The sequence below is a fragment of the Cheilinus undulatus genome, linkage group 5, assembly GCF_018320785.1.
Source record: "Cheilinus undulatus linkage group 5, ASM1832078v1, whole genome shotgun sequence".
NCBI lineage: Eukaryota > Metazoa > Chordata > Actinopteri > Labriformes > Labridae > Cheilinus > Cheilinus undulatus.
This window is the reverse complement of record NC_054869.1, coordinates 38,814,887-38,929,695: the sequence shown is the minus strand read 5'-3', so window position 1 is coordinate 38,929,695 and position 114,809 is coordinate 38,814,887. Positions and strand designations below refer to the sequence as shown.

At 38.7% G+C, this 114,809-nt stretch overlaps 6 protein-coding genes across 8 annotated transcripts; 2 read left to right on the top strand and 4 right to left on the bottom strand.

The window, feature by feature from the left end:
* Positions 1-26,321: 26,321 nt before the first annotated feature.
* ptger4a (prostaglandin E receptor 4 (subtype EP4) a) lies at positions 26,322-29,949 on the bottom strand. Its single transcript, XM_041786602.1, has 2 exons — positions 28,910-29,949; positions 26,322-28,423 (listed from the first exon to the last, which is right to left on the bottom strand). The coding sequence occupies exons 1-2, from the start codon at positions 29,690-29,692 to the stop codon at positions 27,854-27,856; spliced, it is 1,353 nt and encodes a 450-aa protein (XP_041642536.1). The 5' UTR covers positions 29,693-29,949; the 3' UTR covers positions 26,322-27,853.
* Positions 29,950-47,676: 17,727 nt separating this feature from the next.
* Positions 47,677-63,185, bottom strand: mrps27 (mitochondrial ribosomal protein S27). Its single transcript, XM_041787935.1, has 11 exons — positions 63,098-63,185; positions 62,724-62,801; positions 60,923-60,993; positions 60,741-60,799; positions 59,378-59,492; positions 58,455-58,533; positions 55,722-55,837; positions 55,371-55,473; positions 55,117-55,262; positions 50,842-51,003; positions 47,677-48,191 (listed from the first exon to the last, which is right to left on the bottom strand). The coding sequence occupies exons 1-11, from the start codon at positions 63,168-63,170 to the stop codon at positions 47,931-47,933; spliced, it is 1,263 nt and encodes a 420-aa protein (XP_041643869.1). The 5' UTR covers positions 63,171-63,185; the 3' UTR covers positions 47,677-47,930.
* A 6,993-nt stretch (positions 63,186-70,178) lies between these two features.
* On the bottom strand, positions 70,179-85,608 carry znf366 (zinc finger protein 366). Its single transcript, XM_041786455.1, has 7 exons — positions 85,438-85,608; positions 78,780-79,815; positions 78,536-78,703; positions 76,788-76,938; positions 76,228-76,419; positions 71,949-72,123; positions 70,179-71,860 (listed from the first exon to the last, which is right to left on the bottom strand). Exons 2-7 carry the CDS (start codon positions 79,808-79,810, stop codon positions 71,202-71,204), a joined length of 2,376 nt encoding a protein of 791 aa, XP_041642389.1. The 5' UTR covers positions 79,811-79,815; positions 85,438-85,608; the 3' UTR covers positions 70,179-71,201.
* Positions 85,609-91,317: 5,709 nt separating this feature from the next.
* On the top strand, positions 91,318-95,401 carry LOC121509989 (isotocin-neurophysin IT 1-like). The gene is made up of 4 exons (XM_041787836.1): positions 91,318-91,383; positions 91,492-91,613; positions 92,121-92,325; positions 95,063-95,401. Exons 2-4 carry the CDS (start codon positions 91,494-91,496, stop codon positions 95,203-95,205), a joined length of 468 nt encoding a protein of 155 aa, XP_041643770.1. The 5' UTR covers positions 91,318-91,383; positions 91,492-91,493; the 3' UTR covers positions 95,206-95,401.
* A 2,533-nt stretch (positions 95,402-97,934) lies between these two features.
* LOC121509967 (fatty acid-binding protein, liver-type-like) lies at positions 97,935-98,971 on the top strand. The gene is made up of 4 exons (XM_041787789.1): positions 97,935-98,095; positions 98,325-98,497; positions 98,702-98,794; positions 98,883-98,971. The coding sequence occupies exons 1-4, from the start codon at positions 98,029-98,031 to the stop codon at positions 98,931-98,933; spliced, it is 384 nt and encodes a 127-aa protein (XP_041643723.1). The 5' UTR covers positions 97,935-98,028; the 3' UTR covers positions 98,934-98,971.
* Positions 98,972-100,630: 1,659 nt separating this feature from the next.
* Positions 100,631-114,366, bottom strand: smyd1b (SET and MYND domain containing 1b). Of its 3 annotated transcripts, XM_041788044.1 has the most exons (10): positions 114,117-114,366; positions 111,815-111,991; positions 111,322-111,535; positions 109,210-109,340; positions 108,970-109,008; positions 107,403-107,598; positions 104,944-105,036; positions 104,532-104,695; positions 104,269-104,437; positions 100,631-100,950 (listed from the first exon to the last, which is right to left on the bottom strand). In XM_041788044.1, the coding sequence occupies exons 1-10, from the start codon at positions 114,236-114,238 to the stop codon at positions 100,786-100,788; spliced, it is 1,470 nt and encodes a 489-aa protein (XP_041643978.1). In that variant the 5' UTR covers positions 114,239-114,366; the 3' UTR covers positions 100,631-100,785. The 3 variants fall into 3 exon arrangements, with proteins under 3 accessions (XP_041643978.1, XP_041643976.1, XP_041643977.1); XM_041788042.1 differs by lacking the exon at positions 108,970-109,008; XM_041788043.1 differs by lacking the exons at positions 100,631-100,950; positions 108,970-109,008 and adding an exon at positions 101,622-101,749.
* Between the last annotated feature and the right edge of the window lie 443 nt (positions 114,367-114,809).

The following is a 114,809-nucleotide window of genomic DNA, read 5'->3' as shown; positions in this document are numbered from 1 at the left end:
AGGGAGACACCTTCATGCACATTCGGATTCAAAGTGCATTGGCATTTGCAGCGTTGCATTACTTTAACAGACAGTGCATGCAGTTGCATCTTTAACCAGATTTCTTCTTGGGTTTTGCATATTTAATGGAAACCCCTGTATACCAATACTCTCGAACAGCTGAAACACAGTACCTGACATGGAGAGAGCACAGTGCATCATACTGATCTTTTGACATACAAGCTGAATATAAATTTCTCTAAAAAGTTGTAATTTTTATGAGCATGTGATACCTGTATTTTTGCATGCACAGTGAATAAAAGCCACAAAAAGTGATGAGTCACTGAATATTCCATTTTACATGCATAAAAGATCTGTGAAAATATGGAAATAATGGGAACTTTCTAGTACAAAATAAGACTCCATCCTATGTACATTTCTGTTGAAGCAAGTGTTAATGTCCTCACTTTAGACTATTAATGTTTCCCTTGACTGTACAGTGGACATTTAGCCTGGCATGATGCTTTTGGCCACAATGAATTCCTATGAGCTTTTTCTTGCTTGTCCTCATTTTCCTCATTCTGCCTTTCCCTCCTCCCTCTCAGTCTGCCTCCCTCTGCAGGGCTACAGTACCAACGATTCATCCAAAAAGCAAAGCTTAATTCTCAGAGAACTACTCTGATTTAACTGCCAATGTTTGCACCTGCAAATAGTTATGTTGTAACTTAAAACCACAGTCTGATTTAAAAGCCAAACAATATGATGTGTGTAAGAGTCTTTCAGTTTAAGGTGATTGCATGTGTCAAATTCTGTTTTTCACATAAAGCCTTGTTCATTCCTACTGCTCGGGGATGCAGTTGTAATTTACCAGAGAACATGATCCTTTTCCACTGTTTTTGCAGACAGAATGATATCCATGGTGTTGATGAAAATGGATCACCGTGTCATTTTGGGAAACAGCTGTTATATAATATGACAGGAACTGTAAAAGTAAGTAGAAAAATAAGCTCCAGATAATATTTTTTTGGGCTGAAAAGATGTGCACTGCCTTCTCCACAAGCTTTTTTGTGGGCTGCGCTAGAGATCAGGTAAAGGATAAGATACATATCAGTGACGTGTGCAGGAAAAGGAGCTCTACAAGTTCTGTCGAGTCTTTCAAGATGTTTATCCAAAAACCAGCAGATTTTAAACTTTTTTTTTTAGATTCATAGCAAAGGAAGCCTTTTAGACTACAGAGGAGGAGATAGGATGTCAGGGGAGTGCACGTCCATAGGGGCTTCAGATAGAGGACTTCAGACGCAGCATTTATCTGTATTGTCTTTGAAACAGATTGAGAAGGTTTTAATCCCAAAGCTCATGTCAGCTTTGAGCTGGTTATCAGTGTAGACTGATATCACTTGAACTTTATTTGTCCTTTCCTCTGTAGTTCACTAGAATTGACTTCAACACCCCTGCACTCCTGGAAATTTAAAAAAATTTCAGGACAGCCTGCCACCGAAATGTTCTCGAGTTGCTCCTTCACACATGCTCCTCAAGGTGGGAAATTGTTCATGTTGAACAGGATTCCCCTTGGATGTTTTGCCCTTGTATTCCTTTTCTAAATCAATCGTGGACAATATAATTAGGTTTTTTTGACAAGAAAAAAACAAAAAGCCCTCTGAGTCTCAAAGTGAAACCCATTTTCCACAAAGTAATGCCAATTAAACTAAAATATGCAAGTTAAAATATGTGCCTGCATAAATGTTCAGCCCCTTTAAAGTATCTGACTTAATTCAAAAGGTGTCCAGTTAATTGCTGCTAGTAGTCTCACCATTAGTGAAATGGGGATCACCTGAGTGCAGTGAATGTGTCTCAAGTGACTGTAGTAAAAAGACACCTGTGTCTGTACGGTCCAAATCGAATCTAATTTATTTATATAGCACATTTAAAAACAGCAGCAGCTGACCAAAGAGGAGATTAAAGAAAAAATACAGAAAAATATGGACAATCACAGAAGAGAGAAAAAGTACATCCACAAACATACATAGGAAGAAAAACAAATACAGATATGTATATAAACATGCACAACATCCACATAGGCATATTAACCAGTCACTGGTTATCAGTATTTCTGGCTACCATTACACCATGAACAGAAAAGAACACAGTGCAAACAACACAGAGAAACAGTTATTGAAAAGTATAAGTCAGGGGATGATACACAAACAAATTCCAAGGCACATCCCCTGGAGTTCAGTTAAATCTGTCATCAAAAACTGGAAGGAATATGGCACATGTGTGAATCTGCCTAGATCAGGCCATCCTCCCAAACTGAGAGAGCGTGCAAGAAGGAGACTCGTGCAGCCTGACAGAGGATGGTTTTGCAAAGAATGGAGTAAATTGCAGTGTCCAGATGTGTAAGCTTGATTGAGACCTATCCACACAGACTCTTTGCTGTGATTGCAGCCTAAACTGTATCTACCTAATACTGATATGAAGGAGGAGAATATTTATGCAGGCACGTATTTACATAACATTTTTTTATTTAATTTAAAATATTTTTCAGAATCTGTTAAAGGGTAAAATCTCAACAAAGGGGATTAAAACTTCTTAAAAGCATTGTATATGATAGTGTTGTACTTAAGACCACACTATCTGAGACCATGACAAGACCAAGACTCAGGGTGAATCCCATTTCTACTCTTTAGCCCTTATCTTAGCCCCACCCCTTGGTTTTGCGCGTTCACGTCAGGTGAGGTGTCTCAATTCTCTTTTGAATCGAGGGCTAGGGCTAAGGGCCAAGGGCTACATAGCCCTTGAAACGAAGATTTTTCAGGACAACACTTGAAACCAAGGGGCATGATGAACTTAGCCTCCATGCACTGTTATCAATTGCGAAACAGCACAACATATTACGAAGGAGACGCATAAATGTAAAAATATTTTTGGCGAAATGATTACAGAAAAGACAACAATTTTATTTTCTTATATTCAATCTTTAGCCACTGAGGATTGAAGTTTATTGTATTTTTGGTGTCCACACATGTAAACAAGGGTTGTTAATTGCATAAATAAGTAGAGAAGATCAACGCAGTATGAACGAGATGGTCGAAGCTTTATAGTCACTTCCGTTGACGCAGCTGTTTATCGGCAATGCGTGATGATGAACTGCATGTTATGTTTTTCTTTAAAACATGAAAGACACGTGGGTCTGTTGAACTTCACTTTTTAATGTCTCCGCACACACACACACAGTAAGTGTTGTCTTTTTCTACTACTTGCTTGCATTATCTAGTTTTGACAATAGCTCACAGGTCTAAACATCACCTTGGCGCCGCCTAGCGGCTACACTGCAATCAAGTGGCGTCTCGTTTCTTAGGGGAATGTTTTCACCCTTAGCCCTTACCACTCTGTTTCAAGGGGCAAGGGGAAGGGGTAGACGAAGGGGTAGGGCTAAGGGGAAGGGTTAAGGGGTAGTAGTGGGATTGGCCCTCACTCTAGACCGAGTCAAGACCGAGACTGAGACAAGCTGAGACGGAGACAAGAACAAGGCCAAAAACATCTGTTTTTTTAAAAACCATGACAAGGTTGCACAGTCAAAGAGCATTCTCTCTTTCATTTTAGTTTATTTTTAATTAATCTGACAGATATAAACAAGGTGTTTGCAACCCTTTCATGCAAAAATCTTAAATCTTAACAAATTTGTTCAACTAACTTCTTGTAAAAACAATAAATCCATGTATGCATTTAAAAGCATCTGACAGGTCAGGAATTATTTTAAATATCTGAAAATGAAATGTTTGTCTACATTTGTCAGGTGAATGAGGCCTGAAGCAAGTAAACATGGACTGATGTCCAAGTTTTTACAGGTGTAGCTATATGATGTTTTAGCAAGTGCTTCTTATTATCACTATAAGATCAAGACATTCAAAAGACTGTTCTTGAGTACTACAATGCTAGAATAAGGTACATATGGGGCAGATGTGTGGAAGATTGCTGGAATCAGGCAGCAGAAGCAGTGTATCGACATCATTACCCTACCTGCCAGGGTAAGTAGATTTCTAAGAATATATTCACCACATTCACACATCAGCTCACCACTAAATTTTACCAGGGTAATGGTTGTGAGAAGTTTGGACAAAACCAGGGTTCAACATTTAGCGGTTTAAGTTCATATGTTTAGCTTATCCCAACACTTTTCAGGATTTTTCAGGAATGTGTGAAGAGGCTGTAGCTCATACCATGGAGAACTGCAGACGCATGGTCTGAGTCTGGCCCGTTCTGTGTAAAAACTGTTTCAAACATCCATCCACCCATTAGCTATCCCTTCACGTGGCCGTGAGCTGGAGCCAACCCCAGATGTTAATGGGCAGGAGGTAGCTTACACCTAGGACTGGTCACCAGTCAATCACAGGGCTAAATCACAGGGACAACCAAACAGTCACACTCGGGTCATTTAGAGTCACCGTTGAACCTAACAAGCATGATTTCTTCTTTAGACTGTGGGAGGAAGCCAGAGCACCCGAGAGAATTCACGCCATGCACAGGGACAGCATGCAAACTCCATACAGAAAGACCTTGTCCAGCAAAGATCTGGACCAGGAACCTTCTTGCAGAGAGGTAACTGTCTTAACCACTAAAGAAAGAAGCAACAGAAACACATAATTCTTGGTAAGTAATGGTTAAGCTTAAATGAAAATCTATGAAAAAAATTTACACTAAAAAATCATTAGACTCCCTGACTCTGGCTTATATTTAAAGAACATCAAGTAGCAATGTGAACCCAAACAGGACTCTGAACTTCAGATCCTTTCATGGACTTTATATTGAAAGCTTAATTAGTTTTCCGAAGCTACAGTTGTTTATTTTTTAATCCAGTTCAGAAGGAACTACGTGATAACAAAGCTGAAGCTCTGTGATACTGATGACACTAAAAACAAACACGGTGGAGGGTCCAGCAGTTCACAACGGATGCACAGAAGGAAATGAAGAGGAAATAGATTGTCACAGCAGGATATGTGAACAACACAGCCACTGTCATGTAGCTAGGCAAGAGTCTTCAGAGTCCATGACTGTGGTCAAGTTTTGTTTTGACAAGATCCTGTTGAAACCTAAACATGGATTTCTTTGACGAGGTGGTTTGTCGTTTCTCACAGTAAGCTGCGTGTGGTAGTTAGAACAAAGGGAGGCCAGGGTGAAAGACGAGGGTCTAGTTCCAGTGGTCAGCAGGTGACTTGAGGAATTAGAATCAGGGCAAGAGACAGAATATGATATTTTTTAACTACTGTAGTTCACCTCCTGGACTTTCCTTTGAGTTGTGGAAACTCAGCCAAGCAGGTCACCAGTGTAATCATGTCTCTTTATTCCTTCATATGAAAATAAAGTCTTTCATCTAGTTACAGCTTCAAATAATTGTAATCAAACCCAAAGTGTACTATATCCTGCAACATGGAAGCCATTCACAACACCACTGTTAAATGATAGTTTTAAACCTTGCATACAGAGAAATGTTGGGGTAGTTTGCTCACTAACTCATCCAAATGCAATATACTAATGAGTGGTTAAAGTCAGCTAATTTAGATGGACTTTGGAGTGCTTATCTTGCTGGTAAATTGCTATCACATTATCAAATAACATCGCAATTGCTTACACCAGATCCTTGTAGTGTATTAATGACAATTGGGACTATTTTGGGCCCAATTAACCCTGATGGCAAAATTCTGCAAAGGCCCTATTAACCAAATTTTTCTAAAGATTATATAATCAGATTTTTCTGTGTGTGTTAAGAGTGATTTTACCCTCTTCAATCTGCCTGAAAGAAATCAGGGCTGCCCTAATTTGAAATTGTACAGGAGTCATGCACAACACAACTGTTGAGCCCGAGTTAGCTGTAGAGCTAGTTTACATCCGTGGCACCTGGGCAGGAAGATGTAAAAACATATGATACGAATGATTAAAAGCAAACACTTAAAAAAGAACCTAACAACATTACTAAAGCAACATATTTTAAATTACATTTCATTCTGATCAAGTGGTCTGATCAAGGCCTGGTCTCCCTAAGATTGTTTCTGCAAAGTGTTTAAGTGGTGACAGGGCCTGATCAAGAATTATCTTACATCAGACACATACATATCTGTGTAACAAAGAAAACTATTAAAGGTCATCAAGTTATGCTTCTTAAAGATGCTACAGTAATGGCAGTTCCTTGGCTTTTTATCAAGAGTTTTCAGTGGTTACTTGTAGAGGGTGTGTAATGGCCCAGCCTGGGACTAACAGTCGTTGCCAAAGGTTATTGATGCCCATTTGTTTTTATATGTTTCTTAAAATTTAGATTAGAGATGTCAGTTATGCCCAGAAATTTAACATATTTGCATTTCCTCTCCTTTTACAGTCATATCAGGTTGAGGTGTATTGTTTCTCTTGATATAAAAGTACATTCCAACAGTTTTGGTCACATTTAGACTTAGACAGCTGTCAGTAATCCAGTCAGATACTTTGTTTAATACTGCGAGGGGTTGGACCCTTGTTCTCTTGTTTTAGCATGGGTGTAAATAACCGTGTCATCCGCATAGATCTGAATCTGCACCTTTTGGCAAATCAGGGGCATATCATGAATGTTTAAACTGTTGTGTGAGCAGAACAATGAGGATAATTGAGCACACTCTCTGTGGATTGTCACGATGAAGCACAACCAACACAGCCATGGCAGTGGTATTAAAGTGTAAGTAAACAACAAAGCTCAGAGCTAACTGTGCCCACTTAGCTGCTAGCCACAAATAGTAAGCTAGCTTGTTTACTTTTAAATCACATTTGACTGCGCAAGAATTTGGTGTTTGAGAATCGAGGCTCTGGTCGTTGGTAAATTAAACAGTACGTGTGTTTTGTGCTGTGTTGGTCATCATGTTGCACATCACACACTCTAAGAACAAAACAATTAACTCTGTCACTGTTTGATATCTTATGTGGTCTCTACAGTCCTGTCACTTGAAAATGTTACTTTCAGTTCACATAATGTCCATATCTCTTCCATTTTTGGTTCCTTCAACTGACTCTTAAGTAGCAACTTTCCATGGAAAACAGTAGCGCAAGATGTTGCTAAAACAGTCCTGAATCCAAAATATGAAAATAACCCATTGCTATTTGCTTCTCCCGGCCTGAGAATAGTTTGGGTTGTGATGCAAAGTTCATGATGTGACAAGCCAAAAGAAAAAAAAGAAACACAAACTTGTCAGCGTCTATCGTCAACCAAGGTTCTGACCATATCATGGCCTTTGAAGCTAATGGGCAGAGTTACAAAAACTTTGGTGTCTATTTCAGACAGCTCTTTCATCCCCAGACTCAAAAATTTAAAGTGGACTTCCCTGATTTTTAAAGAGAGTTGTTTATTTAAATGATAAAAGATATGGGCACTTCAAGAGTTAGTCTTTCTCAAAGTGTAATTGAAAAAGGGTCAGAACACATTGGAGCTGTAACCCCTGGTTTTTCTTTGTCTTGTGATTCTTTTCATCTCTAAAGCCTTTTCAAGTTTCTGAACCAGATGAAATATTTGGCCTTTGACATCAGCTCTTGGTCACTTCATGTGGAGTCTTTTACTCAATATGTGGCAACATGGACACTAGTGTCATGTAAAAAAAGACTCATGAACAAGATCTGAGATTTTTAATGGGGGATTTAATCAACACAAAAGAAAATACTTTGTCTACTATCAACTGCTAAGACAGAATTTTGTATTTAAATTTTATGTGCATATATGCCATTTCAAACAAGAAGTAACACATAAATCATTTACCACACTGAAAACACAACAAAGACGCATTGAAAACAGAATTACAAACACAATAGAGCTTCTTTAAATCAGTGTTCTAGTTTGTAAATAACTTTGGAGAATACCTTTATAAGACTGGAAAACAACATATTTAATGATTCTATAAAAACAGGTCCCCTGAAAAACAGTGAATTTGCCTTCCCCAGCTGTGTTCATTGATGATATCAGTGCACGTGTTGGATTGGTCACATTGGGGTACTGAAAAGTGTGTGAAAATGTAACTTGTTGCTGATGTTCAAATTGCTTATTTGTGGCACTTTTAATCATTTTCATCCCTTTTTCGTCCAACTTTTGCAATGTTTTTCCACTTTTAACCCTTAATGACCTGCAATAGAACAAATCTACTAGAGCATATCTTTACATTTTTACATGTTGTAGTGGCATTTTTTGGAGTATTTGAATTGGCTATACATCAATAAAACCATTAGAACCCAAATTTTAATGATATTTATGAAGTAAGTCCATAGGAACAAATTAAATTGCTCAAAAGTGCAAAAAAGAAAAAACACAAGAAAAATGAAAAGCGTTTGTTTTTTTACACATTTTCCTAAATACAGAGATGTCATAGTTTTATCCCTCAAAATTGTGATTGTAAAAAATAGTTGCACAAGATCATTTCAAACCACAAAAAAGTATGGTAATAACCTCATTTTTGAAATACACTCGTCTTTATAAACTATGGCAAAACAAAAATAAAATGAAATTGTGCTCAATTTGCAAAAAAGACAGCATCTTTATAAAAAAATTAACGTGTGCGCTTTGTACTACATTTACGTAAAAGAAGGAAGGATATTTCTAGAAGGAAACAGTGCTCTGGAACACACTGAATGTGTGATATGTTAGTGTTACTCCTTCAGTTTTGTATGCAAAAATAATTAATGCTCAATCTCATTTGGTTACAATCCTACCCATGGTTGAAAATAGATATGCAAATAGGAGCGCCAACGGTCCCATAGGTTTTAAAGGGTTAACTCATTTTTGCCACTTTTTAACTGCTTTTCATCATTTTTTCCCTTTTTGTAGTTCTTAATCAATCTCTGCAGCTATTATCAAATTTTTGGCTCTTTCAATCCATGTATGCCACTTTTAAACAATTTTTGACCATTTTTAACCACTTTTCACCATTTAACTGCCCATTTTTACCTTTCTTAACCAGTTTCTGCAGATATGATCCTGTTTATAAACCATTCTTGTCACTTTTTAACCATTTTTGTCACTCTTAAACCACTTTATACCATTTTTCTTTCAGACTATCTGTGTCCCTTTTTTCTTTTTGCAATTATTTCATTATTTTCCCCTTAAAGTTATTTTACTTCATTCTCTGGCATTTATCATCCACCCTTCATTGTGCCCATCCACATTGGTAATATTAGTAAAATAAAAATATTCTGCTTTAAGAAAAGGGGTTTACATTTTGAAAAAGGCTAAATAGTGCTTTAGCATAAATAAATAATATTAATTTTTGTTTCTTTGATAAGAGTGGTTATTATTCAAGTCATGATATAACATATGGTTCTAATGGACAGAGGTTTTCCTGACCTCCATGGGTCCCCCATTTGACTGGGCCCCAGAAAACTCTCCCCTTTATCCCCCCCTTGTGGGCGGCCGTGCCCGTTTTATAGATTTGGCCACTGGAAAATAAATGCAGCGTTGGTGGGAGCAAAAAACACACTGTCCAACAGAGTTAATTTTGTTTCTGCACACCTCAAATTGTGACGCCGTTGCTTCTTTTTTCTCGCTGAAAACTGCACTCAAAGCGACATCTGATATAGCCTGTGCAAGTAAACACATTCCCAGTAAAGCACTGCTAAAGTACTTACATCTAAGTTGATCTATGCCACTGGCAATTAGTGTTGGTCTGAACAGTGGAAATAAATGAGGACGCCTGTAGTGAGAAATCAACTCCAGAGGCACTATAGTGGGAGAAATGTGAGCTTTACATACAATTCTTTTTCAGTCTTATACTAAAATGTTTTAAATACACGTACACATGCATCTATCATGATGAATGACATTCATAATATAATGTATTTGCTTAATAGATTCCTAGAAATACTCAGTTCCGAAACATGCTCTGCCTTTTCAAAGTCTCTGACTTCATAAAACATTTCAGGTGGACAAACAGTTGCTGATTTATGGCTTATTTCTGGTGTTATCTCGACCTCATTAATGACCCTTAAGCTGAATAATATTTCTCTGATACACTACCTCCTTCATGAGAAGTTCCCATGCATGTTATCCACTCAGAGGCACAACTGACAAGACACAGGCTGTTTTTAAATAGATAACATGAAGTCACGATCTTTGTAGCAGCCGTAAAAGAGTGTGATTGCCAAGAGTCAGGGCTAAAGCTGTGGAAAATGTGTATCCCCTGGTTATTTTAAGCCCACACATGTTTAAACCACAGGCCTGAATAAAGAAACAATTTAAACTTAAACTAGTCAGCTTCAAGTCATCCACTGAGTTGCAAGCAGTTTTGCCTTTAAGTTACGCCTTGAAGTTTGCTGAATGCATTGCACTGAACAGGGGCAGCAGGTGCTCAGTCTTTGAGGACTTAGCTTGTGACTCAGAAGGTTGCTGGTTGGACAGCATCTTGTCTTGTAGCTGGAGAGGTGCCAGATTACTTCTGGGGAACTGTGGAGGTGCTCTAGAGCTGGACAACAACCCCCAAACTAGACTCAGATGGTCCTTTATGTGCAGCAGCCCCTAACTCTGATATCTCTACATAGGTGTGTTTCCATAGGATAGTGTTTGCACATGTGCATGTATCTCAGCTAATGAGAATGTTGCATGTTCAATGACAACATAAGAAGTAAGTTTCCTCTTAAGGGATTAACCCTTTAAAACCTACTGGGATGCCAACACCTCCATTTGCATATCTATTTTTAACTGCGGGTAGATTTGTAACCAAAAAAGACAGAGCAATAATTCCTTTTGCCTATAAAACTGGAGGAGTAACGCTGCAGGAGTACACACACTTTAATAAGAACTTCTGAACCAGTTAACTCTATCTAGCGTCAGTGAGTTTTTTGACAAAGTGCAGAAACTGTATTTTTGTTTTATTTGGAACATTGTTGGATTGTATGCCAGAACTTAAGTTTCATAAAGGTGCATTTTCATCCAAACAAAAAAATCACTGCCATTGGGCCAAAAACCTTGTATCTCCATTTTCCATGTATTTAATTTCTTTTCTTAAATCATTGTTATTGGACACCCTTTACACCTCCCAGTGGGTTCTGACCAATTTTAAAACAATAACAAGTGTCAAAAAGAGGCTGACTCTCACCATTCAGTTTAAGATTAACTGACTAATACAGTATTTTTTTAATTCCCTGAAAAGTGGTGATTTTTGAGATGCAAGGTTTTGGCCTAACGGCAGCGAGATGCAAGTTAAACCTCTACTTTGCAAAGGGGATACCATACATCAACAACATCTAGAAGCTCTGCTGACTTCTCTGGGTTCAAGCCCATCTAAGATAGACTGACCTAAAGGTTTCAAATTGTTTTCTGAAATAATGGCCATCAAGTCCTTCGGGATAAAGAGGAGAAGGACCATACAGAATATTATTAACTCAAAGTTCAAAAGCCAGCATCTGTGATGGTTTGGGGGTATATTAGAGCCCAAGGCATGGGTAACTTGCACATCTGTGGAGACTGTTGCTGAGTACTGGGAGGTACATTCAGGTTTTGGAGCAAGATATGCTTCCATGCAAACATCTTTTTCAGGGACACCCCTGATTATTTCACATTTATGTCACAGTCTGTACCAGATACAACAGCATGGCTTTGCAGTACAAGGGTGCAGGTATTAGTGTTGTAGTACTCGAGAACGGTCTTGGTCTCGAGCCCGGTCTCAAGACCACATTTTAAATGTCTCAGTCTTGTCTTGGACTCAAGAGCATTTTTACTCAGTCTTGTCTTGGTCTCAGAGCCGGACTCGGGATTTTCCATCATCAGACCAGCACTGATCTGCTATTCTTTGACTTCATTAATGTGATAATAAGGAGAAGCACTTGCTAAAACAACAAAAAGCCTTGCCTGTAAAAACTCGGGCATGAGTCCATCCTATTTCTAGTCAGAAATACCTCTGAACACTAACTTTAGGCCTCATTCACCTGACACATCTAGATAAACATCTCATTTTTAGATATTTAAGATAATTCTGTACTTGGTAGTTGCTTTTAAATACATACAAGAATTTATTTTTTACAAGAGGGTTAGTTGAAAAAAATTGTTAAGATATGAGATTTTTGCATGCTCTGAAAGAGTTGCAGACACCTTGTTTTTATCTGTCAAATTTATTAAAAAGAAAACTAAAATTAAAGGGAGAATGCTCTTTAACTGTTTAACCTTGTCATGTTTTTTTTTTTTTTTTTATGATTTTTATTGTCTTGGTCTCGTCTCGGTCTAAACTTGTCTCAGTCTCGGTCTTGACTCAGGTCTCAAGCCCCAGAAGTCTTGGTCTTGTCTTCGTCTCAGTGCACTCTGGTCTTGGGCAAGTCTTGGTCTCGGATAGTGTGGTCTTGAGTCCAACACTAGCAGGTAGTAGACTGGCCTGATAGCAGTCCTGATCTGTCTCTCACAGAAAGTGTGTGGTGCATTATGAAGCACTAAATATGACAACAGAAAGCTTGCACTACTGAGCAACGTCAGATGTGCATTAAGAAAGAATAGAAAAGATATACACTTTCTATGTCTTTAGTCCCAAGACACTTATGGTGCTGTTAGAAAAAAGGTGATGTAACACATTGGTAAATGTGCCGTTATCCCAACTTTTTTGGGACATGGTGCAGGCATGAAATTCAGAATGTACGTATATTTAAAGAAAACAAGTTTAACATTGAATATCTTGCATTTGTGCTGAATTCAGTTGATTATAGGTCAAAAAGCATTTGCAGATCATTGTATTCTGTTTTTTATTACATTTGAATGGTGTCCCAACTTTTTGGGAAACAGTGTTTGTATTTTAAACTTGTAACTGTTGGTTATTTAAAGCAAGTGATAATGTCTTAATTCTTTGGATTTTGATTTATTGTCAAGTCAAGTCAAAATTTATTTATATAGCACATTAATGAAACAATCTTAGTGGACCAAAGTGCTTTACAGGCTTTGACAAAACAGTAAAAGCACAATAAATGACTCATAACACATTGTATGAACAACATTTGTACAAACTGAATAATTTCTCACTTTTCAGGTCAAACTTCTGCATGTTATGTCACGTCAGGTCAAAGCCATATTTTAAATCTAATAACCCTACAGTCAGTTGAAATCACACAACACTAAACACATACATAACCTTTTAAAGACCCTATGATTAATATCCCTATATGCCTGCGTGTGCACACAGCATGTGATTAATGACCTGATTTCATATGTTAGTCACTGCTTACACTGGCACACAGAGAAACTAAGTTTGAGTAATGAGGTGCTGAAATCTTGAAACAACTCAGGATATGAGCTGCATTAAAGCCATCAACATAGTTTGAGAGCAGCATTTGTTGGGAAACCTCAGAGCGAGGGGCTGTAATCTAATCCACAGGCAGAGCAGCAGCTAAAAAACAGGATCTGCTAGAGCTGTGCAGCCAAATAAATTTGTTTTTAAGAGAGTTATAAATGGTTTGGAGAGATGAGGAGGAAAATAGTACTCAGCCATTAATAGGTGATAGCATGAGGAATGATTATTTGAAGAATAAAGAAGAAAAAAATAAACTAAGTGATTTTAATAAATAGATAAATAAAAAATCTTAACTGTTCCAAGAATCCCTGCTGAGGAGCTGAGTTGGCAGAGAGGACAGAGCAGGCTGGGAAAATGCTGATGGTTTCCAGTATGAGCATGTGACTTACTGTAGGAGCACTTTTCTGCAGACCTGAGACTTTGTGGTTAATCTATTTACCATAATACTTTGGACTCAGATCTGACACAAGCAACTTTAAAACGGTGTTATTCAGATGTGCAGACCATTAAGAATTCATTAACCAAGTAATGAAGTGGCTCTACATAGGATCCAAAATGAACTTTATGACTCATTGGCTAAAGTAGATGAAAAATCCACCAGTCAAGCACATTTTTAACAGCCAAATTCTCTAAACAAATTATTTGGAAGAGTAGCTAACTCATAATGCTGCATGTTGGCTGTTTAGTGAGCATAATGCTAGCAGACCAGTTGTAGTAGGTCTGCTAATGACTTGTTGGGTGTGGTGGCTGGTGAAGTTAGAGATATTTATATCATGGAGAAAATAACTTTTAAACTAAGACTGCAAAATACACAATTCCTAGACAGATAGTTACCTTGGCTACACGTTATGGAAGAGGCACAGACTTGGCCAGGGAGGAGAAACTGTACGGCTTCACTTATTTATTTATCTTTTCATTTTATTGTGTTTTAAAGTGGGGATGGATCAAACAAGTTGCAGAAACTGAGGATGTACTGTGATGAATTATTTGTTTTATCGTGAGGGATGTGTGACATGTGGATGTCTGTCTGTTTATTGTTTCACTTATGTGTCTGTTTGCTGTTAAGTGTTTGAATTGTTTGCCATCTCATTAATTATTTTATTTGTTGAGTCATTGGGCAAACAATGGAATTAAGTTACTACTTTTTTTTTTCCTAAGCCTTTCAGGTTGGAGGTATGATTGTGTCTAATAGATTTTGTGATAACTGGAAAACATTTGTAATTCCATACCTTGTCCATCCCCATTCAGGCTCTTTCTAGGAAAAATTGCATGATAAATTACAACAAAGGTGCCAAATCAAGAAATGTAATGGTGGCCTTTTTTTTAAATCACACTACCAGAGTCCACCTTTCCTCTTGACCTCTGTGCTTTCACTGTCATCCTTTCCTGTTCAGAGGAAACAAAACCATCTTCCAAGGAGCTCTAACGCTGCATGCAAACTGACTGGCAAGAAACATGAACTCATTCATTATCTACTGCAGCTGGCTGGTTTGCAACACAATGCATGCTGGGAACAGGATACTAAAACTGTTGGTACACCTATTAGATGGAGAAAGGGACAGTGTGATCAAACTTTAACACAGAGAGCTTTGTAAAGTTGTGTTGTGTGCAGCCTGGAAACATTCAAGTGAGACTTATACATTTTCTACGGGAGCAATTTTCAAGCCATTAAAAAGTACTTTCGAAGCAAATGTCTTAGTAATAATAATATTTTCATGTTTAATTAAAATTTCTGTAATTTATGAAGTGCCTAGTCTTCCAGCAGTCATTAGAAGCCTAGCTCAGTAACCACTTTTCATCCAGGAACCAAATCCTGAACAGCATTTACTGTTTTAACAGCTTTACTCCTCATTAATCATCCATCTTATAGTACACAGCTTTTTTTTTGTAACTAACACTGTTTTAGGGAGCTAATTTTGGTTGAAGAGACCTCTATTTACCCCTGAAGTTATTACAAGGTAAGAACTAAAGTTCAAACCAGCTGGTTGCATGCAGTAAAGCTTGATTTCAAACTGTCTGGTTTTAATGGTCAGTGTTTTGTCAAGTCCACCAGATCAAAACTGATGTGGAATGCAAAGATTGCAGTCAGTAATGTCAGAGAGCTAATAATTGAGTCTTATGACATTTTTAGTCTTTTAAAAGATGCCAAAATTGTCAAGATCCTTTCTATGACTCCTGGAATGGCATTCCTGATCTCAGATAAAAATTAGGGAAAAGAGCACACAGCCTTTGTTTTGGGTCATAAAAAGTTAAATGTTTCTTTATCTGATAGCAGAGCCTGTTTATGTGAGATAACAAATTAAACCGGTAATATACTTGATATAAAAGCATAAAAAAGGAATAATTTTCAACAGAGGCTTTCTGCTTACACAGTCGTGTATAATTAATTTTTAAGAGGATGACTTTCAGCTGAGATCATTTGTTGAAGTTGTGAGAGGTGTGATTGAATGCCAGATTACTCACTGCTTTCAGTTGTTAACATTTTACTTTGGACCATTTGCAGCCATGTTTTCAGCTGTATCTTGTTTGCCCTCATTTTAATAAAAGGGTTCTAGATGTCTGTTACTGATATGAATTGAAAACACCCTGAAATGATCTGACCCAGTGTGGGTTAAGAAACAGATGATTGTCAGGGCCTTTGAATGAGTCAGTTCAAGGAGAGACATTTTTAAAGTAAAGGTGACAAAAATATGACTTGTTGTTTGTTTAGATAGCAGTGTATGAACAGTATTCATTTCCCTTTGATCATTACTGCTAACATTCACGTATCAGAGTAATGTGGTATTGCTCTATAAACCTTTTTACTTTGAGAAGCAACAAAATAGCAGTATTTATTTATATTTTAGTGGGACAGTACATATTAATCAACATTTCTGTAAACATACCAGAGTTGAATGCCAGCTTAAATCTTTTAAGATATCATATGCAGTATTTAACAATAATATAGCAGATATCAGATATATCCAAATGAATATTTTGTTAAGTGATGACTTTCTACAGAAGAATGGAGCCACACTCCCTCTTAGTTTGTTGTTCTCAGCTCTGTGTTAACACTGATGTGTCAGACCTTCTTTCAGTTTCTTTATGCTTCCCTCTGAGACTCAAACATGTTTCATGTGTTTGATTTTTCCCCCTCCCTCTGCAACCATTAATTGAGCCACAACATGGTGGACGAGAGACAGCCCCAGAAACTGAGGGACACTTTATATGGAGACACAATGGCAGAGTTTCTTCACAAGCATAGAGCTGGGGGAGAATTAAAAAAACTTTCCAACCCAGGAATAGACTTTGTTTGGCCTAAAATACTTCAACAAAATAAAACCAAATCATGTTTGGGCTGAATGTCTGAATGAGCTTAAGTTTTACAAATAGCTGCACCCAGTCAGAGTACTTAGGGTGGAGTGGTGTGGTCTGAGAAACTGGCAATAAAGTGCTACATCTACTGGACATCTACCCCAAAAGTTGCATGATATACCTTTACTGACTCAACTAAAGCCTCTTTAACATGTAAGGAAAGCTACTAGCAGCCTGTTGTAACAACCTAAATTGATGACATTTACATGAGCCAATCACCGCTGAGTATTTTAGGGGTGGCACATTGGGTAGCCAATCATACTTCAAGGGTGGGTCCACACTACCTCACTCATGCTGCAATATCTAAGCTGCTCTAGCCTGACTACACTTTGCTGCTCCTTCTGCAAGCTGTTATTTGCAACCCTCCTCCACCCCAGCTCCTCCTTTATTCTGCTTTGACAGTGTCACAGTGTTAACACTGATGCCTGCATGTGTTGTCCCTGCTTGATGCTTTTTCACATAGACTCATGGAAGGGCAAGACCGCCTAACAACTACTAATAAAGAAAAATATTTATAACAGCAAATCATGTGTTTCTTGACAAAGTGGTCCTGAATAAAATAAAGAAAGATGAGCCTTAAAATGGAACAAAGCAAAAGAGTTGGTTCTCTTAAAAGAAATGTCATTATCATTGGTTGTAGAAAGCATAAAGGTAGTCATATGATTAGATATCTTAATTATTGCACTCAGACTGTAGAGCACAAATATTTAAGAAAACTGTCTGCTGTTAAACTTTCTATTTGAAAGCACAAAAACGAAAGAAAATGACCACGAATCTGTCCTCATTTGGCTTGTTGTGTGACGGGTCATCCTGTATGGTGAAGTTTTTCCTAGTTGCACGGGGATTATATAACAGCCGAGATCAAAGTTGGAAATTAGCAGCTGATTTCATGGGAACTCTCTGGTGTACATATTTCTGCTTCTGAATCTTTGAAATAAAGGACTCTACATTCTGTATATTTGTGAAGGATTTGTTAGAGTCAGGAGGTGGGCTGCTTCCTCAGCCTGTTCAAAATGGCGCACACCGGATAAAGGAAAAATTCACACAAATATCTGAATATTGCAATATCAACGGATGTATTTTATTGTTACAATTCTCTTGTTTCTCCTACGGTTTCTTACAGGTGGCCTTTTCAAACTAACCGGACACACCAGGTAGACTGTTTCATACATCCATGGCATGGAATATTTTTCACATCCATCTGGAAACCACCCACAGTCCGTGTTTGGGAAGGTCAGAACCTTTGAAAAAAAATCTCAGAGGGTGATTGGACCAAAGTCTGTCACATTCATTGGTGCATTAAACTGAAGTTGGTCAGGAGGAGAGTAGAAACATGTTTTACAGCAGGACAAGCTTTAAGTGAACTTCTCTGCTCTTCTTCTTTTGAAGAAATATTTTCCAGTTGTGATGAAACAGCTGCTATAGCTTTATCCACACTAATCTTCTCACTGGTCGCCATTGTTCACAGCAGCTTTTTCCAAACTTCAGTGTGTTGAAATCTGGAAATCTTTTTGGGCCCATCAAAAACCCTCATACAACCATAATATAAGATTAAGCATTTTTTCCTTTAGAGTTTTATTTCATAAACAGACAATTTTAATGCCAGAGATGTTAACATCACTCAGATAGGGTTTGTAGGTTCACAAAGTATGCAATTAATGAACCACTGCCATTTGTTTATGTTTTGATCAGGCACTTGCAAAGTCACTTTTATATTCTTTATTAATATTCATCTCAAACTTTCTTTGAGGCCCAGCAATGATTTTTCCAGCAGCATTATTGTCTCAACAGTCACTGATTAATTCTTAAAATCAGGAGGCAAACAGCTTAGTACAATGTTTAACGAAGTGTCACCAGTTAATCCAGCACCAGTTTCACACATCAGAAAAAAAAAATAACAAAAAGGTGACATGAGTTAAAACTTCGGGCTGTTTTTTGTTACTTCCGAGACTTAAAAGATATCATTTTATCATTATATTATTTAATTCAGATATTTAAAAAAATAATAATTTCTCTTTTTTTTTTTTTTTTTTTTTTTTTTTTAGTAATTGTAAATGACCATAGCCCACCTGCAGTACCTCTGGGGCCCACTGCCCTCACTTTGGGAAGCACTGGTTTACAGTTCAACTAAACCACACTCCTAGCTCGACGGAAGCTGCTGCGGATTGGCTTCAAGAGCTGTTTGAGTCCGCCTATTGTAAGCAGACAGCTGACGTCACACAGGGTTTGTCCGGTTCTTTCTACAGTCTATGGACGGATCTGCCTGGTGACGGACATGAAATCTGGCCATTCTGCTTTGCAGGTTATTTTTAAACATGCACAAAACTTTTGAAAATTCTCTGAAATATCTGCATATGTGAAGTCAGAAGAAGTCTGGGTGAGCTGATGTGTGAATGCAGGATTTATCCAGGAAAATCCTCCACCTGATGATGGTAAATCCACAGTGACAGCTGCCATTATGAAGCTACTTCATCCTCAGCATGTCCTTTCCACTCATTTGACAACATGCTCTGAGTAGGTCTAAAAACACCTCTTATTAGTGACCACTGGTAAGCCCTAGCAGTATTACGAAGGCAAAAATCTCATCATGGCATTGTACTGCACTGCTGAGTCTGCCATCTTGGATACGGAGTAATGCTTGTTAGTTCAGGCGGGCAATTAGAGTTGCACAAATTCATTCCACCATCCCTGGATGAACACACTGAAATGAGCAGTTTATAAACTGCAAGTTTTCCAGTCTTTCCCTCTGTTCTCTCATTGCCAGCCTGCCCTGCACTTGTGTTGTTCCTTTGTGCTCCAGCAATCTGGTTTTGCCATTAACATTGCAGACCATTATCCATGTGAGTTGTGTGCCTGAAATGTTCTTAACATTAACACAGCACTATAGATCCAATCATGTTTTATTAAACTTTCTAATGCCTAATTCCTCCGCCACTGTTTAAATAAAGCTTTCTGAATTTCTGGCAACACATGACATCATTTTCAGATCTTCACTGATTTTTGAAAACGTGAGAAACCACAGACGTAAGGGCAGTTTCAGATGACTCTACCAGCCTCAGTATGCACACATTAGACACCGCCAGACCACAGACCTGCTGTTTGAAGTATAAATTAACAGTGGAGATTCCACAGACACAAAAACTAGAATACGCCTTCAGAAGAAAAACAAATACATCCTCAGCTGGCTGCTCTGACGTGTGTCCTGTTCTGCAGAGAAAAATCAAAAAATAAGAAAAGGAGTATGGCTAGAATCCTGGCTGAGAAGACAGAATAGTTAAGTTTTTGAGCTGTAAGGTTTGGTGATGCTACCCAGTCAGCTCGCTCCTGCTAGTTATTGTGGGTATTCCATCCAAGGCACCTCGATCTGAAATTGTGTTTGAATTATGTTTGGGTTTGATGGTAGCTCTTTCATGCGTCTATGAATGTACTTACAATGCAATGTAATGCATCTTAATATCTTTTTTTTTCTTTTATTTGTTGCTGATCTTAGAAGTACATTATAATCTGCCTCAACCAAGGTGTTTCATTACTAGAGGGGCCACATGGGCGCTCAACATGTCAATGAGCATCTCATCTCATCTACAACTTCTGCTCTGTTCTACCAGACAGAGGATGGAAAAATCTTAGTGTGTTAAATTGATGGATGGTATTTTTCATGCATTGTTCAGAAAAGGAGTATTTGGTCTCTGGGGTTTAAAATTCACATATAGTCCCATGAAAAAGTATTTGCCCCCTTTCTGATTCCTGATTTTTTTATTTATTTATTTATTTATTTTCATGTTTTGGATCATCAATCCAACTTTATAACCCACAAAGACAACCCAATTAAATTTAAAATGCAGTTTTTAAACTAATATTTTATTTATTAAGGGAAAAAAACTCCAAACCTTTCTGGCCCTATGCAAGAAAAAAAAAAAATGAGTTAACTGTGATTAACCACAGTTCTTGGGAAGCTGAGTTCAGTTTCACTGGTCACACCCAGGCCTGATTACCACCAGATTTGCTGAATCAAGAAATCACTTAAATAGAAGCAGTCAGACGAAGTGAAGTAGGCTACAAGATCTAAAAAAAGAAATGCATCATGCCACAATCTAAAGAAATTGAAGAACAAATAAGCAAGAAAGTGATTGAAATCCATCAGTCTGGAAAAGATTACAAAGACGTTTCCAAGGCTTTGGGATTCCAGCGAACTACGGTCAGAGCAATTACCCACAAATGGAGAAAATTGGTACCAGTGGTGAACCTTCCCAGGAGTGGTCAGCCAACCAAAATGATTCCAAGAGTCCAATGACGACTCATCCAGGAGGTCACAAAAGAACCCAGAACCAAATCCAAAGAACTGCAGGCCTCACTGGTCTCAGTTAAGGTCAGAGTTCATGACTCAACCATAAGAAAGACACTCGGCAAAAATGGCATCATGGGAGAGTTCCAAGTCCAAAACCACTGCTGACAAAAACAAACACAAAGGCTCGTCTCACATTTGCCAAGGAACATCTTGATGATCCCCTTTTGGAGAAATATTTTGTGGACTGACGAGACAAAAGTTGAACTTTTTGGAAGGTGTGTGGCCTGTTACATCTGGAGTAAAAATAACACAGCATTTGAAAAAAAGAACATCATGCCACCAGTCAAACATGGTGGTGGCAGTGTGATGGTCTTGGGCTGCTTTGCTGCTTCAGGACCTGGACCACTTGCTGTGATTGATGAAACAATGAATTCCGCTGTCCACCAGAAGGCGAAAGTCCGGCCATCAGTTCGTGCCCTCAAGCTCAAGCGCTCTTGGATTATGCATCAGGACAACGACCCGAAACATACCAGCAAGTCCACCTCTTAATGGCTCAAAAAAAAAAAAATTAAGGTTTTGGAGTGGCCAAGTCAAAGTCTGGACTTAAATCCAATTAAGATGCTGTGGCATGACCTTCAACAGGCAGTTCATGCTGGAAAATCCTCCAATATGGCTGAGTTAAAATGATTATGTGAAGAAGAGTGGGCCAAAAGATGTGAAGGACTCATCACCAGTTATCGAAAACGTTTCATTTCAGTTATTGCTGCCAAAGGCGGCACACCCAGTTATTAGGTTTATGGCGGGCAATTACTTTTCCACACAGGGCCAGATAGGTTTGGATTTTTTTACCCCCTTAAAAAATTAAATAATCATTCAGACACTGCATTTTGTATTTTTTTGGGTTGTCTTTGTGAGATATTAAAATTGATGTGATGATCCAGAACATTAAAGTGTGATAAATGTGCAAAAACTCAGGAATCAGAAAGGGGGCAAATACTTTTTCACAGCACTCTATTTTGACAGAAACAGGATCTCTGTTGCCCCTTTTTTGTTTGCTTGTTCCATTCAGGTCTTGAAATATGTCCCTATAAAAGCTGAAGAAAAAAGTCTAAGATAATCTGTTTAAATTTTCATTTTTTATTTATCTGTTTTTTATCTGAGCAGCTTTATGCCAAAATAGCATGTCAGAACTATGGTCATATTGTTAACGGACAACACAGTATGTGAATTTCCATGAGAGAAGAGGGTCCAAACAGACTATGAATGATCCTGCTTTCTCTCTTTCAATGACATTTCAGCTCTATTTTCTCCATCACTCCAGGGAAAAAGCACAGGTTGTCAAACGTTTATCAGCTCCTGCATCATCTCTGCTTTTGGTCTTTGCATTATCTCCAGAGTGACAGTAAACATGGAGGAGCAGCAGGTGCTTTTCTGCTGTTTATCAGTGAATACAGAGGAGACGGCATCACTGAGGGACCCCGCTGATGTAAAACAGCATCACAGCTTTCCTCCACCTTCATGTTAGGCTGTTTTGGATCTTGTTACACATCCATTCGCTCCTTTAACCTTTAAATATCCAACATAATAACCCTCATTTCCCTCTCTGTTTGTTAAAGCCAAAAAGGTCAGTAAGATTAAACAGGAGGTGGATGTGCACCTCCCTGATGACTCTTTGTCCATTTATACATGTAATCAGGTCACTTAGAGAGAGCAAAGAGGATCAATAGTCTGGGAAGCAGAGAGCTTTTTCCATGGTTCCTCGTGTCTTGCTACTGTATGATCCCATTTCTCACATTTCTCTGTTATTGTGTGTTTTTCCCAGAGTCTGGAGGATACTCTGACACTCAGGCGGATCTGCAGCGTGTTTGTTTAAGCTGCTGCGTTGCTTGTTTAAGCTTAATTGCGATGAATTGGGGCCTTAGATTGTGTTTATTGTTTCAGGAGAAAAGCTCTCTCGACCAGGTCTACTTCCTGAGACTCTTTTTTTGTTTTTCCATCCAACTACAACTCCCTCTCTTTTTTTCTCTGGTTTTGTATGTGTTCAGGTATAATCTGTTTCACACATTACCAAAATCCAGAGGCTTTTTAAACCCGTAATCTTGCTTAACCTCAACCCAGAGTGTTACAGTTTCTTTTATTTAACTGTAAACTTTGGTAAAAGTGTCATCTCGCTCTCCTTGGGGCCGTTTGTGCTAATGGTGGTCAGGAGATGATGTCAGTGATCGCGTCAACCTTAATATGAAAAAAAGACTGTGAGAAACTTGGTGCTCTTATTATGAACTTCCGCTTTATGTTGACAACATATGATGACCCGTCAGAGGCCGTGTTTGCTGTGAAATAAATGCCAGAGAATTAATTTACAGCTGCATTATAAAGTGTACATGTTTGTATTCCTGAACACACAATTCCTCACATATTATTTTCACACACACGGAATTTACATATGCTGGAAAACAAAACAGTTAAATATATCCACAGATTTAATTCTACTTTACAGTATAACAAAATGCAAAACAAAGTGCATTAGGATAAAAAAGGAACAATAATAAATTAAAAGACCTCGTTTAAGTGGCCACTTTGGGCAAAATGTACCTCTAAGCATATTTTAGCACTCTGAGTAATAGTTAAAGGTGTTTTTCTCAGCACTTATCCACACAAACAAGCGTTTCTAAAATTACCATCGACAAGAACAACAAGAAAGGCAAGAATGTAATCAGCGGCATTAAGTAACAATCTGGAGTCGATGTAATAACAGGGAGAGGGAGGTAGACTGGGCTTCCAAGCTGCTGCAATGAAGAAGTAATGTGTTTGAGTGGAAAGATGCAGTAAAAAAAATACTACAAAAGTCCACTATGAAGTAGTAAAAACAGTGGTGAATGGAGGATTCTGAATGTAGCACAGAGAAAAATGCAGTTGCTAATCATAGTTAGGACAAGATGAATAATCAGGATGTGTTTGATTAAAAATATCTTGCAAACTATCTTTAGCAATGATGCAAAACTACGTGTTAACTGCTACGTTTCATATGACTTTTAAGTTGAGTTTATGACTGAAACTTGCACAAAAATAGCAATTTAAAACATAATCTTTTCCTCTTTTTATACAATTTTCATCAGCAGTTGATGCTAAATGATCTTCAGTTGCATCCCTAACTATTACAAAGCAATCATGTAAAAATCAGTTCATTTCTGTCCAGATTTTTAAGTTGCTCATATGAGAAGACTGGTAGGAGATGACCAGATTCCAAGACTTAGACTAGGGCTGGGAAAGATGGACCAAAAACCATATCACTGGAGTTGGGCCAAAACCTTTTATTGCCAAAATCCCCACTTTTCAGGGAATGAAAAAAAACATGCTGTATTTTACAATTACTTTGTCACTGAATGGTCACAGTCAGCATCTTTTTTTGCTTTAAAATTGGTTAAAAGCCACTGACAGATGAACGATGCCCAAAAGTACCGATTTATGAAAAAAATAAAAATAAAATAATGAAAAGTGGAGATATGAGGTTTTGGCCTGATGCCAGAGATATGTCAGTGTTTTCTGAATGAATTTATACATGAACAGTTCAATCATTAGGCAAAAGTAGGCAACTGCCTTCAGTCTAAAGCTCAGATGGGCCTCAAGATGTGGTCATTATAGGTAGGGCTGGGCAATTTATCACATTTTAAGATATATCAGTATCTTTGCAAACTAGTTATCAGGCATTTGTTTTTAAAAACAAAACATACCACAAACTTCTGAATGCTGTCTAAATTTCACAAGTGTTTTAGCAACATGCTCCCTGCCACATCCATCCACTTTTCCAAATGTTGTCAACATATTTGCCTCTCTCCTAGTATCTCTTGTAGCCTTTAAAATTTGGCTGAAGATCATAAAGTTCTCTAATTCTGATTACTAAAATAATGGAGATTTTATCATTTTAAAACATCCTCAAAATGTTGAAATGTTGCCAATATTTTTGGATAATTTAGGTGGTGTGAAAGTTTTTCCTGCATTTTCTGGTATTTAAAAATAAAACATTTCCAAATGATCTGTGTCTATAATTTTGTTGCCCTAGCAATTTAATATCAGTGCCATACGTTTTTTTACTTGATTTACACTATTTTTGCTTTAAGCTTAATGGGAAGGGGCCTCATATTGATCTTTGCCTGGGGCATGCTAATTATTAAAATTGCCCCCGGATATATATCTTTTTCCATAAAGAAATAACAAAAGGTTATCAAATGTTGCAAAATGTCTTCAATTTACACAGTGTGGCAGAATTTGACTGCAATTTTTGATGATTAAAAACAATAAACTGATAATGGATGTCTAGGACTTGCATTCTTGTTGCTGTGGCACCGAAGAGGTAAAGGTATCATTTGTTTTCTATGAATACAATATGTATCGCGGGTGTCCAGCCAAATCCTTGTATCTCCATTTTTGATTATTTAAATTTTGTTTTCATAAATCAGTGCTATTTGTAGCCCTTTACATCCATCAGTGAGTGAATCAATTAAAAGTGTCAAAACATGCTGACTTTGGCCATTCAGTGTTAAAATATTTTAAAACTATCGCCTTTTTTTCTTTTCATTCCTTGAAAAGTGGTGATTTTGGAGATAAGCATTTTGGCCCAATGCCAGTAAAATGCTACTAGATAAATGAAGCACAGTAGATAGAATGATAATTGTCCATTAGCAATGTTTCAAATTAATCTCACATAGATCTTATCTAATCTTGTGGTCAATGAGCGCATTATTTTTAGTGGTTAAGGTAAACAATCTCTTTATATTGTTCACCTATTTTATTTGTTCTGAATCAACATATACTTTATTGATATAAACTAGGGCTGTCAAAAGATTCAGCATTTTATACTGTGATTATTCTCAGAATTTCTGTAATTAATCGCAATAAATTCCACCTTATTATTGAATTTTAAAATTCCACTATTATGGATTTTAAACAGTTTTGTTTCATTTTTGATTTTTTTCTGTCTAAAACTAAAGGAAAGTGACTTCCTTTTTAGGTACAGACCTATTTTTATTGGCAAACAGAAGATTTAAAATGAACTTCACCACGGAAAAAAGGAACTTGTTATGGATTGAAAATGAACTAAGGGAATGTTGCAATGGACTTCTGACCTGTCCACTGAGCTTTCTGTAGATTATTTTTTAAGTGAAATGAGACATTAAAGAGCTGTGGTGCAGTGTTAATTTTGTCGATTAAAACTATGACTAAAAATGTTCATTGACAGACTTTTTTTCCATGACAAAAAATAGACTAACAAAAATAGATCTGTGATGACTAAAACTGACAAAAACTAAATTTAGTTTTCGTCAAGATGACTTAAACTAAACTTAAATGTAATTTAGTTTTTGTCGGACATTCAAAATCCATTATATTTCTCCACTGTGGGTAAATCTGTCAAAAAACAGTACATCTGTATCTATTCTGCCTCTCAGCTGTAGAAAGCAGGGACCCCAGGTTTGGCAGAGTGCAGACAACACACTACCATGATTTACCATGAAATTAAAAATAGCTGCCAAAATTAATACTTCAGTGGTGGACTTATTTTACCCCATTGTGGCTGCAGGTAGAATTTGGCATGCCTTAACTGACATGTAGTGAAAGGGACAATAAGGCATGTGATTAATCATGATTAAAAAAGTGAAGTGATTGTAGGCTTTGATTTAAGTGCAATTAACTTGACTAATCTTGACAGCCCTTATATAAACTAAATTGTCTTATCTTATGTAAAAATATATCCACATATCTAGCCTTGATATATTGCCCAGCCCTAACACACAATAAAAAAGTGCACAAAACTGTTTGAGCATGGATCATCAGTTAGGAGAAGTAATTTTTGCAACTAACTTGCTCAGAGAAGAATAATTTTAATGCAAACAATAGTGTGTTTTCTAGACCCTGCATGTGTGAGGAATTAACTTCATCTTAATACCTAATATTTAGCAACATTTATGATATTTTGCATCTTGTACCAGTCATATTGTTGAGTTTGATGTGTACTGTCACTTGTGTATTTGCTGCTTATTTTTAAGTATTTTTAAGGTTTATCTCAGGACAGGTGTAAGTAAAAACAGCCTAGGCTACAAGTGCTATAGTGTCTGGCATTGGTTTACCTCCTTCATATTTGTTCCCATACAAACAAACATTGAAAAATATATGTTAGCTGAATAATGATGCATTATCTGTAGCGGCAGAAAGTGCTCCCTGTCAACTTAAATTTGAAAAGAAAAAAAAAAAAAACACAGAAATCTTGTGCCTTACTGAAAGAAAATGCACTAAGTGAAGTGAAGTCCCTAAGCCCAGCTTTACCCTTAATTTTGGCCCCTAGGGATTAGATTCAAATAGTCTGACCATGGCATATGAGTCCTTTTTTGCTCCTTATGAAATGGAAACTCACTTTCGTAATTGAAGATGACACACGTAGTTGCGTGCACCCCACAGTTAGAAACAAAAACTCTATGTTCACCACATAATAATACTGCACTCTAGTCATTGACCGACCATCACATGTCCTTCACCTTACAATGATGTTTTTTTAGTTGATTCAGTTTTTACAATGAGAGTAGCACATGTCAGCGATTACTCACATGGATCACTTTCAACACCACTTTCATTTTCCGTAATGATTCAACCTCAAATTCCACAAAATTTCCACAACATTGAACAATGCTGTTAAAATTAGGAGCTTTTCCATCAGTGACACTTGAGTCATAAAGAAGGGGGCTGAGACAAAAGGCTTCGATCTGCTTACAGTCAGATTTAGTCATCACTTGAGGTAGCTGTGTGCTAAAACAGAGAACACAGGACATTTAAGCTTCAAGTTTTTCCCTTCTGACTTCAACTAACAACTCCAAAAAAAGGAGTTATTTTTATGTGCCTTCCTCTGTCTTCAGAGGTTTGAAATTTTCCTTTATAAAGAAGTCAGTCAGTAGACAGGGTCATCTGAGCACTTATTGGAGTTCAGTCAGATGCATTTTTCCTCCACTGTCTCTGTTCTCAATGACATTTGAAGTGCTGAATCCTTTGGGCACTGTAAGGCTGACCCGTCCCTGATTTCATTTGTCCTTTTTCCATTTCCAGCCTCAGCAGTCCCCTGCTCAGACGAATGAGAAGCTTGAGAGTTTCTGACTGATGAAGGTCTAGAACCAGAGAGTCTGTTTGCTGTCTGACAGCCTCCAGCGTACATCCCGCCTCCCTCAGGCAGGTAGAGGAAAGTCTGGGAGGAGCTGCTGACATCTCGCAGGTCGTTGGAAACAAGAGAGTGTGAGTCCCGGTTTGAGATGACCGAGGAGAGCTGATGAGCATCTATGCAGTGGCAGTTTCCCTGTCTCTGTTGCCTTTGTGCTCCTATCTTGCAAAATAAGCACTTGATTTTTTCAATGAGCTTGAGGAGGACAGCCTTGCGGAGCAGGATGTAGATCCAGGGGTCAAGGATTGGGTTGAAGGAGGCGAAGCGTATTGCTTGAAGATCAGGATTTTTGTCTAACCTCAGCTCCACTGGAAACTTATACAGCTGGTTTAAAAACACACGAGCCTGCATGGGACAAGATGACACAGGCTGAGTGGAAACAATAGATGACTGATTTTTGGGTGTGTGTTTTCTGTACCAAAGACACTAACCAAAACACAATAGAGTGTCAGCTGAAAGTAAGGGGAGCCAAGAGAAAACTTTGGCAGAAAATATCGAAAATCACAGGTTAGATTTGCTAGGATGAGATAAATTTACACAAACAAATGAGTGCAACTATGTAAAACTAAATGTGTCTATGCTTAGAGAGTAAAAAGTGCGTAATGGATTAAAAAAGCAAAGAAAAAAGCGCAGGTGAGTGGCGTAAAATTTTAACGATTTTGGACTTATTTAGCATCAATAAATTTTCAGGATTTCTTCCTATTTCACATAAAATACATAACAATAATGCATCAAGTAGAGTAAACACGGGAAGTGGGTAAAAAGCCGTGCGTAAAACGTGCGTAAAAGGCAGAAAATGCCAAAAATTAGCTGAGAAAAAACAGAACTTACAACAAGTGGTATGGAGCAGATAAGCACCACTGCTGACGTTCCTATCAGTAAAATCACCATCTGAATTTCTGCACCAGCTAGATGCCCGAAGCTTCGTCCTCTCCTCCGCGGGTCCACGTTGCGCGCCATATCAGTTCCCAGCGACGTTCTGCGCACAAAACGCCGGTGCATCCTGATCAAAGCCCCGCACACCAGCACGTTACAGATAACAGTCACGAGAGTTAAAAGAGAGCTGAAACCCGCATACATGTAAGAGTAAGCTGCGTCGCTGGTCTTGTTGCTCCTCCACTCTAAGAAACACCAAGTTTGAGGGTATTGTTTCTTCACCTGCCCAAAGCCGACGATGGGCAGTGCGCAGAAGAGCGCATTGGAAATGTAGATCGCCAGGAGAGTCAGACCCGCCAGCTTCTGGTCCACATAGTCATTGTAGAAGTAGGCATGGTTTATGGCGATGTATCTCTCCACAGACATGGCACAGATGATACTGAGCCCCGCCAGGGAGAAGAAGAGCATGCAGAATCCAAAGTATTGGCACAGTGGGTCCTCTCCGGGCCAGGATCCTTTCACGTAAATGGCAATGGTGACCGGACTGGCTAGCAGAGTGCCGAGCAGGTCAGTGATAGCTAGCCCACACACCAGCGTGTAAAACGTGGTTTCTTTCTGTTCTTTGCGAGATTTACAAAGAACCACGATAGCGATGACGTTCCCAACTACACCAAAAATGAACATAACAGACGGAATGGTGGGGACCATGGTCCTCCCTGTCATCGACTGATTATTCATTGTGTCCTTAAAGACGAGTCAATAAAAACAAACTTTAACGCCAGTTGCTCCAGTCTAAAGTTGGATGCTTATTCACACTTAAAAGGCGGCTGGACAGCATTGCCAAAACCAGAAAAAAATAGGCCAAGAACTTTCAAAAATCAACCCTGATGAGAGCATCCTGTTGGCTACTGCAGTAATGTGTCACTAATAAATCCTCATCTGGCTGTGCAAGACAGAAGCAGGTTTCTCTGACCAGACAGGGAGGGAAAAGCATGCTGCAGACAGCAGTGACTTCATTGAAATAAAGCTATGCTGTTAAGCTTCCTGTAGGGTTCAGTCCCTCCCCTCCCTCTTTTCACAGCCCTCATCAGCTGAGGAAAAGGTCCAGGACAAAACAAACTCACAGCAGATCTTATACAATGTAGTTTCAGAAAATTAGAAAAGAAAGAAACATAACTCTAACATGAGGTATACTTTTAGTTGGTTGTTATAAAATGGACATTTGTGAAATATTCTGTGATTTTTAATGTCACAAATTCATGCAGAATCAAACAGAGAAGCTTAACATTTATGATAAAAAAAACATTCTGTGCTCATTAGGCAGAGAGAAGGACAAAAGCACTTTGATAAAACTTTAAAAAGATTGTCTGACGTTACATTGTCAGTTGCACATTCAAGAAAATATTATAGTCAATAAAAAGCCTGCCTGCATGATACTCTAATATTCTCCACTACCTTAAGATATACTTTAAAAGTAAAGGTTAGAATTGATCCTCCAAAGCAGGTTTGGTTTGTGGGTAAGACCTTATTTTCTGAAATAACATTGGCAAAAAATAAATCTTTAAAATGTCAAAAGGCTCAGCACAGTCTGATCTATTGTTCCCGAGTGTAATAATCCTCAGCTCGTCATGTCATATTCAAAACACATCAGGTATCCTGCAGACGATTAAGGTAAAGCAGTTATAATGCATCATCTCTGTTCAAATGAAAAACATTCCTTATAAATGAAGTACAGTGGGGAAAACAGAATGAGGCTGGAGAGACTGTTCCTTGGATCATGTTTCGGGAACATTTTATCAGATCATTAATATTCAGCCCACATTTTGTTGTAATCAAAACCCACAAAGATGACCAGGGTATAATTTGTTTTGTGCCTGTTATTTATCTCAGAGTAAACAAACAGAGCGTCCTGTTGACAGCCACAAGTGTCCCTGACACGATAGCAGGTCTTGTGACTTAGTCGGCAAAACAGAGGGCATGGTTTTTAACAGTGTAGCGTTGCCTAGCCCCTTTATGAAAGTGTTGTTTTTACTCAGGAGAGAGTGAGAAAAACTAAGAAGCACTTGTTCTATAACACACAAAGAACTGTGGAAACTTGGACTTTGTTTATTCTCTTGGATTTGAAATCTAAAGCTGTATGACTGCATTCAAACAGAAAATGGCACTTGTAATACTGTTACTGTAAAGCCTCCAATAAGAAATGAAAAGAAGTTAAGCACCATCTTTGACCACAGATATGCCATCATATAAATTTCAATTTTCAATCTGCTGATGGAGAACACCAAAGGCATCAGATTAGGGGTTGCGATCACGCAATATGATGCGATACAATAAGATAAACAATATGTGGCGTACGATGAAAATGCAATCATGATGCAGATATTCTGCAATACACTCACATAATCATACATATCTGATAACTGAAGAATACACAGTGCCCCTGAGAAGGTAAAGTGAAGGATTAATGCACACCCCTTGCCCTACCACTTAGACCCATCCTCATTCATGCACTGGGGTAGGGTGTCCAGATTCTTGTTGAAATGGAGGGGTAGGGTGAAGTGCTGGGGCTACATTACCCTTGAAATGGAGATTTTTCAGAGGCATGCTCCAAACTGAGTAATATGTGAAATCTCCCAGAATGACCAGCAAATCTTCAACAACAACCTAAAATCATAGTATAATGTTGTTACAATGCATCATGGTCCTTTTGCTTAAAAAAAAAAAAAGACTTGGTTAAAACCTAGTGTATGGCTGACCACATCTATCTGGGATGCCTATTGAAATGTCTGCCTGAATCATGTGTTCTGGCAGAGGTATTGTTTGTTGGGGTGTGTAATTGTGCTGTCCCTTATGTCTGTGGGTTGAGAATTGAAGGATCCCAAAAGGCGAAAACATAAAGCCCTGTTGGCAGGAAACAGATCGACTCAAATCCATTGCATGAATATATTTGACATACATCTGGGAAATCTTATAAAATAACACTGCCTTGTCAAAAATATTTCCCAAATAAATCAATGGAGCATGGGGACAATAAATATACCATAATGAATGACTAAATTGACATGATGTTCTGTATGAAGCTACGTTACACAACCTGGTACCATCCTTATTTATATGGAATTTATTGTTTGTGGTAACATACATTTTCTCCTCTCTGTGTGTGAAGACTGAATTGTACGCGGAGCCCTGAGCAACGTCATCTCCCCTCCCCTCCTGCTTGTCTTTTATCGCATCTGATTGGCTACACAGAAACGCATGCCCCTGCACAGACACCTCAAGTCAACGACAGCGCTAATGTTGTTAGCAGAATGGTGGGGAGAAAATATCCTCCCTTTATTTTGTGCTCTTTTGTGTGGGGAGGGGACACATCACCACAGGAGATGCGCAAAATATCTTCTCTGCCATGACAAGCTTTCGTTGTGGCTCTCTGGTTTTGACAAGAAATGCAGTCCAGTTCCAAGTAAACTAGGGTTCCTACAGTGACACCCAAGCTAACAGTTAACGTGGCAGCAGGCCCTGGACATACCAGACAAGCCGACTGTAATGATCAGAATCGATACCAAAACAGACCGGGAGTAGAGCAAAAACATCTTGTCTGTCATGGAAAGCTTTTAGTGTTGCTCTCTGAGCTTGTTTTAATAAAGACGTCCAGTTCAGACGAAACCACTGCTGCAGCGAAGTCCCAGCCAATCACTCTACTAGCAGGCCTTGTTTACAACCACTCACAACAACTAACCCTTACCCCCTTAACTATCACATACTCATGCCAAAGCAGGTCGGCAGAAGAGTGACAACATAGTTTTCTGTTGCTGAAAGCTTTCAGTGTTGCTCTCTGCATTTGTTTTAATAAAGGAATGCTGTCCATTTCTGACTAAAGTGCAGCTTTGGCTAATTCTGAGCTAATCGCTCCATTAGCAGGCCTTGTATATAAGCATTCACAGAACAAGTAACCCTTTCCCCCAATCACAAATTGTATACGGAGATATGGTCCAGTTCTAGTAGGAAGGATGCAATGCTAAAGCTATATCTGAGGTATTTCTAGCAGTGGAGGCAGCCATTAGAGGGCTTTCAGTACAACTAGACCCCCCATAGCGCTACTCTGTATGTATGGCTGTATTTACCACAGTGGAGGCAGTCATTACCAACGGCTTTCAGTAGAAGCAAACCCAACTTTGTAAGGTAAGACTCTGAAAGTGAAAGTAGCATCACTTAGTCACAGACAGAGTCATCTGTGGGGCTGACCTCGTGATGGGACACTGAGTGTAAATTAATGAGAACAAAAATACTTTTTTGTTACTGTAGTATCAGGCTGCTACATAAGAAAAATGTGCTTAGTGAAAGGGGTCTTGAATACTTTATGAATGCACTGTAACTATCAAACATGTTGTATATTTTGGCCTAAATTTGGCTTTAAATCAAGCTTGAAATCAGTCAGTGTCTAGAGTCTAGACACCCTTATTTGCAGATGTATATAACATCCATAAAAGCAGACTCTGGGAACAACTGAACATGTGAAAAAACCTCACTGAAAGGTCTCATTATCATGTCCTATTAAGATGATCTGGCTGGGAACATAAATAGTCTCCCATTCGAGCCTATTTGAGTTAAATAGCTGGCACACACTCTGTCCTCTCCCTCACTCTGTTTCCTCCCCTTCTTTAGACTGAGACTGCTCTCACAGAACAAGTTGAACTCTGACGGACTGAGACCCTGAGCCCCGCCGACTGACGTCATCCCTCTAAACTGACCCTGTGCTCTCTGAAAACACACTTCATGTTTTCTTTATTGCCACTATCTGCCATTCATTGAAACACAGCGAAGGGGGGAAGCCCAGTGTGATAAAGGTCCTGGCATAGCCTTGAAAAATAACATTTTCTTAAGCATGCCATTGACTGTAAGCTACATAATTAGCCTGAACTTGTCCACGCTTTCGAAACAGCTGTTACATAATATGTTTGTGTGTGTACGCAGGCCTGTGTGCAAGCGTAAAACATGATTTAAGCCTTCTGTTGTGTTTCTATGTGTGCGTACGTCTGGTCTCAAGCTTTGCAGAATGTGCTGTAAGTAGATTTGAAAGATTAGACTTCTCATGAATGTGCTTTTCCTGGATTTGTTTGTCAAAGTCAGATAACCTGCAGCAAACTGGGAGCGATGACCACAAATGCACTGCCCAGAGAATCAATTTTCCTGTCAATTTAACAAGAAGGGAGATAGTCACACAGCTGAGAAGGTCTTTCTGCATTTGTTTTTCGGTGTACTTTGTACTGTGACAAAGGCAAAGAAAAAAATAATCCATCAAGCTCTGCATTTCTTTTGGGATTTAATTCCCATACAAAACAATAAGAACATTGAGTCTTGCAAAGGTTTTCACACTCCATAGACTCTTTGTAGGGATAACTGGTGCATTCTATACATTGTTCTCAACTCCTCTCAAAGAGAGTTGAAAAAGTAATAAGGGACAAATAAGTGAAAGGAAATAAAATAGAAATGTAAAGACTAAGGTGAGATTTTTTCATATCAGACATGATTACCAAAAGATGTTTGCTTAGCATATCACAAATACTTAAACAGGGGAAAACCACCTCCTTTGTCCACATATTACAAATATCCACCTAGCAGCACCTCTACTGCTGTAAAATAAACCCTCCATATCTTGGTTATTTAATCTGTCCAATAACTGATTCCTGGCTTGGGAACCAGCATAGATGTTAGGAAGATGCTGAACCTGCAAAAGCAAAGCTCAAGCAAGACATTAACAGTGAGGGGGGTTAATATTGATCTAACCCTGAGCACATAGGGGATATACTGAATGTTTTATTTTAGAAACCAAACTCTTTACCATGAACAATAGAAGTGCTTATGTACTTTTTCTTGTGGGAAATGTGTTTTTTTTTGTACCACTTTTTGACCCCCTATTTAACTTCATTGATCATTGACTCATCTTTTTATGATTGATAACTATCCATTCTTATTCTTCCGTACTCGTAATACCTAGGGTCAAGGTGAGGGTTGGGCCCATTGCTTGTAAGTATGATCTCTTAAAGATACTTTCAGGGATTTTCTTCAAACTTTACACAAATGTCCAATCTGTGGATGAACTGATTAGATTTTGATGGCCATGCACTGATTGACATAAGTATTCGGCCACATCTGATAATGATTGAATTCAGGTGTTTGATCAGATCTGTTGCCACAGGTGTATAGAAATCAAGCACTAAGCCATGCAGTCTCCATTTGTAAACATTTGTAATACAAAATGGGTCTTTCTGAAGAGATCAGTCACTTCAGGCATGGTACTGTGTTGGATGCAATAAGAAAGCTGGTGAAATTTTATCCCTGCTAAAAGTTCCACAGTCAACTGTAACTGATATTACTAGAAAGTGGAAGAGTTTAGGAACAATAGCAACTAACTCAGCCATGAAGCAGAAGGCCATGTAATATCACAGAGCGAGGTCAACGACTGCCAAGGCACATGGTGCGCCATGAGTCGCCAACACCCTGAATCCATAGCTTAAGAGTTCTGAACTTCCACCAGCGTTAATGTAAGCACAGAGAATGCTTGGCGGATGCCGGAAGAATATTACCTGCCTGGCTGCACTGTGCCAACTGTGAAGTTTGGTGGAGGAGGGATAATGTTATGGGGCTGTTTTCAGGGTTTGGGCCAGGCCCCTTATCCCCAGTGGAGGCCATTCTTAATGTCTCACAATGTATGGCATTTAAAAGACAATGCTATGCTTCCAACTTTGTGGCAACAATTTGGGGAAGGCACTTTTCGATTCCATCATGACTGTGCCTAAGTGCAAAATGTAAGGACTATATAGGCATGGTTTGATGAGTTCGGTGTGGAACAACTTGAACGGCAGGCACAGAGCCCTGACCTCAACCCCATCAAGCACATTTTGGATGAACTGAAACAGAGACTGCGAGCCAGGCCTTCTTGTCCAACATCAGTGCCTGATGTTATAAATGCTCTGCAAAATTAATTGGCACAAATTCCCACAAAAACACCACAGAAGAGTGGAAGCTGTTATAGCTGTGAAAGGGGGACCAACTCACAGCGTCCTGTGGAGTCATGTAACCACCAGTTCTAGTTTATTTCTGGATTGATAATGTTAAGGGAGTAAAAGTTTTTCTTGTCAAGGAATTGAAAAAGATCAAGTTGGTCCCAAACGAGTAATTTAAAAGTTGATTAAAGTTGTTTCCAGAGTTAAACGTAACTTTCAAAGTTTTACTGGTTACAGGTAAACAAGTGGGGCAGGGGAAAACGTTTTTTTGGGGATATAAACATATTAATAGAGGCTAATCAAAACCGGCTCAAAACGTACCTTTTTCGCCTTGCCTACCCCACCTGAACCATGTCTTTAATGTTTATTTATTTATTTATTTATTTTTTATCATGTCTAGTTTTTGCTTTTAGATTCTTTTGCAATTTTTTGTTATTATAGTATTGTTCATGCTGATTGTTGTCTGTAAGGTGACCTTGAGTGTCAGAAAGGTGCCTACAAATAAAATGTATTGTTATTATTATTATTATTATTGTTATTTTTATTATTATTAAGATAGCTTCTTAATGAGTTACTCTTTTTTCTCTTGTTTTTTTTAATGTTCAGAGGGAGAAAAATAGATAAACAAGCATACATAAAAACATCTAGGTTGTCTTTCTATTTGTAAAACAACAAACAAACAAAAAGATTCATAAAAATAAATCTGTTCAGATGAAGGTTTACGGTTCCAGTTTTCTATAGGAGGGGGCTACTCATTAACAGTTTTACAGTCATTAATAAATTAGATTGAAAAACCCATTAAATGATCATACTTAAGGTACTGTATAGATAGAAAATTAAGGGGTTAACATGCAAAAGTCTTGCTTTGGTCATTTGAGGATCATGTTTTGGGTTTAAAGTCAATACTATTAACTCACATGGGAACTTGTTTCCATGACCCTCATTCCAGATAAACATTTCTACATTGCTAATTTAAGCTGAAAGCTGGTACTTTGAAATAGAACAGCTCACATTTTATTCCAGGCTATCATCAGCGGAGTCACCTCACTTGACTTAAGCCTCGGACTCCCATCATCCTCGAGAAAATAAGACCAGGTGGCCCTCCTTGTTGTCCTTGAGGACCCCCGGCCTGCAGCTTGTTTTACATGTTGGTTTAGAAAGAGACTTTGGGTGTGTTTATTCTGGGCTCTGCTAGATTTGTAGATAACATCCGTATGCAACCTGGCTCAGCATAACAAAGCCGCTGTGCAACCAATCGGATGTAAACTGTTTAAACTGGCACTGGGTTTGGCACGTGATGCCAACATGGAAACAGACACATTTTGTCTGCTTTCTGAGATTATTCACCTTGAGTAAACCCCATCATTCATTCATGTGGATTTTTCTTGCAGTCATCAAATTTATTCACATGTAGACTAACTACTGAAAATGTAGCAGATATACTTTGTTGACTCCGGAGAAATCAGCCTCGATTGCTCTGAGCTCTGAGCGTAGGTACATCCAAAGTCAACATTTCTGTTCATTTTGTTATTTACAGTCCTCAGCTGGCAAACATTAAACCCAGAGGGGGCAGTTTCCCCTTGAGGGTGTAGTACAGAAGGCCAGCCAGTGTGAAAAAGCTGGTGCAAGCTTATTTAAAATGAAGATATTTCATCGATTCTGCCTTGCCAGTTGCACATTGCAGTTGCATTGAGGTCAACTCCTGGATAGATAACCATCATTAAGAAGAACATACCATCAAAAAGAAAAGCAGAAGGTTGCTATGGATTTTCTTCCCTTAATAGACCCTAGAGAATGGACAGAAGTCAGGGTAATGTGACATAAAACCTAAAAGACCTAAAACTGTCACGTTACCATCAGTGGAAATGTTCAGCTTAAGAGCTGCAGTCTGTTCTGTCAGCAGGGCCCAAAACCTCATTTCAGAGCACTTCTTACCGGTGTCTATTGTTGTTAGGAAACTGACCTCTGCTTCTCTTGGTAGTATTTGTAAGATCAGTTTTAATACCTTAGTAAGCTAAATACTTTTCATTCAATGAAAAATAATCAGGAAAACTTAATGAAATGTAAAGGAATCATTGTCCTAGCATTAGCAACCACTGTAGACCTGGAAATTGCACCTTTGAAAGGATGAGTCAAATTTGTTTCTCCTCCACCACTGCTGTTGACAAAGCTGGTACCTGAAGTCCTGCCCCTTCTTGATTTTGATTGGTCAGCAGGGGCTGAACCAAAAGTGTTAATTATCAGAGGCTTAGCTAAATTTCACAGAGTCCAGAGACATGCTTGCCCAGAATTTTTGTCCTTTTAGAGCCATTTTAAACACAATTCAGTCTGGTCCACTTTACCACATATAACGTATAATTTGCAATTTTAAATTTTTTGTATCTACTAGCAGTTGTTGCTTTGCACATATTGCTATTACTTATATTTGGCAGTGTTGCTGTTCTGGGATCCTCCTGCCCTTCCTGTGCCCACAAGAAAAGCCTGAGCAGACATCACAGACAACAAAATGACATTGAATAGTCAGAAGCAGACTAAAGGAGGAGCTGGGGTGGAGGAGGGTTACAAAAAGTGGCTTGTAGAGGGAGCAGCAAATATGACTTTTCCATTACACTGAGCAGCTTCGCTCTACTTGGTTTGACTCAGCAAGGTAGCCCAGCATGGCAGTGGATTTGAATTTCCACCACAACCAAGCTACCCATTTGAGAACGTGTCTAGAGCTGATGACGTAGCAGTTTGAGTCAATGACGTTAAATAGCTGTGCTTCAGTAAGTATTGTTTTGTTAAAGAGTTGTCCATTGTTAGTACCAGTATTCATTTTGGCAGCTATTTTTAATTTTTTTGTGGGTTTTAGTCTAGTTTTAGTCATGGAAAAAAAAGGTTGTCAATGAACATTTTTAGTCATAGTTTTAGTCAACAAATTAACACTGGTTACTACTTTACCTTCTTCTTTTATTGGCAAACAGGCAGGTATTTCAAAGTCTGGTGTAGAGGTTGCTTCTTATTCACATCTGTGAGGCATCCTTGAATAATGACAAAACACTGTTGTCACAGCGGCGCACTAAAAAGGTGGGGCGAGGGTGCTTGGGACCTGCTCCAGAGCAGGACCATTCTGGGCATGGCTTAGCATAGTCCAGCATGGACAAACTGGTGTCTCAATTATGACAGCACTCAACTTCATGGCCTGTCTGAACTGACCCTAATGTAAACAAATATCAAATGCTTTTGTGCAATAATATAAAGGTCCACCTGTAAAAAAAAAACCTTCTTTAGAGCCAAAATCATTTTTAATATCATATTGTTCTGAAAGGGTCCTCATCTTTTGGAAACCAAAATAATGGATGTCCATTATTTTCAGTTTTGCCTCTCCAAAAGTTTCTGTTTTTTCCTTATATTTACTTAACATAGGAAGAGAAATTAAGTCTAAAAGCTTAAAACGGACACTATTCAAGAACATTAAAAGCCAAATCTGTGGCTCCATAAATAGATTTATGTATGCCAGTGCAGAAAAGGTTTCTACTAGTATAATATCAAATAGTAGTTTTCACACTACAGAGTGTGTATGAGGTGTTGGAAATAATAAACCAAAATTAGTTTTGTCATTTTGGCTACAAGAATGAAATTGTCACACTGTGATCAGCTGAAAGCATTGCTCTTTGTTTCTGCAGCTCAGGAAGCTGAGCACTGCAAAGTCTGGACAACGCTGGTCTTTAAAAAAATGAGCACTGCTATGGAAAATCTGCCTCATTTAATACCCCTTGTGCAGTCAGAATTCTCAGTCAGAAAAAATTGTTGTCATTAACTTTATTTTCTTTACTTCTTGACCTTCCTGCGGGTTGACTCATTTTACAGCAGAAATCAAAAACATCAGTGAAAATTGCTTGAAAAGTGTTAATCCATTAAACATTAGATTTTTGGGGGAAAACAGATGGAATATAATGTCCCATCACACTGCTGAACAGGTGTACAATCACTGGCAGACATTATTGTGGTTGATCACTATCATAGACAGACATATAAGGACATTTATAACTAATCGTATTCGTCCAGATGACCTGAGCAGCCCATTAGGGCACAATGGAAAAGAGCATTCAGGATGTCACACCATTGATGCTGAATACATTAAAGATAATGGTGCAAACTCAGAGCCAAAGGGCAAAAAAGAAACAAATGAGCAAAGCACACAAACTCTCCATCTTGCTTAATTAGCTCATTTATATTCCAACGACTGAGTTTGTGGATTACTTATGGACAGTTTGGATGTTGTTTGTGAACTTGTGCAAGCTCATTACCGAGCAGGTGAAGTTGCATTTAACATCAACAAGTTTGCAGGCATGGGAAATAGCCCACAATAGAAAAGAAAAAGGCTGTATTGTTTGCATTTGCATGCAAAGGCAGAACTTTGTCTTTGACTTTTGTGTGCAAATGTATGGCATTTAAAAGACAAGGCAATACTTTCAAACAAGGTGGTGCATTCAAAACCATCAAACACATTTTTTGATTGCATTGCCAAACCTATTTAGCTGGCCAGAATATAGTTCTGTAATTTAAGAGAAAGTCATTGAGTTGTTTGTGTTTATGGAATAATCCTAGGTGGCCACTGGACAAGGAAACAGGGTTGTGTTCCTTGCAGAAAAGTACCTGCAGGAATTTACAGGGGAAGAATTGCATTGAAATGGCTTAATCCCTGCAAAATACAAAGCTGAATAAAACAAAATAATTTCCCAACATAGGGAAAGAAGGGTTAAGGTTGTTTTGTTGCACCATCAATCATTTGATCAAAGTCACAGTTTTTATTATGAAGGGAAATTGTAACACTAAAAAGCAGATGAACTGGCCTGATTCCATGTCTGTCATCAGGTGGATCCATCCTGCAAATCTTCAAGCTGAAGCATTTGAGCTTGATCATAGACAGACTGAACCAATCAGCATCATTTGAAGACAGAGGCGGTAACTACTGCCAGTGAAGAGCATAGTGTGGATGCAGCTATGGCAGCAGTTTTATCAGAACTGGACATTTCTTTGTTAAAAGAGAAGTAAATAACCACACTGAAGTTTTTCTTGGCAGGAAAGATGTTTTTATTCTTCTCTTGACTGGCTTCAGCAAAAGTTTAATTTACCAACTGGTTCCACTGAGCGTGAATGACCATAATGGCTGCTTGTCAACACTGTGTTATTGTTGTGTATTCCTCGGCGGTGGCTACTGCCTATGTTTTGTTGCTCGCAGCATTCATCCCCTCAAAATCCAAACAGATTTTCCAGTTGAGTTGACTCACTGTGTTGCATAATGACACTCTAGTGCTCATGAAATGAACAATTGTCATTGACTTTGTTGCATCGCATCCTGAGTCAGCCCGCAAATCTGACCCCAAGGAGGAAAATGAGTTGATGGCAGGCTTAGAAGCACACTTAGAGATGAAAAAGCATTATGGGAAGCTGCTTTCAATATCTAAATACATCCAAATACTTCAGAATCCTACTGCAACTCACTAAATAAATGCACCGCTGCTGGTAGACTTTACTGTGGTTTATTATTAACAGGAAGAGAGACTCAAAGACGCATTATAGACAGTTACTGCTAATATTTACATGACCAGATGAACCCAGCTTTGCATTAGGAGCAATCACATGAGGAGCATATGAAATGTCTTCGTCTTTACTTGATCAGTCATTTCTTTAACCTGATAGCTTATTTTTCTGTTTTAACAGTGAAATTCCAGTTGGCCATTCCTCAGTGATGAGAACATGCTTTTTGAGCTAATAAGAGCAAAAAGGAGGGTTATTTGTTTGGGGTTAATGTATGAAGACTATCCATACATATATGACTACTTATATATGACTATATAAGACTATCCATATATATATGTAATCTACCCCATGTTCCAGTGTCCTGACAAGAGGTTACAGGGCTGCTTTGTGCTTATAAATCCATACAGAGGCACAGCTGTGGTATTGATTTGTGGACTAAATGAGGCAGTACTGAGTGTTCAGAAGTTGAAAGAGAAGCTGGTAATTTATCAGTATCAATCTGATTTCAGCAGAACAGTTCTTTGAATAAGAACAGCGTGTTATATTGAAGTTATTTTGAAAAGGGGATAACTGGTTATCAGCTCATTCCTGCATAAGAGGCGTTTAAGGCTGGAAGGATAAGATGTGAATGGGGAATAATCAGGCGGCCATGACCACATCACTGCCAGTTAAAAACTGCCCTTTCCCCCTTTGGATAAAAATCCTGCTACCAACTTGATTACAAGTCAAATGCATTACAAAAAACTGAACTAATCTTTTAATACATGTTGGAAAGCCAGCTGTTCACCCCGTCCACTAAAATGCTATTGATTTACTGGAACAGACATCTTCGTCTGACCTTCTCAAAACATCTTGTGACATGAGAATTAAGGATAGTTTTCAATCATTTATTTAACTTCAAAAGCTCAGAATCTATCATTTACACCAGTGATTGGCCTAGTGTGGGGAAATCTGATATGCTTTCCATCCATCCATCCATCTTCTTCCACTTATCCAGGGCCAGGTTGTGGTGGCAGGAGGTAAGCAAGTCAGCTCAGACATCTCTCTACCCAGAAAAATTTTCCAGCTCTTTCTGGGAGATTCCAAGGCTTTCCTAAGCCAGATGAGATATTCAACACCTCCAGTGAGTCCTGGGTCTACCCTGGGGTCTCCTGTCACATGTACATGTCTGAAAGACCTGATCCTGATCAGATGCAGGAACCACCTCGACTGGCTTCCCTCAGGATGAAGGAGCAATGGCTTAGCTAGCCTCCTGAAAAATCTCTATTCCACCCCTTGAACCCACGATCTCATTCTTTTGGTCATTACCCAAAGCTCATGACCAATCTGCCTGTCAATCTCATGCTTCCTTTTGCCCTCACTCAAGAACAAGTCCCTGAGATACTTGAAGTCCTTCACTTGGGGCAGAGACTCACTCCTTACCTGGAGGGCGCAATCCACCGTTTTCCAGTAGAGCCATGGCCTCAGAATTGGAGGTGCTGATCCTCTACAAAGTGCCTCAGCGCATGTTGGAGGTTCACAGCTAAGGAAGCCAAAAGGATCACATCGTCTGCAAAAGCTGGCATGAAATTGTGAGGTCACCAAACCAAAAGCCATCATACCCCTGACTGTGCCCTGAGATCCTGATCATGAAAATCAGAAACAGATAGGAGGTAAAGGGCAGCAAGCATGCACAGGGAATGTGTCTGATCTTATGCCTAGGATTTGGACACTGTTCTCACTGTGGTTATACAGGGACCTGATGGCTCACTCCAGGGCCCAGGGACCCCATATTCTAGCAGTACCCCCAACATGAATTTTCAAGGGACATGATTGCAAGCCCTCTCAAGGTCCACAAAACTGGATGAGCAAACTCCCAAACTCCCCCTAGAAACCCCTGTGAGAGTAAAGAGCTGGTCCACTTTCAAACAGAATCCGCATTGTTCCTCCTGTATCCGAGGTTCGACTCTGCCCTCCCTTGTTACTCGATTCTCTTTTTTCAATTGAGGACCCTGTTCAATAAAACTACACTCTATATGGTGTATTTACTACTCTATAAACCATCATTTTGGCATTGTGAGTGAATTTCACTAAATGGGGGAGAAATGCTGTTAAAAGTGGACCTGCTGTTGGTGATTCAAGCTTAGTATTCTGGGATCATTTAAATGCATTAACTAGGAAGGCTACTTTTAACAGCTTTTCTTCGCGATTATGTGAAATTTATCCATGAAACCAAAACGATGGTTTAATGTTATATAAATACTCTACATGGAGTGTAGTTCATGTAATTCATCTGAGCCCTCAAATCTTAACAAGAAATGAAGGGGGGCAGAGCTGAGTGTCTGGGCTCTACTCATCCTGGAAATGTCTGAAGGGGCCACAACATTATTAGGGAAAGACCTACAGTAGATGGTAGGGAATAATTGTTGTCTATCTTAAATTTGCCACAAAAATATGAATGAGAGACAGCAACAGAACAGCAGCTTCCAGTATCCTCAGGTAGAAGAGTGTGACATCACACTCAACAATTTTTGTGTTGGTCATGGCAGCCACCATGACAAGACTTGTCCCATTACAACTATGAAAATTAAGGATTTCTCTGGCTTTGAAAAGAGCTGGAAATATTTTAAGTTTTTTTTTTATGCACAACTAATGGCAACACCCTGCATTGTTTACAGACAAGGCTGTCTGTAGGTTGGCATTGTCTTCTACATTATACCAAATATAACTTCACTGCACCCTGTATTAAAGTAAGGCAAGAACAGACAACTATGAACACTTGTTCCTAAAGCATGCTGTAATTGCAGTTTTTAATTCATAGTAAACATAGCTAGATACTTATAAATATTTTAACCACCACATCACAAACCTAGCAACTTAGATTGAAAATTATGTGGCTGTTGTAAAAATTCATAAATTAAAAATACAGCTAGATGCAAAGGAGAAAGTAACAAGTACATTTTTAGTATCAGGGCAGGCCTACACAGTCTGTTGTAATCACAACTAATAAAGCTGAAGAAGGAGAACATGTATTACTGAATTAACGTCCACAGTACTGCCTTTGCACTGTAAACAAGCCACAGTGTTCAGGTTTGAAATTAGCCTAAAGGTGTGTAAAAATCTTTCTCTCTGCAGCATTGATGCATGTCTTTTTATCATCTGAAAGGGCTATGCATTAATGAGATGATCCAAAAAAAATACCTGTCCAATAAATCAGACACCAAATAAATCAAATCTGTAATGGCCAAATTAGATCTGCCTAATTTATTATTTTGATATGCGAGCAATACAACAGTGTCACGACACATAAAAGCCAAATGTACCCTGAAAACACATTGAAAGATTAAACTTGATTGGCTTAAAATGTCAAATAAAAAAATGACAACCTCAATAAGGAACAAGAGATTAATTATAACCACGTTTTTTTTTTTTCTATGCACTCTAGCCAAGAGCAACACACCCAGCAGCATCTCAGGCCATATCTAACAGAACAGGACAGAAGCATTGATTTAAACTTAAGATAAAATCCTACTTACAAATCAAGAAAGGGAATCAAATCTTGTCGACTTGTGTGAAAAGATCAGAGAACAAACATGTCATAGTTTATATTAGATGTCAAAGATAAACTAAAGCTGTGGAAGGATAAAACTTCTGCTTCAGGTGGTTCAAAATGAGCAAATTATGCATTAAGAAGAAGGTACTGTTCAGAACAGGTGACATACCAAACCCAAAAGATAAGATGTGGATGTGCTGAAGCATTAATGCCTCTGTGGTGTTGATAGCTGAGGCCACAGGAAGTATGTTTTTACATAGCCAGTTCATCAGTCTGTACATGCATGACTGTACGTCCAGGCCATTTTTATGAACACAGTATCTCCAGAATAGTGTGGGAGGTTAACTTCAAACTTTGTATAACAGATGGACTGATTAGATTTTCGTAGGTCAAGTGACGAGGTCAAAATCCCTCAGACCATGTGGTAGTTCTATAAAGTCTTCTCTTACTAAGGTTTTCAGGAAGAAGTGGACAATTTCAGCAGTGTCAGGGCTCAATGATGGTGTCCATAATGGATCCCTTTTCTCCTGTGTTTGCCAATCTAAAGTAACCCAGTTCCCCAACAAAGCTCTTCCTCTAAGAAAACACTCTTACGACATTTAAAAGGCTGCGTGCGTCAGATGACCAGTGATGTGGATGTCAAACTTCCTGACATTTTCCACTCATCACATCTCACTTGGCTGATCAAAAACCCTGTCTTTCACAAGCAGTGAATGTAAACAGTGGTGTTACTCTTGGACCAATGATTCTACAAGTTTGAGGCAAGAAAACGATAAAAGATAATTCATTCTCTACAGCTTTTTCACGGCTACACAAGACGAGGATCCTTAAGATAAGAATCTTACTGGAAAAGCTCAAATGGAGCTGTTTGATAAAAGACATGGGTGATAAGATCATTTAGAGATAATTTTATGCAAAGATTCGCCTCAACAATTAACTGCTGATTAAAGCAACAAGAAGGACAGGGCACTCACATAAAAGTAAAGTTAAATGTAATTGTACACAACAGTTTAAGATGTTGATTGTGTCGTGTTTTGTTTTGATTGTTTTTTAAGTGACAGAACAAACGCTTATGAGGAGCAAAAAATCAATACCTTAATTTTGCTTAATGTGGCCAGAAGTCAAAATCACGTCAAAGGGCACTCAGAAAGCACAGACCTTCACCAAGGGCAGTCATCAAGTCTTCATTTACAAAACTGTGAGTACTAGGGAGCTAAATGCAATTTTAAAAAATTATATTTAATTGAAATATATAAATTAAAAACTGAAAGTTTATGGTTTGGGCTTAAAGTGGAGGGTTTTTTTTATTCCTGCCTGCTGCATTTTCTCCGTGCTTTTTTAAAGTTTTAAAAGAAAAACATTTGGCCTAAATATTTCCCAACCTTCAGGACACAAAGTAGCCTAAGAAGTAAGAATGGTTATATTTTCGCACTCTGACCACATGCATAGTCACAAATAGCTCAAACATGAGCTTTTTGGTAGCATTTCTCTATGAAGAAATCACTTCTTGACCCCCAAGGTGAGTTATCTGCTGCTGCATGATGCCATCTGCAAAGAACCTATAATTTAATAGATACTGAAAGTGCAGATTTAACTGATTACATGAAAAACAGCTTCTCTTAGCCTGTCTTCCCTGATTACATGGCATCAAACTATACCTTCAGGCTTACAATATATGAACACTTAAACATTTTATGTGTGAAGTGCATTAATGAGTTTACATATGCTGGGTATCAAAACTATTGATGATTGTATTATTTGCTGATGATACAACTGTATTTTGCTCTGGCAGTAATTCACAAAAGTAAAAGGAGACCACTACAATTTTAGATCTTTGAAATAAACATGTCAGTTTAACTTTTGAAAAGTAAAGGAAAAATTCTTAGTATTTTTGAAACAGCTAAATGACATTTTCTGTTAAAACACTGACTGTGAGTGAAGAGCTGCTGTCACAGGAGCAGTCAGACAGGAGCCTTAGAACCACAATGGTTCTTGTTTTAACATTATGTGCTGCTCATTCATCCTGGACTGCATACCACGCTCTTTCCCAAGATCATGCTCTGAATACTGAATAGCTGCTGCATAATAAGGAATGAATGTATTATGTGCACCACCACAACAGCATTTTCTTCTCCAAAGATCTATTATCTTATCTTTCTGTGGCGTCTAAACAAGCCAAGCTTTGCTCAAATTGCCAGTTAACATGTGCCATTTTGTTGTGTGGTTGCTCTTTCGTTGATATTTCACATTTCAGCTAACTCTGCTGCTCTTTGTGTTATTTTTACTACAACCAGGACCTGTGCTGCATGTTTTATGCATGTTTTCCATTGTGAACTGAAGGATACTAGCAATAAAAACATTCCACACAGAGGATCTAGTTTTCTCCAGATTCCTTATCAGCAAATTCTTCAGCGCAATACCCTTTTCACTACCCGGGTGAGAAAACTTCCAAGGATGCATTTGACACACAAGCATACACAACTGCGCACACACTCAAATACACACATGCAGATGACTGCAGGCACAGAGGAAAAGGAGTGGGAGGATGTGATGGTAAGATCTTTCCCAGCTTGCCCTCTCTTTTGCTTACATGAGGTCATCCGACTGCCGGGTTAAACAATCAATGTGTGCATGCATTCCAGAAATGATATCCTCCATAGTCAATGAAAAACAAGTAATGCATTTTATTCCTGAATGAAATGACAATGAAGTTTTTATCATCTGCCTTATTTAATTTTATAAAAACAGAGCAAAACACCACATAAACACATACATCATTCAAAATAAACTGGTGAAATAAGCAGACTGAATGGTAACAACATGGATATTTCACAGATTGAGAGACCTTAAACTCTTGTCTAGAGTTATAATGTACATACTGAAAAGACATTTCTTTTATCTTGTTTCAGAGTCTCTACGCCTGTTGAGCTGCAGCCTGAGCTGCAGTCCGGGCAGCTAACTGCTTCTGTTTCTCCTGTTCTACCCTCTCCCTCATCTCCTTCTCTCTCTGGATCAGCCGCCTCTTCTCTGCCTCCCAGTCCTGCAGTCGCCGCTCATACTGCTCCAAGTCCACTTTCTCTGCAGCCGCCAGCTTCTGCTGGGCCAGAGCACTCACTAAAGCCTGAAAGGAGGCAGAGTCCACTTTACCCTGAGACTCCAGCTGGCTCCTCAGCTCCTAAAGTAAACAGAGAGAAGTTAAAACACCCAAAAGTAGCTTCATCCTTTCATTTGAAAACTTGTTCTTTTCTTGATCAGTGAATTCTCGTTTCTGTACATTTCAAAATGCTCAAACTCCTCTGAAAACATTCCTGTATCCCCATGAGAGATTGATTATCTGGAGTTCACTCTATAAAAACATTCAAGTCTGGATGTTCTGATGTAGACATCTGAGAGCCCACTTCTTATTTTTGAAATTGATACTCATAGCAGCCAATAAAATCACGTTCCTTCTCTGCTGTCCTATTTCAAACAGGATCATTCAAGGCTCAACTTTGCATGACTTATTAAATGAATTAACAAAGGCACAGAAAAAAACTGTACTTAGACAAAAATCCTAACCCTATGTGTCTGTTTAAGGGGTAGTGAAATACATATGGTGATTTCTGTTCAGTCTCTTTTTGCAGACTTTCTAATGCGGCTGTAGCCTGCATGATAAAATCCCTTCGGCCAGTAATTGTAATTAAAAACAAATATTTAGAAGTATTGATCCAACTAAATGACTCTTTTTGGACTTTATGAACATAATGCTCTGAAGCACCCTTTTCATTCCAGACAATAATGCCATTCTTATCTGCTGATTAACAGGCGGTAGTAATATGTAAAATCATCCATTTAATGAATCAATAAATCAGTTAGTCACTCAATAAATGAACTAGAACTGCCACCTAGCAATTAGATGCCTCAGTGAGGCATGAAATTTGCCAGGCTGGATAAGTTTTTGTGGTAGTACAATTGATAGAAATCTTTTCTTTTTTATTTTGTTACGGTGTAGGTGCATTAAGGCAGCAGTTTTCAAAGTGTGAGGCGGGCCTCCCCTGGGTGGCGCCACAGGACTTCAGAGGAGGCGTGTAACCATAAGTCATAAAAAGATGATTTGCTTTGCTAACCTCTGCTGTGCATGGGGCAAATTAGACAGATTTATAGTTGTAGAGACTATACTAGAGTTGACTATTTTAAAGTTGGGATTTTCCTGCATTGGTCCTGATGATGATTAACAGCCACAGCGTTTAATTAGCAAAGATGTACAAGCTAATGACAGCATAAGGCTGTGTAAACCCTGGGGTCATAGTAAGACAAAGCACTAAGTCTAGTGATCAAACTAGAGGATTTTTTGACAGGAAGTAAAAGGAACTTCAGTCACTGAAGGTAACTGAGACATTACGCCCCACAAGCCTCTGCAAGAGCAGGTTTCTGGCACAGACAATGATCAAAAGCAAGTACCAGGAAAGACTGAAGTTGGAGGATGACCTGCAGTTATGCAATCCTGCATCATCAGCATGAACGTAAACTCAGTTACCACTAAATTAGAGCAAAGACCATAAAAATCAGGTAGTAAGTGCGCTAAGTTCATTATTGAAGGTAATTAGGTGAGATAAAAATGTTTGAAAATACAGATTTTTTTAATTTTTTGAATCATATTTTTTATGAGGGTGGGGGTCCATTATAAGTTATTTTCTCACTTTAACACACTTTGAAAACCCATGCATTAAGGGATTAACATGAGGTGACCTTTACTTATGATCTTAAAATCTAATCAATGCATCCTTAAGTAAGAGTAGAAATCTGTGAAAAGTTTAAAGAAAACCCCTCAAGATATCACACACACAAGAATGGCCTGGACGTATGGACAGTGAGACGCGCAACCCTAAATCATAACCTCTCTGGCCCTGGCTATTGCCACTGTGGTAAACATGAGTAATTAACCCTTTTGAAGAGCAGAGTATATTAAAAACTCATGTTTGAACTCAAAGATATTCAGTAAGTATCTAAGACGGTCTCACAAAATGAAAACAAAAACTTCAAAAGATAACACCACAGGCTGTTTTTAACGGGTAATTATGCCTATACTTGTAAATCAGGCAACTTTGCCCCATCAATGTAAGCAGGGAAAGAGCATGTTTGTGCCACTGACAGGGTCAAACTGCTGAGCCTTTGTTGGGGCCAAAACAAGCACTGACCTTTCCTTTGTCCTCTAACTTTAATAACTCAAGTTTTCCGAGCACGAATGTTGTTTCTTGTTAAAGGATTCTTATCTTAATTGAAAGGTTTATCTCTGTCTGGCTTCTTTCCATAACAATTTTTGAGACTACAAAAAAGTTTAAACCTCCATGTAGCAAAGACAAGCAGTTTTAGAGGATGCATTTTGATGAGGTGCAGACTATCAAGGGCCAAGATGCTTCTACTTGAACAGCACATCTACTGAAGCGAGACCAAAAGTTTTTATATCTATTAGCTATAAAACTGCCCTTTAATTTGATCTAGTTGAGTGGTGAAAATATAAAGGTATTTGCTTTATCTTCCTAGTTTGTTTTCTGACAGCAAGACACTTCAATTTAATAAGCTAAATAGTTTTTTTTGTTTTTGGTCCAACATACTTTGTCATCGCACATAGAGATTGAGTGCCAAGTCATTGTTACAATTAAAGTCAATTTTCAAGAATCCATTCAAAATAACCTTTAGTATGCATCCCCTCTTAATGTTACCCTGAATTAAACACAGGGGAAACTGCTCATTACATGTTTACTCCTTGCCCTGGCATAGCAAATCCATTTAAACTCCATTACTGCACAAGGAAAGCACATTTTCCCTGCAAAAGAAACACTCACCTTGAATCTGCTGGCATATTGCGGTAGTTTATCTTTCTCGGCTTGATCGTCTTCGTCCACCTCTTCTTTCTTTTCATCCTCTTCACCTGCTGACTCCTCTCCAGATGAGTCCGTGTCTGAGGTAGAGGAGAGCTCCTTGAGCAAATTATTCACAGAGTCGAGCTGAAGAAACAGGAAAAATGGAGGTTATGTATGTAGAAAAACTGACATTTATTGTGTATTAAAAATTGTTAGTTTTTTAAGCTGTCACTGCTTTAAAAGTTTTTGTTCCAAGTCTACAGAAGCCCTAAGTGATCATGTATCCATACATTTTTACTCCATTTTACAGTGATAAAAAGTGATTTTCAGTAGCCTTCTGGAAAGCTGGACTTATTTTTTCACAACCCCAGAGTTGCAAAAGCACAAAACAAACATAGAAGAGTACCACTCTAAAAGAACCTACTGCTTCTCAGCATCTGTTTGTTTGACTTCCTGATGATGGCGTCAAAGTTTGTTTTTAAGGTCAATATGACAAAGCTGTGAATACAAAGACATTTTAAGTGTTTGAATAGAGTGCCTTGGAGTTTCTTTCTTGTGAATTTATGAACTAAATTAATCCTATTCCAAAGACCTCAGACATATTTTCTACTGAGTCCATGAAGCACTCCTTATCAGAGGTTTCATAGAAATAAGTCAAGTGTGCATCAGTGGTAGTCAGTCAGGGCTCAATCCCCAGCCCCTGCAGCTACATGTCATTGTTTCCTTAGACATGACACCCAAAATTTCTCCCACTGCTGTGTCAGTGGGCAGTAAATGCGTATGAGTGGGATTAATTAATACAGGGTTTATGCATGGATCAACTGACAAAAAAAATGTACACTTTTAAGACCTTTCTCAAGACCACTCTCGATAGATTTAAAGACACAACAACACCTTTGATTTCCAACACGTTACAAAAAACCCAGTGACATACATGTTTGTGCAAATTGCTAAAAATGTGATGAAATTAAAAAAAGGAAATCCTGGTAGTATTCCTCATCATGGTATGCAAAACAAGCTTTCAATGCTATAGAAAAAAAGGCTCAGCTTGATACGAAAAGTTAGGTGTCAGACTTTTTTTACACAAACAATCTAATCAGAGCTGTACCACAATCTAGAAGTACCTTTTCACAAGTTTGCATGTTTACACATTTTTATAAAAAAAAAAAAAAAAGAACATAGATTTAGGTTAAAAGAATAAAAAATGAATTAAATCTGAAATCTATGAAGCCAGACTAAAGATGTCATACATGTACACTGAAGTAAGGGTTTTTTTTGCCTTTAGTAGACGTGAAATCTAGTCATGATTAATGATGAAAAGTGACAAATCCATTTAGAGTAAAGTAAGATACTTGGATCAGGCATAACATGGCAGACACCCTGTTATACTGATGCCTAGTGCATCAGTGTGTGAATTTGTTAGTAAGACCTGCAGTGTAGGAAGTGCTTTGAATAGTCAGGCGACGAGGAAGGCACTGTACAAGCTCAAGTCCATTTACCGTTTAACTCATTAGAGTGAGCAATAGCAGGATGGCATGGGGTTGGCTGGCCTATCACAGTGACCAGTGTAATGTTTTATAGATCAGCACAAAATTAAGCTTAGCTTTAGTTCATGCAGGACACAGTAGTCATGCCGTGATCAGCTGACCCCATTTATTACCTTCCAACTCCCACAGCCAATCACAGCTCTCTCTCTCTCAACACAGTGGTCCATTTAGATATGGCATACTTCTCACCCCTGCTTGCATTAATGCAGATGCACCATGCTGCTGTGGCTGGCAAAGCTTAACCTCCTCCACCCCAGCCTCCTCCTTTATAGCATAAAGCTTGCTGCACCCTCATATTCAGATTCATGTTACTATGTATTAATTGCTTTTGAACTAACCTTACTGTATTCAGTACAGGTTGTCATTAATGTATCCATCAATATAAGGGTTTCTAACCATGCACTCCCTGGAAAGTCAAAGTGTGCTGCTTAACTAATCCAGGAAGCATCTTTTGAGCAGAGCCTTCTCTGCCAAGTAAAACTGTGTATCCATTTTGTAATAAAAGTAAAATGTATGATGAGAGTGTTCCTGACTGAAATAAGTTAAAAAATAGAAAAATCAAAATAAACTTGTCACAGAAAATGAAATACATAAAATGTATGAAAGCATGTCTGCTTTGGGCTACCGTACAAGTAAAAGTTCAATATTTCAAACTTTCTAGGAAGATTCATGTTCTTTTTTTAGAACAGGCATGTGATGATGTAGGAGGCTGAACACCTGACTTGACAACTCACCTCTAAATCTGAGGAAGAGGAAAGATTAAGAGTGACCTGAGGCGGCATTCACCAGCACCTTGATTTGAGGTGTAATATTTCCTCTCTGTCCTGCGGTCTTATCTGCTCTGTCTACATTATTGCGTTGCTTCTGTCTGACTGGGGCCACTTGGTTCCTGTGGCACTGATTCTCACAGACATCCTCAGTGCTCCAGGCTCTTCAAAATCTCATTAAACATGGACAAAGCTGAGCTATTAAACCAGACAGCCTAGGTCAGATTACAGGCAATGCATCCAACTGTGTTCATGCATATGAGAAAATAACAATGATATGACAGCAGGCGTGTTTAATCTCAGCTCATGAAGACAGTCTGCGTCACAGACCTCACCTGGATAATAACAACAGCATCTATTATGTCTGTGTCTCTAACACTGTGTGTTAAAAATCCTGTTGTTGAGTGACTCACAGACATTCAATATTGAGTACTTGGCAACATTTACATGTAAACAGATTCCAGATTAATATTCCAGCAGCAGCAGGGAACGGTTTGGAAAAAAAATTTTTTTTTTCAGGCATTGACTGATGAGGTTCAAAAGAGTGCAGCAAGAAAGGCTGTTTCCCTTTTTTCTATGCTTTTTTCATTCTGTGTTTAACCAATGGCATTATTCTGCTGTTTTTGTTTGCTTTATTAATACATTCATTGCTAAATAAGCAAAAGTTGTATTTTATCATGTCCAAAGGCAATTCTGGATTATGTAAGTGTGTGATCATCATAACTTGCTGTTAGTGTGGATAATCTGTTGTTAAAGTTACTTTTTTTGAACTTTTTATTTTTAAAGTTTGAGGTAATTTTAGCTACATTACCATAGTGGGGAGCTTAAGAAACCGCAGTCCTTATCTCCTACATTTGTTCTGCTGCAGTCTTTCTAAAACAATGTAAAAGATGTACTTATTTGATGTAACATTTTTTGTTTTTCATATCAAGTTTGTAGATAATTAGCAGGTGAATTGTAATTCTGACTCGCTATCGCTTGTCATTATACTCTATAAATGACTACAATGGTGGTAAAAAACCAAGAGCTTTGTCTGAGAGACGTTTGTCCGTTTGCAGGAAATGTGCTTTCTAAATAGTTGATATAATTAAATAATTAATTTGATCTGATTGAAAATATAAATACTCCAGAGACACTCCAGTTTCATGTTTGCTGTGATTAGGTTTTAAAATCTAATAAGGGATGCTGCACTCCACAATTATCATTTCTATGATATCACTTTCAGCTCAGTGTCCACGCTTTACTCAGATTGCAGATTTCTCTTTTCACTTCATTGGATTATACACCTATAAAATTTAATGCAAACTTAAAGACTAACTACTAAAGACAAACTAACCGAGATGGTCGAAGCTGTATAGTCACGTCCGAAAACACAGCTGTTTATTGGCAATGTGTGATGATGAACTGCAATGAAGTGGCGTCTCGTTTCTTAAGGGAATGTTTTCCGTTACCACTCTGTTTCAAGGGGCAAGAGGAAGGGGTAGACGAAGGGGAAGGGTTAAGGGGTAGAAATGGGACTGGCCCTTAGTCTCACTTTATTTAAAAACAACTTGGTTATAGATTCATATTCTCTTGTAGTTATTTTGCACTAAGAAAAGATCATATTTCACTGTATAACCTCCTCAGGTATCAAAAGTAGTTACTCAGTACTTTAAGTAAATTTTAAAAGACTTACTTTTTACTTTAACTTGAGTAGATTTATAGATGACTACTTTTACTTCTACTTTAGTACATTTTATCCAAAGTAACTTTATTTTACTTGAGTACAATAGACTAGCCAGTGCATTGCTTTCGGTGATCAAGAAAATTTGCCATTTAAATAACATTTCCTTATAATTTAGATCTTCAAACTGTTTTGTTCTTTCAGAGTTTTCCATTTCTGATGATTTTGCGTGTTTAAGAGAACATGCATTGAATAAAACTTTCTTCTTTTTGGTCCTTACTGTGTCTTTGGTCAGCTTGATATCACCAGAAGAAGAAGCAGCCACTCCCTCCATGACCGCCAACGCTCGGCTCAGATACCCATGACCCCAGAAGAGAGGCATCCCTTTGAACACGGCATGTATGCCCTTTGACATCTCCACTTTACCTGGACCAAAAAAGAAAAAAGAGGATAAATCAGACAAAAAGAGGACAAAAAATGGTTAAAAAAACATACAGGAAGAAAGTGTAAGGAAAGAAACTCTGTAATACTAACCTAAGAGGGCATTTCCTAGTAGCTGAGTGCTGAGGCCGATAGTGTTGTCCTGTTTCAGTCCACAGATGAGCAGAGATGCTCCCAGAGCTCGCTCTGCTGACACCTGAACACAGCAAGGATCACGTATGGTATTTAGAAGCTTATTTGTTATTCCTGCTGCATCATTCACATGCTTATCAGTAAAAAGCATTTCTCTCAATAACGGGAAAGCATTTTTTTAAAGAAACCTCCCATAAATCACACCAGTGATAGAAGATTAATGTTTTCAGGAAAGTAAACATTATGTATTTCATAGCCTTTGCACATTCTTTGATTATCTGTTTTCACATATGTTGTTATTGTTAGACTCACAGTGAGTTGTGGTCTTGTTGCTAGGTAACTGCCCAGAGCGTACAGAGACAGGATCTGTATGGAGGGAGCGTCAAAGGCCTCCTGAAGCATCACCTCTTCAACAACAGAGCACGCACCTGTCCAGAAACAACAAAAGCATCATGTCACTTCTATGCTTGTCTTTTATAATGTATACTAAATGGACAAAAGTATTTGGCCACACCTGTTTGTTTATTGAATTCAGGTGTTTCAATCCAACCCATTGCCATAGGTGTATAAAATCAAGCACCTAGCCATGCAGTCTCCATTTACAAACATTTGTGGTAAAAAAAAATGGGTCGTTCTAAAGAGCTCAGTGAGTTCAAGTGGGGTACTCTAATGAATGCCACCTTTGCAATAAGACGGTTCATGAAGTTTCATCCCTGCTGGAAGTTCCACAGTCAACTAAATTTTCTTTTTTTTGGGGGGGGGGGGGGGTGAGAGTGGAAGTGTTTAGGAAGAACAGCAACTCATCAATAAAAGGTAAGACAATGTAAAATCACAGAGCGGGGTCAGCGCCTGCTAAGGTGCATGGTGTGTACATTTTGCCAATGCTCTGCTGATTCCACAGCTGAAGAGTTCTGAATTTCCACTGGCATACATGTAAACACAAAAACTGTTCAGTGTTAGCTTCATGGAATGGGTGGAAACGTGTTTTGTTGAGTGACGAATCATGCCTCTCTGTTTGGCAGGTGAGTCTGGGTTAGATGGGTGCAGAGAGAACGTTACCTGTGCAACTGCACTGTGCCAACTGTGAGGTTTGGTGGAGGAAAGATAATGGTATGGGGCTGTTTTTCAGTGTTTGGGCCAGGCCCCTTATCTCCACTGAAGGGCAATCATAATGTTTCAGCATAGCAAGGCATTTAGACAATGCTCTGCTTCAAATTTTGTGGCAACAGTTTGGAGAAGGCCCTTTCTATTCCAACATGACTCTGCCCCAGCGCACAAAGCAGGGACTATAAATACATGGGTTGATGAGCTTGGGGTGGAAGAAACTGACTGGCCCACACAGAGCCCTGACCTCAAACTGATTGAGCACCTTAGGATGAACTGAAACAGAGATTGTGAGCCAGACGTACTCATCCAAAAACATCAATATCTGACCTCATAAATGCTCTTCAGAATGAATGGGCACAAATTCCCACAAAAACACTACAATCTTGCAGAAAGCCTTCCAAGAAGAGTGGAGGCTGTTAGAGCTGCAAAAGGGGTAAAAACTGTATTTGAATACAATGTCATTACAGCCTGTGTTGGTGAAATAGTCAGGCAGCCAAATACTTTTGTCCTTTTGTGACAGAAAAGAACAGAAGAGCAAGTACAAGAAGAAAAAGAAAAAAACAAAAGAAGAAGAAAAATATAAGGGGGCAGAATAAGAAGAGGAAGACAAAAGATGAGAGAAGAGGATGCAGCAGTTGAAGAAGAACTTTTTTGTTTACTATATTCATTTCCTGGGGAAATGTATTGTTATTCTCATATCATGAGAAATTATCATACAACAATAGGCTCAAAATAAACACTCAGTCTGTTGAAATCAGGGAATATAGAAAGAATGAGATGAAACTTGAGTGGCATCAGCCATTGCAGTACCAAGGTTGGCTTCTGGAGCCAATCTGCAGCAGCCATATTGAAAACAGTGTCTCAGACTAAATCTAAATCAACTAGGACACACAAAGAGGTCGAGCTTAGGCCTGAAATATACATGCTTTTAAATGAGCGTACGTGTTTAATGTGTCATCTGCGCATGTTGTTGAAAATTATCGGAAGGTGGAAATGAGATAGGATACACATGACTAGTAGAGGCAATGTGGAGGCAGAGGAGGTTTTATTTGTTTAGATTTTCATATATGCTGAGAATATTCTGACAAAACAAAAAATAAACAAAGGGTCATTTGCATAGATTCCTGATTTCATCTGCTGCTGTACTGATGACATCTACAAATGCAGTTGGCTGCAAGTCACCACTTCATACAATCATAATTAAACAGAAACACCATCTGTTCACCGAGGGAAATGATGGAGAAAAAGAGTGTAGACGGTGAGTTCTGACCATCAGTCTGAGCTGATCCTATCTAACTCTCGATTGCTGATGTTAATATCATGTTCATTCTGATGTTAGAATTAAGATTTTAGTAACCATTTAAGTCTCCAAGTCTGATGTCAACATATCAAGTAGTTGTAAATGACCTGAGCTCTCTCATGTGCCCTCTAGTGGTGTCCTCCAGTTATAACCATTGAATATAACCAAGTACATTTACAACAAAGCTCATGATGAAGCTCGATGCAAACAGAGCAAGTGTCTGGGCCTAAATCCTCCTGACAAACAGCTCCACCATGCTGGCTTTAAGTTATGTCAGTCACGTGTCTAATTATGCATAACCTGAATCCTTCTCAAAACCAAAATGAAGAGAGTTTTACAAATGTATCCTCCGTACAGTTTGTGCCCATAAAGACATGAGCTATCATGACCAAAAATGTTCATGAACCAGGCTGTAGACATGCTTATTTCTGCAGTAAAAAGGGACAGTTTAACATGGGATGTTTATGTGATTTAAGTGTTTCTGCAGCCAGCCTTGAGCAGATATTCAAGGAACTGCAGTTTTTTGCACTTTGGCTTTTCTGGCTTCATTATTCAACCACAGAGGCTGCTGTTTGGTCTTATCTGCATTTTTTATTCTCAGAATCTTTCATTTGATTCAGCTTTTTAAAAATCCTTACCTTTAAAGTCTCCATCTTTAATGAAAGAATCTATGAGCAGGTTGAAGGTGAAATTATCTGGGAATATTCCATACTGGACCTGCACACACAGACAAACACATTAGGGATATTTAGTTCCTGATGCATCTCTTATATATTTATCTCTTATCTCACAGCAACATGACACCAGTCAAAACATCAGATGTGCCCCTGATGATGCTCCTTACAGTAAACCCATCACTGGCTCATGATTGTATCTGCTTTTGCTATAATTCAGAGCTGCTGATTTTCAGATAGTATTACTCACTTAGGCAGAGAACACACAGCGGGCTGAAAAGGTCAAACATATTTGATGTTATTTGTACTCAACCCCGTGGTTGATTTTGTTTTCTGACTGTTTACACTGCCAGATAACTTTAGGTTATTAGCTCTAACTAGGAGCTTTTGATCAGATTTCCTTTCTGATAACACTGCTTGGTCTTTTTTACTTTGACTTATATAAATCTATAGCCTATATAAAATATGGCTGTACTTTCAGAGATGTACTCACAGGTTTCTGAAGAGGCGCTCTGAGGCCAAACAATGACAAAACAGGAAAAGAGGCAGAGTTGAGGCAAAGCTCCCACCTGTCACTCAGCTCTTTCACACACCGAATTATGCAAAGGTGTGCATAACATTGCAGGAATGATCTGTCCAGACCAAATCTGTTCTTTGTCCCATATTGTATTCATTTCTGCTGTTAAAATGAGTATTGTAATAATATGAGACTCAGCGGGGCTTCTTTGGCTTTTGCAGCCAGTTTCAAGAGGACACTTAAAGAAACAGTAGTTTTTAAGTTTTCTTCATTGATTTCTTTGTTAACTCCAGAGGTCGTTTATTACTGACAAGTGTTCTCATCTTTGTCAACTCACCCTAAATATTAGGAGGAATAATAACTTGTGTACCTTATTTTTAAGAGTGTGCAGAGCCTTGTCCCTCGCACCATATTTCAGACACTGCCTGATCCAGTCGTGAATGGTCCAGTCCCTCAGATACCAACAATTCGGACTGTGACGAAACCTGAAGTGATGAAAAAGGTCTTTTGTACATCGATCTCAGTTTTAATGTGCAAAATATAAAGTTAGGAAAGATGTGAGGAGGAATGGTGAATGCATGAAATCACATTTGATGTTGGAAGTCCAAGGTAACTATTTTTTTGTTTCAGAGCAACTCAAAATTTGACAGCAACTTTCCAAGAATAAGCACTAATTACTGACTACAAAAACTAAGTGAATAAGGACTGGGTGATGATTTTGGTGATAAATTATGGAAATTTGAGAGTCGGAAAAAGGAAAAATTAGATTTTCTCTTGAACTTCACTCCAATTCAACCAATGTTAAAGCTACTGTCAGACACTTTCACTTTGTTTTAGTCTTTGTCATTTTTTAAACACTGCTCATCTATAAGCAGTACTCTTAAACTTAACTAAAACCTGATGATGATTTTTAATTATTAATCATTTCAATACCTCTGAATCCATATCAAAGAAATTATAACAAAGTGCACTTTTGCATAAAGTTTTTGTTTGATCCTGCAGAGAGATGACAAGCAACTGAATATAAACACAGAAATTATCAATACTCTTCTGATGGTCTAAGCGAATTTAAGAATTTTCAAACCTGATTTGTTCCTGTAAGTAATAAACAACATAATGAACTTTAAAAGATAAGTTTGTAGGGGTTGTAAAATGACTTTTTTATTACATAACTAAATAAAAGCAACACTTGTTTTGAGTCATTTTATTCTTTTGTAGTTTTTAAGCAGCAAGGGAAACTGATTAAAAATAATAAGTGGGGTTTTGTGTGGAAAAATCAGTGACTTATTTTCAGGGGCCATACCACCTAGCCCTAAAAAGAAAAGTCCAAATACGTTCAAAAATATGAATATACCGCAATTATAGCTGCTATTAAAAAAAATTTTAAAGCTAAAGATAGTTTTTAAATTCTTATCAGTTTATGAAAAAGATGTGCCGTGATTTAGTTAATTTCCCCAAAACACCCTTGGGTCATTGGGAAATTCACTAAATCTTGTCATTACAAGAATGGGCGCAGATTCCAGAGAAAGGAGGAGTAAACAGGAAAGGTCTGGAGTTGCCCCGAACAAAGAAAAGCATGTGACTGAGCATAAACCAAAACAGACAAGCCAAACAGACAATTCATTGCAGCATAAGCAGGAAAAAGTAGGTACCACACAAAACAGAGAACAACATGTACTGAAGATACTGGGATGGGGAAACTGACAGAAAACTTAAAAATGGACTCTTCCTACCTGTAAAGGTAATACTCTGCTTGATCAACTTCCACCCGAGATGAAATGTTGTCCACAAACTGCGAAAAAAAACAGCAGTTGAAAAACTTTGTCCCAATCACAAACGCATTCAAAATTCTTTGTTGGTTTAACAGCGAATAAATAAACCAAATACAAGCACTCTAAATCTTGGCACAACTCACCCGAGATATATCTAGAGAGCTAACAGGAAGTTTCCTCTCATATGTCTGCTCCATGTTGTTTGCCAGTGCAGCTGGAAATTCAAACATTAATAACTGTTATACTTTGTTTTTCATTCAAAACCCAGTATTTAGAGTGCTTTAACATTATACCATACTGATACAGCTGTCAAAACAACATGACAAAAAAGAGCACCAAATACAATTATCATGAGTTGTAAATTATTTAAAAATGATAAGACTATTACATTTTTTTCATGCCACAAAAGACTGACCTACTATTATCTTTAATGCCACCCTCATCATACCTGTTTTCATAGACAGTTACCCAAAGCTTGATCCAAAATGGGGAAACTAGACATTGTTAAGCAGTCTAATTCCAGTTCCCCTTTTAGGATCAAGCCTTGGATAACAATGACCTGAAGGACTGAAAACATACCCAGACAACTGGATTATTAAATGCACAGTAAGACTGCAGTGTTATGCTGCCACCCTGTGTTGATAGAGTGCAAATACACAGTAAACTGAATTATGGGACTGTCTGCTATCCATGTCCTCAAAGTAAACCTGCATATGATAACATAGTGACCTTTTAAGAACAACATTAGTGTCTTTTACATTTGTGTAGTACAGAAAAGCCGACTGGATTCCTGCATTTTGGAAAGTTTTTAATAATCCATTCACATGCAGTGGTGACGTCAGGTGGCCATGCCAATCAATCTGCATGGATGAGTTGTGGGGGCAGATAAAAAGGGCATAATTTGGCGCTTATCCTTCTAGTGCACAAGTATCTTGTGTTTATTAAAAATTGTGGGATTATCTGCATCTGTGGAGATGATGCCCTATACCTGTATTTACTTATTTGCTGCATTCGGGACTTGTCTTTCCCTAACCTTTGGGCAGAAGTTTTAAAGCATGTAATATACGCATGCATTCAAGAGGAAGTCACGGTCTACTTTGAATATTGCATTGACAAACTGCAACCCAAAGATCTCATTGTGCTTTAAATGCGTACTGAATAAGAACTGGAGATTGATGTGAAAACCATGAACTTACAATTAGAGGGCTGTATGACACAATACATACTTCAGAACCCAAAGGATTACTCACATTTAAATATTTTTTCCATTATAATTTTTTAATCAAAGGATGTTAAGACTGAATCTCTATGCCCTACAGCCCTGAATAGCTTCCATGTATGCAACTCTGTAACTTTTTCCATCATGTCTTGTCTTGAACTGTTGATTGTGTGTCTCAAAGGAGATCAACACACTCACTCTAAACTAAATTCACCTTCCAATGTTAAATATTAGTATCAGCAGATATGGAAATTTCTGCCAATATTCACAGCTGATATATCAGGCTTGCATATCAGCAATATATATCATATATCAACCATGAATATCTGCAAAGTGTTCATACATCATTATCAGGATTGGCTAAAATGAGTTTGGAAATATTGGCATATCAGATATCTGCAAGAATCCAATATCATGCAACCCTAGCTAGTAAAGTAACCTAGTTCAAGCTATTTTTTTACACCTGCTTTTCCTATGCACAAGTTTAATAAACCCCAGACAGGTCACCATAATATTAGTACGAAAACAGATTGACATCAACACTCATAATCATACATGGTGAGCAATTTATTATCCTATCATCATCAACATCTCCATGTAAGAGGGAACCTTTGAAAAAAAGGTGACAACATACTGTAGGTTGCTGTGGATGCTTCTTCAAATTCAGTCCCCTCAATTTTATTATATAATTTACTATTATCACAACAAGCAGCTGTGACTCTCACCCAGGCTCTGACGCTCTATCCTTCTTGTCTCCCACAGTTTGGTGTCTGAATAAGCTGCTGAGAGTAACCATCTCCGGGCTGCAAAGACATACAACGAATCAGGTCATTTTAATACTAATATTATATGTTCACTGTCGGATGTTTCAAGATATGAGAACTATCTGGAGAGAAAAGTCAACTATAAAACCTCAGTTTGGGTCATGTTGCTAACTAAAGCTAAAGATTCACGCAGTTAAGGCTAGCTAAAACATGAACAGGGGACATTTAGCTCTTTCCGCCAAAACACCCCAATGAAGACATGTAAACAGAAGTTAAACGAACAAATCCACCCGAGTATGTCAGTTGATTTAGAATACAAAAGTATGCCTGCTTACCCAAAAAAGAAGGAGATAAACATTTAACTTTGACTGCCGCTGTCACACACGGCTTAAACACGGAGGCTGCCATGTTTGGACGATACCATTTCAGCCGCTGAGGGGGGAAACAATAATACTTTCTGATAGTGACGTAGAAGGGTTGTACCAAAAACACTGTTCTCCAAAATGTCTAACTTGAATTAAACACACCTGCGTCTATGCTTGCTTCATTTGAAAGCCAGGACACTAAAAGCTCACTAGAATATCGAGTCCATTAATTTGTTTTATGGATCAGTCCTAAAGACTATTAAATCTGAATTAAATAAAATAACCCAAAGATGTTGCCAAATTATTTTCTTACTTTTTTTGTTCTTGCGTTTGTGTTAGCCATAGATTGTTTAGACAGTCTGTGGGAATGGCAAATTTTAGATGATTGGTATGGAATCTAACTTCAACAAATCATTCATATTTATAATTAAGGAAATAATCTGATGAAGTTTTATCTTTGTAACCAACACAGACTGATTGGCTGGTTGTATACATCAAATGAATTGTGTTGCAGGAGTGTGCTCCTGAAATTAAGGTATATATAGATAGATATATAGGTAGATATACAGCATTTAAATCTGAAAAAAATAATGTCAAACACTAGAGGGTGCTGTTTATACAAGAAAACAGACAACTATATTGAAGTAGAGGTGCGACAGCTTCACTCTGTTTTTTGGCAATAGTTTGTCAAGCCACAAAAAGTCACTCCTTGCAAGATACAAAGCATCTTAGATGTATGCTGCCTCAAGCTTTTCAGCAGTTTAACATTTGTCTAGAAATCCTTTAAAGAGTGTGACAATTGTTAAAATGAGAATTCACCTTAAAATGCCGCAGAGGATAAGATAGCTCCTTTAAGCAGAGTGGTTTCATTTCTATTTGTATATTTTAATACAGTTGACCTGTTGTCCCCTCTCACCTCTCTGGAGTGTTTTTGTTGTCCTCTCATAGGACTGCTATTATTACAGAGCGCTTCTTGGCTACGTGTCCAAGGAGGTGACAGGTTGAGACTGGGGTGGGACACTTTTGTTGAACAAAACGTGGAAGAATTTTAGCACCATCTCATTTTCTCTCCAGCAAAACAGGAAGCTCCAACCCAAGCTACACTAGAGAGAACAGACAGGACGTAAACATCTCTACACGCACAGCTAGGGATGCTGGGATATCTTTTCAGGAATATAATATGAACACGTTCTTTACTGTTGTCATATGAGTCTGCTTCTCTACTGGATCCTCAAATTATTCTTCAAAGCCAGTACTAAATCTGTTTAAGGAATAATTTACCAAACTTCCTGCTTATCTTGGATGTTTGCTTGCATCAGGTGATGCTAAGTATATAAAAGTATTCAGTTTTCAGTTTCACATTTACATACAAATCTGTCCACTTTAGCTCATGGATTAACTAACTAGGTTGTGGAGGTCATAGTCAAGGTAAAAAGGCCTCATGTCAATCTCTACATGCACCTACACAAGTCTTGCTGTGGCACAATTTAAGACATAGAAATCTTTTTGGCCCCTTTGATTTCTGGAGTCCCAAAGTACAGTTTATGAGCCACCACCATTTGTTTGATATAGATGGGGCATTTACAACATTTATAACATATGCATACTATTCTAGTATTCATCTCTTTAAATGTTCTTTGTGTTATGTTTAAAGGTCATAGGTGAAGGGCATTGGGCCTCCTTGCTTGAGAGCACAATAATTCAAGACTGCATTTAGGGAAATGTACTGAAAGGTTTAATGTAAAATTTGGTACCAGTCTACGCTGAAAGACTTTTTGCACCATAGAAAAGCTGCACTGTTTTTATGACTTGAGACATTCATATTGATATCAGCATGACACTTAATGACCCTGTCTGATAGATGACATTAAGTTTGACTTTGTGGGAGCAAGAGAAAGTAAAGCAGAGTGAGAGCTCTGCATGCATTCAGTCAGATATGCACACTTACACAGCACTGCATTCCTCTACTGGCTCTGCTGATCCTGTTCTTGCCTCTGTAATGCCTCTGTTCCTACCTTGAAAGCTGGCACAGAGAGAGGATCACTTAATCTCTTCATTACACCTTTAAAATGTTCAAGGCATGAGGACATGAAGGTTGCAAGAGCACAAAACAAACACATAAATAGTCTTAACTCTTCTTATTGTGTGACCTTGGCATGTCACAGTCCCACCCAGTCTGGACTATCACAGCAACCAAATCACCAGAAATATATCCCATTATTATGAGAAAACTAACATTGTTTGTTAAGCCAGGTGAGTTTTGAACTCAAGTGCAGGATGCAGAGTCAGAGGAGTTAGGTTTAATGAGTTTTATTGTCGAACTGTAGATAAATGGCAGGAGCTTGGCTGTAGTGAGAGTCAGTGGGCAAGGAGAAGCAAGCAAGAATCCTGGAGCACCAAAAGATAGTGGTTGTGTCAAGTGGAAGGTGCTGTGAATCAGCAATTTGAGAAAGTACCAACGTGACTGAACCAACAATCTGGCGATGTTTGGTTGGTGAACCATGGTTTCATATAATGTGGAGCAGCTGAGCCAGTCTAAGCTGGTGAAGGGAGTCCGTAATAAGTAAGGAGCAAGAGAGTGTTATGCCGCATTCCATTTACCTCGGAAGTCAGATGTCGGAACTGGGAATGAAGTCATGTTGGTCTTAGAAAAAAAGGGATTTCCCATTTTTTTGCGTTCCTCTTGTTACAACCACGACAAGTCAGAAAAACAATGGATGCAGTTCTTGCGTTAGCCAGTCATTGTTTTTAGCAACGTTGAACAGTTGCTAGCTGATGAGCCGTTAAAACAACACATTGTGCAGTACTTCTTGCATTGCAAGACTGATGCTACACAGTAAATACAACCACAGGGTAGTGCTGTGTCTACAATTTCTAAAAATGCACTGAGAAACAGAAAAAGGTTCACAAAACAGGTCCTAATCACAGCTTTCACTACACTTAATGCTTTGTGCCGCCATGTTGTGTTGCCAAGGTCGGGGTGCAAGAACGAGTGAAAGAACAAGTTCATGAGTTGTAAATATGACTTTGGGAGGCGTCCCTTTTGCCACTTCTGGTCAGAAGTTGGGAAAATAAGTTGGAACGTGAGTAACGATGACAAAAGGATCGCAGCATTATTAACAAGGCCCAGGACGGGGCTGGAGCAATGACACTGATGACAAGAAAAATAAAGGGAGCTCTCAAGAAAAAATCAGGAAATTACTTGCTATTAAATACATGGATGCATGTTTGCTTAGAGCTTCTATGGTTTAAGGTTAACACAGCATGAAAACTGTTCAGACATCTACTTTTCTTTAATGCTGAGAAGCTTAAAGTCACTTGTTATTTTTTCAGTGAAGTGAAACATATTTGCTTACAAATACATTAATCCCTCTTTCTGATCTCGATGAGTGTGTGAGTTTCATTGTGAAAACGGAACATAAAGCCTCTTTAAACCACAGGATTGGTTTTCCCGTTAGGACACTACCTCTCGTGTTACCTGTTCTCATGTTTGTTTGACTGATCTAAAAAGTTCTCATGCTCTTTGACGTTTCAGTTCTTTAGAAACAAACAGAGCTAGAAATACATTCTGTTTTTTCCCCCAAATCTTTGAGCTTTATACTGAATGTGTTGTTATGCAACATAATTCTGTTTACCTTGGATTTAATGGTCTTATTTGACACATTATATCTGCTAGTAATGCATAAATCATTAAGAGTTTACTTTGCTTTGTCACTGAGTAATATTTTAAAGCCTTTATGTCAGAAAATATGTCAAGTGGAAAATAGTTGTGGTCTGATGAGACAAAAAATGGTGCCTTTTGCCATCAGAAAATAGGCTATGTTTGGTGGACAGAAAACACAGCACACCATCCCCACTGTGAAGCATGGTGGTGGCAGCATCATGCTGTGGGGATGCTTCTCAGCAGCCAGGTCTTTAAGGCTTGTAAAGGTAGAGGGTAAAATAAATGCAGCAAAATATAGGAAAATTGTGGAGGACCATCTCATTTAGTCTGCAAGAGAACTATGGCCAGGGAAAAGATTTATTTTCCAGCAAGACAATGACCTGAAGCATTCAGCGAAAGCTGCACAGAAATAGTTTAAAGACAACAAGGCGAATGTTCCAGAGTGGCCAAGTCAAGACCAGGCCTCAATCCAAAAGAGAATTTGTGGCTGGACTTGAAAAGGGCCTTTCACGCCTTATCCCTGTACAACCTGACAGAGCTTGAGCAGTTTTGCAAAGAAGAATGGAGTAAAAATGCAGCTTACAGATGTGGAAAGCTGATTGAGACTTATCCACGCAGAACTGTGATTGTGCAGTCATTTAAACCATTTTACCTTACATATTTTTGTTCAGTTGACATTACTTTCTATAAATCTATATCCGCCTTGAAATGAAAGAGTTTTTATGTTTTTATCAACAAAGCCAAATCACGCATACCATGATTGATTTATAAAATCAGAAAAAGATCAAACATGCAAGGGGGTAAATACTTTTTATCGGCACTGTGTGCTCACTGCATGTTTTAGCTTTTTTTAAATATTTTTTTTGTTCTTATTCAACAGTTTTATTGTTATTCATATTGATTGTGAAGTGTTTGAATGATATTTTGGGTTTATTTTGTAGTGTAATAGTCTCTAGATTAAATTCTAATGCTTAGATTTGTCAGTTGCATTATAAATTGTTCTAGATGTGCTTTTAATTGATTGCCTAAAAGAAGCTGACTTTCTACGGGAAAAACAGATACACAAACGATGATCTCTGTGGTTCCTCTCTGAGCTGGTGGTTGGGATTGAAACGTGTAGGTGAGGAAAGGAAAGGAGAGGAGGATGTGAGAACTTCCTCAAACTGTTTGCAGTTTCGCCCTTTCAGACACGGTGGTCGTCACTGGTAGAAAAAGAGAAGCTCCTGTTCTGCATTTTATATGACTAGAAATGACTCGCTGTTTACCTGAACTGGCACGATAAAGTTAGGTGTAACGGGAATGTGCAGCATCGACTACTGCATTCTGCTCAGGGAGAAATATTACCCTAAATGACCTTTTGCTGCATCACTTCATGTAGGCATGAGACATGATTGCCCTGATGCTCTGTCTGATAACACATCTTCTTCTGCGTAATGACAAATAACTTTACTCCATCTTTATTCCAGCAGTGTATCTGTTTTCAGAGGGACCTCTGCAATGAGGAGAAACAATGCTTCATTCTGAGTCACACAGACATACGAGGCCTTTGTCTGGGACACCCACTGTGTCCGTCACCGTTGTTTGATCACAACCTAAAAGAGAGAAGGGGAGAGGTGTTTTCTCTTCCTCTTCCTCTGCTTTGAAAAAGAAGCAGGAGGAGAAAGGCAAGCTTTTTGAAACTCGAAGCAATCATCCCTGGTATGATAAAAAGCTTGTGTCAGACTCAGAGATTCATTATCAGGGCTTTAATTCTTTAGGGTATGTGTGGGCTGAAGAAACAGGTTTCTTATGAGTTGAACTCTTTATTTTGTTTTTATCCAGTAGTTTATGTTTGACCTGTATTAGGCAGCCATGTGATAAAACTTCAGTAATAACTCCAAAAACTGAGCCAATAAAGGAAGATGCAGACAAAGACTTTCGTGATTGGGATGGCTCAAATGAGGTGCTGACCTATGAGGGGCTGGGGAAGAGTCTGTGAGCACAAACACCGGGATGAACCCCACTTTTTCACCTTTTACACTTAACAGCCACTTCATTAGGTACACCTGTTCAACTGCACATTAACATAAATATCTTATCAGCCAATCATATGGCAGCAAACAAAGCATTTAGGCATGCAGTAATGGTCTGGGTGATCTGTTAAAGTTCAATCCAAGCACTAGAATGGAGAAGACACATGATTTAACTGACTTTGAATGACTGTTCGTATGAGACAGGCTGGTCAGAGCACTGAAGAAACTGCTGATCTATTTAAATTTTTTCACACAGTCATCTTTAGGGTTTACAGAGAATAGTCCAGAGGAAAGAAATAACTCAGGGCCAAATGACTTCTTTATGACAGGGTTAGACCAGATGACCAGACTGGTTTGAGCATTATTAAGGCAACATAAACTCAAATAACCACTCAGACCAAGGTCTGAAAGAGAGCATCTCTGAGCACACGAGACATCTGGGTGCCACTCCTGTAAGCTACGAACCGCAAACTGAGGCTACAATTCACAGAGGCTCACTAAAATTAGACAGCAGAAGAATAATTCTTGCTGCAATATTTGAATCCAAGGGGCAGATTTTAGTGTTAACAACATGAAAATCTGCCAGACCACAAACAGCCATGGTCCTTTCAAAGTCACTTAAACTACATTTTTACCCCATTCTGATACTTGGTTTCAACTATGTCTACATGACATGCATTGGTTACCGCAATGTGATTGGCTGATTAGATATTTTATTTAGTAAGTATGTAAGTGAGCAAGTTAGTAAGTAAATCTGATGTAATATACTGTAGCACCTTTCATGGACCAATGTCACAGATCATTTTTAATGATAATAAAAACAACAAAGCATAAAAAATAAACCACAACACAAAAGAATTGTAAATGTAGAAATTAAACTATGAGCTGTTTAAAAGCCAACTTGAAAAGATGTGTATAAAGCTCCTTTTCAAATGCATTACTGGATGCAGTAGAAGAGAGTTCCAAATTGTCAGAGCCACAAATTCAAAAGCATGATCACCCTACATGTTCAAGCAAATGAAAGGGATGGCAAGGAGACCCTGTTCAGAGGACCTGAGTGGTCTGCTAGGAGTGTACAGCAATGAACAGTAATGCAGCAGGTGAATGGGTATACCTAATAAAGTGGCCAGTAAGCAATTTTGGACATAATGCGTTACAAGGTAATCCATTGGAGTACTCAGATTACTTTTTTTGTAACGAGTACTGTAACATGTTAGTTTAAAAATCACGCATTCTGTTATTAGTTACATTATCATAAAAGTAATCCATTACTGAAAGAAAATGCCCTATTTCCTTTCACTTCTGTAGCCACAAAAGAGAGAAGTACTGTATACCTTCACTAACTGTGTCTAATTTACTAAGATTACTACAACAAAGTATGTAAAATATGTAATATTTCTGTATATTTGTTGATTTTCAAAAGCAACACAACAGAGGGGCAGCTTGTAAATCATCTAAACTTTATTCTTAAAAGTAAAAAAAGAGGATGTATATCCACAGTCACAATAAAAGAGCAAACAAAGGGAAACCTGTCATATTAAGATGCAAAGAAAGCTACAGCCTGTTGCATCACAGACCAGATAGATGTTAGCATACAGTTAGTCCTTTCCCTAACGGGACAATTAACCAGTCATCATTAAGGGTTTTGAGGTGGCAGGTCAGATTTTAAATATGGCCTCGCTGGATCCAACCCTGAATAAAGAAGTAAAACAAAATCTTATTTAAAAATTACACTTAATACATCCAATATTTTACATTTTGCAAATACAGCATTTGACCAAATCCTTACTTCAAGTACAAAACCCCACCAACAAACAAAAAAAGAAAATCATGTTGAAGCCTTTACAGAGGAGCAAGCAAAGACACACTTTTGTTTGTATTGCATTTACACAAAATAGGAAAATATTCACTACATTTGTTTCCAATATCACAAAATTATCTGGAAGGAAAACTGTTAACATTAAAAATGTTTTTATCTATTTTTTTAATCATCATCATTGTTATCTTATTTATAAAAAAGTAACACCCTGGGATACGGAGGCTGTGGTCCTGAAAGCGGGCAGCTTGAGATCAATTCTGACCCTTGGCACTTTGCTTCATGTCTTCACCACTCTCTCATCCCTGTTTCTGACTTCATTAACTGTCTTCCCTGACAATAAAGGACTAAAGAAAAATCTACACCCATTGCATATTGACAGGTCAGTAATTATCAATATTACATCCTTTACATGCAGGATGCTTCACAGCTTTGTATGTCAGTAACATTCATTTTTTGCTTTACTTACAAAATGATATGTTTCTCTTTCATAATACTGTGTAAAGCTAACACAGCACTTCCTTAGTATCAGGTCTATTTAGAAATGAATACTTTCTCTTTCTTATCCTCTGATTTCTCATATTATTTGACTTCTTCCTCTCCATCCTGCCCAAATTTTGCTCCCATGAATTCACCTGTCTCTGATCTTGCTTTATTCCACTCTGCCTCATGTCTCGTCTTGCCACTAATGTTGTGACTCTGCTTTTCACTTTGCTCATCCTGGTCTGACTCTGGCTGATCATTTAGCTCTGAATCAGAGTCAGAATCATACAAGCCTGTCTCATGATCCTCTCCTAACTCTGAATCAGACTCATAATCTGTCTCCTCTTGCTCTAGGAGATGCTCCTGTTCACTTCTTAGCGCGCCAGGCTGCCCTTCTGCCTCTGCCCCCCTCTCATACGTTTCTTCTTCTAACCCATCCTGATACTTTTGTCTCTTTTCCTCTGGTTGTAGCTCAGCTGGAGAACCCCGTCCTCTCTCCTCCAGCTCAGGAGGGTACTGCTCCTCTCCTGCAGGCTCGTGTTGGTCCACTTCAGGGCTGTACGGGCTCCTCCTGTACAGACTCTCCTCATCCTCCTCCTGACACGAGCTTCCGGGGACACTCTCACCATCAGACTGCGAGAGTCGGAGGCCGGGTAGACCCGGGGGCTTCTGGGAAAGATCAAATGGTTCCTCTTGGCTGAAGCGCGTGAGGAGGCCCATTGGAGAGGACAGGCAGTATCGTCCTCTTTGCCTAAACACTGAAGTCAGAGAAGTAACAATGACAACAAGCAACTTTTGCAACAAAAATGCGTGAATATGCATGAGTAATAATGAGTGCAGTCTTACATCTTTCATCCAGCCCTCGGTCCATGACGCCGTGTTTGACCTTCATGTGCCTGGTGAGGTTTCCCTTCAGGGTGAATTTGCTCGGGCAGTAGAGGCATTTGAAGGGTTTGCTGTCTGAGTGGAGATGCATGTGGCCCATCAGGTTGTGCATCCTGTTGAACTCTTTCCCACAAAGCTACAAGACAAGACAGACATTTATACGACAGGTTAGGTTGTCAGGAACCAAATGAGAAACAATTTCAAAACCTCAAACCTGCTGCCTGTTGCATGTGCCATACAGAAGCAGAGATGCTTTTCTGCACTATTTTGTAAAAACCCAAAACCCAAATTCCTAAAAAAAAAAAAAAAAAATTGACAGAAAGTGGAAGCATTTAGGAACAACAGCAACTCAGCCACAAAGTGGAAGACCACATAAAATCCCAGCGCAGGGTTAACAGCTGCTATGAAACATATGCTTACGTCTAGATGTCTTTTTCAGGGACGTCCCTGCTTATTTCAGTAAGACATTGCCAAGCCACATTTAAATTGTCCTTTTTCAGGTTCTGATTCTATGTGTTGTGAATGAAAGCTCAACTTTAAAGGTAAAGAGTGCCTCTGGCTGTCATCTAGTCGAGTGAGTACAAACTGCATTGTTTACTTTGTAAATTCAGTGAAGTTGAGTAAGAAACAGTAGAATTGGTGATTAAGGCTAAACTTCCATGCAAACATTGGGTAAATTTATTTTACTCTCCACTTGGCTGCAGTAAAAACTATTTGAGGAAAGAGAAACAATAGACAGAAACAATACACCTCTATTATTTTTGTTTGACTTCCAGAAACTCCTTTAGTAAATGACTTATTCAGAGAATGCAGTGAAGCTGTAGAGATATGTAATCATGAATGAATGTGCAGGCATTGAGATATACATAGACACACGCCCTTTCTCCCTCCTTCTATCCTTGTTTTCCTCTTTTTCTCTTTGTCCGCCCCCCCCCTTCTCCCTGACACATGCACACACACAAGAAAAACAGAGAGAGAAAGGAAGCAACATGGAGACAGAGCCAGGAGGAGAACAGGGAAGGGCTACTCCTGCGCTGTCCTTCCTCTGCATTCTTTTTTATTAGGGTGGTCCTTTCCTTCAGGAGGAGAGAGGGACTGTAAACTGTCCAAGAGGACCGTGAGAAAACAGGAAGCTCCCTCCAGCAGCAGAGAAAGCGAGATGAAATCTATTTGAGGGCCCTGTTCTCCGGGGAGGCCGGCGGGCCATTGTTAGAGAGGCAGTTTGTGCGGCGATATCCTTCCTATGGATGAGGAGGGTCCTTCTGCCAAAAAGTCACTTTGCTATCTGGTCATCGTCTGAGTCCTCACACCAAACACCAAGGTCAAAACAGACGCTCCAGGAAAATGTGGCTACCATGAATGTGACACCTTTATCCTTTTATGTATATATATATATATACACAGGTAGCACCTGGAGTTTTGGAGTCTTTAACAAAACACCTTACAATTAAAGAAATAGTTTGGCATACATGACAAAATATCTTTTTCCACAGCACTTGTTTGGCTCAACTGGTGGAACCAGGGTCCCAAATACAGAAGCAATCCCATGACAACCTCAGGTTTGATCCAAATACTTTGCAATTTGGTGCAAATATTTCCCTATGTTTCCTGTTATTTTAAGTCAAAAGCAAATAAAGGTAAAGACAAACCAACAAACAAACAAAACTTCACCCAGTTGTACACTCAGCTGCATCTCAAAAAAGTAACCTTGGACCAACAGATGTTTAGATTAGCTTAGCATGTCTAACCAGTTCATTCCTGCATCTTTCTCTGAACTTTTCTAAGCGATACAAAATCACCTGTTGATTGCATGTATTATGTTTGACTTCAAGAACCCCATGATGTTCTCACTATTCCCTCATCCATCTTTTATCTTCTTCCATGGTTATTTCTACATGCAACGCATACATGCATTCAGTGGTGTAGTGGTGCATGCAGAGGTGTGTATATTCTTAATTTATATTGCACACTGGATTCAGCTCACCTGGCACAGTTCAAAGGTAACATAATCAGCCTGATAAGCCTTAGTAATAAAGGACAATGACATTTTCACTTCCTTCCAAAACCATACAGAGTAAGCATTGAAAATACCTCCATTTATAGTTGTGATATGGCGCATGTTATGGTTATGGTTGGATATTTATAGGAACTGATACTACAAGCAACAGTAAGAGAACCTTCTTTGTTTTGGTTAAAATATCTGCCATGTTAAGTTAGGGGATTGTTTTTCTGTTGACCATCTTCCTCCCCTATTTTCTAATTTAATTTTAATGGGACATTCCAGTAAGTTCAATTTGATTTGAAAAAGACTTAAACTGAGGAACCGCTTCTCAACCAATACAAATATAAAGTTATAAAGTACTTTATTTTTTGTTGGTGGTGACTTTGATGCACTGCTCAATAATTTAGTTGTTGTAGTTGTTATATATCTAACTGGAAAACCCTGTTAATGTTTGTGAAAGCATGATGAATCATCTGGCAGATACAGATGTTCCAATAACATCTAGTAGAAATGATAACAAACACTTCACAATAAGGTATACTAATTATGCATCGTTAGTTGGTAACGAAAGAGAAACTACCAGTAAACCATTATGAACCACTATGTAACAAACAAATAAGCTACAAAAATTTGGAAAAGTTAATAAGTACTTACTAGTTATTATTCAAGAATGAGTCACCAAGTACTTGTTAATCATTAAAGAATGTAAAACTTACCATGAGTTAACAATTAGTTAACTACTACTTAACAAACAGATAAGGTACACAAATTGTTTGTAGGTAACTAATGAATAACTAACTAATAGTTAACCACTAACAAATTAATAACTACTAGTTAACTGTTAAGGAATGTGGAACAAACTACTTGTTAACATGAATGAATGAGTAAGTATCTACGAGTTAACTATTAGTTAACCATTACCTACAAACACATAATGGACACAAATTTTGAGTTGCTTTTAGGCATGTATAATTAACTAATAGTTAACCATTAACAAATTAGCAACTAACTACTAGTTAACTATTAAGGGTTGTATCTACTTGGTAACATTAAAGGTCAAATATTGTGCAAAATACACTTTGTCAGGCTTTTCTAGGAAAAATATGTGCCCTTGGCCTGTCCACAATCCCCCCAAGAATCATAAGAATCCATCCCTCCCCACCCCCTCTCTTTGTCCCCCTTTCAGAAAATGTGTGCTGAAACAAGCCGTTCTCAGGTTCTCCCCTCATGATGTCATGTGGGGAGTTGGCACCGCCCCCAGGTTCGGTTCCACCCTCCTGTCCGGACCCTCCTTTCTTCTGCCAGCTGAGAGGAGGCTCACGGGAGCCACATTCATTAAGCTACATCAACTTAATGTTAACTAGTAGTCAGTTGCTCATTTGTTAATGGTTAACTAGTAGTAAGTTAAACATTTGTTATCTACTAACTACTCAAAATTTTTGTACCAAGTCGATTTGTTGAGGTTTGGTTAACTAAAGGTTAACTAGTAGTCAGTAATACATTAGTAATGTTTACAAGTAGTCAGTTATTCAATCATTAATGTTAACCTGTAGTGAGTTATACACTCGGTATGGTCAACATGTAGTTATTTTACATGCCTCTAATGGTAAACTTGTTAGTAACTAATTGGTCAATGCTAACTAGTTAGTTATACCTTCATCACCTGCAAACTATTGAAAATGAGTGTACCATATCCATTCATTGGGCAATGGTCAACTAATGGTTAAGTAGTAGTTAGTAACTTATTTGTTAATGGTTAACTAATGGTTAGTTAAATATCAATAATGGTCAAATACTGGTTAATGGTTAAATGTAATTTAAAATCTTGTCAGTTATAGCAAAGACATCTTTTAGGGGATTTTCAGCCGTGTAGTAACAGACACATTTTAAATATCATTTCTTTGGTGGCTATAGATGCCATAAATGTTGATTTAGTGGTGGCAAATGATGTATTTTAAATGTCCTTTGGATGGTGCACATAGATCCTTTAATCATCTTTTAATTGAAAACATCTGCACTCAGGTTACACACAAACATAAACTAAATGCTCTTTGTCTTTGTTCCTCTGTAAAAACTTCACCTAAATTCGTTTTCTGCAATTTTCCAGAGGACATGGTTGTCCGTCACTTCTTTTTATTCTGCACATTTTATCACAGTTGAACTTTTCTCCAGCCACGAGAGAGTAAAAGCCACATCACAAAGTAAAGTGCCAAATCTCTGACATTATCTTGAACCAACCTTGCATTTATATGGCTTGATGTCTGAGTGGACAATCATGTGAGCCTTGAGAGTCTGTTTTTGGACGAAGCTCTTGAAGCACATGTGGCACTGGTAGGCCCGTATGTTGGTGTGGATGAGGACATGGCGTTTCATGTTGGCCAACAGGGTGAACTCACGCCCACAGATGCGACACTTGTGCTCCTTCACCCCCTGAGGAACGACAGAATGAAGAAGTAGAGGTGTGAAAAATGTGATCAACAGAGGAGTCATTCTTCTGCTTCAAAGTCAGCTTATTCTGCCACTTGTCTTTACCTCACTACCCTTTTTTTGTTTAGTCTAAAATTTTTTCCAGGCAATGTGTGTAAAGACATTTAGAATATAATTAATTGAATGGTGGAGCCACAGAAACACAAACACTTAAGACAATCTAACAGAGGACAGTAATTAAATTACTTTGAGAAATCTGCCAAAACAACCTGTAAGGCTTTTGTCTTGAATCCTTATTCACTTTCCAAAATGTTTCAAATCTCCACAAAACACTATCACAATGCTTTTCAAAAATCTCTCAGGGAACCTACTTTATGCGTGAGCGTGTGCTGTTTCAGGTGGTGCGACTGGATGAACTCCATCCCACACTCGCTGCAGATGTACGGCCTGATGTCTTTATGTTTCATCATGTGGTTCTGAAGCTGGCTCGGGTACTGGAAAGTCTTCTGGCACTCTGTGCACCTGCAGGAACAACAGGTGTACAATAATATAATATCTCAGACAGAGAGGAGACATAGAGTACTGAGATGATAGAAGAGAAATGAGCTTTAATTGAATGAGAATATTGGAAACACCCAAGTCTGTCTGGAAGTGTAATCGACTGGCACCTCTAAGCTGAAAATGTTTAACACTTGAGTGGGGGTCTTTGAAGCATTCTGACATGACTTAATTTGATCAGTGAAGTTTGTTTTAATGTGTTTTACTGAAGTTTTTCTTATACTTCTTCCTGCTCCTTTACGCTCATGTAAACTAAGACATTTAAATGTTTGCAGATGGTTAAATTTCCTTCTTCTCTTCTTCTATTTTATTTTCTTTAACCATTTTAAAGCTATCATTTTGAATGATATAAGAAAGATTATCAAGAAATCAAGCTACAAATGTAAGTATTTCTTTGTTAATAGAGATCTAAAAATTTCGAAAACTACTCCAATATCTTAGTTTAATGTTATTTTAAGGATTATTTGCCTTTTTGTAGCGTAACATTTACTTTTATTTTTCGATCGTAAGCCGGTGACCGTGCCGTCTCGTTTTTCTTCTTCTTGCTCTGAATAGACAGACTATGCGGTTTTGGCACATAACTGCCCTCTGAAATCATAACTGCTATTAAGGGGTGTCCCATTTCTAAGTCATGAGATGGCCCACACTTGGTTTTGAGGGGCAAGTTAAGACTGAGGGTTGAGCTTGAGGGTAAGATTGAGGGTTAAGGGGAGAATTGGGATTCAGCCTAACTCCACTTCAAAAACTAAAATGTGCCATATCTCAGTGTACATTTATGTTTTTTATTCAGTCTATGGTGACTGCAAGCCAGGCTAGCTGTTAGCTAACTAGGTCATCAGGCTTCACATTTAGTGTGCAAGCATGAGAGATAAACCTTGCAAAGCAGATGGATTGGCCAGATCCCGTGTCTGTCATCAGTCTGAACCATTTTGCAAAGCTGAACTGCTTGAGGAGGAGACTGAGCGGTACCTTCAATTGATTTAGTGGAAGCAACTGCAGTCTGTGAACAGATTAGCCTGGATGCAGTTATAGCATCAGTTTTATCAGAACTGGGCAATATTTCTTTATTTAAAGCATGCAAAGAGCTGCACTGAAAGCCTTTCTTGATGGTAATTATGTTTTTAGCTCTTGTCCTGACTGGCTTCGGCTAGAGTTTTATTTACCAACTGGCCCCACTGATAGTAAACAAAGATAACAGTGGCCTGTTGAGTTTTGTTTACTCCAGGGGTGGCACAGGCCTTTTATTTCATATGTCCTGTTGCTCTGATTGGCCCAAAATAAATGTAAAAGACATGATAATGTTGGTTTTGTTTCATTAGGGGTTTTTTAATGGTTCCACCCTTAACCACCACCATCTATGGGGTGTTGCAGATGGATGTGAAATACTGTGTATTCCATGCCACGGATATCTGAAACAGTCTATCTGGTATGTCAGGTCAGTGAGTGGTACCAATCTTCTCGTCCTAGTCTCTACAACAAAAAAATTGAAATGCTTTCCAGTGTGTTAGATTGTTGCTTTGATAAGACAGATAAGCAAAAGAAGAATAATCTTTGAGCTCACCGGTACAGGGTGGGGCCGCGATGGACCGTCAGGTGTCTCTTTAGCTGGGCCAATGTGGGGAAATCCAGACCACACTCCACACAAACGTTCTCCTGACCTTTCTCATGCTTCAGCTCATGGGCCCTGAGCTCACTGGGGTACGCAAAACCTCTGCCGCACACACTGCAGCTGAAAGGGGGGGATAAAATATGTTCAATGTGAGAATAAAAAGGTGAAAATATGAAGCACTTAGAACCCACTCTACCTGTATGGCTTCACATCGCTGTGCTGCATCATGTGTCTCTTTAGGTGGCTGGTCTGGGTGAAAGCCTTGTGGCACACCTGGCATTTGTGCGGCCTCATGCCTTGGTGTGTGAGCAGGTGCGTGTGCAGGTGGCTCAGCTGCTTAAAAAGCTTCCCACATAGGTGGCAACCATGCGGTTTGATGCCGTTGTGTCCCAGGATATGTGTGACCAGGTTGTATTTGGATGTGTAGGACTTCTCACACATGCGACACTTCCACCTCTTCTGGTCTCCGCCCACATCGACGTAGTAGCTGTCATCCACGTGGACATTCAGGCCAAGCTTTTCTGTGCTGGTCATCCCGCTACGAGGAGGCACTTCTCGGCTGCGATGCCTGGCGCGGAGGTCCTCTCTTGGGTAGAAAGAACCAGGAGAGAGGTGCATAACAGGGCCGGGCATGAAGAAAGGGTAGGGAAGGAGGCTGTGGTGGAGGGATGGGAAGTATGGAGGGTGGAGGAGGAGAGGAGAGGGAGGCCAAACTGGAGAGGGGCTAAGAGGTTCTTGTTTCACCTGAACAGGTAGATTCATGCCTGGGGATCTGTGATGGAGCTGCAGTCTGTTCAGCTCGATCATACCAGGGACAAGTTTTGGAGATGAGGAGGAAACGTGAGGAGGTGGGAGGGAGAAAGGACTGTGGGATAACTCCACTGTCTTCCGACTCCGGCTGTCCTCCTCCTCCTCCTCCTCCTCCTCCTCGTCACCCCTCTCTGGGGATTCACCTCCCTGGTCGTCCATTTTGAAAGGAGTTCTTTTACGTTTTTGAGACCCTTCCTTTTGGGTAAAACCGGGGCCAAGCATTGAAAAGAAAGAAGGAGGGCTGAACGCGCTGTACGTGTCTCTGGTGGGTGAGATCCCGGGGTATCTGTGAGGGGAGAATTTCGAGGGTTTGATGTAGAGCGGAGGAGGGCCCAGATAGAAACTGGATGTTTGTCTCAGCTCGTCTCTGAGAGGAGGACTTCTTATTGGGGGGAAACTCATTCTGTCCGTTTCCATCTTCTCTGAAAAAAAGAAAGTGAAAAAGAGAAAGTTGGTTAGATATCTGCAGATGCAGTGGTGGAAGATTTATTCACGTATTTCCTTAAAGGTACAGTGTGTAATGTTTGGTGTCATTTACAAGGACAAACCGAGTAAAAATGAAACAAATATTTAAAAGTATGTTTACATTAGTGTTTGTTGATATTGATATTGATAATTTAGTAGAAGCCTTTATCCGAATAACGGTAGTTCGTCTCTGAGTACTCTGCCATCTTGGACTGCAATGTTTGTATGCTACCACAAAATGACATTTTAACAGTTATGCAGTATTTAAAATGTTGTTACCATCAGAAATTAGTGTTGCAATCTACATCAGTCATCAGTTAGATTCCTCTAATAAATGGTTTGCAGTCACCTGTTCCCATTGGCATAGGAATCTCAGATGGGCAAGAAAAACGTGATGGGACTCAATGGGAATGGAGGAAAGTTAGTATGATAAAGCCCTGGATGGACCTGGATGCCGTAGTTATCATCAGAAATATACATCTGGGATAATCCCTACACTTCTCAGTGATTTTTCCCACAGAGTTGCTGAGTTACATGGCAATCAATGTCACATATTACTGAGCCCTTCAGATCTCCTACACAATGCATATACATGTCAGTTTACCCTTTTATGCAGCATTTTCTCATTGTCTTGGTCCACCAGGCAGCGAGAGAGAACAAAGTCAACTAGAATGTTTTATTTATTTTTTTTATATCTGCTGTTATAGCTCTAAGCTCCCTTTTTATACTTGTGGTTTGCCTGTGTCTGTAACACGTGTGAAAACTACTTGTTGCTCATGAAATAGCACTTTGTAACATTCACTTTAAACCGTCCACTTTATTTACCACAGTTTACACTGATCTTGTTATTGCGTGTTTTTCTTTGAAATAAATAAATGAAGGGAAACAAGAGTCTTGCACTAGGCTAAGGTGCAAACTGTGCCTCTTTAACAGCTTTTCTCCCCATAAACATGCTTTTAATGGAAACCCTGATAAACTAACAAGCAGATAAACATTGGGGTAAGTGACCATATAGTGATGTGTCACTCATTAATATATTGGATGTACAAGCCAGCTCCTCAATGTGAACCACGGCAACTGGCTCTTGTTTGAGAACTAGTTTTATTTCTTACATTTTTGTCTTTTTTAAGCATGTTTAAAAAGCCAAACTAGTACAACAGGGCCATAAAGGGCTCAAAAGATAGCCTCTTTTAACTGAGCTGAGCTAAATGATCTGGATCTTTAATAAAGGCAATGATATCCCATCACAAGTGATGCTGAATGGACATCGGCTGTTGAACCACAAGCATGATCAGCATTTACCATGCTGAACTGTACTGAAACAAACAGGACTACTCTGTGGAAATGAACTATCAAGGCTGTAGATGGAGGTTTTTAATCCATGTCCGCTCCCCTTTCTCCATAAACTTTGAAACCTTCTTGCCACATTTGGGATGCAAAGAGGCTTAAGATTGTTTTGTTGTTGTTGACACTGCTGTAAACTACACAAAAGTTTTTGGTTTCATTTTGATTTTACCTACATTCCTAATTTTACACCTTGTACCTTTAACCACTGTGGGGAACTTTGATTTTTGCCAACTTTGGTTCCCCGTGTGCAAGAGGCAGCGGCTCTTATGTCTTTGTTCCTGAATATGTGATATACTCTTTTAGAATGTAAGAAATCTCATCCTGCTTTCTTTTAACCATCATCACTTAACGACAATCTTGACTTTAGAGGTTGTTTGAAACAGTCTATCTCTGTAGTACACACTTTATCTGACTCCTACCAACTTGGCAGTAGCAACTGTTTCAGGCTTTCAAAATGCCTATAAACAAACAATCAGTGGTTATATCACTGGCCTTTTTGGCCTTTAAAGCCCATGATGAGAGATCAGTGCTAAATTTAGTCTGTTTCATAACCAACTGAAACTCCTCACAGGAGCTTTAAAGGAGATTTCCGCCAATTTTACACATCCAGGTGTGTTTACAGCTAATGACCATTCTTGCTCCAGAGGGAACTTTTCTAAGAGTGTTTGAATACAAAATAACAGAATGACAAACCCACACTTGTGGCTGAAATATTGGTGGTCTGTGGCATTGTGAGTATTGCAGACGGATCTATCTCTGCTTAATTCTTCTTCATGGTAATACAGAGTCCCATCATGGCTCGTGATAACTATATTGACTTCAAAATCTCATGGCACACCATCTTCAAATTGATACAAAACAGCCTCTTCATCAACAGGACACAGCTGTGATCTTGTTGATCCCTGACTCATTGTTCGGCCATCTTTAAAGGGTCATAAGAAAACTCCAGTCAGGGATGAGTTAGGATGATGTGATGAATAATGAGGATGAGTGAAGACTCTCTTTGGGTTTAAAGCTGATATTTGAAATCATTTCTTCATTTTTTTTAAGTGATTTGTGCTTTTACATGTATATTTTCAAGATTGGACAGTGGCCAGTGTCAGAGTTCTGGAAATGATAGTAGTCATAGGATGGATTTGAACCTGGACAACAACCTCTGTACATGGGGTGTATGGATATAACCCCAGGCTACTGGTGCCACTCTGCTTGTTAAAGGGCATAGAGCAATCACTGTTTTAATCTTACTGCAGAAAATAAAAAAGCTTAAAGAAGCTTCAAATTGTAAGAGTCAAGTGAAGCACAAGAACCTCTCATTTACTTGATCTTTTTCTCTGATTTGTTAGACCTGCAAAACCAAATTTCAAGACCTTTCAACCAGAGGAAAACCACTTTCTCTGCGTATATTTTGACCCTTTGTATGATCTGAACCTGCGTCTCTAAAGGTTTGATGTAAAGTAATGTACTACATACGTTATGTGGTTGACACCCAGTTTTTGTTTTTAACCTGAAACTTTTCACTTCTTCCTTTCTCACAGATCTTCTCTCCTGAAATTAGGAAGTTATCTGAAATGTCCACCTCTACCTCCCGCACTCTTTTCGCTTCTCCATGTCTTTTTTTTTCTCTGCTCTGTTCATCTTTTTTTTTTTTTTTAACACTGATAGCCAGGGCGAACTTCTCCTTTTCACCTCCAAAGACAGCACCACCATGTTTTAAACTCTACCTCTGTAAGCATTCTGAGTCTGATTAAAAAAGTGATTATCTGTACTTTTAAATGTCATACACCTGTAGATAACATCTTCACTGCAGTTTGTGTGTATTCTGATGCAGATGAAGGTGATATGTGAAAAGATGGAGGGGAACTGTTTAACTTCTGCATGAAATCTAAATCATGCTTTGCAGTATTGTGAATATTTATTGTCTTCCTGTAAATAGTTCAGTGCTTATCAATGAGAAAACCGCTGACATCCATATCAGTCGAATGCTGTAGCATGACCAAGTTTGTCTTTAACGTTTTTACTCTGCATGCCTCTGCAGCTCAATAAACTGAGGATGCAAATTAGATGCACAATTGAAAAACTGGCTGCAAATTGGTATTATTTACACCCATTAAAATTTTTCTTAGTCTTTTAATTTTTTTGAAACAAATTAGCTCTAAAACAAAAGAACATGGGTGGCAGAGTCAAGCTCCACATGTCGAAATAAGTGTCACTCTGCAGGCCTTTTCACACCTGGTACTACACCAGGCAGTTTCTGAGTCCTTGGGACATCCACAGCATGACAAGGGGCTTTAGTGATCAAGGCTCAAGGCAAATACCAAGAAGAGGCCCTTTCCCATGTAGCTAAAAGCATGATAGCAAGTAAATAATATATTATGAAGCATTTCTTTAAGGTTGCAAAGTGAGAAAACTACGACACATACCCAAATGTGAGATATAAATACCCTAATATCAGCTCTCAGAAGCTCTCACAAATAAAATTATGTGCTCACTTTTGTTGCAATGTCCCTTCTTTCCCCCAAATCATCCATTTTTATCAGTTTTGTGCCATGTAACCACACAATAATCCTTGTTTCAGTATTGTTACAGGGATCTATCAACGTCAGGGCTTTTTGACCTTGCTGTTGGGGTCAGGGGTCCTCCCTAGGGACATTTTTGGATAATCATGGATCAATCTTAGAGCAGTTTTATTCACTCTTAGTCCCTTATTTACATTCAAAACACACATCTATAAAAGTAGTTCTAGTCGTATACCTTGTATTAAATTGATACTTACAATAACTAGCCTATCTTGAGGCCCTTTGGAGCATGCAGCCCCAGGCATTTGCCCACCCTAACCTAAAACTGCCTATGTCTATACCATAATATTAAAGAGGTACGTTTCTGCAGAGGTGAAAAAGCTACACAACTATTGTACTCAAGTAAAAGTACAGTAACTCTGGTTAACATGTACTCGAGTAATAGTAAAATTACTGGCCTATAAATCTACTCAAGGGGAAGTAAAAAGTATTTGATTTAAAGTTCACTTGAAGTACTTTTAAGAACAAAACAGAGAGCCAGCCTCATTGCAAGGCAATGCATACTAATGTGCTGCATCCTTTATGGTCATCTGAAGTCACAGGCTAACTCTAACTCAGTCGACAACTTCACTGATGGTGCAAATGCGTCTTTCACCAAAAAACAAAAACAATCCACCAGAAGAACCCCAGCAGGGATCACTGCACAACAGGGAACATCCACACCCAACTAAACACATACAAAAACATCTCAAAACATATCTCAACACTGCCCAAGAGTATGATAGGGTTCTCATCCTCACAGATTATAAATTGCAGTGGGCAGAGCTTGGATCGTTTGGCTCTGTATAAACACTGTTGGATCAACACTGTCAAATAACTCCAAAACTGAAGATCAGTTCATTCAGAATGGAGTTAAAATTACACTTTGGGTACAAATCAGCTCCCAAAGTATCAACACTACAGTTTTTGAAGGTAAGGAGCATTCAGATGTGCGACAATGTGCAAAATAAGGCATGAAAATACAAAACATGTACAAATTTTAATTATGTCATCCTAACTTTTTATGTAATTTGCACATGTCTTATTCTGTTTGTTTACTCTCTAATTTTCTTGCCTGTTTTGTTTATGTGTTGTAGCAACATCCGTATTTCCACTCTGGAAATCAGTTAACAATGATCTTATATGACAGAATCAACAAAACTATAGAGTGAAACTTTTAAGATGTATTCCTGTAATATCATTAGTAACAATTTGTTTTGCTAAGATATTTTGCAAGCTTAAAATCAGTGCAACACACTCCCTAAAAACAGGGAATATCACATTAAAAATATAGTAATCAATGGAAATAAACAGAAAAAAAAATCATTTGTCATAGATGTGAATTTATGTTTGTGACATACAGAAACATAAACATAATGCAGAATACAAAAGATTATAATTCAACATTTTCACAGGATTTTAAGCTGCATGCTGAAGTGATCAATATCTATGTCTCCTTCAGTTTAAAAGTCTCTCCTGCACATGTCCCTAATCTCTAAACGTCTCCCTCTGAAGGTGCTCTGCAGAGACCCCAGCCCATACTTTGCCCCATTCATGCATTCCAAACAATCCATTAAAGCGTAGCCCCTCCTCACATGCCAGTCAGTGCCATGTAAGTGTGTGTTAGTGTGAGGCTGCAGCCAAAGCAGAGTATGTGTTAGTGTGAGAGGAACTTACCAGCTGAGTGTGGCAGTAGAGTGAGTTTTCTGTGATGCTGTGGTTGAAGTGCTACTGCTCTTATTGCTGCTGCTGCTGCTGCTGGTGTTGTACCTGCGTTCTCTCCCTCCTGCTCGTGCTGCAACTCTCCTGACAATGAGCCGCCCGTCCGCGGATAGCATTTGAAGTGACTTAAGAAAGCGAACAGGAACAATCACTTTGTTCTCATTTTTCAGATGAGTACCTTCGGAGAGAAGGAAGGAAGGGAGGGGAGAGGAAGTCAACAAGCCTAGTGCCTTCCTGCAGAAAAATAAGGAAACACTAGATAGACATCTCCATTTCTCTATGAAATAGGGATTTGAAAAGCTTTTAGAGGAACACAGGAGTGCAAAGATGTGATGTTGCACATGAAAACAATGCACTTTGAATGTTTAGCAGCTGTGAAGGCTCCTGTAGGAGTGGAAGATGATCACATTCTGTTAGAACCACATCTGTTCCTCCGAATCCTCCCAAACAAAAGACATGCAAAGAAAAACACACTCTACCTTTATAACGAATGAATTTGTTACTGCCTATACATGAAAATAAGAGATTTCCAGACTGTGTGGAAGGAAAAGTTTTCCTTCTAGGATTGAGCAGATAATATGTTTGTGTAAATCATGCAAGCATGTGCACAACAACATAAAGAAGTTTGGAACAAATCATGCAAGGCTGCAGTAAAACCCAGCAACAAAATGTACCCCTGCAGAGTATCTGAGGTAAAATGTTCAATTCTTGTGAGAAATCAATAAAGAAACCGTTTCATTGAGTTTTAAATCATTTTTGAGTGTTTTGTCATTATTTTTTGTTTGCATACCAAGTTATCTTGCTATTTTGCCTTCTACTAAGCATGCACTGCAAAAATCTTATCATAGCAAGTGTTTTCTTTTTATTTCTAGTCAAACAAATCATGTGGAATCTAGTTAAAGCCAAACCCACTTGAGAAGAACAGATCAACATCCTGCTCATGATGTTAAAAGCAAAAATAGGGCCTCAGTTTCTTTTACTTAGCAGCAATATCTGTGCATGAGGCAAGCCCATTTCTGCTCCTTAAGCTTTTTGAAGAGTGATGTCTTTAAATACCATCATCGGTGCCCCGTCAGTGAACAGAACATGGTATATTGCCATGGATTAGATAAAGTGCCCTCTTGACTGCCCTCTCAGTGGACAATATGTGATACATACAGTGTGTTCAGAAACCATTCAGACCCCCTTCACTTTTTTCAGTTTTGTTATATTGCAGCCTGATGCTACAATCATTGAAATTCTTTTTTCCCTCATTAGTTTACACCCAGTAGCCCACAATGACAAAGTATAAACAGATTTTTTGCATTTTTTTAAAGAAAAAAACGTTAATATCACATTGACATAAGTATTAAGATCACTTACTCAGTTCAAGCACCTTTAACGGCAAATATTACCACCTCAAGTCTTTTTGATTATGATGCAACAAGCTTTGCACACCTGGATGCACCCTAAGCTACTTCTGTGTTGTCTTGGCTGTGTGCTTAGGTTCATCGTCTTATTGGAAGATGAACCTTCGACCCTGTCTGAGGTTCTGAGCACTGCAGAACAGGTTTTCCTTGAAGGTATCTCTGTAATTTGTTCCATTAAGCTTCACCCCCAACCCTGACCAGTCTCCCAGTCCCTGCTGCTGAAAAACACCCCCACAGCATGATGCTGCCGATCTCGTGCTGGGATGGTGTTGGGCAGGAAGCGAGTGATGCCTGGTTTCCTCCAGACATAATGTTTAGAATTGAGGCCAAACAGTTCAATCATGTTTCATCACATAGAGAGTCTCTTTCCTCACAGTTCAAGAGTCCTTCAGGTGCTTTATTTGCAAACCCCAAGCAAGCTTTTGTGTGCACCGAGGAGAGCCACAGCCCAGGTTTTACACATTTTTGTTTGATGAAAGAAACATCATCTAGATGTTTGTGGGACTGCTTGTTTGTGGGGCAGGGGTGAAAATGATCTTTTAAAAGGGCATCTGCTGTATGCAGTAGGGCACCAGAACTAAAAAACATGGTCCTACATTTAAAGTGAAATAACTGAACACTCCCAGTGACTCTTCAAAGAGCTGGTAGCCTGAGCAATCAGGGGAGAAGGACCTTAGTACAGTAAGAGAGGTGACCAGGAACCTGATGGTCACTCTGGCTGAGCTCCAGATCCTGTGTGGAGGTGAGACAAAAGCACGACATTGCAGCCTAGTGGATTATTTATTCTTTCAAAAAACAAATGAACCCCCCCCCCCCCCACACACACACACACACACCCCCACACACACACACACACACACCCTTAACACTCCCAAGAAGCACCACCTGAAATTGCATGTGCAAAGTTTATTTTCACTCTACAAAAAAAAGACCAATGTATGCTCCCTGAAAAAGACTTTTAAATCAAATCAGCTCAAATAAGTCTTCTTCAAGATAAGTGTTCAGAACCGTTACTTAAAATAAGATTTCATTTACATTCCTTCAGAAAATTTCAAGAATTTCAGACCTTGTTTTATTGCTTTTAATATCTTGAAATATGTTTTGATCTGGTTTTGTTGGTTGAATATGTATTGAAATAAGGGTCATGAATCATTTTGATGAGATATATAACATCTTTTACATGTTGAGGTTTGAATTTGTGATAGATGGATGGAAACAGTAATTGGCAGTCAAGAATACCATACTTAAATGTATCAACATAGCCACTAGGAGGCAACAGTGTCCTTTATTGTCCTGTCAGTGGAGTTTCCACCACACAGAGAGCTGCATGCCTTCATTATTGGTAGAAATTTCAACTCTTTCAAGGGATCTGAATTTGGCTCAGCTCATTAAACACTGAATTCCATTTTATCTTTTATTATGTCAGCCAGATTTAGCATTGTTTTAACCTACGATTGATGTGTGCATATATTTGACTTAAATTATTTGCTGTTTTTATGCCAAATTGTACAATTCCTGGAATAACATTGTTGAAAAGCCCCACATTCTGTGTCAGCCTCTTTCTTTTTGGACTGTTTGCTTATCTCTTCTGTTGAAGCAGCAGCAGCACTGCTGTACGCAGTAACTCACATTTTTAGGCCACTCCATGCTGCTAAAGATCATTCAGAGTGCCACACCCATTCATTCTCTTATTGTTATGTTCCTACATCTAATTTTATTTATAAAGGACATTTCATGTAATCAATGAACATTTATCTTAAGGAAAACTCACGAGTGTATCCAAGGGTTGCCAGGGGTGGCCATCGCCACTATAGAACTCTGATTGGCCACCTGAAAATGTTAAACTTTAATTGGTTATATGCTTTATTACAGGGGAGACATGTAATTTAATCGATGTTTTGAGCTTTGTTGCACCAGATTGTTACTGTCTTTGCATTGCACATTTGCTTTTGTTAGCACTAAAAGTTGTGAATTCTGACATCCTCTTTTGAAGTCCATAAAAATGAAGCTAAGTCTTAAAGTAACAGCACAGTGCATGTCCAATGCATTATGATATACTGTATATACAGAACTGTGCAGAACTTTCAGGCATGTTTGGGCCAAAAATTGAGGCTGAATTAAGGCGAGTAAGCCTTCTGACAGCACCATCAGACTGGAAGGAGAATTGACACAACCACAGTCGTGCTCTGGATGTCCTTGCATATCACCAGGGGCATAGGAAAATAATCTGTTGAAAAAAAAATCCTCACCTTTAGGGCAGACTAAGGCTACGTTCACACTGCAGTTAAAAGTGACCTGAATCTGATTTTTTTGCTCACATGTGACTGGTATCAGATTTTTTTTCTGACATTGTGAACAGCGCAAGTCACATTGAATCTGACCTTTTAAAATCAGATTCAGACCACTTTTGTATGTGGTTCTGAAACAGATTTGTATCTGATCTTTTGGAAGTTGACTGCAGTGTGAACAGGCAAACAAAAAATCTGATCTGAGAAAAGATCAGAATTGAGCATTAAGGCATGCAGTGAAAGTAGCCTAAGGGGTGGATGTGGCCGGAAAACATAGCCCATGGCAGTAGTTCCCAAAGTGGGAGTCGCGAGATGCTTTCCATAAAACAAAGAGATTTTTCATGTGGTTGAAAATCATCAATTTTATCTATTATTTTCTAGAATATTGTAAAATAGTTCAAATTAAAATCAAAATGTAGTTATTAAGTGATATCTGTGCTTTAATGCAAGTAAATTTACAAAAACTACTTAAAATTCAAGTTTTGTACATAATGCTTTGTGCAATATTGTGCGATTCATCCTCCTCAAGGGATGATGAGGGTCCTCAATCACGGGCTGAAAAGTTTGGGAAGCCCTGGCCCATGGTACTGTCCGGACAGGATTGCCATGAGCTCCTGGTCATGTTGTGGTTGTTCCAAGGGCCTGAAAGCCACCGACGGTTGTATTCCCAGGATGAAAAGGCCTGGACAAAAGAGATGCCATTGAGCTTGGCCTTGACTGCAGAGTGACACACGTGTGTCAACATGTGTCCAACTCGACTCTGGTCACCCAACCCAACTCTCAAGCCCTGGGTTGTGGCTAATCAGGCTCTGTGATGAATCCTTAGCGCCCTTCATACCCAAAACTTATGCACATGACTGTATGTACACAGGGATAAAACATCTGTAGGATACTGTAGTGTTAATTGTTTAATTAGATATGTTAAGTGATAATAGTCAGGGTAATAATGATATTCTATGTTGGATCTGAGTGCACATACTCCAGATCATACTCCTGCATAAATTAAAGCCACAGTAGGGCCTCCCTAATAAAAAAGAAAGTTCATCAGTTTGAGAGAGTGTGGGCTTTACCTGCCCTCTTTGTAGTGTGTTGAGATAAGCTTTGTTACACATTGCTGCTATAAATAAAGATTTATTAATTCATTGATATCAGGAATTTAAGTTTTATGATGTAGGCTAAATAAAGCAGGCCACGTTTCAATGTCCAACTCCTTTCTTTTGTGGCAGACAAGTTTCACCGTGATCAGCGTGTTTTTAATTGAGATGAGGTGGCAGTTAGTGCGTCAGGGGCTGCAGTAATTGAGCTCATATCATTGAAACAGTGAGACCCTCTTTCATGGGTTGTGGAGGATCATTAACCGAGTTAATTAGCTCATAACACCAATCAACCTACGACCTTGACAATGTGTGTGTCAGTTCCTGCCAGAAATTAACAACTTAATGATGAGAAAAGGAACATTCGTAGGTGTGTGCATATTTTTGGCATCAGTGTTTTTGTGTACAAGCATCCACCTGTCAACAAACTGAGCAACATTTCCAAGCCATGATGGCGGCTTTGAAGGCCCAGGTTTAGCAATGGACTTGCTCTTGTGCCATTTACAAGCTTCTTTTTACTTTGACCTGCCTTTATGCCCTGGAAAAAAAAAACTTTAAATGAGAATATCTACCACCCATTTTTCCTTTTGTTGTTATTAGTTTTGATGTAATTTTTGATGTTTTCTGAATTTTAAAATAAGGAGAAATCCTAAACAGCCTATCCCATGTTTTATGACTGCTTCCTCAATGAAAAGAGTCTTTAGTAAAATCCCAGATGTACTACACTCACGTACCCTCTTTTATAAAATGTAATTTAATCTCCTGATTCACTTCTTGACCTCTTTGACTTTTCTGTCGACTCGTACATGCACGGTCACGCAGCAAAATCCCATCTTTAATGAATCGCAACAGTAAGAAGCAGAGCAGGCCGCAGAACCGCCGCGCCATTTTGACCCCGAGCCTGCCCAGTGGTCATCTTCATCTCTGAAGGTGACAGGAACTAAAACAGGCTCATTAAGGATCTCTAAGTGGCTTTTTAGTTTCTGTGTCACTCTCTAGAGAAGCTCTGGAGGTATATAAGTCATGTTAGAGGCACTAAGGACAGAAGAAAAACCAGACGAGCCTGAAACAATCACCAAACCTTCTGGTCATAAAGCAACCAAGAAAAGAGTGAGTTTTGGACATCTGAATGGCTAACTCTGATCAACGGGCTTCTAATGTTGTAATTTTGGATGCTAACTAGTTTGTTTTTCAATCTTTCTTTCAATCTCTCTGCAGAAATGACTGGAGCCGCTGTGTCCGTGTGCCTATTTTTCCTCCTGTCCATCTGTTCAGCGTGTTACATCTCCAATTGTCCAATCGGAGGGAAGAGGTCCATCATGGATGCACCACAGCGCAAGGTAAGCTGCTTTGGTCACCATTAAACCTCGGACTCTTTTATGAAGTCACAGAGCCAAAATTAGGAAACGCACTATTGTTCACTTAAACTTAAAGAGTGAACCTAACTAAGGAAAAAGGAACTTGTTATGGATTGGAGGTTGGCAATAACACAGGCCATCCTAGATTAAAGCAATGGTAGCTGTAAATACTCTCCATCTCAACCACCTCTTCTATTAAAAGTATGGGGTTGTTATTTTTTCAGAGATGATCTGAGCCTGGCCTCAGCTAAGAGGCTTGTGCAACTTTTGCTGATCCATGTATTAGTTTTGTTGATCACATTTGTGAAGGGCTGTTTAACTGGGCCTATGAGGGGTCCAGTAATTTCTGTGGGCAGGTCTGTCTCAGTGACTAGACAACACAAAAACAAGTTTGGATCAGAGTGAAACTGAAAAAAGGAAAGATGATTCAAAATGCTAAAGGTAAATGCCTATTACATTGACAATAACAATAATAATATCCTCCTGTAGTGCATGGCGTGTGGCCCTGGAGACAGGGGTCGCTGCTTCGGACCCAGTATCTGCTGCGGGGAGGGTCTCGGCTGCTTGCTGGGCTCCCCAGAAACTGCTCACTGTGTGGAGGAGAACTACCTGCTCACCCCCTGCCAGGCAGGAGGGAGACCTTGTGGGTCAGAGGGAGGACGCTGCGCTGCCTCAGGAGTCTGCTGTGATGCAGGTAAGAAATGGAGCAGAGGATGATTAAACAGTCACGTCTTTAACTGTAGATAGATGTGGATAAAGTAGCAATGCTTTAATTAATAGACTTAAGCTTGTGAAGCGCTTTTCTAGCCATCTGACCATTCAAAGCGGGTTTACAGCTCAGGTCACACCACATTTAAACACTGGTGGCAAAGACTGCTATGGGAATTATCCATCAGTATTAGCTTATCCCATTCAAACATATCTATACCCACATCAACCAACAAAGCAGTGAGAGCAAATTGGGGTTGTGTCTTGCACAGGGGCACTTGGCATTTAACTGCAGGCGCTGGGGACAACCGACTCCACCTACTGAGTTAGAATAGCAATGGATAACAAATACCTTCAAAGTAAAAGTCCTGCTCCAAAACTTACTGAAATCCCTTGAGAGGGTTTTTAGCTGGTTTTAATCAAATTCACGCTGATTCCTCTACGACCTCAATAATCAATTTATTATTATGAGTTCACAGGTGAGTTAACACAATCATTAACTTTCTGCTGAAGAGTTTTGTTATCATGCTACTTCCATGTGTCTCGTGTTTAAAGACAGTACAATGTTTTGATAACCACTTATGTACACGACAAGATCAGCAAGAGAATAGAGGTCACGTTTTCTTCAGGGAGAAAACTGAGATTCAGTTCATCCCACTGGCATTTAAAAATCCCTGACTTTTATTCACCTGCCCCAGTGGCTGGTAGGCTGAGCAAATTCACTGTTCATGCATTTGGCGGGTGGCAGGTGCTAATTCCAACCCTGGCTGTAAGGTCTGACCTTAATCATGCTGAAAACACGTAGTCTGATCTCAGCTTTACCATACTGGTACAGGTATGTGTGAGACCTCTTACCCTGTAAGTAGTTCTCCAAACAGCCTGTTTTTAAGCCTTCAACTCTTTGTATATTTTATTTGACTCAGAGCCTGTACTTTCTTGAATTCAAAGGATTCTGATCACCTTAAAAGTGAATGCTGGAAAGTATCACAGTTTTGTGCTTCACTAAATTTTCTAAGTCAGGAGTGTCCGAACTATGGCCCGGGGGCCAAATGCAGCCTGCTGTCCTTTTTTTTTTTTTTTTTTTTTTGTCTCGGGGCAAATTCTAGAAATAAAATGAAATATGGCCCACATGAGATGATGAAGCTTGTGTTCAACTGTAGTGTACTTTTTAGTTTCAACACCGGGCAGAGCTACCATGCTGATTCTGTAAACAAACATTTTGACAAGAAGATATATTGATTAATAATGTCTTGATAGATTATTGCAGCAAATAGCAGCACCAATAGCATTTCAGAGGCGGAGCCAGTGGTAGACAGAGCCAAACAGGGCTACCTTAAATCCGATTGGCTGCCCCAAATCCTGAAAATAACTATTTGCCTTGCAAGCCATTAACAAGCCATTTAGGTGTATTCACTCGCTAAGCGAGTATTGTATTAACTTACTCTGGATTCATTACACCCTCAAGGCCAGGAGTATGAAAGTGGCCCCACCATTCTTATATATTTTTGTATGTGGCCCTAAGTGGAAAAAGCTTGGACACCCCTGTTCTTAGTAACTACCCCTTACTGAATGCATGATCTATTTGTGTGATTCACTTTTATTATACTACATTTACAATAAAAAAAAAACATAATTTACTTAGTTTACTGGATTCCTTGAAGCTCTACGTATTTTGAACAGGATCTCTCACTAGTATGAAGCCTATTTTAAAGCTCATCCTGGGAAGTTTGTTTCAATTTGGTGCCACTGGTGGACAAAGCAGTGGCTAATCGTTCTAGTAATTGGTTAAGAAGAGCTATAAAGGGCTTGCACTGCCATGAAAATTGGTTGAAAAAATCACAGTGAAAAATTGAAAAGTTACATATGGGTTTTGTTGGTGGGCGTGGCTCAACGGCTCAGTGGGAAGATCTATAGAAAAAAACAGATCAGCCACCTCACCACATGCAACCTAGGAATTTGGAATTTGATATGCAGCGAGAGGATTTGCTGCTGCTTTGTTTGTGCAGGAAACGACCCCAGCCGTTCTACAAAGCATGGCTGCAAATTGACTCAGTGCTGTCATTACTGGAAATACAGTACATGCCAATGAGCCATCTTTATATAGACAAAGCAATATTTTTACAACATGCTTTACATTGTGTACTTTCATTTCATGTTGGCTGTAATGAAAATGACAGGTCAGGGTATTTTGAGTTTTCTGTGGTTGATAGATGTCTCAATAACAATATATTTAGCAGCTCTGCCATATGGCCAGTGTACACCAAATACTGATGTGCCAGGTGCCGAAGGTGTTCAGTGATGCTTGCAGCCCTAGTTTCCACTAATTTTGTCTTGTAGTGGGGTTTATTTTCACTTTTTCCAAAAAACTCTCCTTCTGCAATCTTTTAACAAATATCAGTCACAGTTAATGATGGGGGAGGGCGATATTAATGATACAGAAATAATCAATCTTCCCTCTGATGGTTTGTTTGCTTTTGCGCATCATAAAGAGCAGTAGTTTCTAATTTCCGTTTGTTTTATAACCAGCCATAAAATTCTCTCAGCAGCTTAAATTAGCAGTATTTATTTCTACATTTGAGTTGTGCACCATTTGTCACCTTGACCTTTGTATTCCCCATTCATGGTCCTCAGACACTAGACCTAAAACAACACATCATAAAGTGTTTAGATTAAGTATCAATCAGTCATTTTTGAACTCCTCCTCCTCCTCCTTCCTGACACAGAAAGCTGCACTACAGACCAATCCTGCCTCATGGACGAAGAAGGAGACGACCAGGTCAGCCAGTTTGACGGCGGCGACCCTGGTGACATCATCCTCAAGCTGCTGCATCTGGCTGGTCACACTTCTCATCGAGTCCACCAATGAGCTGCTTCAGACACCACGGCCTCTTTGGAAACAAGAACCGGGACCTGTAGTTGTAGTTAATGTAGTAATAGTTCTCTGTTTGTCTTCATCTCTCTGTAGAGTGCCTTTGTTGATCTATTTTTATGTATGAAAAAGGGATGAATATGGACAGTGGTCATCCAGATATATGCATGCAGAAATAAAGTTTGGGAGAGTACATAGTGTTGTTTTTTGCCCTGTGACTTTGCTGTAAACCTTCCATACACTAAGGGCAAGTCAGCATAAAGCTTATCAGGTTGCAGCATTATTCTACTCTATACGAAGTCTGCTATCACTAATGTACAAAGCACACAGCCGACTTTATCTCACATCTTTGCATAATCTTGCAACAGAACTCTAAAGAATCCTCACATGATGCATGATGTATGTGTGTGTGTTTTGTCTTGGCAGCTCTCACTGACACAGTATGGCTGTTGCAACACTGTTAACACTTATCTTGCACAGTAGTCACCTTTGAACCATTCTGCATTAACTTCATAGTTAAGACCTTTGGTTTTAACCTGTAGTTTAGTTCTTCTGTTCACCTGAAAAAAAAAGTCAGATTTCACACTAATCTTAAATCTTAAGACATAGATGAGAAATTATTGATTTTGTGCTTGATTTAATTATTTCATTATCTTTTGTCTGCTCTGTAGGAGCTCAGGGAGCTTATCTTACATGGAGGGTGACATCACCTGTGTAAAGTACCTGTAAGGAAATGTGGAGTAGGGTTCACACTGTGGTGCTGACAGTCAACACCAGTAAGGTTTTGACTAGGTGCAGGGACTTTTAAAAAATAAAGAAAATATAGATACAATTTTCCTAAATAAAAATGTAGAACTACAAAAAGGAATTTCTATGACAGGAGCAAAGTCAAAATTTAAAAACTGTGGTGCAAAATCTCATTCTCAAAGCTTCTGATTTTTTAAACTGGTCACAAAACAGACTAAAACTACAACCACCACTAGGTGGTTTCATCAATCTGAAAGGTTTACAATTAAATTGTACTGGAGGGTCAAGAAAGTAGGCTAGGAATAGGGTTTGTGCAGCAGTGTGATTCGTAAAAATCTTAATTTGTGGAGTACAGTGCCTATAAAAAGTGTGCATCACCTTTACCAGTCGAAGCTTCATGGGTGAGTGGCAAAGAGAAAGCAACTGTTGAAAAAAACTCATATTAAATCTCAACTAGAACTCACCAAAGGCCACCAGGAAGACTCCAAAGGCACCAACCCTACTGTGGAGCACACTGACGGCAGCATCATGCTGTGGGATGCTTCTTGTCAGCCAGCCCTGGAAGACTTGTAAAGTAGAGAGATGACCAAAAACAGCCAATCAGGCATGAGTAGGATCAGGTAGAACAGAACAAAACAATAGCCACTAAGGAAGCAAGCTGACCAAATGGAGGAAGCACAACAAACACAGCCATGGCAACAGTAATGGAGCTCCAACTTGTTGATTTGTGGCAACAACATGAGTGATTATACAGTGTCTTTTAGAACATACATACATGCAATCAAACTGAGAAGGAGAGGAGCTAGACCAAAACCACTACCACAGTGGATATAGCAGATAGCTAACGGCTAGCCACATTAGCTTGTTCACTCTTAAGTCATGTTTGAGTGTGTGAGACTTGGAGTTTTGAACGTGGAGACTCTGGTTGCTGATGAATGAATCTGTTTGTAGTGTGCTGTGTTGGTCATTTCTTTGCACACTACACCACAAGAACAAAACTGCTAAATCTGCCATTCTATTTTGTCATTTAAAAAATCAGTTTAGATTTTAAAAATCTTATATTGTGTACCAGGCTTTGAGGCTACATTGCAACATTGTGTTCACAGTAATGGCCTGAGCAGATGTTCGTATGAATATGAATGAATGGTCAGACAACCCAAAGCATTCAGAAGTGCAAGAGCAAATGAGGCCATCAGAGAGAGGATTGTTTATTTTCGTGTTGTTCTTTTTATCGTCTGAAACTTGTGCTACACAGAAGGTGCCAGATGAAATTCATCTGCAGACACAGCCTTTTCTTTTCCCACACATTCACAGCAAAGATATAAGGTAAGTAATGCTAAGCCTAGAAGTAATGTTTTATCTCTAGGGGGCACTAAAATCAAGTCTTTGACAGTAAAATGTACTTTGTCCCATTAGATACAGCATAAGGTGAAATACTATCTTAGTATGCCTTGATTCTTTAAGGACAAATTATAATACGGATACATTTTACAAAATACATTTTAATGAGAAGTTTCTAAAACTCTCCACTCTGTAAAACTTAATGTAACCCATTTTAAAAAACAAATAAGAAAAATCTAGTGCCAAAAACAATGCAAGGAAAGTACACCGGGATGGGAGTTTGCTGAAAACAAAAGGGTAAAAGCAAGTGAGGAAATGTGATGAAAAAAGGAACTGAAATTGAAAATGAGAGAAGAAGGGAGGAAAAAAGGAAATGAGAAAGCAGCAAACAGGAGCCTGACTGCAACTTTTGTCCAATCAGCTGTTCTTCTGGTGTGTGATTCATGCAATGTCATCAGTCTCACTTTACACAACAGAAGACTTGCAGGATCTTGGTCATTTCTCTGTTATGAACAACAACGGACTGATTTTAAATTCAGTCACACGAAAGATTACTTCTGGAGTCTGGTCACTGTGAACCTCTTTTATCTCTGTGTGTGGTTTATCTTTAGTGCTGAAGTGGGCTGGATCTCCTGTAATTGGAGACACCTGGGGGTTAATGATTGCACGGCTGCAGTTAGAGTATAAAACAGGCAGGATACCACTTCTAGCTTACCTTCACCGTCTGTCACCATGTCTTTCTCTGGAAAATACCAGCTGGAGTCTCAGGAGGGCTTTGAGCCTTTCATGAAGGCCATCGGTAAGAATCATGCTTACATTTGTCTACTTCTTTTCAATGGCTGATTTTTTTGCGTAGTTTTTGTTACACTGATCTGATTCTAAGCTGCCTGTATTTTGTTTTATTGATAAAAGTTAATGCCAGCTGGTTTGTCCAACAGTGTCGCTCTAAGATACTAAATGAAGCCTTCAAGTCAAATAAATACAAACTTATTGCAATGTCCTCTTAACCTGCTGCCTTTTATCTTCAGGTCTCCCTGATGAGCTCATCCAGAAAGGCAAAGACATAAAGAGCGTCTCTGAAATTGAGGAGAGCGGTGACAACTTCAAAGTGACGGTCACAACCGGCACAAAGGTCCTCACTAACTCCTTTGTCATCGGTCAGGAGGCCGACATTGAGACAATCACTGGGGAGAGGATCAAGGTAAGCCAGGACCTTTTTTGTACCTTTTGAACCTACATCGTTTTGGCTTTGACATTTTGTACTCTTTATTTAACTTGGGGATTTTGAATTTGCAAGGCCTAGATGGAACCCGGCAAAATTTTTACTGACTCATCCTCACAGAACCTAAAAATGACACTCTGCCTTGCACAAATCGGCTACAAACCTGTTTCTGTTAATCTTCAGGCTGTTGTAAGGCGTGAAGATGGCAAGCTGAAGGTCTCCCTCAAGGGAATTGAGTCAGTCACAGAACTGGTGGATGGGAACACGATTGTCAATGTGAGTAAAGGGGAAGCTGTCACTTTACAGGATCTCTGATGATGACTCTTCAGAATTTTCTAATGTAATTTCTTTTCTTCCTCCCTAGACAATGACTCTTGGTAATATTGTATACAAGAGGATCAGCAAACGCGTCTAAATGTCTGCACTTGGGATAATAAAAAGTTTAAAAATGCACCACTGTCTTCTCTTTGAACTAAATTTAAACTACATGCCTGAAGGAAGCTGCTATTTGTTGAAGTCTCTTAATGCTAATAGTTAGTGACACTTTTGAAAGACTGTAGCCTTATCTCAAGTGTTGCATTAACAGGCTAAGGGTCTTTTCATGACTGCACGGAGTCGAATTAGGACTGTTAACCACACTTTATCACTAACGGTTGCAATACTGGGGGAGCGTTTCAACCCTTGACAAATGGCTTGCAGAAAATTCACTTGGTAGAAAAGCTTTTACCTTGCGAAATGCAACTACTGCTCATCAACTTGCACCTGGTTTGTGGGACTTCCTGCTTTCCGAGCTGTTAAAGGCTCAACTTAAATGGGCAAATGGTTCACATTTAACAAATGACACTAGCTGTGACTGAGGTCAGTCCTGAATCCTTGCTCTTTATGAAACATCCAACTGGGAGTCAGTGGAAGTTAACCACTGACTGTAATGCATATTAAAATTGTCTAGTCCTGCACAAGTATTGACTATTAATATGCACTGGCTCTTTCAAATATTACTACAAAGATTCAACACAGCTACTCACTGAGCAGCAGGGGGAAGTCTAATAACCCAGAACCACAGGGGATTGGGGCTGCATTTACTCTAACCTATTAAAAACATGTTTAATCTAAAGTGGTTCTGGGCCTTAACCCACTTGGCTCTAAGAAGAGCTGAAACACTCATGAAACTGAAACACTGTCAAATATCCATTTTCCTTTGTAATAAGTGAAAATCTAAATTTAGAATCAAAACGTTTCACTAAGCTTAGTGGATGGTTTCTACATGATGGAAATGGCATCTTTGGTGTTTAAACTTTAACAAGATTAAGACGGCAAAATATCACTTAAGATTACAAACATTTTCAGTACTTTGATACTTCCCTCTGCTGTGTTTTAAAAGATTACTGCTTGATTATCAGTAGTATAGTGGGTCCCAGAGCTGCTTTTCAGTGGGTTATAAGGATGTGACCTGGGAAAAAAGGTCTGATGTAAGAAAGCTCCAAGTGAACAGCAAACATTTGACATGACATTTTGCCATAAATACACTTTGGTATTTTTTAACTTATGTCATTATCTTGGGATAATAAAGGTGGCGTGTTCATGTGATCATTGTGCAAGATCTCTAAAAACAAGCAAAATTCATATGTCACAGTAATTGTGTCTTCCCAGGGCTTATATCATGGTGTGCTGATGAAAATGGCATCATTTAATTAAATAAAGTGGTCAAATATTTTTTGGAAATTAAGGTCACAATTTCTCATAAGGTGATGGTGGACTCTGAGGCTGGTCCAGATGAAGAAAAAACTTTTGTGCAGTTTAGACAGTGCTATGCAAGAGTGCTTGCAAGTTTTGATGAAAGTAAACAAATTTCCCATTATTCGCTGCTTTCTGTTAGTTGCAAAACAGGCATCATTTTCTGACTTGTTTCATATTGAAGTTTAAAGTTCTAGTATCAGCATTACTGGCAATGTATTACATTATCTTGTGCACAAATGATCAAGAAACATTGGACTGAGGGGTAACTTGACTTGAATATTGATGGTATAGTTAGCAAAAGCTGCATAAAATGTCTGCATTCAAATTTGAAAAGAATCTTGTTAACAGTATCAAAAACAAAAGGAACATAATAAGTTGAATGTGAAATGTTTTTAATGAAAAGTAAAGCTACAAAAGTGACTGAGACAGAAAATGATTGTGACTAAATGTGCCGACCTAGACAATACTCAGAAATCTGTTAGCAGTAAACAATTGGAGGGTTTTCTGTGGTTTATTGAATGGAGTCCTGTTTACTTCTTCCGGTGGAACATATTCTTGATTCCCTCCTCCACGGACTTTGGTTCGTGCAACATGGTCATCGGTTTGTTCTTCAGAGCCGCCTCTCTCATACTGTGGTAAACGTACTCATTCTGTTTGAACATCCTCAGCTCCATCTCTGTCTGCATACGCATTGCCTGATAAAATATCACAAAGAAGACACCATCAGTGTCCTCATATCAAATAGCAGCAAAACACAAGGTAATGCAGGCATGTAACTTGAGTTTTGTGCTTAACTTGAGAGATACATAAAATTATAATCTGCAGGTGCCTGAAAGGGCAATAACCATCTAAAAGATGTGACTTCTTCTAATCATATCTTACAAATAGGTTTCAAACAGAGACAACCAAGTGAGATATTAGGAAGATTTTGTCATTTTAAACCTGCAACAACACAATTTTCTAAGCACTTAAATGAAATATTAACACAACAGTTTATAGAAGAAGTTAACTGCAAGCAATAAATCTATTCAGCAATCAACATCTGCAATTATTTACAGCTCTGTTTCTGGCTACACGGTCAGTGTCAGCCCACAGTGTAGTGTCTGTTATCTGATACTTTATTGGCTTATTTACACCTGGAGAAAATGTTTGACTCTGTAGCTGTTAAATATTTTTGGCTCACTGATGCTAACCTACTTTTGGAGTTGATAAGGTCAGGGATATGTTTTTAAACTGTTGCATTTTTTCATATAAATGGCAAATTGAGCAAAACTTAAGCAAACAGAAGCAGCAAAGCTACATATCAGACAGCTATTCAACAGGATATAGCTTCATGTAAAGCTCTTTGAAACAAAGATTTACTATTTTTTGTTTTACCTTTAAATTTCAATTATTGAGAAGGGGATGGGTGTGTACCACAGATCCGAGATGCCCCCTCTTTTGGACCACTACTGTGAGACGACGTCTCTGTCAGAACGGAGGTGACCTAAATTGCTGGTACAGCATTTCAGAGGTTTTTTTCTTTAATTAAACTTCATTCATAAATGTCTGCCGATTACATTCATGAAATATCAAATTGGCAAACATTACAGACTAAACAACATTTCAAAAATAAACCTGAAAAAAGATCAGAGGTCTAATCCACCATTAAATTATGCATAGCCCATTTCAGAAGTAGTCATGCAAACAGTGGCTCACTTTAGCTTTGTTTGAGTTACACTGGCTACATAGTTAATGCTGCTACATCAGCCAATGTAGCAACCTTAGCTTTAGCACTAGTATCTTGAGCATTAGCAAACATAGTTAACGCTGAAGAATCTAAAGCAAATGCAGCATCAGCTAACGCCGCATCAGCTGACGTGGCATCGACTAACGTAGTTAACATACAGTTGAAACCAGAAGTTTACATACACTATATAAAAAGGCACATAAACTTTTTTTTCTCACCGTCTAACATTAAATCAGATTAAACTTTTCCTGTTTTTGGTCAATTAGGATTACCAAAATTATTTCTATTTGCTAAATGCCAGAATAATGAGAGAGATAATTTTTTAGACATTTTTTTATTATTTTCTTGAGAGTCAGAAGTTTACATACACTAAGATTACTATGCCTTTAAACAATTTGGGAAAGCCCAGATGATGATGTCATGTCTTTGGAAGCCTCTGATAGGTTTATTGACAACATCTGAGTTAATTAGAGGCACACCTGTGGATGTATTTTAAGGCACACCTGAAACACACTGCTTCTTTGTGTAACATCATGGGAAAATCAAAAGAAATCAGCCAAGATATCAGGAAGAGAACTGTGGACTTCCACAAGTCTGGTTCATCCTTGGGTGCAATTTCCAGATGCCTGAAGGTGCCACGTTCATCTGTTCAAACAATTATATGCAAGTATAAACACCATGGGAATGTCCAGCCATCATACCGCTCAGGAAGGAGACAGGTTCTGTGTCCCAGAGATGAACATGCTTTGGTCCGAAAAGTGCATCTCAACCCAAGAACAAAAGCAAAAGACCTTGTGAAGATGCTGGCTGAAGCTGGTAAGAGTGTGTAATTATCAACAGTCAAACGAGTCCTGTACCAACATGGGCTGAAAGGCCACTCTCCGAGGAAGAAGCCATTACTCCAAAAGAAACATAAAAAAGCCAGATTACAGTTTGCAAATGCACACAGGGACAAAGACCTTAATTTTTGGAAACATGTTCTGTGGTCTGACAAAACTAAAACTGAACTTTTTGGCCATAATGACCATCATTACATTTGGAGAAAAAAGGGGGAAGCTTGCAAGCCTGAGAACACCATCCCAACTGTGAAACGTGGGGGTGGCAGCATCATGTTGTGGGGTTGTTTTGCTGCAGGAGGGACTGGTGCACTTCACAAAATAGATGGCATCATGAGGAAAGAACATTATGTGGAAATACTGAAGCAACATCTCAAGACATAAGCCAGGAAGTTCAAGCTTGGGCGCAAATGGGTTTTCCAAATGGACAATGACCCTAAGCATACCGCCAAACTGGTTACAAAGTGGCTTAAGGATAACAAAGTCAATGTTTTGGAGTGGCCATCACAAAGCCCTGATCTCAATCCCACTGAAAATTTATAGGCAGAGCTGAAAAGGCATGTGTGTGCAAGGCGGCCTAAAAACTTGGCTCAGTTACACCAGTTCGGCCAGGAGGAAGGGGCCAAAATTCCTGCAAACTATAGTGAGAAGCCTGTGGAAACATATCCAAAACATTTGCCCCAAGTCATACAGTTTAAAGGCAATGCTACCAAATACTAATGAAATGTACGTAAACTTCTGACTCTCAAGAAAATAATAAAAAAATGTCTAAAAAATTATCTCTCTCATTATTCTGCCATTTAGCAAATAGAAATAATTTTGGTAATCCTAATTGACCAAAAACAGGAAAAGTTTAATCTGATTTAATGTTAGACGGTGAGAAAAAAAAGTTTATGTGCCTTTTTATATAGTGTATGTAAACTTCTGGTTTCAACTGTAGGTTTGTTAGCTTTAGATTTAGCTACATAAGCTTCATAGCTATGTTATCTTTGCAGCTTAAATAGCTTACATAGCTTTGTTAGCTATTTAGCTAAAAAGCATCTAATGTAGGTTGTTTAGCTTTAGCCTTATCTACATTACGTGTGTTAGAGGGTTTTCATGGAGGACAAGGTTTTTTCCTGTAAGCAGACTGTTTAGTCTGACTTATTAAAAGTTCTGTAATCAGGTTTTGCAGGTCAGAGTTTTAAATTTAAGCTTTTGGTATCCTAACCCTTACTTTAACCCTTACCCTAACACAAACCCAATGTTTAATCCAAAATCAAAATTTTGTCAATTGGGGCCCCAGTGGCCTAGTGTGTATGCCCATGTTCCCATTCAGAGTTCACAACAGATTCTCAAAACTCCAACTTTTAAAGTCCCCAAAGCAGTATTTTAGCTTTTTGATTGAAAACTGTAACCTCTTCTAATTGCTGTTTTAAATACTTATTTCAAGATTACAAGGCATTTACCTCCAGGTCCTTGGTGATTGGATGTGTAGGCCCGTGAGTGATCATGAGAATGGCGTAGGCCTTACAGATCATCCCGTGGCCGACCTCGATCTCCCCAGCCTGCCAGTGAGTCACTCCTGCACGCATTGCAGCCATACCCAGAGCAGCGTTGTTTGGGTGGTACAGTTTCCTGTGAGGGGCAAAGTTGGATTTATTCCAGTGATTATTATTTAAGTATTCCCACTGTACTGTTGAAACTGACCACTGAGTATCTTTTTACTCACATGTAACCCTCCACCATTTTGCGGGCGTAGTCTGCGGCATCCTCAAAGTACTGCAGGTAAGCTTGAACCTCACTCAGTGTGCTCCAGATCCTCAGCAGGTAGATGTGAGTGTCTGCCAAAATGGGCTCTGTCTTTTTCACACACTCCTTGCAGTATTTCACCACCTGAGAACAAGAACATTCAAAAGCAGATCTTGGAAGTTAAACACAGCTTTGATGGAAGGAAGGAAAACAACTCTGCTGGAATAATAAGAAAATATTTTATTCTGGAGCTGAGGTACATCCCAATAAAACTGGCTGTAGATAGATCTAGAGTTTAATCATCCATTTTGATCTTCAAACTAAAAGCTCCTGGTACTTTTAGTCAAAAAGCATGCATCTAATAGGACGCAATAGGTCATTTGAGACATTACCTCATGATAGTCACCATTTAACCGAGCCTTGTCCATCTTGTCCAGTATATCAAAGCAGTAATCTGTCGCCTCTTTCACCTGCTCCTGTGTGGGCTGAAACAACAAAGATGGGAGACAATGATTAAGTATGAATCAACAAATCACAGCACTGTATCACTTCTTGATGATGAGCATATAAAGTACATAGTAAATACAGGGAAAGCCATCTAACACATGTGAATGTACAAATCAGTATAAGAGCAAAACATTATATTATAATGTAGATTTAAGCAACCTTTGCCCTCCTTGCCATGGCACTGTCGTCTCAGCAAGGCTTATTACGTTATTTCAGTATTTAATGTTTGTAGATAGGGAGCACAGAAAATCAAAGTCAGAGTTCTTGTATGTGTAACACACCTGGCCAATAAGCCTGATTCTGACCAGTGTTTAAGATTTGATGGCATCTAGTGGTAAAGCTGGAAATTACAGACAAATGCTTCCCTCAAATAACGCTTTTATTCAACTGATAATTGACTAAAAAAAACATATTTTTAATATTATTAAAGCCAAAAGGCACTACCGAATCTGACACAAAGTTCATATGAGAAGACATAAAGCCTGCTGTGAAAGCTCCTGTCCCAGCCTTGAATGTTTTGTTTGTTTCTTGGTCAAATATTGAGAGTCAACATATGAAATAAATATATCCATTTGTACAAAAAGACCCAGAAACTCTCAGCTTACTAATCCATAAATTTTAGCCATCTTTAATCTTTATTTGACAATATTTATTGTTTGTTTGTTTTTTTTTTTGCTCCAAATTTTTACACCTAATATGGGATGCCTGATACTATATAGTTAATTTTGGTGGTTTTGTATTACCTTTTTTGGATGCGTTTTTTTAATTTAAGACCATTAACAGATTTCTATCAAACCCATACACTATGAAAGGGCAATATATAAAGAGGATTTAAGATACATTGATATATTTCTATAAAAATAAAAGGTAAGACAATATTGTTTTTATTGAGTGTATGGTGAAGTTGATTTGAAAAAATGCCAGGTCTAATGCCTAGTAAAGAAATTGTTCACAGTTTACTGACAGAGCAAAAGAGGATGGGGTGCAGATGGCCTGGCCGTTAGGTCACGGCCCATGTACGCAGGTGGCTGGGGTTCAAGTCCAACCTGCAACTCCTTCCCTGCATGTTTCTCCCCAACTCTCTCATCCTTGTTTCCAAATCTGTGTCAAAACTACGCAGACAGCAAGCCCGATGTTTGGTCCCCTGGTTAGCACAGGTAACTGTCAGTCTCTGAGTTGTCTACACCATAATGTGTGTTGTCTTGTGAAAAATAAATAGCAGAGACAGCAATATAACTTGTCAACTCAAATTATTTTGCATGTCCACATTCATGTCTTTTGTTGGCCAAATGAGTGCAAAACATTCCCCAACCTCTGCCTCAATTGATTCAGTATCCAAACATTCCTCTCCTCTCTTTCTTCTTTGCAACAGCTGCAGTGTAATCAACTGCTGCTCAACATTTTTCAGCTCAAACTCCAGCATCAGGTGTTCAGTTTCAGAGCTGGCACAAAACTGGCTCTGCCGAGTTGCATCAGGGCAGAGTATTGCAGAGTGACGCGGACTACTCAGCGCACAAGTTTTAATTTATGTGGATGCATAAACCAGACTTAGAAGCACCAACAATGATACATTTATTGACTACAGGATATGTCTTAATGAGCCATTCAGCTTAAAAAAAAAAAAACAAAGATATGATTTATGATCATCTAGCACAGCCTAATTATTCCTATCCTTACAGTTTTGGTTAATAAATCAAATTTAAATGGTTGAAAGAACTGAGTGATAGACTCCCTTGAGTGTTTATTGCTAATAGTCCCTCACAGTTGTTATTTATAACCTCTGACACACAAAGCAGACTGGTAACCTTTGCCTTGGAATAGTGAAGTGCCTCGTGTTACACAGATTATGATAATGTCAAGCTGTTTCATTCAAGGCCATCAGTTTTCCTGCTCTGCTTTACACCACATACAAAACTAAATGTAATATAGGCTATAATATAACTAAGTATAAAACTGTGAATATTAAACAGGTTGGTGTAGTTGTTGATCATTATAGAAATAAAATAGAAATTATATAATTTCGGGTAAATCAAAGAGAAATTATTTTTAATAAATTATTCAGTAAATAAAGTTTCTTGAAGTGAATTTTCTCTCTTTTTTTCCGATTTTTAAATGAATGTTTGTATGGTGGCACACACACTTGTGTAGCTGAATGCATTGGGCGCTATCTTTTGCTTAAAATAGTCCCTGCTGCTCTGCTTCTCATGTTTCCCGCCTGTCCTTATCACACATGAAGTCAGGAGCTGAAGCAGGGACAGAGTTCAGTCTTTGTTACTTTGTGCAGACTAAAAGCGTCCTCTGCAAGTAAAAGTGGGTTAAAAAGTTAAAAAACAACTATACAAACCTTGACTCCGTCCACTTCCCTTCCTCCCATCTTCAGGTCGTCTTTGGTTCGGTTCTTGCAGTGCTCACACGTGCAATCAAAGAAGTACTGTGTTTTCAGCAGTCTCTGTCTCTCCTCTGACAAATTCAAATAGTCCACATATGCAACTGTCAGCTCCTCTCCCTCTGAGATTTTACCGAGAGAACGCAGCTCGATCCTGAGGAGGAGAAACATGGTTAAGAACAGGCAGAGATGAACCGGTGTTCTTCATTCACAGTTTCTGAGTGATGGTGAAACCTGTTCCATCGTCAGTTCAGTCAATCCAGAGGAAGGATTGAAGGAGTGAATTTCACTTTATTGTTAAGATAATATTCATCTAACTTACATCTTAAATTTAACAACATATGCATGTGTTAAATACAGACTTTATGTTTTTCAGTAAATTTTACCAAAAGATAAACTTTACTTTCTTTCAGCATCCTGCAAAAACATGCCAATTTTTAGACAAGTTTTGGATTTCCTTTATATTTAAAGCTCTTGTGAGGAAATTTTTACTGCGTATTAAATGATGAAATAGTCATATATATAGTAATAAAATAATTACTGATGCCTCTATATCAGTGGCTCTCAACTGGTGGGTCAGGACCCAAAAGTAGAAAGCAGAGATGTCTTCAGTGGGTCATGGATGTGTGCCGAGGAAGAAAAAGTCTACGACATACAAATTTGCACAGCAACTGCTTCCCAGAACACTTCCTTGAACTAAAAGTTCCTGGTACTTTTGGTCAAACAACACCTAAGGTAGACAACATGTTCACAGAGCGATGCTAAAGTAGCATTTTTTTTTTTACATTTTTCACGACAACGATCCCAAACAGGTGACAATTTGGACGGGAAGAGAAGACAGGATGAAAATTCTTGCAAAAAAAAATAATAATAATACTCACTTATTTACAGGACAAAATCAGCAAAAAGAACAGAGAGGTTAATGTTTGCGGCACCAACGTCAACACTAATCCAAAGTTCCTCACAGAAGCTTTAACAAATCTTTCACAATTTTTAATTCAGCTTAGAGTAGAAGCCTTAAATATGAAATATTATGAATTGAAAATAATTTAGAAAACAAAAGAGAAATTGTGTTTTTCATGTTTTTGCATAGCCTTAAGTGTGGTTAGAGGTGGACAAAATTGTGTGACCACGGCACTCTGTTTTTACATGACGGACAGACACACTATGTGATAACACACAAAGTGACAAAACCAGCAGCACGTGACAACACTTTGTGTGAACATGAAAAAGTTAGAAAGTGTGTAACGTTGATCAGTAGGTGGAGAAATAGAGAAAGGAGACATAGCAGCCTTTAGTTACTCTAAAAGCTGGATAAAAGTTAGAGCGACGGTGTTGACTTTTTGATGTGAAAATGGAGTCACATCCAGCCGGTGGGGAAAACTACACAGCACTACTGGCAGAGATGTTTACGGTCTAGAAGATGGAGTCGGATGAAGGTTATTTGAAGATGTAGTGATTTAATGTTACAGTCTCAATGTTTCTCTTAAGAAGAGTTAAAAAGGCTCAGGTTGAGGTAACGCACCTCGGTTGAGAATGAAACATAGTATTCACAGCCGACTGACTGAAAGACAAACAGGAAGCAGTTTTACACCAAATTATACCTTGATGGACGCTCACCCACACACAACAACATGTATACACTTATTTTGAACTTTGTGCTTTGAGTTAGAGTCTATTTTCTTTAGCTGTGACATTTTGAAGGCAATAATATGATATTGAGTACTTTCTATGAACTAAAGTTGGACTTTTTGATTGGACTTACTTGCCATGGTTGAGGATCACAGTGCAGTTTGGCCAGCAGTCGTGATTCACCAGACATAAATTTGGGAAAAGGCCTACACCGACCGCCTGTAGGCCTCTCTGGTCACTCACAGTGAAACCGTTACAGTTAACCTGGAAGGAAGAGAAGACAAGAATTCACATTAGAAATGTATAATTAGAAATGTCACTGATATATCAAATTAAACATTTGTAACTAAACCCCCAGATCATTTTTTCAAGCTCAAAACGTATATACATGGGTATTTGGTAGCATTGCTGATTAGTTGGGGATCTTGAGATCTGAGTTCAGTGTTTCACTTCTAGAAGTGTCAGTAGTGACCTTTCACCCCACCCTACCCATTCTTGCACAAATGTGCTAAGAGCTCATCATTTGTGCAGCACACCTGCTTCAGCTCTTTGTGATGTATACAAACCAGCTGTTGTGTTTCTGTCCTCTGAGTCTGACATAGCTAGCGGAGTGGAAAAACTTTTTACAGTGGCAACAGGCATGCATGTTGTTTGCATTATTTTTAGGGATGGGTTTAGCTGAGTGATTTGAAGTAGCAGAGAAGAAGTAAGGTTTTGACAAAAAAGTAACAGGAAGTTTGTAGAAGTTCATTGTATTCAAAATTTATTTTGCTTTATTTTAAATGCATTTAATTTAATAAGACAGTTGATTGATTGGGGACAAAAATACATGAAAGAGTACAGTCTAGACCAAGGTCATAATAGTTTTGAATTTTTCATTCCCTTTTATTTGTTAATGAGTTTTAACATTTTTAAATTTCAGTTTAGTTTTTTTATTAGTTTTTACTTCTGGTTTGTTAGTTTAGGTTCATTTTGTAAATATGCTTCGTTTAAGTTTATTTTTATTCATTTTTTAGTGTTACTTCTAGTTTTTTCAATAATATGGGATACTAAACTTAAAAGGGTCAGAAAATGTAACCATCATACAATTTGTAAAACACATTCAAATAGGGTACTCTTCCATTTTCCCTTTGTTTGTTTAATACTGATATTTAAATGCAACTGAAGACCTACAGTGCTTAACAAATTTATAAGACCACCTGTCATATTTGTCTCAGAGACCATCCAGCATCATGAAGTGCTTTAATGCAGACTCTTTCATTTTCAGTGAGCTCTCCACGTTTTACCATTTTGAACAGGAATGAGGAATTTCAAAAGAAAGTTTTATATATAGAATTAAATATTTTACATTATAGTTTAAATTATTTAGTTAGTTTTAGATAACTATAATAAACTAGGTCAAGACCTGCATGCTTTAACAGAGTCTTGAGATAACTTTAGTTATGAATTAGCACTATACAAATACAAATTGATTGATTTGAACCCAGGCTGAAAACCCCGTAGGCAATAGCCTCTGTACAAGGGTCCAAGTTATTTTGCTGAAGTGTCTCCCTTTAATTCTTTTGAGGATCAAAGAACAGGATTAAGGCAAAAAGTGACTTAATGCAGCTTTACCTTTATCAAACCAGCTTGTTTTCTGCCAAATCAACAGAATCAGAAAATAGCTAAAGAAAGTTCAACAAAGTCTATTTCTCAAATTTGCTCTTTTCTTGTTTTATATATATATATATATATATATATATATAGTCATTGTTTTTCTTTTGTGGGATATTTATTTATTATGGCTCTCAAATCTAAAGAAGCCCTTTGTGAACATCATTTTAAAACTCCTTTAATTCATGTAGTAAAGAATTTCTGAATGATTTCTGAAGATCTTGTCTTAATTGCAAAAGAGCAAGGTAAAGAAATCATCTTAAATACTTACAGTAGTTTAAGCAAGGCAGTATTGCATGTCATAGTCTGACCTATCACTGTGACCTGCCTTTTTGCTTTCTATGTTAACTAAAAAAACATATTTTGTCTTCACAAAAAAACATGCTGTTTTTTTATATTGAAATAAATTCATCCATTGTACTGGTTAGAAACTTATGAATACATGTCAGCGCCTCAACACCTTAGCTCAAGCTAAGAAGTAAGAAAAAGACTTAGCCCTTTGTTTAGCTATTAAACAAAGAAGGCCTGTCAAAAACCTTGACCTTGTCAAATGACAAACGTTAAAACCATCCAATAAAGCATCATAACGCACCACTCCAAAAATATGTGAGATATCATCGATTGTGTGCTGCTTGCTGGTACGGGGCCAGTAGTCCAGGAAGTTGTGTATGTCCACTTTCAGTTCCTTTAGTTCATCCTCCTGCATGTCAGCGATGTGGTCCTCCAGCTCGTCAAGGGTGGTCAGCTGCATGTCAGACACCGTGCTCCCGTCTTTGTCCAAACGCCACATGATGCGAGCCACCAATCTGAGCACACATAAAAAGAAGAATGAAGAAGAAAATAAGGGGCTGTAGTATCAAAAAGTCAGTTGTACATGTTGTTTCAACACTACGCTAAGGGGTTTGTTGATACGCAAACTGATTTAATCAAAATTGGCATTCATATTTTTGGGGACACATGAACTTGAATTGACAACCAGAATGGATTAGCGAATTTGGACTACACCAAAACCACAAGAATGTGGAATTTAGGTTTTTTCAAAATAAAAGCCCTGATCATCCACAGTTCCTCGCCCTTCAACTTACCGGATGTTCTCGTTGGGTACTTTGCCGTAAGTTTTGATGGAAGAACATTCAATCTTGTGTTCAGCCCAGCCGGCACGCTGGCAGGTTCGATCGCAATAATGAGCAAACTTGCACTGTCCGCACCTCTGAAGCTTCTCTCCTCTGCGGAAACAGCTGTGACAGATACGCTCTGCTAGGCTGCAACACAAAAACGTTAAGCTGTTATGATCTGTAACTTAAATGGTAAAAGTAAGAGTTTAATTCATTTGCTTCAATTAGCTTTTTCAAGAGGCTTTTCTTGGGGTCAAATGTGAAGGCCAAATAAAGGTTCAAAAGCCAAAAAAACACAATGAATATCTAATAAACTGCTGACACTACAGTAGTAATAGGGAAACATTCACCCAGCTGTTTCAGGTATACCTGCTCAGTTTCTCACAAAAATCATAATTTCATAAACACAGATAACTACTCATTGAATAATATAGTAGCAACAAATCAATTTAGGCATGTAGATATGGTGAACATGATCTGTCAAAGTTCACATCGAGCATTAGAATGTGGAAGAAAGGTGAGTCAAGGGAACGTGCCATGGCCAAACTTTAGATCTACTGAGATTTTCACACATAATCATCTCCAGGGTTTACAGGGAATGAGCTGCAGGCCTCTGAGCCAAAATGCAGAGGTCAGAGAAGAATGATTACACTGATTACAACCGAGGTACGCAGAGGAAAATCTCTGAATCTTCAGCAGCAGCAGAAGACTGCTGAGTGTCACTCCTGTCAGCTGAGAGTAGAAAACTGAGGCTACAGTTTCCACAGGCTAAATTTCAGCTGCAACATTTAAATGGTAGGGTCAGAATTTGGTGTTAACAACATGAAAACCTGACAGGTCACTAACAACCATATCACGTTCAAAGTCCCTTGAATTACATTTCTGCCCCAGTTTGATGCTCAGTTTCTACCACTACTGTTTGGCTCTGATAAAGACACAAGCACATTAAATGTTAGTCCTCTGCACAAGATTGAACTGCGTGAAAGTGACTTGTGTGCTCATGTTTTTTCTTTCTTTGCTTGTGAGAAAGTATCCATTTAAACAGCCTTTGTAAGTAAAATGAGGGCCTGACTCTGCAAGTCTGATCTCCTCTGGTAGGCTGTTCCAAAGTCAGGGGCTCTGACAGCAAAAGCTATCAACCTTGGTTTTTTTAGGCTCAAACTTGGAACAGCCACCAGAGCTGGATCTCAAACTGCGACCTTGTTTGTAGGAGGATAAAAGCTCAGAAGTATAGGGAGTGGCCAGCCCACTTTTTGCCTAAAAGTTAGTAAAAGAACTTTAAAATCAATCCTAGAAGCAACTGGCAGTTTAGTGAAGCTGAAGTTAGGGTAATATGAGCAGATTTGTTGGTTCACGTTTATGTTAAGCTGCCGTATTTTGCACTGTCTGAAGGCTAGGCTATATTTCTGAGCTGGTATTTTTTATAACATGCAGCTCAAAAGAAAAGTCCTGATCGACAATCACCCAGATTTCTGGCAGAGGGCTTCACATAATGACACAGGTTGCCTAGATGTGAGGGAATTTCTTTTTTGCTGAGGGACCAATGACAGTTACTTCAGTTTTTGTTTTTAGTTGTAGAAAGTTGTCTGACATCCAGGCTTTGATTTCTGATAATCAATTGCTTAATTCATTTATGTTTGACCAGTCACACGGTGTGGTAGGGACGTAAAGTTGGCATAGCAGTAAATGGATGTTAAATTTTTGAATAATATTCCCAGGAGTAGACATAGAGATGGAAAATTAAGTTGGAGCTTAGACTGAACCCTGGGGGACCCCATTGGATTGTTGAGCAAACAGACCTGGCCATGGACACAGCAAAGCATCTGTTATGACGGTAAGAGCTGAGCCAGTCTTGGGCCATATTACTGATATCTGCCCACTCCTCTAATCTGATAACAATTTTATGATCAGTGGTATCAAAGTATCTACTATTGTTCCACTGTATCATAAAAGTAAAACAATGGTCTGGTCATTGTGATAGCCATTGTCATTTGCAACACGAATGATGTTAGTTAAGCCTACTTTTACATCTGCCAGTACTTTAGAAACACAAGATAAAGAATCCAAGATCTTGAAAATACGGCCATGGATACTCATTATCACAAGAAAACCAGGGAATTTCATCAACAGAGCATGCCTCCAGAACACTGAAACCTCATTTACTGCACAAGGACTGTAAACATCAGAAATCAATTAGCACCATGACCATTCTCACAATGAACATTTCCTCAACACTGAGTCACAACAATAACAGTTTACATCATCACCATACCTGTCGAACACAACCGATGAGATACTGGGCTCAGAAAAGATGACATCTCCGGCCCAAAACTCCTTGGTCGCCTTCAGACCTCTCCCCTTTCCAGGTGAGTCAAATATCGCCACGTTCTCCATGGTTCAGAGGCTGCTCTGGTTCCTGAGAGGCAAGCAATGAGAGATACGAGAGAGGAGCGTTTCAGCGGTAGAGGGAGGCTAAATGCAGAGTAATGGTAGTTGAGGAACTTGTAGACCAATCTGTGTCCTTTGTGTTCTTCAATGACAACTGCACATTCCTGCCCCAAGGTACTAAAATAGCCCTCCACCTCTTGAACTGTACCAAGGGACACAAAAAAAAGGGGTTGGTGTTGATTCGTCCTGTATTCTTCTAAGAAATAAAGTTTCTTGCACTAAGATACTCATCAATAAAACCTACATTATTGTTTAAAACAGAAGCAAATAAACTGGTTGATTCTCCTCAATGATATTGGGGTTTGTTTAACTCTTTGGAAGCACTTGCTTTATGATCTTTCAACTGGTGGAAGACCCCCCACCCCCACCCATGAATTGGTAGGGACCTGGTCCCTGTGGGTTATTTTTGGCTCTCAGTTGCTCCCGTCTATCATGAGCCTGTGGTGACGTAGGACAGCTGTGAGACATTTGACAGATCTTCCTGCCAATCTCCACACTCTTCTGGGGCTTTCTGTTA

Coding starts and splice junctions, on each gene's coding strand:
- ptger4a (XM_041786602.1), bottom strand. CDS start 29,692: ATGAATAATCAGTCGATGACAGGGAGGACCATGGTCCCCACCATTCCG. Junction 28,424..28,909: donor TCTGCTCCATACCACTTGTT/GTAAGTTCTGTT, acceptor TGTCCCATGCAG/GCTCGTGTGTTTTTAAACCA.
- znf366 (XM_041786455.1), bottom strand. CDS start 79,810: ATGGAAACGGACAGAATGAGTTTCCCCCCAATAAGAAGTCCTCCTCTC. Junction 78,704..78,779: donor AGCGATGTGAAGCCATACAG/GTAGAGTGGGTT, acceptor CCCCCCTTTCAG/CTGCAGTGTGTGCGGCAGAG. Junction 76,939..78,535: donor CGCGGCCCCACCCTGTACCG/GTGAGCTCAAAG, acceptor TTGTTCCTGCAG/GTGCACAGAGTGCCAGAAGA.
- LOC121509989 (XM_041787836.1), top strand. CDS start 91,494: ATGACTGGAGCCGCTGTGTCCGTGTGCCTATTTTTCCTCCTGTCCATC. Junction 91,614..92,120: donor TGGATGCACCACAGCGCAAG/GTAAGCTGCTTT, acceptor ATCCTCCTGTAG/TGCATGGCGTGTGGCCCTGG. Junction 92,326..95,062: donor AGGAGTCTGCTGTGATGCAG/GTAAGAAATGGA, acceptor TTCCTGACACAG/AAAGCTGCACTACAGACCAA.
- smyd1b (XM_041788044.1), bottom strand. CDS start 114,238: ATGGAGAACGTGGCGATATTTGACTCACCTGGAAAGGGGAGAGGTCTG. Junction 111,992..114,116: donor TCATCGGTTGTGTTCGACAG/GTATGGTGATGA, acceptor TTTGTGTTGCAG/CCTAGCAGAGCGTATCTGTC. Junction 100,951..104,268: donor CAATCACCAAGGACCTGGAG/GTAAATGCCTTG, acceptor ATATTTTATCAG/GCAATGCGTATGCAGACAGA.
- LOC121509967 (XM_041787789.1), top strand. CDS start 98,029: ATGTCTTTCTCTGGAAAATACCAGCTGGAGTCTCAGGAGGGCTTTGAG. Junction 98,498..98,701: donor TCACTGGGGAGAGGATCAAG/GTAAGCCAGGAC, acceptor GTTAATCTTCAG/GCTGTTGTAAGGCGTGAAGA. Junction 98,795..98,882: donor ATGGGAACACGATTGTCAAT/GTGAGTAAAGGG, acceptor CTTCCTCCCTAG/ACAATGACTCTTGGTAATAT.
- mrps27 (XM_041787935.1), bottom strand. CDS start 63,170: ATGGCAGCCTCCGTGTTTAAGCCGTGTGTGACAGCGGCAGTCAAAGTT. Junction 60,994..62,723: donor GATAGAGCGTCAGAGCCTGG/GTGAGAGTCACA, acceptor TTGAATTTCCAG/CTGCACTGGCAAACAACATG. Junction 48,192..50,841: donor AATATGCCAGCAGATTCAAG/GTGAGTGTTTCT, acceptor TGTTTACTTTAG/GAGCTGAGGAGCCAGCTGGA.